General features: G+C 43.7%; 1 protein-coding gene across 1 annotated transcript; it reads right to left on the minus strand.

The window, feature by feature from the left end:
* Window positions 1-22915: 22915 nt before the first annotated feature.
* On the minus strand, window positions 22916-121626 carry FRK (fyn related Src family tyrosine kinase). The gene is made up of 8 exons (XM_060238351.1): window positions 121123-121626; window positions 78018-78139; window positions 69417-69580; window positions 67917-68085; window positions 48001-48159; window positions 44240-44421; window positions 24467-24632; window positions 22916-23200 (listed from the first exon to the last, which is right to left on the minus strand). Exons 1-8 carry the CDS (start codon window positions 121536-121538, stop codon window positions 22986-22988), a joined length of 1593 nt encoding a protein of 530 aa, XP_060094334.1. The 5' UTR covers window positions 121539-121626; the 3' UTR covers window positions 22916-22985.
* Window positions 121627-121896: the final 270 nt, after the last annotated feature.

Here is a 121896-nt window from a genome sequence, read left to right on the forward strand (position 1 = left end):
CTTTACTTGGTGAAAGAGTGGGGGGAGATGGGATTCTCCCTCCCCCACAAGTGTTGCAGGCCCTCACTTGTATTTTGCTATTAAACTCTTTGAGTATGCTTTATATGTGTGGTTTTTTAATTAGTCAACAGAGGGTTGGTTTTAAAGAGATTTCTGTTGTTTGGCTTTTGCTTTCCCTGGGACTCAGGGTCACAGAAGTGTGTACCTAAGAGGCTTTTAAAAAAAATCTTCAGTCTCTGAAGTTACTGTGGAGACTGAGGAAACAGGAAAAAAGTGTCCTTGAGTGCTGCAAATTCAATGAAAGACCATCTGAGAGAAACCCTGTTTATTAGAACAGAATGAATTAAACCTACATGGAGAATGTGAGGTGGAAGGTTAGAGCCACATTAAAGGGCCCATAAATCACATTAAAATTAAAACTAACTTCACACTGAAGATACTAGATACAAAAAATTAAACATTATATAGATAATATATAATAGAAGATTGATTGATAGATGACAAATAAGTATTAATCTGAAGCAGGCCGTGGTATAATCAAAGATGTACTCATTGTTTAACTCAGACTAGCTCAGAGTAGATTCCCAGGATATGAAATATGCTTTTAAACCTAGAAGCTGACTCCTGTTGAACTGGGGGAATTAGCTTAAAGGAGACAGAGAGCTGGGTAACTGGGATCTCCACCAACGTTTATTGGGATTTTTCTCTTAAAGAATTCTTGAAATGAACCAGGCTGAAAATCAACTGGAAAGATGTTTATTGAAAAAGAATAAAAGGCAAAAAACCCCACAAAGCACTCTGAAAACACAAACTAGCTAACAGAAAATAAAGAGAGGAGAGGGAAAGTACTTTTGAGTCTTGAAGACAGAATTCTGTGGAGGCAGCTGCAAAATTACAGACATTTCACAGGGGGCAAGTGAGAGGAAGCCCACAAGCAAGTGGGAGTGTGGAGTCCAGGTCCAAGAACCCACACACAATGCACTAGACTGGAGTGCTACGGTTATAGGAAAAATTTTCCCTAAGGCTATGCTGACACGCTTGCCCCAAAACAATAACTTGATTACTGTTTCAGGGATGAACAATGATTTTGCAAACCTTGATGAGTTTACCTGAGGTATGTTAAAGGTGAAAAAGGGCCGCCCTGAGCCCGCTTCGGTGGGGTAGGGCAGGATATAAATCGAATAAAATAAATAAAAATAAATAAATAAAATATCTCTTGATGACCCAATGATTACTGGATGGGAAGTTTTGTTAATAGGGCTAAGTATTGCTAAATTGGGGTAGATTGTTTGGGGGGGGGGGGAGCAAGGCCAGAGTTGATAGGAGGTGAGGCCATAGTCAAGGTGAGGCCATAGTTTCTTGGGAGACCCATTGTTCCTAAATTATGCATCTCCCTAGGCTTGTCTCTGATTGACATTCATTTTGGGTCTTTTTTTGTCCCTTATTTATGATTCCCATATACGGGAAAATTCGTGTCCCATATTTATTATTTTTGTAATATTTGTATGAAGGGTGCTTATGTCACTTTCAAAGCACTAAACTGCCCCTCTGCTAACAGCTTGACAAATTGTTACCTAGTTTCCTTTAAAAACAAAACAGTAAACCAGCTGCAGCATTAGAAAGATCCTTATACAACAGTAAAAAACTGTCCTCCTAAATGGGGTATATATCTTTTCCTGTCAATTACTGCTAGATCATCAAAGCTATGTCATCAAAAACAAAACATATAAGGAGGGTATGATGTTCCAACCTAGGATCAGCGTGGGGGTAGTACATAAACACTTAGTTTCTTTAAATGAAACTAAGTCCTCAGGGCCAGATGAACTGCATCCAAGGGTTCTAAAAGAGCTTGTGGGTGTAATTTCTGAGCCTCTGGCTATTATTTTTGAGAATTCTTGGAGAACAGGAGAGGCGCCAGAAGATTCAAGAAAGGAAAAAAAGAGGATCCAGGTAACTACCGACCCATCAGCTTGACATCTATACCTGGAAAAGTTTTAGAACAAATCGTCAAACAGTCGGTCCTGGAATGTTTAGAAAGAATGGATGTGATTACTAAGACCCAGCATGGGTTTTTCAAGAACAAATCATGTCAAACTAACCTGATCTCTTTTTTTGAGAATGTGACTACCTTACTGGATCAGGGGATGAATGCTATAGACATTATTTATTTCAGTAAGGCTTTTGATAAGGTTTCACATATTATCCTTGTTGACAAGTTGGTAAAATGTGGTTTGGATCCTGTTGCCATTAGGTGGATCTGTCACTGGTTGACAGATCACATCTAAAGAGTGCCTGTGAATGGTTTCTCATCCTCTTGGAGAGGAGTGCCTCAAGGATCTGTCCTGGGACCTGTTTTGTTCAACATCTTTATCAATGATTTGGATGAAGGAATAGAGGGAATACTTACTAAATTTGCAGATGATACTAAATTGGGAGGGGTTGCAAACACAGTAGAAGACAGAAACACGATACAGGATGACCTTGACAGGCTGGAAAACTGGGCTAAAATCAATAAAATGAATTTTAACAGGGATAAATGTAAAGTTCTGCATTTAGGTAGGAAAAGTCCAATGCATGGTTATAGGATGGGGGAGACCTGTCTTAGCAGTAGTATGTGCAAAAAAGGATCTAGGGGTCTTAGTGGATCATACTCTGAACATGAGTCAACAGTGTGATGAGGTGGCTAAAAAGGCAAATGCAATGTTGGGCTGTATCAACAGAAGTATAGAATCCAGATAACATGAAGTGATGGTATTTCTTTACTCTGATCTGGTAAGACATCACCTGGAGTATTGTGTTCAGTTTTGGGCACCACAGTTTAAGAAGGACATAGACAAGCTAGAACGGGTCCAGAGGAGAGCAATGAAGATGATGAGGGGTCTAGAGACCAAATCCTATGAGGAAAGGTTGAAGGAACTGGGGATGTTTAGCCTGGAGAGGAGGCGGCAGAGAGGTGATATGATCACCATCTTCAAGTTCTTGAAGGGCTGTCATATAGAGGATGGTGTGGAATAGTTTTCTGTGCCCCCAGAAGGTAGGACCAGAACCAAAGGGTTGAAATTAAATCAAGAGTTTCCGGCTTAACATTAGGAAGAACTTACAGAGTGATTCCTCAGTGGAACAGGCCTCCTTGGGAGGTGGTGGCACTGGTGGGCTCTCCCTCCTGGGAAGTTTTTAAACAGAGGCTAGATGGCCATCTGACAGCTATGAAGATCCTGTGAATTTAGGGGATGGTATTTGTGAGTTTCCTACATTGTGCAGGGGGTTGGACTAGATGACCCTGGAGGTCCATTCCAACTCTATGATTCTATGTCTGTGTTGTATGTGTCGATAATGTGATTGGACGATGTGTATGATTCTGTGAGGGATAACTGGCATTATGATTTCTCTATCTTTCTGACAGTTTCTGGTAACAACTGTGGGTACCTATTACATTTTCTAGGCACAGCGACATGTGGTACATTAAGTTAGAAATTTATATCTTTACTATGTATGCAACAAAAATCCATTATTATCATCTCTATCAAGAACTTTTAAAATCAATTATTTTTGCCAAAAATATTAGAACCATAACTACCACCAGGCATCCCTTTCTAAACCCATTAAAGTGTAACTATGTTTAGGACTGCACTATTAATTTTATATGTTTTAATCCATTTTAATAATGCATTTTAATTACTGTGAGCCTACAAAATAAAATATCTAGTTGAAAAATTTCTTCCTGACTGCAGCTATAGAAAGGAACATACATTGAAAGTTCCAAGACTGAATTAAACAGTTTCTCACAATTGTTCTCTGATTGCTTTGTTACAGATAGTAGCAGAAATCCATTTTAAAACTTCCCAGTGCAAACAATTCTTTGGGGAGAAACTATAGAGAACATTTGGGCCTGGGTTCTACCATATGGAACAGACATGCTTGATGGCAATTTAAAGATGGTGGCAGCTGTTGGTTCCTCGTATGTTTAATTGACAGCCATTATGATAGTATAGGGTGCAAAGTTAGGGTCAGAACTTGGCCTTAGAATGCAAGGTATAAGGACAGAAAGAAACACAGCACATAAAGTTTTCATTTACAAATGACAAATTAGTCTTTGTTTAGTCTCTTTACAGGTTATTTCTGTGCACTTCATTCCTTTTTAATGAGAACTACCAGCATTAGATGCATCAAACTCTCTTCATTCCAGATACCTCCCCCCTGACAACTTGCTTATTCCCCAGCATCCAAGTCTTGCTTGGCAGAGAAGTGCTGCCAAATCTGCCTGATCAGTAGCCATCTTCATGAGTCACAACACAGCAGCTCCAGATGGAAGACACGGCAAACTGCTCCCTCTAGAATTATTACCAATTCAGTTCTATCAATCAACCAGCAGCTGGGAAAGAAGAACCATTCACTGCTTTAGCCAACTTACTCATGCCAACAATTCAGCACATTATGACCATCTCCTGCCCATTCTCTTTAGGGAAGGAAAAAGGGATGAATGTACTCATGGTTTTCCCATGAGTGTCTCACTGTTTGCAAGCATCAGGCCAGTTTCAGCATAGTGTTTGTTCATGTGTATACATGCACATGATTTGATGCATCTAACAGTGGTTGGTCCTTATTATAAATGCGCTTTCATTTCTCACTACAGCATGATATCTTTGATAAGCAGGTCTTATGTCAATTCAAGAGGGATGGTTATATGTGGAGAAGAAGCAAACACCATCCAGTGCTATTCAAGTAGTATAAAAAGCGTAATTTTAAAAAGGAATCATAGTGAAAAGACATTTCAGAATGCTGAGTTAATATATAAGGGAAAGCCACACTGGAGATATATGATTGCTCAGGCTTATTACAACATCACCATCATTACATCAGGCACTGGCTTGTGCTTTTCAGTCATAGAAAAAACAGGTTTTACCTCTATAGGTAGAAGACATGGCAGGGAAGTGGTCAATCCATAATACTTTTTTTTTTTTTGTAAAAATTGAGTGTAAACAGTTGGAGCACTCTATCAATGTTATACTGGTATATGATAGTGCAGTCAGCCCAATGTGCTTTTAGAGCAGCCTGCAGAGTATATCTGTTGACCATCACCTGCATATCTAGTAGCAGGAACTGGCATATAACTAGAGCAAGAATGGGGAAAGAATCACTTATAGGCTAGAGGCAGGGAAGGACATGTACATTTTTAATTACAGAGTTTTCAACACAAGAACACACATGTAGCTATACTATACTGCAGGGGTGGCCAACGGTAGCTCTCCAGATGTTTTTTGCCTACAACTCCCACCAGCCCCAGCAAGCATGGCCAATGGCTGGGGCTGATGGGAGTTGTAGGCAGAAAACATCTGGAGAGCTACCATTGGCCACCCCTGCTATACTGAATTAGACCATTGGTCCACCAAGGTAATTGTCTACTCTGACTGGCAGCAGGTCTCTAGGATCTCAGGCAAAGGTCTTTTAGCTGGAGATGTGCGGGATGGAAACTAGAACCTTCTGCATACCAACCAGGAGCTCCATCACTGAGTTATGGACCCTCCCAAAGACTGGTATTGAGCAATACACAGTGGAAAGATTTGGTATTTTAAGATCTTTGATACTCTTTTGAGCACACAGTTTTGCTAGCTCCAACAACTCTGGTGTGAGTCTATTTTGCAATGTTTATACCATTTCACTATGGAATGTAATTCCTGTTTTACAGCCAAACTCTTTTATGCATTTCTACTTTAATTCTCCTTTCCAATTAGGGTATTAATATTAGAATTACAGTGAGAATCCTGAGTCAAGAGTCAAAAGAGGGAGCATAATACAGCAGTGTTTTGTGCATTTTAAGGTCACAATTTCAGTCCTTAAGATCATCTGTTAAAGGATTATAGAAAACTGAGAAACCTCTGCTAGACAGGTTGATCTAATTCAGTATAAGGCAACTTTCAGGACATGTTAATTAAGTGTTCTTTTTTAAATCACAAAAAAAATTGACAAGATTTGAAATTTCATACAAACCATCATTGCAAAGCCTTTTAGGGAGGATTTGAATTTGTTGCCTTAACATTGTATTAAATAGATTTATTTTTAATTTCTTGTGAATCCCTGATCTGACCTCATTCCTCAGACCCTTGTTCAAAACATTTCCTCAGTGCTGCAGTAAAATGAGACCCAAATGAATTAAATGTGCTGTTGTCTCCAATAGACAGATACTGTTCCAGCAGGAGGTTGGAAATAATTTTAATAATAGGAGTGGTGATCAAGCATTATAAAAGTGAAGGAGAAACTTTAATGAGCATGTTGCTAATAGCCACCTCACATATTCTGTATGACCAGTAGGACATCAGATAGTAAGAAACACCCCACTAGGTCTCAGGACTGAAGCACATGTATCTGCTCCTATTTTATGTTTGTATTAAATAGGAGGAAATAAAGTGTAGGAAAGCTGTAGGAAATGCTAATATCATCCTAGTTCAGTATGATGAAGTTAAAGAGATCTATTAAACCTTCAGTTCCACAAGTCTTGACAGATAACAGCTTTCTCTGGTATTTCTAGTCCTCTGAGAGTTCTTGCTCAACTGGAAGTCTATCTTCAGACTGTCCAGTGTAATATTTTAGTTCTAAGAAACTGAACCATCATTAAATAGAAGGGCATCTGACATTGCCGTAAGGCTGCCCTCTTGAAAAATGTGATTATCAGGCCAGGGAATTGGATAACCCTCTACTGTCTGTTGAGGTTAAAAAATAGTTATCTCTTTTTTTTTTTTTTCAAATGGCACTAGGGAAAACAGGGCAGGTATAACTGAACCAAGGTTCCACATTTTCAGTCAGAATGACTGAATACTCTTTAGAATGTTTAGGTTCTGAAGCATCCTTATAAAGGAATAAAATACATATACTAGCTATCCCAACTTGGCAGCTCAGAACCGTGTATGTGTGTGGGGGGTGCTCTTTGCTTTAATTTATGTGCAAGTCATATTTTGCCTGTTAAGTTCTCATAACCTTATTCAAAATTCAGTTATGCATGTGTGTGGAAATAAGCAAAGGGGTATGAGTTTGTTTACAGCTGAACAAATTTCTGTGCTCCCCCCAAGCACTGCTCTGTTCATTCGTAAACCTTCTCCCAAACCACCTGTCACTACTTGGAAATGTCATGTTAATGTTTTATGGGCAGACCATCCAGCCTGCTTCTAGAAATGGCAGAATCACTTGAATAATTTACAACAGTATGTTTCTGCTCTACTTTTTTTCCAGGACTCTTTAGACTGTAATGAGGAGTGGCTTCAAATGGGATACTGAAACATTTTCTGTACTCACCTTTGTGCATCTCTTTATCCACTCCTTTATCTGAAGAAATGAACAGAAAAATATATCAAATGTTAAAACAGAACAACCAGGTCAAACAGTGGCCATATGTTAAATTCAAGAGAACTAAGGCTGTAGTCAAATGATTTTGGCAAGGTGCTATCTAGAGTGAATAATTAAAACACTTGCAAAGTGTTCAGGAGATCAGCTAAATAACTTAATGGTCAAATTACTGGAAACCTGATTGTTTTCCAAATTAGAAGCTATCCATATGTCATTTGCCCACCCTGTCCTCTTTTGCATAATATCCAAGCTACCTTCCACAATAAAGGGGGTGCTTCAAGTAAGATGGCTGAAGAGCCCAAAGCTGTTGAAATATGTAACCTTTCCACATAATAGTGAAAGATGGTGATAGTCCCTCAGAATTGTTTTGCTTAGTCTTTGTTCCTATTCTCACTCCTATTACATTCTTCCATTTTTTGAAATTAGGGCAGTTGAGTGATACATACATGTAGCTGTTCATGATCTATATTTCTTTAGTAGTATCTTCATTGCCAGTATTTTTCAGACTCCAACATTTATCATGTATACTCTATAAAACTGGACAGCCCGACTGGTAGCCCAAGGGGTTCTGGAACCGATTGCAAATGCCAAGTGGGAGACCCCCCATCATCACCCCGATCAAACCAAATGGCAGCATCCGCATTTGTGCCGATTATAAATGCATGATAAACAAGGTGATGCACGGCCATGCATATCCAGTCCCAGTAGTGAGCCACATGCTAGCTTCCCTAGTGGGGGCAAAGATTTTTGGCAAACTCAGTTTGGTTCAAGCGTACCAGCAGCTGCCTGTGGATACTGCCACAGCGGAGGCCCAAACCATTGTAACGCACCAGGGGGCCTTCAGAGTTAAGCGCCTGCAGTTCAACTTCAGCATGGCCCCAGGAATTTTCCAGACTTAACGGTATTAATGGCACGACCAACAACTTGTGATTTGGACCCTTGCCCCTCTTGGATGATTAAATCTTGCCAGAGGGAGCTTAGATCTCCTTTACAGGACATAATAAATAGATCCCTCTTAGAGGGCCGTTTTCAATCACCTCTGAAAGAGGCTTTGGTCCGTCCCCTCCTGAAAAAATGTACAGCAGACCCGGCCGAATTGGCAAATTATCGACCGGTCTCTAATTTACCGTTTTTAGGTAAAATTATTGAGAGGGAAGTGGCGTTGCAACTGCAGAGGTTTCTGGATGACGCTTCCGTCCTAGACCCTTGCCAGTCCGGCTTTCGCCCGGGCCATGGGACGGCGACAGTGCTGGTCGCCTTGGCGGATGACCTCCAATGGCAGCTGGATTGAGGCGGCGTGGCAGTGCTGATGCTGTTAGATCTGTCGGCTGTGTTTGACACGGTCGACCATCAGCTACTGACCCACCGACTCGCCTTACAGTTAGGGGGATGGCCTTACAATGGCTTTCCTCCCTCAAAGGACGGGGACAAAGGGTGGCAATCAGGGGTGAGCTCTCCCGGAGGCGCACACTAGATTGTGGGGTGCCTCAGGGAGCGGTTTTCTCTCCGATGTTATTTAACATCTACATGCGCCCCCTTGCCCAGATTGCCCGGAGGTTTGGGCTGGGCTGTCATCAATATGCAGATGACACCCAGCTCTATCTGCTAATGGATGGCCGGCCTGACTGAGTCCCAGGGAATTTGGACCGGGCACTGCAGGCCGTGGCAACCTGGCTTAGGCTGAGTGGGCTGAAGCTGAACCCGACGAAGACAGAGGTCCTTTGCGTGGGCCGCGGTGCTCTGGGAAGGAAAATACCTCTCCCGGTTTTTGATGGTGCGCCGCTGAAAGTGGCGCGCCAGGTCAGGAGCCTGGGAGTTCTACTGGAGCCTTCACTATCGATGGAGGCCCAGGTAGCTGCCACTGCCAGGTCGGCATTTTTTCATCTGAAGCGGGCAAGGCAGTTGGCCCCTTTCCTGGAGCGCCGGGACCTAGCAACAGTGATCCATGCGACGGTCACCTCAAGATTGGATTACTGTAATTCCCTCTACATGGGGCTACCTTTGTGTCAAACCCGGAAGCTGCAGCTAGTGCAGAACGCAGCGGCCAGGCTGTTATTAGGACTCCCGAAATGGGAGCATATACAGCCAAGGCTGCACGAACTTGCCTGGCTGCCAGTTATATACCGGATTCGCTACAAAGTGCTGGTTATTACCTTTAAAGCCCTATATGGCCGAGGACCTGCCTACCTGAAGGACCGTCTCTCCCCATACGAGCCCCAAAGAGCACTGAGGTCAGCAGGGAAGAACAAGCTGACTGTCCCTGGGCCAAGGGAGGCAAAATTACAGAGCACTCGGGCACGGGCTTTCTCCGTGGCAGCCCCGTGCCTGTGGAATCAACTCCCGGAGGAGATGCGGGCCCTGCGGAGCCTAGACCAATTCCGCAGGGTGTGCAAGACCATCCTCTTTAGGCAGGCCTTCCTAGACTGCTGACAGAGGATGGCCGAAAGGATGATCCAACAAAGTAACTTTTTAGCGATCCTTGCCATTATCTAAATACGTAAATGGATAAATAGCACCTGGAACATCTCTGCTGCTGTTAAGTTATAGATTATATATGCTGGATTAGTTTTAAAATATGTATTTAACTATGTATAATTTTAATGTCGTTTTTAATTATTGTATTTTGTATAATGTTTTATTGAATGTTGTTAGCCGCCCTGAGCCTGCCTAGGTGGGGAGGGCGGGATACAAATAAAATTTAATAATAATAATAATAATTCTTAAAGGTATTCTCGGGGTCCAGTCATTCTTCGATGATGTGCTGATAGCAGCAGCCAGCAAAGAAGAATTCGCCGGCTGCCTCCAGACAGTGTTGCAGCATTTCGTTAGGGTGGGGTTGAAGGTAAAACTGGAGAAATGTGTGTTGGGAGTGCCCACCATAGACTTTCTGAAGTATACGGTGGATGCTAGTAGCATTCACCAGGCCCAGGACAAAATAAAGGCGATGCGCCTGCCCCCATCAACAAGGCGGAACTACAATCTTTCTTGGGTCTCCTCAATTTCTGCCATGCCTTCCTTCCCCACAAGGTAGCGGTAGCGGAGCCCTTACACAGACTGTTGGTCAAAAGGGCATCATGGGCTTGGGGTTGCCAGCAAGCTGCTGCATTCCAGGCACTAAAGGACATTTTAACTTCGAACAGCTTGCTGGCACACTTTCATGAGCGGCTGCTTGTCATCTTGGCATGCAACGCGTCACCATATGGGGTGGGTGCCATGCTGGCCCATGTGCTACCAGACAGCCGCATGGTCCCAGTAGCATACTACTCAAGGACCTTACAAAAGCCAGAGCAAAATTACGCCTAGATTGACAAAGAGGGTTATGTGGACTCAATGGAAGACTTTGGGTGTTCCTGCCTGGCTCATTGGAGCCATACGGACTGAGCTTGGGGACTTGGGAACAATGGACTACAGGATCCAAATCTCTGCAGCCCTGGACCAATCACAAGCCCCCACCCAGTTTGAATAACCCAATAACGTGCTTGTGTATATAAGTTGGGCCTCGTTGGCCCTATTCTCAGTTCTTACCTAGGCAGCCATCCACTATGCTATAATAAAGAGCTTGATATCACCTTGACTACATCTCTTAAATGCTTAGAACCCACTATACAATAAGGCCCCTTCCCACTCTGGCTGGGCAGAGGTGTGCAGCTCCTCTGTGCCCTGAAAGCACTCCACTCAAGCCCAGGCTCTGGTACTTTTGCAAAGCTTCACTTGGACTTGGTTGCATGCCTGTTTTGAAAGCTGGACACCTCAAGACTCAAATGTAGTTTCTCCCATGGGATTGCTCCCATTTAAGCCATCGAAGAATCGTAGGATTTCTTTATTTTTACTGCAAATACATATGTATGTCCCAGCATAACTCTTCTAAGTTTAAGAAAAGGGATGATTTCTACCCCACCTCCTGCCCAAATCAACACCTGTTGTGTTTTAACAGCCAATTGTCCTTAAAATGGAAGTACTGCCTACATGCCTTGCAGGCCCTTAGCTATGGGGGAAGACCACAGGGAGGGGAACCACTACGTGCCCCCCAAATTAAATACCCCCCCCCAATTTTAAAAATCCTGGTTACGCACTCGGTGATCACATGCCAGAGGTGAGGGGGGGCTGCATGTTTGTTCCCAGCTTATATTTGTATACATTTAAATAACTAGGTGGGACAGACAGTGAAATTACAGAGAAGAAGATAGAAGATATTGGATTTATATCCCGCCCTCCACTCCAAAGAGTCTCAGAGCGGCTCACAATCTCCTTTACCTTCCTCCTCCACAACAGACACCCTGTGAGGTGGGTGGGGCTGGAGAGGGCTCTCACAGCAGCTGCCCTTTCAAGGACAACCTCTGCCAGAGCTATGGCTGACCCAAGGCTGTTCCAACACGTGCAAGTGGAGGAGTGGGGAATCAAACCCGGTTCTCCCAGATAAGAGTCCTCACACTTAACCACTACACCAAACTGGCTCAGAAAAAGGACTGCTCAGCCAAGAAAAAAGGGAAGTTGTGGAAATCGTTACAGCAGATAATTTTTAAAACACATCCAGAGCAGTGAGCCAGGGTTATACTTGTCATGGCTATCTAATCAACTATTTACTTGTCAGTTCAAACAAATAGAACAAATGGTTCATCTTCAGTTATAAAGATATCAGCACTGGCCTATTGGCTGTTGTGTTTTTTTTTTTAATTTACTGGAAAATTTACATCAGTGCCTATTCAACAAGCATTATGAGTGAGTATGTGAGTGACAGTTACAGCATCAAAATTGTAAAAATGGTGAAAAATCATACCATCAGTAAGCATCAAACCCACATCAACACTGCTCATTGCACTGTTTGCGGTATCACTGAAAGCTCAGTCTTATAAAATAAGATATTCAGAAGTGGAAGAAATGGAAGGGACACCAAAGATGTTTCTCATCTGTAGCACCACTTAATGGTTTGCTCTGCATAAAGACAAAGTATGTCTTCTTGTATTATCCTAAATATGAGGAGGAAGAGAAGTTCCCATTGCCATTTACACCACTGGAGGGAAAGAAGACTTCTGGGGCTGACACTCCAGCCAGCAAGGCATCTGGTCTTATTCTCTCTCCCTTTCCTTTTTTCCTAGCATTATAGGCACAAACAAGTCTCATTGTTCATAGGTGTGACAATTAGAGGGCTTTTATTTAAAGGAAAAAAAAGATTTCATATTGGAATTCTGTAGTAAGAAATTTTTCACAGCTCTGCCATTTGAGACTAAAAATGTGAAAAAGACTGACAAAGCTGATTATCTGGTGGAGGAGAGAAGGCTCTTCTCTAATTGAAGCAAAACAATTCCAGAAAGGAAAATTTCACTTAACAAATCAGGGGGAGACCACTCACAGTATCTGAGAAAATTTTCTAATGCTTTCTTACATTGGTAAAAATGAATATATAATCACAGCACATAATTAGGTACCTTAATTCTGGGACAGCAGTTTAATTTTACTCATAAAATATAAAAGACAAAGTATGGAGGTCAGCCGTGCTTAGCTTTAGGAAATGCTATCATTATGATTTAGATATCAGTCATAAGTTAACTCAAAATCAATATTTGATGCTTGTACCGTATTTAAATTATATTGCTGAAAAGTACATTAACAATTTAATACTAAAAACCTTCCTGACTTCTGACACAAACCTAAGAAAGGGTCTAAGCAATAAACAATGGAGCACATTTTCTCAAATCTGGTTCTAAGATTTTATTATAAACTTTGTACAGTATCTACTTCTAAATTCTGCCTTAATAGTATGAGGAAAAGGAGTCAATTTGAGCATGTTATCTTTGCTCTCTGAATACATTTAATGTCACAATGGGATCCTAAAGATGTATCTTATTTCTTATGTGTTACATAAATTCAGTGGATCCCAGTAACATGCAGTCAGTTGCACATAGCAACCCAATGGTTCTGGATTAGGATGTTCATTCCCCTTCACATGAAAAACTGCATCCAGACATTCCAGTGGAACTCAAAGGGACATTATGGTGCTGCGGGGAGGGGGGGGGGTGCCTCTGATTTATTGTCATTACAGTTTAAGGTAGTAACAGATAAACATAATTCTTTTTGGACAAATATAAAGTCAGCATGTTATAGTAGTTATACGTCTTGCAACTGCCAGATTTGATATTCTAAGTAAGCAAACATATCAGCATGGTGTAAGAAAAAAGAACCTGTTCTTGGATTCTGCTTAGTTCCAAGGCAGCAATCTGTGCCTCCACCTACTGGAGAGTTTAAGAGTTGCTATTAAAAGGACTTCCATAGCACTTCAGGTTAAGTTGAAGTGCTCCCATTTATCAAAAGAGAACATAAATGAATGGATTTTCTTCATGGCCCACTTATCATGTTGTTCAGACTTCAGGGCTACACTTCGAGTGGCTTGTCTGTTGACAGATATTGACATATGTGGTTAGACACCATAAAAGACAGCAACCTTGCTAAACATGTCTGGTCTGGTTGGTGCCTAGACAGAACACTACCTGGGAACCATCTTGACTTCCATGTTGGAGGACAGGTGACATATAAATATAATAAACATATTTACATGAAAACCAGCCCTGTTGATTAGAATGTATGCAGTGCTGTGTTTCCCCTAATCTCAGGGTCATATGTCAACCTCTTTGTGGTTTGTCCTTCCATCAATCATAATTATACTAGGAAATCATAGCAAAATATTTTCCAATACTGTCTTCCATATTGTCAGCATTTGGGGCACAATCATAAGAACATAAGAGAAGCCATGTTGGATCAGGCCAATGGCCCATCCAGTCCAACACTCTGTGTCACACAGAGGCTGAAAAAACCAGGTGCCATTAGGAGGTCCCTCAGTGGGGCCAGGACACTAGAAGCCCTTCCATTGTGCCCCCCAAGCACCAAGAATTCAGAGCATCACTACCCCAGACAGAGTTCCAACAATATGCTATGGCTAATAGCCACTGATGGACCTCTGCTCCATATGTTTATCCAATCCCCTCTTGAAACTGTCTATGCTTGCAGCCACCACAGCCTCCTGTGGTAGTGAATTCCATATGTTAATCACCCTTTGGGTGAAGAAGTACTTCCTTTTATCCATTCTAACCTATTCTAATTTGATCTAATCCAGCAGAATGAAGGTGATTGTTCATATTGCTAGGAGTATTTCATGACCATATCTGTCCCACTGTTCTCAAAAGGGTGTAATCACAAATAAGTGAATGGATTGGTCCATTTGTTCTCCTACTTTTCCTATTGATGCAAATCATCAGCAGAAATTTTTAACAGAATCCAAGGCACTAAGTATTGGACTGGAAATGGAAAAGGAGTTGGTTCCGAGAGTAAAAGCTGAGCCTCAGTTTTTCCATCTGAGGTTCTCTAACATAAGATGGAAAAAATAGGCATGAGGACATAACGTTACATTGTAAATTGTATTATTGCAGTATACTGAGGATACCCTGTAATTGAATCTATTCTACTGGGACTTTAAACACAGGATGTATATTTATTTTTTATTTGTTTGGGGAATTTTATATGTTGTTCAGATTGGTGTAGTGGTTAAGTGCATGGACTCTTATCTGGGAGAACTGGGTTTGATTCCACACTCCTCCACATGCACCTGCTGATGTGACCTTGAGTCAGTCACAAGCTCTTGCAGAGCTGTTCCTCTCAAGAGCAGCTTCTGTCAGAGCTCTCTCAGCTCCACCTACCTCACAGGGTGTCTGCTGTGGGGAGGAGAAGGGAAAGAAGATTGTAAGTCGCTCTGAGACTCCTTTAGGTAGTGAAGGGTGGGGTATAAATCTTCTTCTCTGTGGACGTGCTATATGCGAGCAGATGGGGCGGGGGGTGGAAAACATATGCATTCTCACTCAGAAGATATGACCAGTCCTTATGTACTCCCTAAACACTGAGAACTAGATGTATCTTACCCACTGAGTAGCAGAATTAGTCACCTGTGCCATAGGAAAAATGAAGGTGTCCTCCAGTGCAGCAGCTACAAATAAGGAGCCTTCTGTTTGGTTTGCAAGCCTTTGGAATGGGATCTGTGTCTATCTAATGTCCCACACTTACTCATAATAAACTAGGCTTCCCAATCCCCAGGTCCCAGCGGGGGATCCCCCCGTTTTCACAGGTTTCTCCCTGCACCCAGCCAGCTGGCCGGCAGGGGAAGCCCCGCCCCCCATAATCACCATGTCGTTTAGAGCTCCTGCAGGTCCGTTTTTAAAATATGTGCCTTTAACGCTGAGCAGGAAACAGGAAGGGCTTCGGAGAAGGGCCCCTCCCTTTGTTTTGCTTTCGTTTTTAGATCAAGTAAAGTTCTGCAGGAACAAGACCCAGTAAGTATTTGTGTGTGAGAGAGAGGGAGGGGGCAGGGGATTCCCTGGTTTGGAGGCCCTCCCCCCCCTTTAGAAAGCGGGGGGGGGAAAATGTCTACTGGGCACTCTATTATTCCCTATGGAGAATGATTCCCATAGGGAATAATGGGGAATTGATCCACAAGTATTGGGGGCTCTGGGGGGGCTATGTTTTGAGGTAGAGGCACCAGATTTTTAGTATAGCATCTAGTGCTTCTCCCCAAAATACCCCCCAAGTTTCAAAACGATTGGACTAGGGGGTCCAATTCTATGAGCCCCAAAGGATGGTGCCCCTATCCTTCATTATTTCCTATGGAAGAAAGGCATTTAAAAAGGTGTGCTGTCCCTTTAAATGTGATGGCCAGAACTCCCTTGGAGTTCAATTATGCTTGTCACACCCTTGTTTCTGGCTCCACCCCCAAAGTCCCAAGATATTTCTTGAATTGGACTTGGCAACCCTATAATAAACCCAAATATATCAAGACATATGAGCACAGCCAGGAATATTCCAAGTAGACTTGGGTATTTATCCATCAAGAGAAAATAATCTTAAATGAACAAAGAAAAAAAGGGCAAGAATCCAGTGCCATTTTAGCCATTTTCTCTGTCACTACACAATTGGAGTAATAGGATTTAAGTAAGACTAATTCAGAAAATTTCTGGGGACTTTGGGGGTGGAGCCAGGAGACTTTGGGGTGGAGCCAGACTTCCCCATTTCCAAATGCATAAAAATACAGTAGTTCAGTTCACCTGAATAGTCATCATTTCCTTATCCCCCAATAGCTGCAATTCTAGTAAATGAAAGTGTAAACACAAAAAAGCAGCCAAAATGCACAGAGTTTGCAAGCTCACATTTTTGTGATCTCCCTGGGGCTTTACTTACAGGAACGGCTATTCTTCAGGCTAACACTGACAAATAAAAAGAGAGGGAAGTGGAGTTTTCTTCCATCCCATAAACAAACTCCTATACAAAGACTCTGAAAACAATGCAAAACAAGCACAGAGACAGACACACACTATTACTGCCTCCCCTACAAAGACTTCTGAAAAGTACACACTCTCTCTCACACACACACTGGGTCTGGTTCTTCCACAACGACATCTGAAAATTACAGGGGCTAGCTGTGCGCTCTCTCGCTCTCTCTCGCTCTCTCTCTCTCACACACACACACACACACTCTCTCTCTCTCTCTTACTTGCTCTGAAACGAAAGCAAAACAAACAGAGTGATTGTTTCCAGAGGCTGCTGCTGACCCTTCCCAATGAAGTACTTCCTGCTTCCTGCTCAACTTTAAAGATGCACACACACACACATTTTAATACCAGACTTGTTTCAAAACCTTTGGGAGATCTAGAGGTACTGGTGGCTGTGGGGGCAGGGTTTCCCCCCACCAGCCAGCTGGTTGGGGACTGGGGGAAGCCTGTAAAACCAGGGGATCCCTCGCTGGAACTTGGGGATTGGGAAGCCTAGATTTAAGAAACAAGAACATAAGAAGAGCCATGCTGGATCAGACCTAAGGCCCATCTAGTCCAGCATTCTGTTTGCACAGTGGCCAACCAGCTGCTTCCAGAAAGCCCACAAGCAGGATGACTGCAACAGCCCATATTACCTCTGATACTGGAGTGAGTTGATGTCCGTTGCAGTTATTAGCCATTGTGACAAGTAGTCATTGATAGCCCCATCCTCCTGTTCTAAAGCCTTCCAAGTTGGTGGATATCACATATCCCATGGCAGCAAGTTCCACAAATTAACTATTCTCTCTGTGAAGAAGCACTTCCTTTTGTCTGTCCTGAATCTCTCACACATCAGCTTCAGTGGTGACACCTTTAAGACCAACACATTTTTATTCAAAGTATGAGCTTTTCTGTGCGCTGGACTCAAACCAGGCCAATGGAGTCAAACTTTGATCTACTGCTTTAGACCAACATGGCTACCCACCTGAATCTAAATAAATTTACCAAATTATGAAAGTAGTATTGCATTTCAATGGTCCCAAATACATAATCCATATCCATTTGACTATCCTACAGACTGCATATTTTGACCACCAAGTAAACTTCTATGTGCATGCTCAGGGTGTTGCTTTGGGCAGGAAACACAGGAACTCAGTTCAGGCTGGCTTGGTGTCAGGGGGTATGGCCTAATATGCAAATTAATCCCTGCTGGGCTTTTTCTACAAACCCCCCCCCCCCCCTGTGCATGTTGATCATTGGTTTGGGCTATAACATAAACTCATTCCAAATCCAACCCCCTGCCTCTTAAAAATTAAAAAAAAAATTATTTTGCAGTTAAAAAATCTTTAATGGATGCAGATGTGGTGAAATGTCACATACAGCATGCAATTTGTTTTAACAGAATACAGCTGGATTTGCATAGGCATAATGAGATTTTTTAAAAAACGTTTTCCTTTGTTCAGATCTCCATGCTATATCAGTCTCAAAAGCAGCTGTCTACACAGCATGGTGGATAATTTTTGGGGGGGTGGGGGGGAGACTAGAACTCTGTGTAGGGTCCCTGACCTGCTTCTCATATAACCTCATAATAAAACACTGAGAAACATTAAGCTGACAGATAGTAACTGGCCCAATGTGACCCAGTGAACTAGATGGATGGCTGAATGGAAATTTGATTCCAGTACTCTCCAGTCAAAATTCAGCATGTCTGCCACTACAGCCACCCACACACCCACACCCAAAGCATCTCTTTCTGCTTGAGTAGATTGGTAGGTCTATTTAATTAAACCAGGCTGCACAATTAGTGAAAGGGTTGGGGGACATCTGGTAGAGCCTTCTAAAACTGAATCACTTTAGAATGCAGGTGGGGACTGGGGAGTCCTGTGTGTGATCTGTTCCCTACTCCCAGTATATATAAGGAGAATTTGCTAGAATTCCTCTTCTAGCTTATCAAAAACAGGAATTCTGACATAGGCAAATGCTCGATCAAGCTTTCTTCCCTGTGGGTTACAGTTCTGTGATAGTAAGCAGATCATTGGCCCAGTCTATAAGGTTTGCTTATTATGGACAAGAAGACCTTGAGGAAAATAGAACAATAACATTCCATCCCATTTCAAGATGGTTCCTTCATTACTAAAATAAAGCATACATAAAAGGTGTCCTTGCATAGCTTGCATGAGGACATTTTTAAAAACGGGCACTACAGAAAAATCCAGCTTTTCTCTTTCATATTCTGTTAGAGAGACAAAAAAGAAAGGTGAGACACTTCGTTAAACAAAATCTCTTAGTGTTTCTCATAACTGGATATATTATTTTATTCCATGATTCTTCAGGGAAAACAAGGGTAACAGATTGCTTTGGCAGAGCCATGATCACAAAAGGCCTCAGAAACCAAGTTCAGGGAGTTCAGCCACTCTTAGAGTATGCTCCAACTGGAAATGATAGCCTTGATGTACAATGTAAAGCAAGTCTGGCAGTTATCTGTCATATAAAATAGAAATTATTAGAAAATGGACTGAAATAAAAACCTCATTTAATAGGAAGAATTCTTTCTAGACAATTTTACCATAAGTAAGCACATTTTCACCCTATCAAGGTCTGGTATTAAACATAGAACTTCACTAGTTCATAACGTGCCTTCAAGTCAAATTCAAGAACCAAATGTGTCATGTTGTTAATTGATCTGTATTTTATTTTCAGTCTGGAGGTTCTTTTTATGGTGTCACAGTATAAGGGAAAGACTATCAGTGCTAGTATTTTACAGTTGATTCTTCCTCTGAAGAGAATATACCATATTTTGAACTTGAAGGTATACCTGGCCAGAATCCAGACATCATCATTGCACAGTACAGAGGTTGTGTTGGGTTGCTGGCATCCAGATCTAATCCATGTAGGGTTGAGGCAAGTTCTTAGGTCAGACAAAAGCAATGTCTAAGGAGTCCAAGGGAAGGATTATAGCAGAGGGCAGCAAGATTCTGGTTGAGTGGGGAACCCATGCTTGAGATTCAGAAGGTCCCAGGTTCAGTTCTAATTGAAAGATCTGCTTGAAATCCTGGAGGATTGATGTCAATAATGTATATAATACTGCACTATATGGATCAGTGGTCTGATTCCCTATTCATATGCACTTAATCTATAATAGCTCAAATCAGTGTTTGAAAGAAATGCAAAATAGAACCCCACCCAATTTCTTTTAAAATTCACAGAAGTTTTATGGCAGTGGTACTGGGAGATTTATCTTTACAATTTTTAATACATGAATTATAAACTACAATTCAAAAATTAGCATCCATTTTCCATCTTTGGTTTATCATCTGATCCTAAAACAGACAATTGCAGACATTTATTTTCAAAATCACTTTCAACAGAATATTAATGCTTTCCCAATATGTCTCTCTATTTCTTTCTGGAGCAAATGTACATCTAACCCAAATGCAATAGAGACATTTCACATAGCCTAGACAAAATTATAGTCACAAGATATTTAGAGAAAAGGAAAGAGAAAAAAGAAAATGTCTTGGCACACAGATCCTGCTGTGCATAACAGCAATCAAGTTCCTTCATAACAACCGATTAGTGGGATTTAGCTGATAAGCAGCAGACTAGGAAGAGTAACAATCAATCAGTCATGTATAAAAAAAGTACAGTCTTGCAATGTCTGTTCTGCAGCAGGTTATCTAGCAATTATTTGCATTTTTTCTCTTTTTAAAATAATAAATTACTCTATTTATTGTCATCGAACAGTACAGAGATTATTAAAAATCTAGTCCTTTGTTTCTTTAAACTATTGCCATCACAGTTTGTTGTATCATCACAAGTTTGCATAGATACACATTTCTTAAGATTCATTGCTATTTTAATGTCACAGGATGGTTTAGGGTGCATAACTCCAAGACATCTTGCAGCAACTTTGGAGATACAGCAGTGCCAAACTTCATTGGTACAGGGCTGATGTATGATCCTAATGCAGAAATAGGTGCTGTCAGAAGCATGTCAGGGGGCAGACTGGAGTTTAGTTGACATCAAAAGTCTCCCCAGCCTCTGACACTATGCCCCTGGCAGCATGGCAATATTATGTCAGCAATAATCCTGGCATATCCCTACACAATACATGCAGAGAGGGGAAGCGACTGCCTTCCAGCCATACCTCCAAGAGATGGAAACAACCCTCATTGTAGCATCTGGCTAATATGGGTTTGCTCAGACCTCTCTCAGGTCAACTTAGGACACAAAGACTGATTCCCCACTAGGCTTGTTCTGGCGTCGGAGCCCCCTCCCCTCCCCCACGCTTCTGTCCAATTTCACACAAGCTGCCCCAGGGCTGCAGCTTGCCATGCTTCTTTTCCGCAGCAAGCAGAAAACAGTTTTCAGAGGATCTTGCTTGCCACAGGAAAAAGGTGGAGCGAGTCGCAGCCCTGGGGCAGACAAGCCTAGTGGGGAATCGGTCAAAGACTGAAGGAAAAAGCTGTATTCCTATAATTGTGGGTGCAAGGACAATGCACCCCCCTCCCAGGTAAGTGGGGAGTGGTTCATGCCCCAAACTATCACTGCTGCAACTGCATCCCCATGACCCCCTCCATTTTGCGTGCTGCTTCATCAACCTTCTCCCGCCACTTCAACAGCTGCTAGCAGTAAGTATGTACCAAACAAAGGGGGAGCTGTCATTGCAGATATGCCAGCCATATTGCACAACACTGTCAGTAGTTTTCTGCTGTTGTAACCCCCACGGCAAGCAGGAAGACAGGAAGCACAACCAAAAACCTGGGCAACCTCCAGTCATTCCATCAATACAATGCTACGACTAATCATCCACAAATGGTGCCTGTTGTCTTGCAGGCTCAGAGTCTCACAGAGTTGCTCCAGCTGACACTGCAAACAAAATTTCAATGCAGTTCCTAGAAGGGATGAATAAGTATTGGCATCAGAGCTATAGCATGACTCCTAAGAGGTGCACCCTGCCACATGGGAACATTCAAGTAAGAGGGGGCTAGAAGAACTGCAAGAGTGCCATTTGTAGAACTGTGGAACCCACTGGCTGTTGTTGCTATTGTGGAACATTATTCATTACCATCATCTCTTCAGACTCTTTGCCAGCAATCTTCCAACATGGGCAGAAGCCAGGACAGACTCAGTTCATAGTGCAAGGCCAATCACGAGCTGAGCTTGTGACATGTTGAACCACTGCAGTGACCTGAGCACATCTTGCTGCTACACTGTAGGGATACCAGCAATAAGAAGAAGATGATGAAGATATTGGATTTATATTCCACCCTCCACTCCGAAGAGTCTCAGAGCGGCTCACAATCTCCTTTACCTTCCTCCCCCACAACAGACACCCTGTGAGGTGGGTGGGGCTGGAGAGGGCTCTCACAGCAGCTGCCCTTTCAAGGACAACCTCTGCCAGAGCTATGGCTGACCCAAGGCCATGCTAGCAGGTGCAAGTGGAGGAGTGGGGAATCAAACCCGGTGCTCCCAGATAAGAGTCCACATACTTCACCACTACACCAAACTGGCTCTCCCTACACACACACACACATCCAGCAGCAGTTATGAGATGGAGCATGAGAGCATGCCATCTAAAATGACTGTCATACAGAACAGCGATAAACATGGCTGGACTATTTATTTATTGTATTAAATCTGCGGTTGTGGCTGAGATCCCTTCAAGAGTGTTCTGGCTCCCCATACAATGCTCAGACCAAGAAACTAGGATGTGCTATAGCTGCGCTTTGCCTTCTTGAGCAGGATTCACATCCATGAACTATTTGTCAAATGGATGCCTTTCTATAACAAGCTACTGGGGAGATGACTGGAATACCTTCTATGATTGTGCACTTATGGATCTTCATGTCACTCACCTAGCTTTTGCATGCTCCTTGCCTGGCAAATGGTCGGTGTTTCCATCTCTGTCTGCCATGGGTGTGTCGTTGGTAATATGGTGTCATGATCAGTGGGTTAACATGGGTGTGATATGTACTCCAGTGTAATTGCAATGTACTCCGGTATTATAGCCATTATCTCCACTACAGAGTGGGCATGGGATATCAAATAATGGCACTGGAGCTGATGATGCATTGGAGTCTTTGGATGGGGCTCCCATCTGATATAACTTGTAGCACCCTATCCAATTTAATATGTCATGAGCTTTCAAAGGTAAGAGTCTGCTTCATCTGCTGCATGAATCAGATTGTAAACATGCTGGAGATATATAATATCACCCAGAGTGTGCTTTCTAGCAGAGGATGCTAGAAATGCATGTTCTGTAGAACAAAACCAAATGATAAAAGGGAAATATTTTTCTAAAGGAACACATTTTTGAGGGGCATTCTCCTCAAATGACCAATGGGAATATTTTGCAGTTCATTTTGCAAAAGTGTTTGAATCTATATAGGTCATAGAATCCATATCGTAATAATCTTCCAGTTTCCAGTGCAATGTTTCAAAAGTTGGCCGTTCCTGAGGTTCAGCATTCCAGCACTGCAGCATGATGTTATACAGCTCTTGAGGACAGTTCTCTGGTTGAGGAATTCTGTACCCTTGATCCAGTTTCTGGATTACTTGGTATCCCATCAAACCTAAATTGAAGTTTCAAAAGGTGGATATTGTAACACATGTAGAGTGATCATTTAAATTGGAACTGGGTTATGATCCCACAAATATCATTGATTTGCAATATATTCTTTTGCAGAGCCTTCAGTCTCTAAAATCCTTGTGCTGATATACTTTATTTTATTTACTTTATTTATAATATTTCTTACTGAAACGCAAGGTGAATTATAACATTTAAAACAATGTAGTAGGAACTGTATAAAATACATAATAAACAGTGTAATAAGACTGGATTACAAAGTTAGAAAGCAATGCAATAAAAACAGTACAAAGCATAAAAAGGTAAAGGTAGTCCCTTGTGCAAGCACCAGTCGTTTCCGACTCCGGGGTGACATTCCATCACGACGTTTTCATGGCAGACTTTTTATGGGATGGTTTGCCATTGCCTTCCCCAGTCATCTACAATCTACCCGTAGCAAGATGGGTACTCATTTTACCAACCTTGGAAGAATGGAAGGCTGAGTCACCCTTGAGCTGGCTACCTGAATCCAGCTTCCACTAGGATCAAACTCAGGTCGTGAGCAGAGCTTGGACTGCAATACTGCAGCTTCCCACTCTGTGCCACAGGATGGCATACAATAAATGCTAAAACTGGATTAGAGATATAAGATAGCAGCTTTAGAAGACTTTGCTCAGATGAGCACACCTGTCACAGAGTGGCATATTGAGAGAAGTGGTCTTTTAGACAGGGCTTTTTTTGAGCAGGAATGCACAGGAACACAGTTCTGGCTGGCTTTGCATCAGGGGGTGTGGCCTAATATGCAAATAAGTTTCTGTTGGACTTTTTCTACAAAAAAGCCCTGTGTGAAACAATGGTGATGTCAAGGGGTGTGGTTTAATATGCAAATGAGCTCCTGCTGGGCTTTTTCTACAAATAAAACCCTGTCTTTAGATAAGTGGGTCCTAGGTCATGAGGGACTGGTAAAGTATCATGCTTCTTTTACTCTCTTCTTAAGAGAGTAAGGGATATATTTAACTTTGGAAGATGCCCCACTAGCAGAGAAAAACTGAATTGGTTCCAGCTAAGCAAGTCATGGAAAACTTGAGTCCATTGGTTCTGAGTATCCAATCAGCTTCTGCTATCCAATAGCTATGAATTATTCTCTAACCCACAAAATATAGTTATTACATACACGGCATTTCAAATCTTGCCAGATCTAAGAATCTGTTGAAAAAAAGAACACTCAGGAAAGAAATATGTCAAAAATATTCTTTTAGAGTAAATCACTCACCTGAATAAGGCATTTTTCCGTATGTGATTATTTCAAAGAGAAGTATTCCAAATGACCACACATCAGATTTAATGCTGAATCTATTGGAGTGAATCGCTTCAGGAGCTGTCCATTTCACGGGTAGTTTTGTTTCATGTTTGGCTTCATATACACTTTCATTTTCTAGCTATTGAATACAAAACACAAAAAAAACCCCTCCAATGTCAAATTATAACTGCTGGATTTGAAGGATTAGATTGTTTAGGGGCCTTTCCATTTCACAGGCTATATTCACTTCTCATATTATGAAAGAAGGCTGGCTTTGAATGACATCAGAAGCAAAAAGAGGAAAGATACATAGAAACAGAGAGGAATTCAAAATAGCACAGGAATATGGAGAAGAGTTTTAGGTTGTAATTCACCCTGAGCCCATTGGAAGAGAGGACAGAATATAAATCAGTTAAAAATAAATAAATAAAATTTATGACATGCCCCACATGCCTTAGCTATCCCAAATAAATGTGATAAATTGGAGATGTGTGTGTGAAGGGATAAACTTTTGGGAAACTCCCCCTGACCCAAATCTCTTATCTTTAAGATACTACAAGTTCATAGAGCTTGAACAGGCCAATTTCCTACTCCCCCACTGTCCTCGCTCTCATAACCAGCAACTGCTTTTAACATTCTGAGGGCAATAAGTATGCTCAGTCTTCAGCAGACACACTTATCTTTTTCTCCTGCCTGCCTGGAAATTGCCCAGTATACAAAAGCTGTCTTATCTGGAGGAGGGGGTGTAGTTCACTACCTAATGATTAGTCAATCATCAAGTTTGACACTAGAATAAATAGGGGAGAGGATTAATTTTCACCACTAGATTTCAGGGAGTAAAGCCCTCCTCCTTCTCCTTTTCAATTGCTTTTCATATTCTGTGTTTCCTGGATCAGAAAAAGCCCTTGCCAGACACATATGAGGGGGTATAATCCCTTTCCAGTTAAGTTATATACTAAATTTTCTGTATATACCTTTTCCATATATTTACTGTATATACTAGGAATCAGAATACCATTTTTATTTATAGGGTTGCCAGTCTGCACCCACACACCTGGAAGATTTTAAGGGTGGAGCATAGGAAAGGGGGTGTGTCGTAGATTCTGTGACATTGCTTCTGTGTGATTATCCAGAAGTGATATCACAGTCCCTGCACTACTCCAGAAATTCCCCGAGATCTCTGTAGTAAAGACCATTAGGGGAAATTCCTAGAGCAGCATGGTCAAAGGCAACATACCCCTGTCCTCCCTGCTCAAGTATTAACATGAATGGTAATGGGCTTATTCCATCCTGCAGGTGTTACTAACCAATTTCTCAGCCTACAGAGCCCTTATCTTCAAGGTCAGAGCTGAAAATGTGGATGGGAGGGAGGAGGTCAGGACTGATAACTTTCTAGAAGGTTTTAGCAAGAATGTGTCTTGATGTCTCTTGGACAAAAAATTATATTTGAGCTAAGTGCTTGGAGAAAAGAGACTAGGTTGGATTCTGATGGACTCAAGGCCTGGACTATGTTATGCTTACACTACTATACAGAAGTCATCAGCTGTGGCCTTTGACTCTTGGACTTAAGGTATGTGCCATCTGAGGCAAGTTTTGCAAATGTATTAGTTAAGCTAGGGTATTTTTCTGCGGTATGACTTTAGAGCAGCGTTTCCCATTTGCAGGGTCGTAACCCGGTACCGGACCATGGAAGCCTCAATAACTGGTCACAAGAAAAGCCAAAGTTAGCCCCGCCCCCAGCAAAGCATGAGCTCTGCTTTGCTTCCTTCCTTTCCCGTCTCTCTGTTGTGCAGAGAAAAGCTAGGCTTGAAGACTGACACAGGCTGCAAAGCCTGAGCTCCATTTTCCTTCCTTCCTTTCATCCCATCCCCTGTCTCTATGTTATGCAGAGAGGAGCTGGGCTGCCTCTCCTTCCTCCTCCCCCCCCCTTCCAGTGTTTGAGAGAACACTGGCACTTTAGACACATGAAGTGTTCTTCAAGGTATGAGCTTTCATGTGCATTGCAGTATGTTCTTTTGGAGAGATTTCCCCAGGAGGCCTGGACGGCAAAGAAGGGGGGGGGGTTCAGCTGGGAGGGGCGGAGTGTGGGCATTCCAGTAGCTATTTTTTTTTTAACCAAACAACCCTTGGGTGGAATTGTTGCTGGCTGGGGTCATCTGATGGTAAGGCTTTTTTCCCCTTTGTCCCGCCTTCTTTCTTTCCCTGCAAATGATGCTGTCTGTATTCTTGGTGCTGAGTGGGAAGCAACAGTGGAAGGTCTTCTAGTGCTCTGACTCCACTGGTGGACATTCTGGTGCTTTTTGGGCATTGTGTGAGAGAATTTTGGACTGGATGGTCCACTGGCCTGATCCAACATGGCTTCTCTTATGTTCTTTCTTTCCATGTCTTTCTTTTCCTTCCCTTCCATTTCATTCTTTCCCTTTCTCTTTCTTTCTTTCCTTCCATTTTTACTGGATGAAACTTTCCTGTTCATCATACTGTTGTTGCAGACATAGGAGCTCTGCCAATGAAAAGTTGGTGCCCCAGTTGTAGCCAGTTGGCCTTTCTATGAGATTTCTGTGTGAGTGAGAGGTGTGGGGCAGAAAGAGATTATTGGAGATTACTGCTGTTTATCTCAACAGCATTGGAAGTGATGGTATCATGAACTCGGCACCATTTTACCAGTCCTACTTTTAACAGCTGTCTGACACCAAAATTAAACTCCTCCTGTAGATATTAAAAAGGATGAAAGAAATTCACTGACTAAATATCTACACAACAGGTTGCTTTTAAAGGCATGGGAAACACAGCCAGTACAAAGCTGCAAGCCCCTCATATATATCATTTTTGGGATAACTGCAGAAAAGCTTGTTTGAACTTGATATAACTTGAAATTAAGTCATTAATTACAGTACAATTCTCTGCTACCTTTCACAACAATTTCCCAGTGTTTCAGCCAAGGAAAAGTATGAAAAATAGCTGTCAAAAGATTTTCTTGAAACCAAGCAAGCTTAGTTGTAGCTTGAGGCAGGGTTCCAGTAGTAGCAGCTGAAGGAAGGGCCTACTAAGTGTGTCAGCATATTTTGAGGTAGAGCAGCTGCCAGGGCCCATTGTGGGTGGTACACAGTGCTGGCATTCCTGATGGCAATGGCAACAGCGCTCCCAATTGCCAGTGCTGTTGAGGAAGGGGTGTGTAGGTGGTGCAGACAATTGAACATGGGCATTAGGAGTGCTTGCAAGCTGGAGAAGAACACACAAACAGATAGGTGCATGCAGGTGTGGGGGTGGAAAGAGAGGACCCTGGGAATGTATGAAAAAGTTGCAGACTGCCCACTTTCTATCCCCATTTTGGCTCAGCATGAGTTTCAGAGAGATTTTTATGAAAACAAAGTTACTTCAGAAGAAGAGGCAGGTTTGGGGGAGTGCCCTGGAAGTGACATTACAGGGAAATGTGGAGTTTTGGTTCGGTGTGCCCTGGAAGTGACATCATTTCGCCCTTGACTTGGAAGAGACACCACAGGAAATGACATAATTCCTGTCTCCCAGCTCAACACTGAGTTCTGCTGGGCACTAGTACATTGTACTGGTTCTGCTGGGCTTCCAACCCCCCGCCCTTACTTGGATTGTGATTCTGTGCTAGACATCAGTCCTGTTGAGCTGACATTGCCAAAAAGGCACTGGGTTCTGCTGGGCACTAGTAGATTGTACTGGTTCTGTTGGTCTCACAAAAGTGCTCAGCACCTTCAGTTTCTATTGCAGATTCTCTTGTTTGACCTAAGTACCTTAGGTTTGCACTGTCACAGTGGCACTGATTCAGCTGGGCACACTTCACTGGTTCTGCTGGGCTTGCAATATTGCTCCCCACCTTCAGTTTTTACTGCAGAGATTCTCTGGAACTTTGATTATGTTATGCTGCCTTTCTATTGACCTTGCTTTTTAAACTTTTTTTTTAACTGTACAATGGTGTATGGGGGGGGCACCTCTTTGGTGGGGTCATTACTCAGATCCCGTAAATCCAATCCTCATCAAACTTGGAAGATAGAGGAGAGTCAGCTGGAGATCCCCTGCAAGTTTGGTGTGTCTAGCATGCTGGGGTCCATTTTACCATGTCACAAACCAAACCAGTTCATTTAGCTCTTTAAAGTTTGTGATATTTCATGTCTCACAAACTGGGCACGCCATGAACCACAAACCTAAATGAACAACATTTTCCCAGTTCATGCCCATCTCTAGTTGTGAGAGCATCTTTCACCTGAATGGTAAAAGTTTTTGTGAACTGATAAAAAATATTTTGGATGTATATGAATGGCCCAAGCATGAGTTCCAAGATGAAAAGCCAGTGCTATGGTAGGTCTATTTATGATTTTCGTAAATAAACTAGAAAGTTTTGTTTCATGACTCATAAGATTGTGTTTGATTATGTTTGAATGTGGATGTTAATTTTGGTCATGTTATTTTATATTAAGCCCAGGAAAATTATGTTTGATCTTTGTTCATTTGGATATGTACTTAGGTAGCATTATTCCTGACTTTAAAATATTTCTTTATGCTCTAGCATTGTATATATAGTATCAACTATAAACCCAAATATTATTTATTCACTTTATTTATATACCACCTTTCTCTGCAATAAGTGGCTTATATAAGTAGTTCTCTCTTCTATTTTATTATTATATTTGTGTGTGTGCGCGTGCATGCAAAGTCGCCACTGATTTATAGCCACCCCAGCAATGGGCTTTCAAGACAAGTGAGAAGTGGAGGTGTTTTGTCATTGCCTTCCTTTTAGAGTCTTCCTAGGAGGTCTCCCTTCCAAATACCAAACCTATTTTGTTTCTGAGATCTGACAAAATCAGGCAATGCCATGCTGCCTTCCCTCTCATCATTAATTATATTACATTATATCACTAATTATTTTTAAATTGCTGTTCCATTGTGGATAAAGTGCTTGGATTCCATGGGATTTAGAGATGTGATTTGCCAAACTGAGCCTGGGAGACAGAATCTTCATTCATTCACTCCTAGCCCTTGTTTTGCCAATTGCACATGCAATATTGAAATGTCCTTGATTAATTGGGGCTTACTAGTGCAAATCCAGAATTTGGCAATGACCGCAGCACAAAGCTCCTGCTGGCACCACAGACAGAGGACTCATGTCTGGCCTTCATAAGAAGACAAGGCGACAGCAGAAGCTAACGCATTTGAGAACCTTTGTTTGGTGATTAATTGCTGGTACCAAAGGGCCATTGACTTTGATAATAATCTCTTAAACAGTTCCAGGACTAAAAATACAGACTCCAAGAGATTTAAATTAATATATTGGTTCAAAGTGGCACCAATTAATTTAGACAAAGAAAGCTGACAGCCACTGGAGAATAAATGGAAAATTATTTACTTGTAATTGACGTTTCCTGAGGTTAGTCTTCCTTCCTCAGACCTCCTTTCTAAGATTTTTATCACATACTACTCAGGAATGTACTTTCTGATGTTTCTTAACTCTTAAATAAATCCTGGGGATGCTGGTATAATATTATTATACTTAGGTTTTATTTTAATTTATTGATCTCTAGGCCCATTTTTAAACAGCAGGATTTATTTTCTAAATATTGAGATTTCAATATAGAATATGTTCATCCACTTATAAAAAGCCCCATGGTTGTTCACAGAATACATAGTCCTCTGATCCTGTATATACTTTGTTCAAATTAATGGGACTATCCAATGGTAATTTTTCATATAGTGTATTATTGCATTCTAGTCTCAAAGTTACAAAAGAGTAGCATCCATTTCTAGATCTGTTTGTGTTTCTGTAGTCCCAGTATAGTAAGTAGTCCAAGTAACAATTCCACAAAAGCCCTGATTCCCTCAACATATATATTTTATTTTAAAAAACAATTTTGTGTGTATTCCTAGTTCATAGGGAGAGAGGCACAGATCCCTTCCCAACCACTGCCTTGGCAGAAGCTATGCTATTTAAGAATAACAACACTGTCGCTAAAGTAGCATTTATCTGGAAAGCAAATACAGTGGAATTATATTAAGTGCACTGATATCTGTGTACCATGATTTCCATGCTCTCTTGAGTGGAGAGGAGCACAACACAGAGTTCAGCTTTGGGAGACACTCTGCCTCCATTCCTTTCCTTTTGTACCCTTAGAAGCTCATTGATTCATGAATCTTGAGCAGCAGACACTCTGCCTCAAATCTAACCTGGAGATAGGCCTGCCGTCCTGGTGCCATATAATCTGGGGGCGGGGGGAGTGGAGATGGAACAGGCAAACCAAGTAAAAGCATGAAAAGGTGTTTGATTCTAGCCTATGCCACATGTTATAAGTCTGTTCTGAGAAGGAGAAGAAGAAGAATTGCAGATTTATACCCCGCCCTTCTCTCTGAATCAGAGACTCAGAGCGGTTTACTATCTTCTATATCTTCTCCCCCCACAACAGACACCTTGTAGGGTAGGTGGGGCTGAGAGGGCTCTCACGGCAGCTGCCATTTCAAGGACAACCTCTGCCAGAGCTGTGGCTAACCCAAGGCCATTCCAGCAGGTGCAAGTGGAGGAGTGGGGAATCAAACCCAGTACTCCCAGATAAGAGTCCACGCACTTAACCACTACACCAAACTGGCTCTCTCATGCCCATGCTCTTCTTGTGCCCATGGTGTTCTTATTTTCATGCTTTTGGGACCAGTTTACACTCTCTTGTCTCTGCCTATTATACACCCATATGTTAGTTCCATAGATTGCACTCCACAGTCTGGGCCAAGTAGATGAGACAGGCATCCCCAGGTTCATTTTACAGAATGAGTTCTCCCCTAGGAACTCCTTTAACCTGTACTGTGGGGCACCAGTTCTGATCAGAAATGTCAGTGGGAGGCATTATTTGCCCATACAGGGCCAGCCCTAGACTGTCTGGCTCACTAGGTAAGGCTAACTTCTAGTGCCTCCTCTGCACTGGGGGTCACATGGGGGTGCCCCCAGAAGGCCGGCACCCTAGGCAATCTAGTTTGCCTAATGGCAGGGATGGCCCTGTGCCCATATACCCCATCATGCTGTTTTGGGTCAGAAAAATAGCATGGGGAGAAGGTAGGATCCCCCCCATGCCACAGTGGTCCTGACACAGTGGTCCACAGGGGCCCCCAACACAGTTTAAAGAAATTCCCAGGTGAGAACTCGCTCTTTAAAAAGGCAACACATCCCTAGGGAAAACTTTGGGATGCATGTCATGTCTTCTTTGGCCCTGAGTCTACCAATGCCAATTCCATCTCTGCTGCCTTTCTTGTGCCCATTCTCTGCTCTCACTCTTGGCATTCATTCTGTGTCCTAAGGCCTGTCTGTTTTCTATGCTGTTTTTTGAACTGTTCTTTTGCCAATTCTGTGCCTTTTCTATTCTTCACTATGTTCTAGTGCCCAGTCTTGTGTCTCCTGCCTCAGTATATCGCTTGCCTTTCTCTTTTGTGTGCCATGTATATATGTATGTCATTTTTTGCCTGTTCTGTGTTCTGTGTACTGTTTAAATGTTTTTGATATGTGAAACTGAGAAGGAAGTACATGAAGGACGAATGATTGTGTTTAAAAATTCTCCAGAAAAGAGACTGGGGTAATTCATTTCTCAGACTGGCTGTAAGACAGGAGGATTAATAATGATAAATGAATCTGATATGTTGGCTTTACCTTTGTTTACTCTAAGTTGATACATCAGTTTTTCTGCCATGGCTATTTGCCATAACTCAAGATACCAAAAATGTAATGTTAAAAATTCTGCAGATTCCAACTTTTTGCTATTACCCTGCAGGCTGCCATCAACATAAACACTATTAATCCTTTAGATGTCACTTTTTCACTTTGTTCCCCAAAATTGTTAGCAAAGCCAATGCTGGTGTGGCATAAATAATATGAGGAGTGATATTTCCCATTTTTGAAAATATTGTCTCCCAAAATTATAACACTATAGGACATGGCCACCACGTGTGAATATAATCGCCTTGCTGATTACAGTTTCTCCAACATTTTTGTATTATTTGTGTTACTTATACTTGCAAGGCATACTGGGATAATATACCATTAATGCAATAGTTTCACAGAGCTCTCCCGGAGGGCTATCAATATAGTTTTTCTTGTTTGAGTCATCCATAACTTATTCCACACATTTTGTTCTATTTTATCCCAATATCATTTTCCCATATTGTTATGTTGTTTTCAGACCATTTGACATATTTGTATTTATTCTGATTAAATGAGAATGTATTTTAGAGAACATTCCCTTTGCACTATTCACACAGGCTTTTTTTGTAGCAGGAACTCCTTTTCATATTAGGCCACGCACCCCTGATGTAGCCAATCCTCCTGGAGCTTACACTAGGCCCTGTAAGCTCTTAGAGAATTGGCTACATCAGGGGTGTGTAGTCTAATATGTAAATTCCTGCTACAAAAAACACCCTGACTATTCATGTGTAGCATTAGGATTTGTTCAAATTTTATCATCCTTCTGGTCATAGTTACTCTTACTGTAGGATTTACAATTAAATAGTGTAATTGTCAGACTTTTTCAAAATGTGGCATGATTTTATCTTATATACAAATCAAAGAGGCATTCAACATTTATCCAAGGCCTTCATCAAATTATGGGGGAAAATAAGTATGAAATAAAGAATAATTCATAGGAACATAACAATCCTTAAAGTCATATTTTTCTCTCTCTCTTAGCTATACTTGTAAGATAAATTTCCAAAAAGTGCTGAATATTAAGCCCTCTGTCAACAATTTGATTCAACAATGCTTCATTGTATTATATATATTACTATTATATTATATATATATATTACTTTGTCATTTATGTTGGTAATTTAGAAGGTTACTTTCTATGTTTTGCTTTTGTCTCATTTGTAGGGTGGTGGTTATTCCTGGTTTTTCCCCTCCTTTTGTATCTTGTTTAAAACTAATAAAATATTTATTTTAAAAATAATGATAAATGAGTTGATATGTTAACAGGGTCAGCTCTATAATAAGGTGAGGGTCTCAGGTGGCAGATTTGGGGTATGTGTGGAAGACTCAACCTCTTCTTGACACACAGACACACACACCTCACTGCTGTAACATGTGATATTCCTTTTGTCCTCCCTCCCTTAGGCATCTTTGAACACAGTACAGCAAGCTACACATGCCTAATGAGACTTACCTGTGACATTCTCATGAACATCTGGGAAGCCTTCTTGGACATGGGTGACCTGCTACACTATGCTTAAAGATGCCCAGAGAATTATGAGTGGCACATATCAGAAAGAGGCAGTGTTGTGGAGGGCAGACGGAAGCAGGGGGAATCAGCTACTGCCAGTGGAGCAGCTTCAGGTCAGGTAGCATCCCTTGCTAGTGTCCTGCTTAAGAAAGCTTTGCCATGGATTCAATGACAAGCAGAAGCAGACTGGCCATTTAACTTACTGGGAAAGTTCCCAGTAGTATTGCCTAAAGAGCAGTTGGCAACCAGAAGAAAGCAGAGCCAAGCCCTGGAAGTTCTGGGAGATCAGAGAGGGCTACTGGGCTCAGACCCTGCAGCTGCAACAATGGGTGTTTTTATATTGATAGTTTGTGACTCTATCACCACATTGGAAACTCACCTTTTACATTACCTAACGTTCTCACAACTATTTTGCATTGTTGCTGCCCGAAGCATATACATTTGTTTTAGTGTCATGAGTTTTGGAGCTGCTGCTGCAACGTTTTTCTTGACACTAGTTTTGATCTGGTCTTTTCTCTACAGGCATTTCAAATTTGTATTGTAGAAGTTTTCATCTTCTTCTTCTTTTAAAAGACTCCTCCAAAAGCCACCACAAGGTGCAGTAATTGTCATGAGAACTTACAGCACTTGAAATTTTTACATATCATTGCTTGCCTCATCTAGTAATTTAAATTTGTATTGTTTTTGCAGTGTTCACACGATTTCCAAGCAATTGTATACATTTAACTAAGCACTGGTATTCCGGCTGCCCTCTGATCAGAGACATCTTCCCCCCCCCCCAAAAAAATTGAAACACTTAAATGTAAAAGGAAAATAATTAAAGCGGAACAGTGGCAGGCGATTTGAAGACTCTAAAACTCTGGATCAAACTGAATGTAAAAGCACCCAATGATCAATGCTAGCTCACCAGTTTCCTCTTCCCACAATGCTGCCAGTTGGTGGTGGTATAGGAAGAGGCAACAGGACAGGCCAAGTCTGCAGGGGCCATTCAGCTTTGCCTGATCCTGAGTTATTCTGATTTCCCAAATCCAATCCTGAAGATGAGCTTGAGCAGCTCTATGAAGAGTTACTCCAGTCCAACTCTGTTAAAATGAGGGATGCCTGAACCGCCCCCCCCCCCAAAAAAAAGATCTGCTTATGTTCTTCTTGGTCATGAACAGAGAGCCAATTTCTTGACATTAGGTTAGTTTGCAAGCCTGTTCATCAGGCTTGTTTGCTTTTTGTTTATTCAAAGAGTATAGTGCAGTGCAGAGGCTAGATGACCATCTGACAGCAATGAAGATCCAGTGAATTTAGAGGGAGGTGTTTGTGAGTTTCCTGCATTGTGCAGGGGGCTGGACTAGATGACCCTGGAGGTACCTTCCAACTCTATGATTCTATGATTCCATACATAGTCTCACATAGCCTAGTAAGATTTCTGCCCCCCACAAGCTAATCGATGACTAATTGTATAAATTTTATAAAGAGTGAACAAATCAGTGAGCCAATGATTATAAACACTCTGCTTCTGAAAGCAGTCTTGCTATTCTGTATTTATTTAGGTCTCTGTTATCACAGTTGTTTCATGTATGTGCCCCTTTACACAGCCTTAAGAGAGGTACAGTTCTCCTCCAATGTCATGTAATATCCTGACTCAACCATCCACAATTGGGGGAGAATCAATTTCATGTACTATGCAAATTCAGAAGAGTTGCAAGGCAAGGAAATAAAGCTCTGCTACCACATCCACTGTGAAGCTGCAAACCTGTCGGACAACAGTTCAGCTTCTATTATAGAAGGCAAACAAACCCGAGTCTTACTTTGTGAGTGTCAAAGATGATATGTTTGCCTGTTTAATCTATCCAAGGCATCCCTGGAGTAACTGTACATAGGCTTGCACTGTAAACATTCCCTATCTTTATAAAGAAATAAATGTATTCTAGAATACCTCCTAACGTGTTTAATTAACATTAACAGTAGGCTGCATATATGCATAGCTTGATTTCCGTATTGTGGCTTGGCTTTCTTTCTCGAATTATCTGTTCTACATGCGGTTTTCAATCATGCTTTCTGTAGAACTAATTTGTCCTACAAATTGGTGTTGGTTAAACTGTTGACCTGCCAGATCCCTCTTGCTACTGTCTTGCCCTGCTTCCTATCCTGGGATCCTGGTTTCTACCACTGGTCACACAAGTATGCATGTAGGAATTCTCCTGCTTTAATCAGGACAGTGTTGAAGGCTATCAAAGCCTGAAGATCACAGATATTTTTGCCAGTGAGAAATTATCCTGGTTTACATTATAGAAGGAAGGTTAATGCATAATGAAGAATGCATGAGCATTTCAAATCTGTGAGGCTGTATGTGATTTCACAGGCTGCATCCCATTGTGATTGTTAACTATTATGTCATAAAAATAAAGCATCATTACTGACATATTATCAGGATCTTATAACCAATGGTATCAAAAGAAAAATCTTGAAAGGTCAGCAGGGTACTGATTTCTATTTCCCTATCAATTTTAGGTAAAAGACTGTTGATTGCCATCTGTCACCTAATGCATAGATTGAGTGAGCTTTATATTTGTTATGTTTTCCACATATATGAATACTTGGTAACCTTCACATACCCACAGATGATTCCTGGAAAATGGGGCTAGAACAGAAAGATTTATGGCAGTTCACAGTAAAGTCTTGCTTTCTTTGTCTCCTATGATAATTGGTAAGAGGAAAGTGAAGATTAGTTCCATTTCTTCCCTGATGCTGCACTCGGAACATTCATACCAGCAGGTATTGAACAAAATAAGCTTTTGTTATACCTCTAAACAAGAGGAATGTACACATTTTTGAGGTATTCACTGCAGTGACCCACTGATCTCTTATGTGGATTTTGTTCTGTTACTTTCAATGTGATTACACCAGCTTAAGTGATTATTAAATGGCCCACACAATACATATTTCTTCTGATTCCTCTAACACTCCTTGTTGAAGCTAAGTCTCCAGTAACAGAAGGGGGGGAAAAAACCCTCCCGGAAAGCTTACTTACAATACGTAATGCTGACAGAGAGACAATTCTGCACTAGGCCTTTTCCACACTAGAATCATAAACTCATAGATATGGTTTCTATGATTCCATGATTCAAGTATAGAATGTCAGTTTGAGGACAGGGCTGAACCAGGATTAAAGGTCTAGTGGGAAATTGTATTGCTGCAAGTATTTGGCAATCACTACTGAATCTGGAGGTTCAATTCTTAGCTGTTGTGGCTTTCTTCGAAGGCAATCAATTCCATTTCACTTATGCACCACACTGGTTAAGACCCTGAGAAATCCATGGATGACTCTTCAAAGAGATTTTGTTGACATATAATACCTGTTGGTGGGCTCAATTAGGATCTTGATTATGGTACAGGGAAAGGATGGGTTAAATATCTCTGCACCATTTTGCCAACTTCAGATAACCTCACAGAGCTGCTATTTGTCCTGCTGTCTGCATATTTCTCCCAATGGGGCAAACAGAAGCTCTGTTTGGGGCTAGAAAAACAACATAGGGGAAAAGAGTTAAAATGGAACATTGAACTAATGAAGGACACTCTGATATGCTTGGGTTTCTCTTCCTGCAGTCCCTGGAGGCAGAAAATTATTTGAATTTCTGTCTCCTGGGTGTGGGGGAGCTCACCCTTCAGTCTGGAGACTTCTGCAGTTGATAACAGAACACAATATGTGCCAAACAAACAGAGCTTATAGAACTCTATGAAACAAACCATACAGGTAAAGATAAATTGTTAGAACAGTGAAAGACAAAATGAACATGGAGACTGGCAGTCCGTCATCCTTTAGGAAGCATAATAGGCTGAAGAGAAACCCTCCAGCTAGTGTGGGTCCAAAGTGTCATCCTTGTCCTCAAGAAGAAAGAATCTTCACAGTAAGTTCAGTTCTCTCTCAAGGGGGAGGGGGACACTCTGATTATGATTTAGGGAGGAAAGAGTAACTGCCAAGCGTAGAGGTAACAAAAGAACTAAACCATCTGCTGTAGGGCTCTCCACCCAAATGCTGCATCAGCCACAGCAATAGAGTCCATCTTGTACTGCCTGATAAACATCGACACCAAGGCCCAGGTGTCAATGCAGTCTTGCATATACCTGCAACAGATGCATTTGTGTTAAAGCAGATCTCGTTAAATGAGCCGTGATCCCCTCTGGGACTTGAAGGCCCTGAAATCCATATGCCAAGGAGATGCAGTCCTTTAGCCACCTGCTTTGTGTAGCCTTAAAAACCCTTTTCTCTTTGACTGTTGGATGAAAAGCCCTGACTGTTGGATGAAAGGTCACAAAAAGGGAATCTGACTTACTGAATGGCTGGGTCCTTATAATAATAATAATAAGAAGAAGAAGAAGAAGAAGAAGAAGAAGAAGAAGAAGTTGTTATTGGATTTATATCCCGCCCTCCACTCCAAATCTCAGAGTCTCAAAGCAGCTCACAATCTCCTATATCTTCCTCCCCCACAACAGACACCCTGTGAGGTGGGTGGGGCTGAGAGGACTCTCACAGCAGCCACCCTTTCAAGGACAACCTCTGCCAGAGCTATGGCTGACCCAAGGCCATTCCAGCAGGTGCAAGGGGAGGAGTGGGGAATCAAACTCCCAGATAAGAGTCCACGCACTTAACTACTACACCAAACTGGCATGAATGTGAAGTGCTCTGTGAAAGTCAAGAGTGCCGATTCTTCTCCCTAGGATGAGACAGTTTTGGGCAGGAAGACAGCAAATATGTCTCCTGCAAACTGTGAAAAGGTGTGATGACCTTGGGAATGAAGGTGGAATCTGTGTGCAGGACCACCATGTCCTTGTGGAAGATGCATAAGCCCTTTCTGATGGAAAGAGCACCTGTTTAGACGCATCTAGCTGATATAACTGCTACCAAGAAAAGTATTTTGAGGGTAAGGAACTTCAGAGAAGTTCAGAGGCTCCAACGGAGGTTTGGTCAGAGCCTGAAGAAGAAGATGAAGCCTCCAAGAAGGAACCTGTGCACTGTCGAGAGATGATACAAAGAAGCTCTCTTTAGAAATCTCTTCACCACTGGATGCCTGGAGAGTGGTGCACCATGAACTGATGAAAATACGGTGCTCAGGGCAATTATTTGATGACAAAGAGTGCTTGCTCTTAGACCCAGAGAAACTCCATCCTGTAGGAAGAACAGCACCTGAGAAATATCCAGGGTCTCTGGCTGCATTTCCTCTTGTACTATCTGACAAAGGCCTTCCAAGAACTGTTTTAAATTCTGAAATTTGAATTTCTCCAGGCCACCCTAATGGTCTTAATGACCTGATCAGAAAAAACCCTACACAATCAGTAGGGTTGCCAGGTCTGACTCGGGGAATAACTGGGGACTCTGGGGGTGGTGCCAGGAGCAAGGTTGTGACAAGGGAGGTCTGGCCATCACATTTAAAGGGAGTATATTCCTTTTAAATGCTTTCTCCCCGTTAGAAATAATAGAGGATGGGGACACCTTCCTTGGAGGCTCATAGAATTAGAACCCCTGGTCCAATATTTTTTTAAATTTGGGGGAGGGGGTTGAGGAGAGGCACCAGATGCTATGCTGAAAATCTGGTGCCTCTAGATCAAAAAACAGCCCCCCCCAAAGCCTCATGGATCAATTATTTATTATACCCTATGGGGACCAGTCTCCATAGGCGACAATAGAGTGCTCAACAGACTTTTCTCACCCCCACCCCCATCCTGCTGCTTTCTGATAACCCTGAAACAATAGAAGGGCCTTCAAATCTGGGAATTCTCTGCCCCCAGTTTGGGATTGGGAACCCTAACAATCAGCACTTGCTGCTCAATTTCTATCCAATCAGATGAAGCCAAGCTGGGTCTGGATGACAGATGGGACTCTGGGTTACCATACTGAGTGACAATGGAAGTTCCTGTGGAGGTTGAACTGATGATTTCAGCAGGCTGGAAAACCAAGTTCTCCTGGGCCAATATGAGGCCAGGCAAATCAACTCCGTCTTCTATTTCATTTTGTTCAGAACCTTCAGAATCAAAGGTATTGGGGAAAGGTACATAGAAGGTCTGATGGCTACAGGGACATCAGAGCATCCACTTGCTCTGTTTGTCTCACAAACAATCTGGGTGTCTTAGCACCGATTGAGGAGGCAAAGAGATCTATGCACAGGAGGCCAAAATATAGAATCAAGGACCGGAATGTTTCTTGGCAGCTGTGGCTGAGCCAATCTACTTGAACACTTGCTATATTGCTGATGTGTTCTGTTCTGAGAATTGCTAGATGTTGTTTTGCTCAGGACATGAGGATGGCTGATTCCTGTTATAGCTTCTTGGCTTTGGTGCCTCCCTGGTGATTTACACACCCTTAGCTGTGGTGTTGTCAGTCCATATACGTATGTTTAATTGAGACAGAGATAGTCTTGTAAGTGGAGAAGTGCTGGATGAATTGCGAGAAGCTTTGTGATTGAACCAGGTTCCCTGCATGTGGCTAGTGTGTGCAATGGGTTCCCCAACCCATCAGGCTAGCATCTGTTGTGATCTGTAGTTCTGTGGTCACTTGAAAAGGCTTGCTTACAAGTAAGTGTTTATTGGCTGTCCACCAAAGGAGATTGGTTGAGATGCTGACTGACACTGACTCTGATGTGCTTTCAGAGACTTATGAGCCTTTGATATGGAAACAGCATCCACTGAAGTACCTGAGAGTGTGCCCAGGCCCAAGGGACTATTTTGATAGTTGCAATCCTGTAACCTAGCAGACATCCTAGGATTATCAAGTCTGTTGATTTCACTGAGCAAACCTGTTTCACTGTTTGAATGATCTTCTCTACTCAGTCTAGTGGAAGAAACACTTAAATCTGAAATCTATCACTACCCACAGGACTTTTTTTTAAAGCAGGAATGCACAGGAACACAGTTCCATCTGGCTTGGCATCAGGGTGTGGCCCAATATACAAATATACCTTCCTGGATGACACTTCCGTCCTCGACCCATTTCAGTCCGGCTTTCGCCCGGGACACGGGACGGAGACAGTGTTGGTTGCCTTAGTGGATAACCTTCAACGGCATCTGGATCGGGGTGGCTCGGCGGTGCTGATGTTGTTAGACCTGTCGGCGGCGTTCGACACGGTCGACCATCGGCTACTGACGTGCCGCCTCGCCGACGCAGGGATTCAGGGGTTGGCCTTACAGTGGCTTTCCTCTTTCCTGGAAGGTCGGGGACAAAGGGTCGCAATTGGGGGGGAGCTGTCTCGGAGGCGCTCACTTGATTGTGGCGTGCCCCAAGGGGCAGTTCTCTCCCCGATGTTATTTAACATCTACATGCGGCCTCTTGCCCAGATTGCCCGAAGGTATGGGTTGGGGTGTCACCAGTATGCTGATGACACCCAGCTCTATCTACTGATGGATGGCCAGCCTGTCTGTGCCCCGGAAAATCTTGACCAGGCACTACGGGCCGTGGCTGAGTGGCTCAGACTGAGTGGGCTGAAGTTAAATCCTACGAAGACAGAGGTCCTTTGCTTGGGCCGCCGCGGCCCGGGGAGGGGGATCCCCCTGCCGGCTTTTGATGGTGCGCCGCTTATGGCGGCGGACAGGGTCAGGAGCTTGGGGGTGCTATTGGAGCCTTCTTTAAAGATGGAGGCTCAGATAGCAGCCGCTGCCAAGTCCGCATTTTTTCATCTTAGACGGGCAAGGCAGCTGGCCCCCTTTCTGGAGCGCGACGACCTAGCAACAGTGATCCATGCTACGGTCACCTCAAGGTTGGACTACTGCAACGCCCTCTACATGGGGCTGCCCTTGTCTCGGACCCGGAAACTGCAGCTGGTGCAGAATGCCGCGGCCCGGCTGTTATTGGGTCTCCCAAAGTGGGAACACATTCAGCCGGGTCTCCGGACTCTGCACTGGCTTCCAGTGATATACCGAGTCCGGTACAAGGTGCTGGTTATTACCTTTAAAGCCCTATATGGCCTGGGACCTGCCTACCTGAAGGACCGTCTCTCCCCACATGTTCCCCAGAGAGCACTGAGGTCAGGAACACAAAATCTCCTCACTATCCCCGGGCCAAAAGAAGCCCGTCTGAAAGCCACCAGGGAAAGGGCTTTCTCCGTTATGGCCCCCGTATGGTGGAATCAGCTGCCGGAAGAGGTGAGGGCCCTGCGGGACTTGGCGCAGTTCCGCAGGGCCTGTAAGACGACCCTCTTCCGGCTAGCCTATACCTAGCCTACATCTAGCTAGGATAACAACTTGAGGTAACTGGCCAGCCATCTGTTTACAGGAAACTGAATTACTCTGTTTTAATGTTTTTAACTGTTTAACTATTTAACTGTTTTATATTTGAAATTGTTTAATTTTAAGTTTGATTAATTGTTGGAAGCCGCCCTGAGCCATTCGTGGGAAGGGCGGGATATAAATCCCAAATAAATAAATAAATAAATAAATAAATGAGTTCCTGCTGGGCTTTTCTTACAAAAAAGCCCTGTGTGAAACAATGGTAATGTCAGGAATTGTGGCCTAATATACAAATGAGTTTCTGCTGCGTTTTTTCTACAAAAAAACCTCTGACTACCCCCAATGTGATGACTTGGGCAGGTGATAGTTGGCTCCAGGCCTCAGATTCAGCGGGAACGTACAGCTCCTGAACCTTTCTGAGAGTTCTACCTCCCCCTTGCCACCTTGTCCATTGAATAGTAAGTGCAGCTACCTAACAATCCCTGGATGAGTTCCACCACCTATTTTTCTACAAAACAACCCCTGGTTGGCTCTTCTGGAAGCTGATTAGGAAGCCATGACTGCAAAGACCCTGGATAATGTCCTGAATGTCCCTCAGTGCCTAATCTTGGGAAGGTGACTATGACAGACAGGTTAAGTTCAGCCTCTCCCTAAGAGCAATCAATGAGAGCTCACAAAATGTTGAGAACAGGAGAGTGGAAAACAGCAGTTGAAAAATGACAGATAGAGGTTAGCAGCTGAGAAGCTGATGGCTTAAGGGCTGAGGAGGAAAGGATTTTTCTTACTGAGGGGAACTGTATAGAAGAACAGCTTGGAACAGGCTGAAAAAAACCCTTGCATGTTGTTTCTTAAGATTTTACTTTCCTCAGTGTTTTGTTCTTATAACTAAAAGTTCCTCCTTGGGGATTTCTATCCTAGGGGCAGAAAGCTGTAGGATTATAATGCATTCTATAGGAGGGTTCAAGAGAGCTCCTCAAGAGATAAAAAGGTGGTGAGTTGATTTGCTCTGTTGAGGGACCTCATGATTGTTAGATAGCTGCCCCTCCTCTTTATTTAAATCTGCATTGGAATCCTCAGAGGCTAAGGGGAATCTCTATCTTCTGATCTGTAGTCTGAAAAATTTGAATAATTGCTCCTAATGGGAAGGGTGCTTTTATAAGTGGCCTTTTTTGGTCAAAAGAGCACTGGCCTTTTCTGTGTCTAGAAGCCCTGAAGTAGCTAGGGTTTTTTTTTTAAGGTATTCGACTGGAGAGGGAGAGGTATGGGGGAAACCTCACTTTGTCTTTTCCAGGAAGGTAAAAAAAAATATTATTTTCCTTCTCTAAGTGATTGGACATAAATTGTTCTAGCCAGTCCTGGAAGCCTGGTGGGAAACAAAGGTCTCTCCCTCATCCTGGCTTCCCACATGGTGTGGAGCTATTGTCTCCCTTTGACTCAACCCACCACTCTGATAGCCCGAGAAGGCTGCATTGAACAGGGCTGATGGGCCAATACAGGCTGTCTCAGCTGGTCAGCAGAGGGCACAGTTTCAGTGCCAAAAATCAAGCTGGCTTCTTTGTTATCCGAGCTATGGACTTCATAGTCAATGGCTCTCTCCAGGAGCTCTGCCACGCCAAGAGGGCTGGGCAAGTGGGTTTGCACGGATTTCTTACTCCGCTGCCTTGGGATCACCTCCCCCAACTCTCCCTCAGAGAAGGTCCCATGGTCAGAGACTTCAGCTACCATACTGCCATGACTGAAGCAGCGGACAAATACAAACAGCCTCAGGAAACACAAGGTCAAAAGAACAAACATAGGTTTGGGGGTTTTTTAAACAAAGGAAAAGACACACAGAAGACACAAACCTGGAAAGGAAAGAACAAAATGCAACCAAAGGAGTTCCTTAAAGGAATATCTCAGGACCTCTCCAAATCCACTACTCTCTCAGGTGGAAGTAGGGAAAAGACTGAGGGGTGGGCTTCTCAATTTCCTGCCTCCAGGGACTGTGCAAAGAGGAATCCAAGCATATCAACTGTTATTTTCTCCCTCATGAGAGAATTCCTATTCCTCCACATTATGGGACCCCATGATTAGTATCACCAAGAGAAAAAATGCTCAGAAGACCTTCCATGACTCTTATGGACACTGATATATCAAGATGTCTCAAAATCAGGCCTTGGATTCAGCAGGAGCACAGCTCCTGAACCTTTCTGAGTGTTCCAACTCCTCCTTCCCACCTTGTCCATTGAATAGTAGGTGCAGCTGCGTAACAATCCTGGATAAGCTCCACCACTTATTTTTCTACAAAACAACCCCTGCTCAAAATTAAACATTAATTAAAGAAAACTACCTTAAAAACCCGAGCAAGTCCAAAATCTGCCACTTTGTAAACATTGTGTTCACCAACAAGGACATTTCTGGCTGCCAAATCACGATGGATGTAATTCTGAGATTCAAGATAAGCCATTCCTGCGGCAACTTGAGCTGCCATGTCCACCTGCTGAGGTATGCGGATCCTAGAACCTCCATCATCTGTACAAAAGAAAAGAACAACTTGCCATTTTAAGGAGGAACAAAATTACAGATTTGAGATAGCTGGCTGGTAAGAACCAGATGAATAAGTTAAGATTTAAAGTCACAAAAGACTCGTAACGTTAAAAATGGTTTAACTGCTAAACAGTACTAACAACATTATATGGGAAAGTACAGGCTCATAGCTTCCTTGAATAATGGAGAGCATCCCAACATTTCATATTAAAATTAACCTGAGGGGTTTTTTAAACAACAAATGTGAATCGTGGTTTTGTGTTTCCAGTATCCGTAGATCAAAGCTTACATCAACTAGAATGCCTGTTTTAAAAATACCTCTTTTTACATATAGCATGCAGCTTTACATATAGCATGCAGTTTTCAAAGTGGCATATTTCACACCAAACAACAGTCTCAGTGGTCATGGTGGAAAGTGCCATCAAGTTGCAGCTAATAGTGATGCCATAGGGTTTTCAAGGCAAGACATGTTCAGAGGTTCATTGCCTGCCTCCACGTAGTGACCCTGGTCTTCCTTGGTAGTCTCTCATTCAGGTGCTAACCAGGGCAAACTGTGCTTCGCTTCTGATATTTTATGAGATCAGGCTAGCCTAGGAAAAGACAGTCATGTGGCTTGCGGGATGCATCTGGCCAGCACAGGGCTCAAATCTGGCCCCTGAGCAACTTCCTCCTGCTTGCTTTTCCAGGGCTACTGCTGCAGCCACACCATAGCTTGCTTTTCCCCCAACTCCCTCAGTGGCTCTTCACTTCCTGCCTCTTTCCTCCCTCCCCCCTCCCGCCCTCTCTGTCTCTCTCTCACACAGAGAAATAGCTCCATGGCTGCTTCCTGCTTTCTACAAAGACAAGCCTCTCTCTTGCACATGCACACAAACACAGAGAGAGCTTCTGTTTCCTTCTTGAGGACTGCTGCTTTTGGGGGAAGAGGGGAGGGGGAAGGAAAGAGAGAGAGAGAGAACAAAGTTGTAGTGCCATGGCAGCTTTAAGACCAAAAACGTTTTATTCCAGGTATAAGGTTTGATGTGCAAGCACACTTCTTCAGAGGGAAGGTGTGTGGATTCTTCTGACAGTCACAGTGTGCATTGAGGAAATTATTTTAGCTTATTCTGAAAAGTTGTGGGTTTTTTAAAATAAAAGAAAGACTAGATTTCTCTGTTCCTATCTGGATTTATTTTCTTCAAAAAAAGATCCTGATTAGGAATTAAAACACTTGGATTGGTCCTTATATCTTGGAAAGTGGAGTGATTTCACATGCCCAATGATAATAGCACACATTGGTAATGAGACAGGAAATCTAGGTCTCAGTTCAGTCCTGGAGGATGCATTGTCTTGAGCTTCATTCTCAATTGCAGTTCAGCAGTCTCTCTTCCTAATCTCCCTTTGAAATTGCCTTGTAAGAGCACTGCTGCTCTTAGGACAGCAACTGAAATGTGGTTTCTAATGTGGTTGTCTAATGTCTTTGCATCGTCCTGGACTGAATCCTCCTGGATAGAATTGAGACCTAGGCTTCTCGACTCATTACCAACACTGGTATCACCACACCTGCTACCTCTCTGCATAGCACACCTAATCCAATCAAGCCTGCTATTGTCATTCACCTGCTGTTGCCATTCAACATCAGAAATTACCTTTATAAAGTATATATCTCTGGTATCTGGTTTTACATTTTATGACATGCATGGCCCAGCCCAACAAAGTGACATTTATGTCAGATCCGTCCCTTGAAACAAATGAGTTCAACATTTCTGGTCTTAGCATTTGTGAAATCACTTCAAATCTTTAACACTACAGACTATTATTTTAGAGTAAGTCCCACTGAAATTAATCCCATTTCCTTAGGAGTATACACATAAACAGCATTGGGTCGTACTTCTATAGGAAAAGGATTGTATCACACCATTTCATTCTGCTAAGTTTGGCCAGAGGAAAAGCCTGTTTTGCCAGACCAAACATTGCATCTGAACTATTTTATAGCTATACTAACTTGAATCATTACCTTTCCCATTACCTTTCCCGTTTCCCGTTGACTATACCTTCACAAACTGGTATTTATCACTACCTTTACAGGAGCAGATTCAACCTGCACTGGAAATGCTGGACTGGTTGCCTGTAGCGTTTCGGGTTCGCTTCAAGGTGCTGGTCATGACCTTTAAAGCCCTATATGACCAGGGACCTGTCTACCTCCGGGGCCGCCTTTCCCCATGAGCCCCAGAGAGCACTACGATCAAGTTCACAAAATCTCATGATCTCCAGGCCAAAACATGCTCAGCTGTCTACCACCAGAACTGCCCTTTGGAATATCTGTCATCTGATGAATCATGAAGACAGTGGATTTGAACAAGGGAAGCTATATTCAGGCTTCTGTTCAGCTATAAAACTCTGACTGACTAGGGTTGCCAAGTCCCCTCTGCTCTTCAGTGGGGGACTTTCATGTGCGTGCGAAGCATGCACATGATGCAGTGACGTCACCCAGAAGTGACGTCACCCAAAAGTGACGTCATTGCGGTGGCATGCTGTAGCCACTCTAGGCGTTTCTGGGGAAACTCTATGTTACTATAGAGTTTTCCCTTCCCAAATGGCTAGAGCATCCAGGAAAACCATAGAGTTTTCCCAGAAATGCCTAGAGTGTTCGCTGCATGCCAGCACGATGACGTCACTTCTGGATGATGTAATCATGCCGACGACGTTAGAGAGGGTTCCCCCCGCTGGCCCAATGTGGGCCAATGGGTTGGGAACTTCCCAAGCGGAGGAACCCCCACCCGGACCAGGGGCTTGGCAGTCCTATGACTGACTGTACTTGGACCAGCTGTTATCACTTAAGATAAACTCATTATCTTTTACATTTTGATCTTGCCTGTCTTCCAAGAAAATCAAGGCCAAGCATGTGTATCTCCCTTCCTATGCTTGATGCTCACAATTGTGTGATGTATGCTAGACTGATAAAGCCATCCATTAAGCTTTATAGTTGAATGTATTAAAAATTAATTTTAAATATTTCTATCCCATAGTTCCCCAATCAGTGAGACTCAAAGTGGTTTCAATAATTTTTAAAACAAATACAATATCACAGTGACAGAAAATACAGAAGAAAAGGAAGCATGCCACAGCTTTGCTCACAACCTATCAAAAGCATGGCAAAAAAGTTTTCTTTTACAAAGTCTTCAAAACCGAGTTTTTGAACTGGAGTCTTCCTGGGCCAAGCATGACTCTCTAAATACTCTAAATCACACTGGTTTCCAGATTTGTTGAGTATTTAAAGGAAATGAATGAATAAATAAAAATCACTCTTAAATGTCAAGCACTTTGCAAAGTTATGATGGGACTTTACCAGGCTGGAAAGAAAGGGCAAGCATATCATTACAACCATAGATGGTGTTTTATTATTTGTAGGGAGCTGGCCTGGCCATTCTGTGAATTCCAGGCACATTTTTCTTCTCTTTAACCTTACCAATCCCTATAGTTTTTGTATCTCATCAGAATTTAGTGATCTGTTCATCTTTGTTTTGAATGCATTTTCTGTCGTGCTAGCTGCTCACTATGTTGCTAAATGAAATGCATCCCACTTACTTTGGAGATATTCTAGCAGACTTCCATGTCTCATCAGTTCCGTAATAATATAAATTGGATCCTTTAAAGTGCAAACAGCATAGAGCTGTATAAGCTTCGGGTGTCTCAGGTTCTTCATTATATGTGCTTCCCTCAGGAAGTCTTTTGGATCCATTGAGCCTGAAATGAGAACAGTGACAAAAGAAAATTAGCCTGTGTTATTAAAGGCCATTCTTGTCTGCCCTGCAGTCCTGAATAAATGACTATGGCCACTTTTTTTTCCCTTTGCAGAGCATGTCAGTGCAAATATCTAAGTTATTCCAGAAAAAAAAATCTATGGAAATGAAGGAGAACAAAGGTTTCATATTATGACTTTTCTCAAGTTTAATAAAAATATCTAATAACAAGAGTTACTGTGGGCCATTTTATGTCTGAAGGCTTACTTTTACCAGTTGTGCTACTGCTCCTTGATATTCAAAATTATTAGTAAGAGGGTAGTAATTTTCAGCATCTCTAATGACTGTTATCAATGCTTCTAGCTATGGACCCAGGCCCTAATGATTGACTTACTCATCACTTCAAAACGACAATGTTTCAGTTCATTACACCTTGGGATACAACATGTTTATTACTTAGCATTTTATTGTCATTTTCAGAACCAAAGAAGGAAATTCAACATTCTGCTACACCTGTCATGCAGCAAACTTGTTGAGTGCCTGCAGAAAATCAGTTCTCACAAGAACATATAAGTGAAAGTCATAGGAAAACCCATGAAACGATGTTATCCGTTGAAAACAACTGTTGTCACTGTGCCCTTCAAAGATGCCTCCACATTTTCACATCTGTGCAGGAATCCATTCCTGCAGCAAATTTGAAAATTACTTCAAGCTGACATACATGACTTCTATCTACTGAAAAGTCTGCATTGGCTGCCCATTTGTTTCCGGGAACAATTCAAAGTGCTGGATCCTACTTTTGAAGCAATGAATGGCTACCTGAAGGAACCAGAATAACAGATCTGCTCCTCCCACATTGTCCAGCCTTCCAGCTAAGATCTTGACTTACAAATGCTGCTATCCATAACCCCGCCTTCACTGGCGAGTCAGGTGGCAATAATAGATAGAGCTTTTACAGTAGTTGCCCATTGACTATGGAATGCTGTTCCTCTTGAAACTTGCCAGGTGCCTAACATATTCTCTTCTAGGCACCAAATCAAAACATTTTTGTTTACCCAGGGTTGTAATGAAGGGCTTGCTCTTTGAACGCAGTTTTTGGCTGCTCAGTTATTTGTGGGGGTTGTTTTGTTTTTGTTTTTTGCTATGTCTTTTAGTTAACATTTTAAAATGTTTTCATAATGTTTCATTTTGTAAACCATTGAAGGCAGGTTCCCTCGAAAGGATTCATAAAGTATTTCTAAACAGAGTGAATAAAAATGTAGATGTTCCTCAATAATTTGCATGACTGAGTGAAACCTGAATTCACCAAAGCAGTCATGGTCTACATGAGGAAACAATTAATGTCCCTTTGGGCTACCAGTATTATTTCCTGGTGCCACTGTACCAAATGTTCTAGGCATTACAGCAAATATGGAGGAGAATGAGCCTTTGCCCCCCCAAGGTCGGAATGAAGAGACTGACAACATAAATCTTTGGTACAATGGGCCTTTTATTGAACATAACCAAACTGTAACTAGGGTTACCAGAAACTGGACAAACCCCGGGGTCATCCCTTGGCCCTTCCTTGTCCATGTATGAGCGAGCCACCCTGCCCCTGACAAGAGCAAGGTTTGGCTCATGGCAGGCCGGCCAGGCCAGATCATCCTACCCCACACTGGCATAATCACCCAGGAAGAGCCAGTCTTGCGGGGACGGATCACACAATCGGCATTCTGCAACATTGAGCCGTGAAGCCCATCTGCTGCTCCTGCCGATCGCTTGCACTCAACTGGTGTGGTGCCCTGGGTGCTCCCCTGGGCTTCCGTAACCCCTTGCTCATTCTGCCAACACTTAACCAACTACTACCAACTGTCCCTCTCTAACAGGCAGTACAAGGTAGGCAAAAAACACCTCACCTCCACTCCGAAGAGTCTCAGAGCGGCTCACAATCTCCTTTACCTTCCTCCCCCACAACAGACACCCTGTGAGGTGGGTGGGGCTGAAGAGGGCTCTCACAGCAGCTGCCCTTTCAAGGACAACCTCTGCCAGAGCTATGGCTGACCCAAGGCCATTCCAGCAGGTGCAAGTGGAGGAGTGGGGAATCAAACCCAGTTCTCCCAGATAAGAGTCCGCACACTTAACCACTACACCAAACTGGCTCTCAATGAGTCATGATATCTTCAGAATCATAAACCCTTAAGAAAACTTCCCATTTCGCACTAGACCTTTAATCCTGGTTTAGCCCTGTCCCCAAACTGACATTCTACACTAGAATCAGAGAAACCAACTCTATGACTTTATGATTCTATGATTTTAGTGTAGAATGTCAGTTTAGGGACAGGGCTAATCCAGGATTAAAGGGCTAGTGTGAAATTGGTGAAAACTAAAAGCAACATGAGTTACAGGCTGAAAATAATAACCTAATGTAGAATAACAGTATTCTGACTTTGGGTTAGGATAACAATTTTCTGTCAGATGAAAGAGTCACTTAAATGTTTTTCTTCTAAGCAATTTTAAAATAATGAACAGTCTTCCGTAATTGTCTTACGAGGTACATGTCACCCCTCAGTTGACGTTTCTCCAAGCTAAAGAGCCCCAAGTGTTTTAACCTTTCTTCATAGGGAAAGTGTTCCAACCCTTTAATCATTCAAGTTGCCCATTTCTGCACATTTTCCAATGCTATAATATCTTTTTTGAGGTGCAGTGACCAGAATTGTACACAGTATTCCAAATAAGACTGCACCATCAATTTAAACAGGGGCATTATGATACTAGCTGATTTGTTTTCAATTTCCTTCATAATAATTACCAGCATGGAGTTCTTGCATTGTGAGAAAGGGAGAAAAGTACTTCTTTCTCTACCTTCTCTGTCCCATGCATAATCTTGTAAACCTCTGTCATGTCACCCCGCAGTCGGTGTTTCTCCAAGCTAAACAGCCCCAAGCATTTTAACCTTTCTTCATAGGGAAAGTGTTCCAACCCTTTAATCATTCTAGTTGCCCTTTTCTGCACTTTTTCCAATGCTATAATATTTTGAGGTGCGGTGATCAGAATTGTACACAGTACTCAGTACACAGTACTACTCAATAAGGTACTTTCACAAGAGCATTTTATCATAGGGCATTAGCAACTGATGGAAAAGTTGCCTCTTAAACCACAAAAATGAGTAATTTATCTGTCCTGACTGAAACTTTTCAGTGATACATTGTTGACCCTTAGGGATATCAGTCCCCAGGTGGGGACAGGGGATCCCCAATTTTGCAAGCTCCTATCTGCTGCTGACAGGCTGGGGGAAGCCCCACTCCCAACAGTGACCACTGATCTCTCCCCTCTTATAAAATTTTAAGGGCTGTCCAGCACATGGCCCCTTTAAATGCTTTTTGCAAGTGGAGGTCATGCATGTGGAGCACTGGCGCACCTGCTCACAAAATAATGATGATGATGGTAACTACTACTACTACTTCTACAACTTATTAATTGTCCCATCCCAGCTAACACCAGACTCTCGGCAATTTACATCAATAATATGGAAATATATAAATTTAAAACCAATAAAAACAATTCAAGCTAAAACATCATCTTACACAATTTCTGTTCCAGACTGCTGGACATCATATCAAGGGGAGAGCTCAAAGGGACAGGGGAATTGAGGTGCCAGCTTGGCGACCATTGCTGTCCTTACTCAAAAACCTGGAAGAACATCTCTGCCTTACAGGTCCTATGAAATTGCATTAAGATTCTGCAGGGCTCTGGTGTAATCTGGCAGAGAATTCCACCAGGTCAGGACCAGGACCAAGAGTTCCATCATGCTGGAGCCAGGACTGAAAAAGCTCTGGCCCTCATTGAGGACAGTTGGGGATCTTTAGGGCTGGGGATCACCAACAAGTTATTGCCAGTAGACCATAATGTTCTTCCAGGGACATAGCAGAGGAGGCAGTCCCGCTACATCCCTCCATTTAAAGGGAAGGTTCCATGGACACATTCCATGGGGCTGCATCCCTAATGTGATAACAACACTTCTCTGTGATGTCATAACGTTGGGGATGTCCCCACTCCTCCCATGTTCCCCTGAAAACAAAAGCATATTTAGGAAGGACTAATCATGAATAGAACTCTGGAAAAGGAAAATATGTGGTGGAAGGACAATCGGAATTGTAAAAATGGCTGTTGGGCAATCTAAACTTGTGATTGATTGTTTTTCTTGACTGTAAGTTTTATATGTTGTTACCCACCCTGAGCCCATTTTGGGGGAGGATGGGTTATAAATAAAAAAAAATAAACCTTTCTTAAGCTGCTCTTTATTTTAAAAGTTGGGGCTTTCAGAAATGCTATGCAGATAATAACCTTTGGGTTTTAGACACATTGATTTCAGAGAGCACATTTCAGAGAGCTTTGAGAGAGAGCAGATAAGAAGTGCTATAAGGGTGAGGTTTGGCTTTCTAAACAGCTGGGAGAGTTGCTGTGAATTTCTGAGTTTGTCTGACTGTGTGATTGCTGAAATTCTGAATTTGTGGTTGCTGGGGAACTGCTGTTTGTTTGGTTTGAGTGGGCTGAAGGTGATTGTTGCTGATTGATTAGGAGTGGCGGTGTTCCTGGGGCAGACTGAGGCCCCACCCTCTTTGCATTATTAAGCTGCGCCTTGCCAGAGGGCTCTTGGCCTGGGGGCTGTGTAAGGACCAGGAACCCAGATCCCTATTTTCCTTGTGTTCCCAATAAGGTAAGTAGACCCTCCAGAAGGAGAGCCACATAAACAAACAGGATTTAAAAGGGGACTGTATATTTTTAAAAAGCTATCATGAAGGTAGAATGCCAGCAGGGGAGTGGGGGCTTTCCAGTGCTTTGCACTGAGTGTCACGTGTATGACTATCTGCCCACAGGACAGAAGTCTTGGGTGTGTGCTCGATGCAAGGAGCTCTTGGTCCTCAGGGAACGAGTTCATACCCTTGAGGCTGAGGTGAATGACCTGGAGAAGCAAAGACAGTCAGTTAGGCACTCGGAGAAGACTCTCGGGGACGTATTCGATGAGCCCTACTCTGAATGTAGCAGCCCCGTTGCTGCGAGGGAGCATGAGGGTTGAAAGGGAACAGGGCACCGTGCTGAGGATAAGGGGAATGCGCCATCAGAAGGGACCTCTTCTTCAGTTGGTGAGCAGGTATCCTTTCATGCCAAGGAACTATCCCTGGGCAGGGAGAGGGGGGGCGGTCTTGGTAGTTGGTTATTCGATCCTTAGGCAAGTAGACAGCTGGGTGGCAAAACTGCATACTGACCGTATGGTGACTTGACTGCCAGGTGCGAAGGTAGTGGACATTACGCGTGTTGTAGATAGGCTGATAGACAGTGCTGGGGAGGAGCCAGTGCTCGTGGTGCATGTTGGCACCAACGATGTGGGGAAATGCAGTCGTGAGGTCCTGGAGGAAAAATTTAAGCTGCTAGGCAGGAGACTTAAAGCCACGACCTCCAAGGTAGCCTGCTCAGAAGTGCTACCTGTTCCATGTGCTGGGCTGGAGAGACAGGCACAAATTAGAAGTTTCAATGTGTGGATGAGACGATGGTGTAGAGAGGAAGGGTTTACATTTGTTAGGCAGTGGGATGCTTTTTGGAACAAGCGGGAGCTGTACAAAAGAGACAGTCTCCACTTGTCCCCAGATGGAACTAAGCTGCTGACGCTTAAAATGAAAAAGGTGGCAGAACAGTTTTTAAACTAAATCTTGGGGGAAAGCCGACAGGAGATGAAATGTCTCTGGTTCAGGAGGATTAATCTCAAAGAGATGAAGGGTTAGCTGTTACTTTTCTACCGGGTAATGGATCAGAGTTATCCACTGAGACGGTGACAAACAGTATGGAGCGTCTGCCAATGTCTCGAGGTAGCAGGAGGAAGGTGGTGGGCCTAACTTGCCTGGGAAATTATAGATGTTTGTATACAAATGCTAGAAGTGTTCAAAGTAAAATTGGTGAGTTGGAATGTTTAGTTGGGGGAATTTCAGAAACTTGGTGGAATGAGGAGAATCAGTGGGACACAGTAATTCCTGGATATAAGTAATATCGGAAGGATAGGGAGGGAAGGGTTGGAAGTGGCGTGGCTCAATATGTCAGAGGGGCATACGGTCCAGTAAGACTGAAGTCAAAGAATTAGATTCCCTTCTAGAAATGCTTTGGGTTGAAATAGAGGGCCCAAAAGTTAATTTAACTATGAGAGTTTGTTATCGCCCACCAAAGCAAAAGATAGAGGATGATTATAATATGATGGAAGGATTAAAGATAGCAGCTAAACGTAAAATCTGTGTCGTAATAGGTGATTTTAACTACCCACAGATTGATTGGATCAATATGTGTTCAGGTCAAGAGAAAGAGATTGAGTTTCTAGATGCTCTCAATGACTGTGCTATGGAGCAGATGATCACAGAACCTACCAGGGGTGGGGTGATCCTGGATTTGGTCCTAAGTAATGCCCAAGACTTGGTGATAGATGTAAAAGTGATCGCACCGCTTGGGAGCAGTGATCATAACATTATTGATTTCACTGTTTGTATAAATAGGGAGTTGCCCCAAAAGACCAGCACAACTATGTTTAACTTTAAAAGGGGTAAATTCTCTGAGATGAGGAGGCATGTGAAGAGAAAGCTGAAAGGAAAGGTAAATACAGTCAAAACCCTTGGGGAAGCTTGGAGGCTATTTAAAACTACAATCCTAGAAGCTCAGACAAAATATATGCCACAAGTTAGGGAAGGCACAAACAGGTAAAAAAAAAAAGGCCTGCATGGTTAACAAAGTAATGGAAGCTGTAAAAGGTAAGAAGGACTCCTTTAAGTGGTGGAAAGCTAGTCCAAATGAGATTAATAAAAGGGAACACAGGCTGTGGCAAATCAAATGCAAGACTGTGATCAAGCAGGCAAAAAGGGACTATGAGGAGCATATCGCAGAAATCATAAAGACCAACAATAAAAAATTCTTCATATGTATTAGAAGCAAGAAACCAGCCAGGGAGGCAGTGGGGCCCTTGGATGACCAAGGTGTCAAAGCATTACTGAAAGAGGATAGGGAAATGGCTGAGAGGCTGAATGTATTTTTTGCCTCCGTCTTCACTGTGGAAGATGAGAAGTGTTTGCCTGCTCCAGAACCACTAATTTTGGAAGGAGTGTTGAAAGACCTGAATCATATTGAGGTGACAAGAGAGGAGGTCCTACAACTGATTTACAAATTAAAAACTAATAAGTCACCAGGTCCAGATGGTATGCATCCAAGAGTTCTGAAAGAACTCAAAGTTGAACTTGTGGATCTCCTGACAAAAATATGTAATCTTTCATTGAAATCTGCCTCCGTTCCTGAGAACTGGAAGGCAGCAAATGTCACCCCCATCTTTAAAAAGGGTTTCAGAGGAGATCCGGGAAATTACAGGCCAGTCAGTCTGACTTCAATACCAGGAAAGTTGGTAGAAACCATTATCAAGGACAGGATGAGTAGGCAGATTGATGAACACAAGTTATTGAGGAATACTCAGCATGGGTTCTGTAAGGTAAGATCTTGCCTCACTAATCTGTTACAGTTCTTTGAGGGGGTGAACAAACATGTGGACAAAGGGGACCCAATAGATGTTGTTTACTTTGACTTACAGAAAGTTTTTGATAAAGTTCCTCATCAAAGACTCCTTAGTAAGCTCAAGAGTCATGGAGTAAAAGGACAGGTCTTCTTGTGAATCAAAAACTGGCTAATTAATAGGAAGCAGAGAGTGAGTATAAATGGGCAGTCTTTGCAGTGGAGGACGGTAAGCAGTGGGGTGCCGCAGGGCTCAGTACTGGCTCCCATGCTCTTTAACTTGTTCATTAATGATCTGGAGTTGGGAGTAAGCAGTGAAGTGGCCAAGTTTGCAGATGACACTAAATTGTTCAGGGTGGTGAGAACCAGAAAGGATTGTGAGGCACTCCAAAGGGATCTGTTGAGGCTGGGTGAGTGGGTGTCAACGTGGCAGATGAGGTTCAATGTGGCCAAGCGCAAAGTAATGCACATTGGAGCCAAGAATCTCAGCTACAAATACAAGTTGATGGGATGTAAACTGGCAGAGACTGACCAAGAGAGAGATCTTGGGGTCATGGTAGATAACTCACTGAAAATGTCAAGACAGTGTGCGATTGCAATAAAAAAAGGCCAACGCCATGCTGGGTTTCATTTGGAATACTGTGTACAATTCTGGTCACCGCACCTCAAAAAGGATATTATAGCATTGGAAAAAGTCCAGAAAAAGGCAACTAGAATGATTAAAGGTTTGAAACACTTTCCCTATGAAGAAAGGTTAAAACGTTTGGGGCTCTTTAGCTTGGAGAAATGTCGACTGCGGGATGACATGATAGAGGTTTAGAAGATTATGCATGGGATGGAGATAGTAGAGAAAGAAGTACTTTTCTCCTTTCTCACAGTACAAGAACTCGTGGGCATTCAATGAAATTGATGAGCAGTCAGGTTAAAACGGATAAAAGGAAGTACTTCTTCACCCAAAGGGTGATTAACATTTGGAATTCACTGCTACAGGAGGTAGTGGCGGCTACAAGCATAGCCAGATTTAAGAGGGGATTGGATAAAAATATGAAGCAGAGGTCCATCAGTGGCTATTAGCAACAATATGTGTGTTACCACTGTGTGACCCAGAGTGTTGGACTGGATGGGCCATTGGCCTGATCCAACATGGCTTCTCTTATGTTCTTATGATTTTCAAAAAGACTGTCAGTTTATTATTCACTTTTTCTAAATCCTCCATGGGTTGACATTGTGAGGTGTATTTTGCCCTCATAAGATATCCTTTTACTCAGACTCAGCTTTCCCCCTTTTCTCTCAAGATGTCAAATCAAAGGACATCTGGAAGCTATTTAGCAACAATAAATAGTGGAATCAGTGCCAGAGTACATATAAAGGGTCTTATATAGTCTTACAATGCAGATGGTAGCATCAAAAACACAGCAAAATCTTCACACTGTTACATTAATAAAAATCTTAAAGATGGGATGGTTTGCTTTTATCAACATTTCTGCCAGTTAATTAGGAATTTTGTACCTCACTCTGTGAGGTTAATTAAGGCCTGTCTAAAATGTAAAGGCCGCAGACTAATCAATTGTATTTTTAATCCACCACTGGCAGAATTAAAAAAAAAATCAGCTTCTACTCAGTCTGGAGGAAAATTGTATGAAGTAAATATAGAAGAATTTTATGAAACTCTTTAACAGGGTAACATTGTACTTCTTTTATTAAACAAATAAATTGTTTCCTTTCTGACCTTAAGTAAATATTTATTACATCTCCCATGATGGACTAATATTTTGCACATCAGAAAGCATATTTCAAGAAATCTTTGCTGTATATATGTCCAACTTTTATGGCATTTTTATCTGCATAACATAGAGACGGGGGTGGGGCGGGAGGAAGGAAGGAAGGAAAACAGAGCTCAGGCTTTGCAGCCTGTGTCAGTCTTCAAGCCTAGCTTTTCTCTTCATAATACAGAGATGTTGGGGGATGGAAGAAAGGAAAATGGAGCTCAGGCTTTTCAGCCTGTGTCAGTCTTCAAGCCTAGCTTTTACCTGCATAACAGAGATGTGGGGGGAATGGAAGGAAGGAAAACGGAGCTCAAATTTTGCTGGGGGCGGGGCTAGCTTTGGCTTTTGGGGGGATCTGGTATTGAGGCTTCCGTGGCCCAGTGCCAGGTTGCAACCCTGCAAATGGGAAACGCTGCCCTATGGAAATTGATCTGCATAGAAAATAATGGAGCACCCAGCAGACATCCCCCCCCACACTTTCTGATGACCCTGAAGAGGAGGGAAGGCCTCCAAACCGGGGGATCCCCTGCCCCCACCTGGGGATTAAGCAATGCAACAAGAGAACCACAGTAGTAGGTAGCAGGAAAATAAAGCACAAAGCATCTGTGATTACCAACCTCAACCACTAAAGAAACAATAACAATATTATCAAAAACTTACTATATTCTATATAACATAAAGAACAGGCACAGCTCAATTATTTAAAGAACAGAACATCCCAAAGTGGCCATCAGAAAATAAGTCCAATTTTTAAAGCAGTCCAGTTTAGCAGAGAAGAAAAATGATGAGTGATGTCCAAGTAGATTCAAATTTAATTCATAAGGCAGCCAGCAGTCCAATTATTGTGACAAGGATGTACTATTGCCTTGTTTCACAATTGCTTATTCAAGCTTCAAGTAGTCAGTTCTATTGATTCTTCCTTCTAGCTGGCCAGATCACATGTTGCCTGCTATGAGCTTCCTGCTACAGTGTTAACTGATCATTGTCCATATGGACCATCTCTTCTTTGCAAAATTTTGCAGTTTTAAAGCAGACAAGTGTAAAGTGTTCCAAAACTTGAGAATCCTTAGACCAGAATAAACTCTTTTCCCAGTGGAAGGTTTTCTGCAATCCACTGGCTATTACTGGAATGATAGGGATCAAGCTATGAGTGACCTCTGACAGAAGAGAGCTGCTGGTTCTCTATGGCAACCTCAGTGGCTGCTAATTGGGTAAGGCACTAGGAATAACTTTTTATCAGCGCATAACATCATGACTGGGGATGACAGAGATATTGTTGGAATGGTTGTCAGTGTTGCTCTTGTTTGTACAATTCTTGTACTGTTGACTTCGCTACTGTGCCTACTTCATAGGATGGCTGCAGAGGACGATAACTATGTTTGCCATTCTGAAGCCAATGGCACTGTAGGATGCTTCTATATAATTCCTTGTCTTACTTATCCTGATAACACTGTACTGTACATACTGTTATTCCCATTTTACAAATTAGAAAAATGAAGATAAAAAGCAGTGAATTTCTGAAGTCTACCCAGTCAAAGTATGGCTAAAGTCATGTATATACCATCATGTATATACTAGCCCAGGGGTAGGGAACATTGGCTCTCCAGATGTTTTTTGCCTACAACTCCCATCAGCCCCAGCCAGCATGGCCAATGGCTGGGGCTGATGGGAGTTGAAGGCAAAAAACATCTGGAGAGCCAATGTTCCCTACCCCTGTACTAGCCTATACAACTAGATAAGTTTATTATCCTTGGTCCCAAGAATATTATGAATATTATATGAATAGTGGAACAAGTCATTACAGCACCCCGGGCCAATACAGATTTAGGGAGCAACGAGGAGGGGGGGGGAGGGGACAAGAGAACAACAAGCAAGGCCAGGGTGAGCTGTGCCATATTTCTGTGCTTTTAGGGTAGGTCTGCCAAATCCTTCTTGGCCACTGGCAAGAATGGGGATGTGGGGTTTGCAGATCTAGTTTGGAAAACTCCTGGAAATTTGGGGACAGCCTGGGGAGGACATGGATCTCAATGAAGTACAATGCCACAGAGTTCCTCCTCCAAAGCATCCATTTTCTTCAGGAAAACTGATCTCTGTAGTCTGGATATGAGCTCTGATTCCAGGGGATCACCTGGAGGCTGGCATCCATGCATTAGGGTTTGCTTTTGGTTTTTTAGGATTCTTTTCCCCCTGCATTGAAACTGCAGCTTCTTATCAAAAATCAAATCTTTCAGTGTTGCTGCATTTTTAATAGTAATCTGATGCTGTTTTAGTACATTTTTTTATTTTTGGAGAACTATTTATTAAATGATACCTGATTAGCTAAGATAATATAGTGAAGATGATGACATCCTAACATTACATAGCGATCTGAATATACAAATCATATTCTTCCCCAACTAATAAAAAAACTAATAATATGGTCGAGGACCTGCCTACCTGAGGGACCGTCTCTCCCCATATGAGCCCCAGAGAGCGCTGAGGTCAGCTGGAAAAAACCAGCTGAATATCCCTGGGCCAAGGGAGGCCAGATTGAAGGCCACCCGGGATCGGGCCTTCTCTATTGCAGCTCCACTGCTGTGGAATCAACTCCCAGAGGAGGTACGGGCCCTACGATGCTTAGATCAATTCCGTAGAGCCTGTAAGACCCACCTCTTCAAAATAGCCTTTCAACTAACGACAAGCTAAGAAGTGCCGCTGAAAATGCTTTTAGTTACTGAATTCTATTGAAGATCTAATGTTTATAGCACCATATTGTTAATGTTAATTTTAATATAATCTGTAAATTGTTTTAACCATGATTTTATAAGTATAACTTGATGTATAATGTATTTTTATGCTGTGAGCCGCCCTGAGCCTGCCTTGGCGGGGAGGGCAGGATTGTCAGAACTTGTAACTGCGCCATCGAACTGGTGGTTTATCTTGATGACATCATTATTTACTCAAAAGACCTGGAATCACATGTACCGTTAGTGAGAAAAGTGTTAACCACCCTGTGCCAAAACAAACTGTATGCCAAACTAGCGAAGTGTGAGTTCCACAAAACGGAACTGGACTACCTGGGTTTCCGAGTGTCGGGGGAAGGGTTAGCGATGAACCCCGTGAAAATACAGGCGGTCCTAGACGGGGAACCGCTCCGAACCCGACGGCAGCTACAATCATTCCTCGGGTTCGCAAATTTTTACCGCGGGTTCATCAAGGGGTTCGCCCAGGTCATGCTGCCCCTTACGGAGCTCCTCAAAACAAAGGGGAAGGGGGAGGAAGCGAAAAAACCCGGCGCGCGCCTGACTTGGTCACCTGAGTGCGCCTTTGATGAGCTCAAACGATTATTCACTTCTGAACCAGTCCTTGCCCACCCCAACGAGCTAAAACCCTTCGTGGTACAATGTGACGCTTCCGACGTTGCGGTGGGGGCCATATTAATGCAGAGGGACGATGAGGGGGGACTCCGGCCCTGCGCATACATCTCGCACAAATTCTCGAACGAACAGAGAAACTGGTCGGTGTGGGACAAGGAAGCATTTGAGGTTACGTTTGCTTTAAAAACATGGCGGTCGTGGTTAGAAGGGGCGCGAGTCCCATTCGAAATTTGGACCAATCACAAAAACCTAGAAGCCCTGACCGGCCACCGCAAATTAACCGCAAAACAGATACGATGGGCGGGCTTTTTCGCCAAATTTGACTTTGTGTTGAAACACATTCCTGGAACAAAAAATTTCTTAGCTGACGCACTGTCACGCATGCCCCAACACGACAGCCAAAAAGAGGAAGTAATAGACTCCCTCATTCCCCCTTCATCTGTAGCAGGGGGAGTCACAACCCGATCCGGAAAGCAAACAGGGCCCCCTGAACCGAAGGAGAGAGAACGATTCGTGGCCGAGACGGAAGCGGAGGGAGGGGAGCGGCCAGAAGGAATAGAGAAGGGGGAGGGGGGACTTTGGTTCTACAAAGGGAAAATTTACGTGCCCAAAAGCCTTAGAAAAGAAGTGCTTGAGCAGTGCCACTCCAGCCGCCTAGCGGGGCACTTTGGCTATGTGAAAACTCTGAACCTACTAAACAGGCAGTTCTGGTGGCCCCACCTAAAGAAAGACGTATCAGAGTTCGTAGGCTCCTGCCCAACCTGCATCATGGCCAAGCAAAGGAGGGGGAAACCACCCGGCCACCTAGTACCCCTCCCCATGGCCACCAGACCCTGGTTGGTCGTGTCAATGGATTTCATAGTCGAACTGCCCCCCTCGCAAGGGAAGACAGTAATCCTGGTGGTGGTGGACACTTTCTCCAAACAGGCTCATTTCATCCCCTGCAAGAAGTTGCCCAATGCCAAAAAACTAGCTCAACTATTTTTTAACCACGTGGTCCGCCTACACTTGTTCCCCGACAAGGTCATTAGCGACCGCGGGCCTCAGTTCATTGCCAACTTCTGGCGGGAGTTCTGTAAGATCACCGGGATGGAACAGGGACTCAGCTCAGCCTATCACCCTCAGACGGACGGACAGACGGAGAGGGTGAACGGGCTTCTAGAGCAATATCTCCGCTGCTTCATCAACTACCAGCAAACAAACTGGGTGGAACTATTAGCCTTCGCAGAATATGGGTACAACAACAGCCTCCATAGCTCCACCAAGACCTCCCCTTTTCAGATAGTGAATGGGTACGAAGGGAAGCCCTTTCCACACCTCCCCTTACCAGCCGGGTCCCCCGAGCAGACCTCTTGTCAACAGTGGTGGGAGGGAATACGTAAAGGGTGGAAGGTGATTCAGGAAAACCTGGACGAGGCCAAGGAAGAGTATAAGCGGCACTTCGATAAGAAGCACTCCCCCCAGTGGAAGTTCAAGGAAGGGGAGAAGGTATTCCTGTCAACCAAAAACCTCCCTCTCCCTCAAGCGTGCCGCAAGCTGGCCTACAAGTATCTGGGGCCCTTCAAAATAAAAAGGGTAATTAACAAGGTGACTGTAGAGTTGGAATTACCCAAGCTACTGAGTAAGATCCACCCTGTTTTTCATTGCAGCCTTCTTCGCAAAGATCCTGGAGCTACATCCTGGCACCCTCGCCCTCCAGAGCCACCTCCTACTCAAGTGAAGGGCCAGAGCCACCATGAGGTGCAGGAGATACTGGACTCAGTAGTCAGGCGAGGGGTACTGTACTACCTCATCAGGTGGAAGTACTTTCCTCCGAGCTGTGACGAGTGGGTCAAAGCTAGCGATGTATCGGCTCCCCAATTGCTTAAGAAATTCCACCTGCTGTACCCGCACATGCCCAAGGCGAACAGCTTAGGGGGGGCAGCATGTCAGAACTTGTAACTTTCTTATATGATGTTAACCATACTGACTCCATATTGTAATCCAATACTAACACACTATGCTTTGCCTCTGTAACTAACACAAAATGCTCTGCATTTCAAACACCCTGTGATCACTGGAGGGTGACAGATAACCCCTGGTCAACATCTGCAGGTGGCCCTTTGAAGCCAGGCGCAGCAGGCCCTCTCAGCGGGACTGCATCCTCCCTTCTGATAACAACTCCTGAGAACGAGACACTTGTCTGTAAACCGTGTGAAAGATTGCTTTATTGTTGCTGTCTTAACCGCATAAAATGTAACTAGATGCCAGGCTCAGGCATCAGTGTTATCTTGAAGCTCCAGTACTGTAGTTCTCAAATAAATGCCTATACTTTGCAACAAGTTTTGGGTCTTGTTTGACGTTCTGCCAGTTCTGACAGGGATAGAAATATAAAGTTATTATTATTATAAAAATGCACAACTAGAGCAAAGTGTTGGTCTGAACGTTTCAACAATGGTATCTGATTTGTTCTTCCATGCCCACACTGACCTAGGCTTCCCAATCCCCAGGTTCCAGCAGGGAATCCCCTGGTTTTACAGGCTTCCTCCCGCCCCCAGCCAGCTGGCCAGCAGAGGGAAGCCATGCCCCCACAGTCACCATGTACCTCTAGAGCTCCAGCAGGTTTAGAAACCTGCAAACACATCTGTTTTTCAAATGTGTGCCTTTAAAGTTGAGCAGGAAGCAGGAAACAGGAAGCACTTCATGGGGAACGGTCAGCAGTAGTTTCGTCAGAGCAGATACCCTCTGTTTGTTTTGCTTTCGTTTTCAGAGCAAGTAAAGTTGTGGAGGAACTAGACCCAGTAAGTGTGTGTGAGAGAGAGAGGGAGGCAGCAAGGGATTCCCCAGTTTGAAGGCCCTCCCCCTGCTTTAGAACACTTTAGAAAGCAGGGGGCGGGGAGGGAAATGTCTACTGGGCACTCTATTATTCCCTATGGAGAACAATTCCCATAGGGAATAATGGGGAATTAATCTGTGGGTATCTGGGGTTCTGGAGGGGATGTTCTTTGAGGTAGAGGCACCAAATTTGAAGCATAGCATCTGATGCCTTTCCTCAAAAAACCCTCCAAGTTCTAAAAGGATTGGACCAGGGGGAGGCAATTCTATGAGCCCTCAAAGAAGGCGCCCCTATCCTTCATTATTTCTAATGGAGGGAAGGCACTGAAAAAGTGTGCAGTCCCTTTCAATGTGATGGCCAGAACTCCCTTTGGAGTTCAATTGTACTTGTTCCAACTTTGCTCATGACTCCACCCCCAATGTCTCCTGGCCCCACCCACCAAGGCTCCTGGCTCCACCCCCAAAGTCCCCAGATATTTCTTGAATTGGTCTTGGCAACCCTACACTGACCCCTTCAGTGGAAACATGTGATAAACCCTTTAATCCTGTGATTGGAATCATCTTCTGCTCACACAGTAGAGTCTTTGGAGCCAAGCTCACACAATAGAATCTTTGGTAGGAAAAAGCCCAGCAGGAACTCATTTGCATATTAGGCCAAACCTCCTGATGCCAAGCCAGCCGGAACTTCGTTCCTGTGCATTCCTGCTCAAAAAAAAGCCCTGCTTATATGTATGTAAGTGCAGTCAATTTGCAACTGATCTATATATCCTCCAGGTAGATTAATGTAATTTGCTCTACGTGGGCCTTGTCTTGTGCCTCATCCAAAAGCTCCAGCTGATCCAAAATGTGGCTGTGCAGGTCCTAACAGGGACCTCCCCACCCCCAGATGGCGCACATACAACCTGGTCTGTATGAACTGCACTAGCTTCCTGTGAAGCACCAGATCCAGTTCAAGGTTCTAGTTCTGACCTTCAAGGTCCTTAGCGGTCAGGAACCTACATATATTCGATACCGCCTCTCTCAGTATGCCCTGGAAGAGTATTACTCTCTAGGAATAAGAACCTCCTGGTGGTTCCTGTCCTGAAAGAGATCTGGCTGTCCTCGACTAGGGACAGGGCATTTTTGGCCCTGGCCCCTACCTGGTGGAACTCTCTGCAATAGGACATCCATGTCCTATGGGATTTATTACCTTTCTGTAGAGCTCACAAGGCAAAGATGTTCTGCCAGGCATTTGGCTAAGGATAACAATGATCTGGCATTCTCAGTCATATCTCAGCCTTCCCCGTTTTATCTCCCCAAATTCCCCTCTGCTCTAAAGGCAAGTGGGCACTGAAATTTTTATTGCCATCTTGAATTGTGTATTGTTTTATTATTGACTAGCAATAAGGCCCGTTGCGAAGAAAAACACAATGGGTTCTAGAAAGAGGCTCTGGGTGAATGCCCTCCCACACTTGCTGTCTTCTCACCCACCCAAGTGAAGGCATTCACTCCCCACCACCACCTCCAGGGGAGCTGATTTCTGCCATCTGGAGAGCAGTTGTAATTCTGAGTGATCTCCAGCCCTCACCTGGAGATTGGCAACACTAGCTTCACAGGAGGAAATAGCATTGTACCTGTCTAAGGTACCACCCCTCCTCAAACCCCACTCTCTCCAGGCCCCACCTCTTAAATCTCCAGTAATTTCCTAACCTGGAGTTGGTAACCCTATCTCCTTCCTTTGATCTGCCCCTCTGACTTCAGCTTTCCATTGCCTTCCCCCTCCCTGCAGTCTCTACATAGGAAAAGGACTGTCCTTCTCCACAGTGTGTGTGGGGGGAACCAAAGCAGCTTACATCATTCTCCTCTCACAACTCTGTGAGGTAGGTTAGGCTGGAAGTCTATGAGTGGTCCAAAATCACCCAGTTAGCTTCCACAGCAAGAACCTGGGTCTGGTAGACCTTGCTCTAAAGCCCTAAATCCTATGCCACAGTGGCTGTCATAGGGGCGGCTGCTGTGAACAGTAGCAAGCAGCCAGGCATACAGTAGCTAACCCCTAAGTGGACCCTGGGCTGAACTCCAGACAACAGATCCCTCTCCCCATCCTGGAAGAAATAACTGATTTGGAGGCTGGAATCTATGGCATTCTATTCACCTGAGGCCTCTCCTTGTACTGAGAAAAGGAGCCTGGGTTGCCAAGCAACAGCCTCTGGCTATCACTTCCCAGGCAGAAGCCACGGCCTTTGAGAGACTAAGGAAGCACTCTCAGTCGGGCCTGGTCTGCAACCCTTTCTGAGGCCAGTTGACAGAGAGGACATAGAGAAGCATCAGAGATGTATCTCTCTCTGAGGTAAGACTGCTTTTGGCAGTTTGTTCAACATTCCTGGGCCTGAGTAGATGGGGGCAAGGGAGTCAGCCAATGGGAGGCCAGAGACTTTGACTGAGACATGATGGGCCAATTATGTGTTCCTGCAGATATTATCCAATGGTAGCACGGGATTTGGCCATGCTGCAGGAGAATTATTATTATAGATACTTCGTATTTTGATGTTGTTTACTTTTATTATTTATTGTATTTTTACCTAAGCCAACCTGAGCTCTGTTTGCAGGGAACGGCAGCCAACAAAACAAATTTGATAAAGCCAGTTTGGTGTAGTGGTTAAGTGTGTGGACTCTGATCTGGGAGAACTGGGTTTGATTCCCCACTCCTCCATTTGCACCTGCTGGAATGGCCTTGGATTAGCTATAGCACTAGCAGAGGTTGTCCTTGAAAGGGCAGCTGCTGTGAGATCCCTCTCAGCCCCACCCACCTCACAGGGTGTCTGTTGTGGGGGGAGAAGACATAGGAGATTGTAAGCCATTCTGAGTCTCTGATTTAGAGAGAAGGGCAGGGTATAAATCTGCAATTCTTCTTCTTCTTCTTCTTCTAAATACATAAATAATAACCTGAGCAAGGGATTTCCAATGCAAGTGAGAAGCAGATGCAGTTTGCTATTGCCTTCCAGTTCATTATAGTGGTTAAGAGGGCAGACTCTAATCTGGGAGAACCGGGTTTGATTCCCCACTCCTCCATAGGCAACAGTTCTTTTAGAGCTGTTCTCTCAAGATCAGTTCTTGAAGAGCTCTCTCAGCCCCATCTACCTCATAAGGTATCTGTTGTGGGGAGAGGAAGGGAAAGGAGATTGTAAAGCACTCTGAGACTCTGAGTGAAGGGCGGGGTAAAAATCTGATCTCTTCTCTTCTTTTCCTCTGCAGAGTCTTCCTGGGTGGTGTTGCATCCAAGTACTGACCCTGTTTAGCTTCTGAGATCTGATGTGATTGAGCTATCCCATGCTACATTCCCTCCTCATCCAACCTTTTAGTGAATACTAGCTTTCCTTGTCCAACTGAGCAAACTCTTCTGCTCTTATACCAAAGGTTATATTTTGTAAGCAATCAACTGAGATACAAATTTTAAACCAATATTAAATTAAGGAAATGTAATGCAAACACTATTATAAAATAAATATGCAAAAAGAAAAATATGAACAAAATAATAATAAAAAAAATTCCAGCCTAAAGCAAGCAATATAGTAACTTTAAGAAGGTATATGATAACAGTCAGTTTAATGAGTATATGTGGAAATTAGATTTACATTCATTTTATCTTTTCTTCATTTTATGTACCTGTCCTTTCCTTCTGTTTGGGGGGGCTATAATTTATTTTTTTTTAAGAGAACCAAATATTTTATTAAAACATAAAATGGTATACAAGCACAAAGTCTATCTAAAATATGAGAGTAACATCATACAGAATACGAAACAATTACACAAAATGCAGATCCCCAAAACAGTATCACAAAAGAAATCTTGGGTGTATACGAAAAAGATGTTGCCAGAAATCAACGAACAGCAGATACCCAAAATGAAGTAAATTAATAAATAGACAAATTATTAAATAAACTCAAAAGGAAAAAAAATGGAGGGCTATAATTCTTCAAGGCAGCTGGAGAAGGAAAGCATGGCAGGCAGTTAAACCAGTGCTATGGAATGGAGAGGAAGAAATAAAAGAACATATCAGACACACAACATCTTCCCAGCCTAATGTCTTCTTAAGTCCCCTTAAAAAAAATGGTTCAACTGAATTGTTGATCAGTTTTCCTGCAGGGAAAAGGCCAGACTGAATACTCTAAAAATTAGTAGGGGGAAATAATGTGAAAACTTTGAAGGTGTCAGTTGGTAACAACTCCACAGTTTGAGAGGAATAATGCTTTCTATTCAGAAGTATGAATTAATTTGTTCAGATGGCTGTTTACCATTAATTGTATAAGAAACATTCAGACAAACTTTCAACATACCTGGTTTTAACGTTTTGATGGCCACAGGTGTGGTATTATTCCATAAGCCTTCCCAAACTTCACCAAACTGGCCAGAACCCAATCTTTTCAAGAGCTGCAGGGAACTACGGTCTATCTCCCACTGATCTACAGTTTGGTATGACAAATCATAGGGAGCCGGGACATCTGTCTGATGAAAATAAAACAACACCATACATAAACTATGCAATCTCTGAGAGAAAAAAACTACTATATCTGAAAGAGCATGTCATCTCAGTCATTCCTCACAGTTCTAAAAAGGTTGCCAAATTTGCCAACTGAGCTGGAGAAAAATTTCTTTTTAACAGAGGCTTAATGTGCCAAAATGGGCACTGGCTACACAAACATATAGAGTTAACACCAGACCTCGAATTCAGTGGGAGCTCACAGGAGCACAGCTCCTGAATCTTTCTGAGAGTTCCACCTCCTCCTTCCCACCTTGTCCATTGAATAATAGGTACAGCTGCATAACAATTCTGGATGAGCTCCACCACCTATTTTTCTACAAAACGACCCCTGGTTAACACTGTTATAGCAATAAATGCTGTCCTTAGAAAACAGTGATAGTTGTCAGAGTAATGAATGTAGAAAGCCTTGTTTACTAACCAACTCTGATTACTGAGTTCTTTAAAGTATTTCTTCTATTTGTTCAAAATCCCCAGTGCTCTTTAAGTTATGTAATTTCCCCCCCTCAAGTATAATTAAAAACACTAATACATGGTAAATTGTATACATTCTGTGGGAAGCACAACGTTTTCATATACAAACACATGCTCTTAATACCACTGCATGCTGCATCCTCATTTGACTGTTACCCCACCCCCTTCATCTTTGTCTCTTCAGCTTTGTACTGCAAGGAATGAGTTAATGGTTTTCACACTATATATATTTGATAAAAATGGACTGCTTCAGTGAATCCAAAGTGTAAATTTATAAACATTCACTTCTAGAACCTATTACTTCTGAAAGGAGTGGTTTTATTGGAAGGGGAGTGGAAATTGAAAAGCCAAAAGCAGAAAATTATGTGATGCATTTATATATATATATTTGTATATATGTGCATTATGTGTGTGTATATATAAAAGAATCTGAAACATTAAATATCCAAAATTAGAAAAATAACTCAGGTAGGTTTTAGAAAAAAATGAAATATTGCCTATAAGAACTTGATTCCCCCTCCCCCTTTTTGGTCAGTTTGTATAGACAGCTAGAGTTATGAACTTGGTAATTTCATCTCAATATATATTTCTGCTGTGACTTCATAAATCACGTTGGCATGCTTTTTTCATGCTGCCGCACAATTATTTGTCCAAAATGGAATGGCATTTTTTACTGATATAGCACCTCTGAGAATGAAATGGCACAGTTATGTACAATTTCCTAAAATAATCATTAAGGCCAGTAGAAGGGTTAAGTACTTATCACCTCAATAACCAAAAGGTTCCCTATAGTTCAAAAGAAATATCTTTGTATTAGCTGTACCTTTACACATGGCTTCCCGAGCCGTACACATAGTCCATCGCTGCTCTTACTGTAGTGTCTGACAAAAGCAGTCAAAGTTGGAAATGTTTTGCTTCTGGTCACGTAAAATTCTCCATTGTCCAACTGTTGGATTCGGTAGTGCCTCACAGCTCTGCCATCAAACACTAGGTATATATGGAAGAGAATGTATTGTAAGGTTGCCATTGTACATACATAATGTACACAAATAATTATCCAAACCTTGTGCACAACATGCCAGGTCTGAAATCTTGACTCCTAAACTAGAAGAAGAAGAGTTGGTTTTTATACCCCACTTTTCATTACTCAAAGGAGTTTCAGAGCAGCTCGCAATTCCCTTCCCTTCTTCTTCCCACAATGGACATCCTGTGAGGTAGGTGGGGCTGAGAGAGCTCTGAGAGAACTGTGACTGACCAAAGGTCACCCAGCTGGCTTCATGTGGAACACTGGGGAATCAAACCTGGTTCTCCAGATTAGAGTCTGCTGCTCTTAACCACTATGCCACACTGGCTCTCAAGCTAGCACTTCATGCCCAGGTCCACGTCTAGTCCAGTTGATATCCCAGTAGCATAAGCAATCATGAACATATTAACAACTCAGCTGAATCAGACCAGCGGTCCATCTAGTCTGGCATCTTGTTCCACACAGTGGCTAACCAGTTGCCCTGGAGGGCCAACAGACAGGACCCTGAAGCCAAGGCCTTATCCTGATGTTGCCTCTTAGCACTGGGTTTCAGAAGTCCAAGCCCCAGCAACAGACACAGGACGTGTATTTGCACCTGTGTGAAGATCTAACCGCAGCTTTGCTACCCACAAAAGTGCTCTTCCATTGGTAGCTGCATGCTGCCCTCTTCACATGCAGTTTTTAATAAAAACAAGGGAGGCTCAGATTTTCTATGGAGTGGCAAAGTGGGCATTATTTTTTGGTTCATACAAGTCTTCAGTACTCCTGGGACATAACAGAATTTTAAACTGCCTTCATGGATTAAAATAATACTATATATCTACTCCAGTACTCTGTCCAAACTGTGGCCAGCCAGATGCCTTTAGCAAGCACAGATAAGGGCATGATGTTTGTCCCCAGCATATGACAGTCAGTGGTGCATCACTTCTAGCTATTATAGCTAACAAACAGACTTGAAAGAGCTTGCCTGCCGGCACATTTTTGTTAAAAATATGACTATAACATCACTCACTGTATCTCCTTGAATACTCAATATCCATAAAGCTTTCAAGCATTACTTGCATACATACCCAGTTGTGCCTGAATAAAATTATTCACTTATATTCATTTATTTAGACATTATTTTCATAGGATGCTAATGTATCATCTATATATAGTACTCCCTGGTTAGAAATTGCTTTTTAAAATCATTCAAAATAAACTGACAATTACTGCATACTTTATTTTCAACAGGAATAACTGATGCAGCCACCTTATGTATGAGTTCACGTTGACTAGAAATGTGCAAAGTTTCTTAAACTTTGGTTTTCATTGCAAAAACTACATTTATTCCCATTCTGTTTCTTAGTATACATGTTCATTTTAATTATTCATGTCCCCATCGGTTTCAAAGGAAAACATATCCCTGGGAACAGCACAGTGAGGGAGTTAAAATCACTGAGCTTCCCTTTGGCTCTTTGGCTAAGTGCAGGGCTTTGCAAATACCTTTGCACTCCCCCTTCACAGAGGAATCCAGTCTCTGTGAGGCCAACGGAGCATGGCTGTGCTATTGGCTCTGGTGACTCTGCCAGCATGGTGCTGCTGTTGTAACTTTGACTGATGAATGCTAGAAGTGCACCTTAAACTGGCCCATCCCAAGCCTTCCTAGCTCTTCAGTACTGCAGGGATCCTGCTGAGATACAGGGATTCTATGAAAGCCAGACTCAGCTACTAAATGACTAGTGGCATGGAGAACACTGCTAACTATTCTACAGCTAAAGCTGTGCTATCTCTACCCTCAAGGCACAGGGATGCCATCATAATAGCCAGCAATGACTGGGGGAACCAGGGGTGATCTTAGGGATTTTGGAGCACAGGGAGAATATGATGGGACTCCAGAATCACTGGTCTGAGTATGGACCCCATGCCCTCCCCCACTGCCACCTCCAGGTCATTGCTGTTGCCACAGCTGCCTCAGAGGTACCAAGTGGCTTTCATGAGCTGAATGGTAGGCGCTACCCCATTGTTTTACATAGTATTACCAACTCCCATTTGGTAAATACCTGGAGATTTGGGGGTGGAGCCTGGTGAAGACATGGTTTGGAGAGGGGAGGGACCTCAGCTGGGTAAAGAATCCACCCTTCAGAGCAGCCATTTGCTCCTGGGGAACTGGTCTATGCCATCTAGAGATCAGTTGTAATACCAGCAGATCTCCAGCTCCACCTGGAGTTTAGCAACCCTAGCTCTTGCAGGGAGCTGTAGGACAGTGGGAGGGGCCACCCCCAGCTTATGCCAGGCCCTCCCTGGCTGTCAGACAGCACTGAAATTAGCTATGATCTGAGGGAGGTATCCCACTAGAGTGCCAGTTTGGTGTAGTAGTTAAGTGTGTGGATTCTTATCTGGAAGAACCGGGTTTGATTCCCCACTCCTCCGCTTTCACCTGCTGGAATGGCCTTGGGTCAGCCATAGCTCTGGCAGAGGTTGTCCTTGAAAGGACAGCAGCTGTGAGAGTCTTCTCAGCCCCACCCACCTCACAGGGTGTCTGTTGTGGGGGAGGAAGATAAAGGAGATTGTGAGCCACTCTGAGATTCAGAGTGGAGGGCGGGATATAAATCCAATATCATCATCATCATCAGCTCAGTGGTTAGGGGCCTCTGGGGAGAAGGGCCCAGTGCAGAACCTCAGGGAACTGGCCCATACCTGACTGCCCCTCCTGGGCAGAACCATTGCTGGGGATTCAGCAACAATAAATGAATGGTACTTACACCTTCATTCATTGTTATGTGCCTATTTTCATTACCTAGGTGAACATGAGGAATTTTCAGATCAGCTGTTTACACGTATGAATGCACACCCTTTATACTGGTGTTGTAGATTTAACAAAGAAAATGTACACTGCACATCATTTAAGGATGTTTAAGTTCTGTGAGATATTATTCTGAATGGAGGTCAGATGCTAGATATGAAATCATTTTTAGCATACAAATGAACAAAGAGTTGCTTTCTCATTATTAAAATAAACTAATCAAGGGTTCCCGAGTGCAATGACTGTGGGTGCCATGCTGCCCGCCAGCAAGTTTTCTGACACCTGCTCAGTTTTTGGAGAGTGGGCCATTTCCTCTCAGAGGTTCCCCAAAGGCCACCCCCAGCTGCTATGCACATTTTAAAACAAGTTCTTTAACTGACAGCAACCCTTCCCTCCCCTCCCCCCCCCCCCGAAAATCTGTGATGAATGACTAGGAAGGCTGCTCCCTGCCTTACCCATTACCTCCCAACTCCTCCAGGGGGGGCAGCCCTTTCCTCATTTGACATGAGGCCATCAGACAATTGTTTTTGGTACTGGCCATTCATCGCTGCCAGGAATAGGAGAAAAACCTCTCGTCATGCAAGCCAGCTGGAGCCGCCATTGCCCCAGGAGCTCCCATTGCCGGGACAGACTCTTTTCAAGCTGTCTTTGTATTCCATTTTAGTAACTGGTTGCTAATGGATTTTTTCCCTGTCATTTCAGACAGACCTATTTTAGTAACCAGCTGCTAGCAGAATTTATTTTCTTGTTCATACAAATCCACTTACGTCAAGATAGCAAAGCGTGGTTGAGCCACTTTTGAGGGAAACTGCATTTTTCCATTTTCAGTCCCTTTGTTGCACTGCTGAATTGCTGTGGTGTGCAGTTTAAAATATCCATAGCACTTCCTACAATGCTGCTTTTCTCCCCGACCTTTTTTGCAGCACAATCTTCCTTGGACTTTTAAAAAATGTTTTCAGAGGAGTGCTATAGCACCATTGAGATGCATTGACTCCATACCTCTCACCTCAGAATGTTAAAAAAGTCCAAGGAAGATCATGAGGTGAAAAAAGGTGTGGGGAGAAAGTGGCACTGTTTGAAATTATGATAGCACTTCCGAGATGGCTCATGAACAGAAGGAAATTTGCTGTATGAAACCTCCGTCCCTGTATCACTTTACTCAAAATCAGGCCAACAACAAATAGCATCCAGCTTAGAATGGTAATGTGAAAAGGCCTTTCTCTCACACACGCAAGCTGGTGGAATTGCTAGGAATTGGGAGAGGGGACTTTCCCTCTGCTCTGCTAGGTGACTGGACTGCTGCCACAGTTGCAAAGGACAAAAGAAGAGTCTTTCTCCAAGAGCCTTTCTGTTGGATTGCTAATTTGAATGGGGTAGAGGGTTGGGGACAGAAAAGCTGATGGCAAAGAGAGAAGCTGGAAGCTGGCAGAGGTATGAGGAAATCCATGAGCTGAACAGGCAGGGGAAACCCTTCTTTCATCTGGTTTTCTTCCTCACCATTATTGGAATTCCCCTTCTCTTTCCATCTTAAATTTTTATACGGTTTATTTTCCTTTTCCCCCTTCCCTATCTCTTTCTGTATTTTTTAATCCACCAATCCAGTTTCCTTTATAAACCTATGATTTTCTTTTTTAAAAAATCCACACTCTTGGTTTGTGGTTGAGAGAGAGAGACCTCCTCCCTTGATTTTTCCTCTGCACTTTTTTTCAATTCCTCCTTTTCAGACACACACTTAGGTTTCTAGTGTATGTGTATTCTTCCATTCCCCTCTTCAATATAAACTACTTTGAAACAGCAAAGTTTATGCCCAGTGGCACTCTTAAGATCAATGAAGTTTAATTCTGGGCCAGGGTTTTTTGGAGCAGGAATGCACAGGAACGCAGTTCCATAGGCTTCCCAATTCCCAGGTCCCATTGGGGGTCCCCCATATTTACAGGCTTCCCTGTAAACAAAGGGAGGGGCCCCAGCCAGCTGGCCGGCGGGGGAAGCCCCGCCCCCACAGTCACCATGTAGTTTTAGAGCTCCTGCAGGTCTGTTTTAAAAATATGTGCCTTTAAGGCTGAGCAGGAAGCAGGAAACAGGAAGGACTTCATGGGAAAGGGTCAGTAACAGTTTCGTCAGAGAACGGCCCCTCCCTTTGTTTTGCTTTCGTTTTCAGATGAAGTAAAGTTCTGCAGGAACAAAAGACCCAGTAAGTATTTGATGTGAGAGAGAGAGGGAGGGGGCAGGGGATTCCCTGGTTTGGAGGCCCTCCCCCCTCTTTAGAAAGCGTGGGGGGAGGGAAATGTCTACTGGGCACTCTATTATTCCCTATGGAGAACAATTCCCATAGGGAATAAAGGGGAATTAATCTGTGGGTATCTGGGGTTCTGGGGGGGGTGTTTTGAGGTAGATGCACCAAATTGTTAGTATAGCATCTAGTGCCTCTCCCCAAAATACCCCCCAAGTTTCAAAACGATTGGACCAGGGGGTCCAATTCTATGAGCCCCAAAAGATGGTGCCCCTATCCTTCATTATTTCCTATGGAAGAAAGGCACTAAAAAGGTGTGCTGTCCCTTTAAATGTGATGTCCAGAACTCCCTTGGAGTTCAATTATGCTTGTCACACTCTTGTTCCTGGATCCCCCCCCCAATGTCTCCTGGATCCACCCCCAAAGTCTCCTGGCTCCGCCCCCAAAGTCCCCAGATACTTCTTGAATTGGACTTGGCAACCCTACAGTTCTAGCTGGCTTGGTCAGGGCTCCAGCTCAAAAAAAGGTCTCCAGAGGAAGGCACAAGGCAGCCACGCATTCCCAGACCGTGTGCTCTGTCCTCTCTGCCACTCCAGCCTCCAAAGGGCTTGTGAAGAGAGTGAGAGATGTGGAGCCACCCATGAGCGCCCCCTTCCGGGAGACGCTGGGCCTGCTGCCGCCTGCGTTGCCACATGTGGTTCTCTCTCCAGCTGTGTTTGGGGGAGGGGACAAGGTCTCTCATTGGGCTGTGTGAGAACACATATCCATGAAATGCAGCTGATGGCACTGTACTGTTCTGTGTCAATATGCAGAAAGTAACCTACTCAATGGGTGACATCCAGACCCATAGCCAGAAAATTTGAGGTGGAGGGGCCCAGAAGATTAAAAATTTGGTGGAGGGGCCCAGAAGATTAAAAATTTGGGGCTTGGCTGCTTCTTCCCAGTTCTGCTTTCAGCCTCCCCACAGGCCTAGGTGAGGGTCACATCCCCCTACTACTCACAAGAAAGCTCCTGCCCGCCCGAGCAGCTTGCAGTAGGCCGCAGAATCTGATCGCGATGGGGAGAAAGCTGTCAGGATTCAGGCTCACCCCCCCGCCTTCCCCAGCTGTCTCTCCCGCTCTCTTTCTCACTGTTACTCTCTCTATCGTGCTCTCTCGCGCGCATGCTGTTGCTCTTTCTCTTGTTCTCTTTCCCTCACATTCATTTTCATTCTCTCTCACTTGCTCTCTCATTGTTGCTCTTTCTCCCTCTTTCCCTCGCTCTCTCCCCTCGTTGTCACTCTCTTCTGCTCTCTCGCTTTTGTTGCTCTCCCTTGTGCTTGCGTTCTCTTTCTCTCTCTCTCCCCTTCCCTTTCCTCCGGTCCTGGACTGCCCCTACTTAGCTTCCACCATCAGGCATGCTTGGGCCATCCGGGGCAGGGCAGCCAATGCATCTACTTTTATGGGGGTTTATTTATATCATCTTCATCATATGGTGCAGACCTGGTTTGCATTTTTATATTTATGGTGTAATGGTGACAGTGGCTTTATATATAAAAGTGGTTTGCCTGTTCAAAAATGAAATGATATACTAAAAAGAAAATAAAGAAGGAAGGAAAAAAACAGTATGGAACTTGCAGGATTAGGCTGCACAGCTGACATCCTCACTGCACCTAACTGGAACTTCTGTTGAAATCACCATTTTGGAAAGCCTGAGATAACATAGCTCACTAGCAAACTACAGGCTTCACATCTTGTTGAACAGTACTTTATGAGACCTTTGCCTGAAATGTTTATTTACTTATTTGCTTCATTTATGCCTAACTTTTCTCCCCAGTAGGAACCCAAAGTAGGTTACAACACTTTGTACCAGATATTGAGAAATGGCTAAGGAAAGTATGGTTTGTTATGTTAATGGAGAAAATATCTACATAGGAAGTTCTGGGACAGAGGCATATATAGAAGATACAAGTTTGGTCTCTCTTCATTACCTTTTGGAACAGAAATAAAGCTAAAGAATTAGTCAAAAAAAAAGATTTTGAATCTTGTTTAGATCATCAAATCTTATCTCACTGATAATGTATTACATGTTATGGATCATGTGGTGTCATGTAGAGTATTAGGAAAGAAACAAAGGGTTTTTTTAAAAAAAAGTCTAGTGGTGCCCACAGACCCAAAAAAGTTGGGGACCCTTGAACAAAACCATTTACAAAGGTACTATGGCCAACAGTACTATGACCAACAGAGAGCCAGTTTGGTGTAGTGGTTAAGTGTGCGGACTCTTATCTGGGAGAACCGGGTTTGATTCCCCACTCCTTCACTTGCACCTGCTAGCATGGCCTTGGGTCAGCCATAGCTCTGGCAGAGGTTGTCCTTGAAAGGGCAGCTGCTGTGAGAGCCCTCTCCAGCCCCACCCACCTCACAGGGTGTCTGTTGTGGGGGAGGAAGGTACAGGAGATTGTGAGCCGCTCTGAGACTCTTCGGAGTGGAGGGCGGGATATAAATCCAATATCTTCTTCTTCTTCTTCATATGCTTCTTCTTTCCAGCAAAGCACTTTATTCAGCCAATGTACACAATGAAATGACAGTATCAGAGGAGTTTTTTGTTAATTGACGCTATGGTGTTATTATATTAATATTATGGTATTATTATTAACTATGGTGTGTTATTCTGCTGCCAAGTTATATCCACTCTCCCCACACCTGAGCTTTTACACAGGACTACATTCAAATATCAAAGTAACCATCATTACTGATATGAAAGGGAGATGCAAATATTGCCAATAAGAATGCATTTTATTCATCCGGAGGTTTACTCCATCTTGTCCCAAAGGACTCCGAATAGGGAATAATGTAAAAGTTATTGTTTAAATAAACTAGAGCATACAGAAAATAAGACCGATTTCTCACTCACCTTATGCCACTCTCACATTCGTCTTTGCAGTGCAGCTCCCTTCCAATTTCCCACTATCTGCCCCGGTGCTGCAGCAAGCATCAGTGTTTTTGCGCAGTAAATGAAAACTGGGTTTTAGCGGTTTCTGTTTACTGCGCAAAAATACCAATGCTTGCTGCATCCCCGGGGCAGATAGTGGGAAATCGAAAGGAAGCCCCGCTGAGAAGACGACCGTGAGAGGGGCGCAAGGTGAGTGCAAAATCTGTCTAAGTCTTCTGATAAAATAGTCCTGCCTGCACTCATTCCTTTCCACTGGAAGTTTGCCTGGATATTTATGCATGGCTTCCACATGCATAATAAGCAAAGAACAATGAAAACCATCACAAGCAGCTGCTACTTCTAACTTTCATTTTATGTGCTTCTAGAGAAGGAACAAGCCCCCCACACACACACCAATTAACGAGCACTTAATAAATTACATAAAATGTGGGAGAGGGGGACAAAGGAGTGATACCTGAAAGGGAGAATTCGCCTTTTTGACTTTCGCTTTCCCTGATAAGGAATCCTCCTGCCTGGCTTCCAGTATACAGCAGTTGTTTCTCTGCATCTGCTCGTTTCATAGCACCAAAGAACCACCTAAAATAGAAAGTGGCATGTCCCCTTAATTAGTGATCAAAGATATACCTGTACTATGAAAATGTATGACAAAGCATTGGTCATTGTGGTTGCCAAGTCAGCTTTCTTCCATCGTGGCAACTATGGCAACTGGCTCCATACCACACCACCTGCCGCTTAGCTGCAGTGATCCACGCAACAGTCACTTCCAGATTCTACTATTGTAACTCACTCTATGCAGGCCTACCCTTGTACTTGATTTGGAACTTGCAGCATAGTGCAGAATGTGGCAGTGCATGTGCTGACTTTGATGTTTTTGCAGGCACACATTCAGCTGGTATTGCATCAACTGCATTGGCTGCCAACAGAATTCCAGATCTGTTTCAAAGTGTTGGTTTTAACATTTAAGGCCCTTAGCAGCCAGGGACCAACATACCTGCGGGACTGTCTCTCCCCATATGTGCTCCATCAGGCCTTCCCCTCTTTGGACCATCACTTACTGGAAGTCACCAGACCAAAAGATGTCCACATAGCCTCAACCATTGCCAGAGCATTCTCAACTATGACCCTGACCTAGTAGAATCAGCTCCCAATAGAGATTAGGGCCCTGCAGGATTTTTTGCATTTCTGGGCCTGTAAAATGGAACAGTTTCACCAGGCTTTTAGGTGAGGCAATGGACGTCAAACACCATCTGGCCCCTTTCCCCACAATTTGCTATAAATTGTTGGGTTGACTTCAAAGATCATTTCCAATCGGGGAGTCAAACAGGGCTGTATTCTAGCCCCCTATTTGTTTAATTTATTCCTGAATGATCTGCCCCCCTCTCTAAATGCTATTGATGGTCACTCCCCTAAACTTATCCCTTTATTACTCTACGCCGATGATGCAGTTGTACTGTCACGTTCGCAGAAGCGCCTCAAGCACCTGTTACTCGCTTTTATTTCATACTGCGAGACAAATTTCCTGTCTATAAACTATGTAAAATCCAAAATTTTAGTATTTTCAAAGTCCTGGAAACCACAAAGCTGGTGCCTCAAGGGAAATAATATTGAACAGGTGAAATCTTTCAAATACTTGGGGGTCTTTTTCCAATATAATCATAACTGGACAGTACAGCACAAGCAAGCTGTCATCTCAGCAAGGTATAGTTTGTCTGCGATTGTTAGCTTTTTTTACAAGAACAGCAACCAATTTGTCCCAGCTGCCATTCATGTTTTTAATGCTAAAAACAGTTTCTCAGTTGTTATATGGGATCCCCATTTGGGTTTGAGCCCTCGATTTCCAACTTCAGCAAATTTAGGCAGCATTTTTACGCCATATTTTAGGGGTCCCCAACTGTGTCAGCTATGCTGCAATGTGCCTAGAGACTGGAACCCATTTGATTGAGACCAGGGCATGGCTACTAACTATAAAGTTTTGGCTACACCTACACTTTAGGGCACACCCTGCTAGTTATATTTATATGATGCTAGCGGACTCCTTCATTTCCACTTGGTATAGTCAGATCCAGAAGAAAATACATTCCATAGGTGTACCCTTGGACAACCTCTGTATGCTAAGTGAAACACAGGCATTCAGAATCCTGAAACAGAGGATCTTAGATATTGAGAAACCGTCCCTTTGTTCTTCTGGACATAAAACTTGTTCCCCTTTAGCATTTGGTATCTTCCCAGATCATGGGCTGCCTGCTGCCTACCTTTCCCAGATTACTTCACCCCAGTTACGCTGCTCTTTTATGTTAGCAAGACTCAATGTTCTATCCTCAGCGGTACTGTCTGGGAGGTTTGCCAACAACCCTTATCAGGATAGAGTCTGTCCGTGTAATGGAAGCACCTTGAAACGGTCGCGCATGTCTTACTTCATTGTGATTTTTATGGGGAAGTGAGGGACTGCATAATCAAACCTATTCTGTCTAATTTTTATGGATTACCTGAAGCAAAGTTAGTTTTTTTTTTTCTGCTATCAGACCAATGTTCCCATATCACAAGCCTAGTTGCAAAGTACCTTTTGGCTGCCATAGCAATCAGGGAGCAAAAGACTAGCTCCCCTTCTTGATATTTGACTGGTTTTTATAGCTGAAATTCCATGTAAATTTGCTATGCTGTACTTTTTATTTCTATGCCAATAAAGGGATTTGGATTTGGGTTACTGGGCTATAATGCTTGCTCTGGTCTACCTGAGAGCAATAAACTGCACCATCAGAAAAATTTTTAAGGCTCTGGCCTCTCTTCTGTTTATTGTTATACAGGGCTGGAACACCATAAAATGATTTATAAGACTGTCATCTTGGTTTACGAGTTACAGTTTTTATAGTAGCTGAGTTTGATTTTATGGTTATGAATTTTATGTTGTAACCCGCCCTGAGCCTGCTTGTGCAAAGGTTGGGATAGAATAATAATAATAACAGCAACAACAATAATAATAATAAAAACTGAATGATATTACTGAGAAGAGACAAAGGGTAAAGCTTGCCACTGAATGTTGTCATATAAGCATTGAGTCTTATTTGCCACAACTGGATAGATCACTTTTAAATCTACAAAAAGGTTTTAGAGTTCAAGGATGTTATAAATTTCTACAAGCCTGATGCCTTCACTGAATATTAATGTTGCTAATGGGATCCCATTAGCAATCAGTGAAGGCATCAGGCTTGCAGGAATTTCATGAAATTGCAATGGTTCCACTAATAATATGGCTAAGACAAGACTTGTGTCAGAATAAGATGTATGGTCATTACTTCAGGCCTTGAAGATTATGTTTGGTTGTTGATGAAGACATCCAAGACATGCTATATCAGAGGCATGTCCAACAACTCCAAAACTAGACTTTCAATTACTCCAAAACTGGACTCTTTTTGAACAAGTGCTTCACCTGTACAGCAACTTGGGACTATTGGCATATGGGTTCTTTGTAGTTATTTATGTATGACAATAGGGTTGCCAATCCCCAGTTGGGGGCAGGGAATCCCCAGTTTGGGGGCCCTCCTCCCGCTTCAGGGTCATCAGAAGGTAGGGGGAGGGAAATGACTGCTGGGCACTCCATTATTCCCTATGAAGACTGATTCCCATAAAGTCTAATAGAGAATTGATCCGGGGCTCTGGGGATGCTGTTTTCTGAGGTAGAGCTACCAAATTTGCAGCATAGCATTCAATGACTCTTCTTAAAACACTCTCCAAGTTTTGAAAATATTGGACCAGGAGATCCAGTGCCCCTATCCTTCATTATTTCCAATGGAGGGAAGGCATTTAAAAAGTGTGCAATCCCTTTAAATGTGATGGCCAGAACTCCCTTTGGAGTTCAATTATGCTAGTTGCTCCTGGCTCCACCCCCAAAGTCTCCTGGGTCCACCCAGGGGCGTAGCTAGGGCTTTGGGGGCCCGGGGCCCAAGATTTATGTGGGCCCCCCTATGTGTGTGCACGCCGCCAGAAACAGGATATGATGTCACTTCCGGTGATGTCACTTCCGCAAGATGGCCACCACTAGCGAGGGAGCATGCTGGAAACAGGAAGTGATGTAACTTCCCCAAAATGGCCACCACTTGTGGGGGGGGAAACAGGAAGTGGTGTCACTTTGCGGGCAGCACCCCCCCCCCAAGATGGCACTGCTGGTGCAATCTAGGTCATGTGACTGATAACCTGATTACCCCACCACACCATGTGACAGGGAGAAATGCCACAAGCAGCCTGCTGGCCCAGCTGTTCCCCTTGTGCCCTGAACTTGTGGGACTTCTATATTAAGCAAGCTTACAAGAAAAACAAGGAAAACAAAAACAGGCATACTGATGTGGTTTTCAACAAGCAAAGCTATAAGGAGGTCCCCATGGAACGTCTAATCACTTAGATTTTCTCCCAAGCTAGGATTTCCCTTGCCTTTATGCTAGTTGCTACTATCAGATCTTTCCAGGGATCCCTGGATGTCCCATAAGTAAGAATAAGCCAGTCAGCTATTTGTTAAAAGCAGTTCTTTATCTATTCCACCCTTTGGGTGAAGAAGTACTTCCTTTTATCCGTTTTAACCTGACTGCTCAGCAATTTCATTGAATGCCCACGAGTTCTTGTATTGTGAGAAAGGGAGAAAAGTACTTCTTTCTCTACTTTCTCCATCCCATGCATTATCTTGTAAACCTATATCATGTCACCCCGCAGTTGACGTTTCTCCAAGCTAAAGAGCCCCAAGCGTTTAACCTTTCTTCATAGGGAAAGTGTTCCAACCCTTTAATCATTCTAGTTGCCCTTTTCTGGACTTTTTCCAATGCTATAATATCCTTTTTGAGGTGCGGTGACCAGAATTGCACACAGTATTCCAAATGAGACTGCACCATCGATTTATACAGGGGTTTATGATACTGGTTGATTTGTTTTCAATTCCCTTCCTAATAATTCCCAGCATGGCGTTGGCCTTTTTTATTGCAAACGCACACTGTGTTGACATTTTCAGTGAGTTATCTACCATGACCCCAAGATCTTTCTCTTTTTCAGTCTCTGCCAGTTCACAACCCATCAACTTGTATTTGTAGCTGGGATTCTTGGCCCCAATGTGCATTGCTTTGCAGTTTGCACTTGGCCACACTGAACCTCATCTGCCCACTCACCCAGCCTCAACAGATCCCTTTGGAGTGTCTCACAATCCTCTCTGGTTCTCACCACCCTGAACAATTTAGCGTCATCTGCAAACTTGGCCACTTCACTGCTCACTCCCAACTCCAAATCATTTATGAACAAGTTAAAGAGCATGGGACCCAGTACTGAGCCCTGCGGCACCCCACTGCTTACTGCTTACTAGCTTGGTGTCAGGGAGTGTGGTCTCATATGCAAATGACTTCCTGCTGGGCTTCTTCTACCAAAAATGCCCTGCAAAAACAATAGTGATGTCAGGAGGTGTGGCCTAATATGCAGATGAGTTCCTGCTGGGCTTTTTCTACTCAAAAAGCCCTGGTAATGCATGACATTTTCTCTGTATAAAAAAACCCTTGCTTACAAGAGCTAGGTGACTGGTGTCTGTACATTTCAAGTCAGTGTCCCTAAGAACATAAGAGAAGCCATGTTGAGTCAGACCAGTGGCTCATCCAGTCTAACACACTCTGTGTCATACAGTGGCCAAAAAGACCCAGGTGCCATCAAAAGGTCCTCCAGTTGGGCCAGAGCTCCAGAAGCTCCCCCACACTGTTGCCCCCCAAGCACTAAAAATGCAGAGCATCACTGCCCTAGACATAACAACGTAACAGAAGCCATGTTGGATCAGACCAACGGCCCATCCAGTTCAACACTCTGTGCCACACAGTGGGCAAAGCCCAGTGGTTATCAGGAAGTCTACCACAAGCAGGGCCAGAACTCCAGAAGCCTCCCCCCACCACTGTTGCCCCCCAAGCTCTAAGAATGCAGAGCATCACTGCCCTAGACATAAGAACATAACAGAAGCTACATTGGATCAGGCCAATGACCCATCCAGTCCAACACTCTGTGTCACACAGTGGCCAAAAAACCCAGGTGCCATCAGGAGGTCCATCAGAGGAGCCAGTACACTAGAAGCCCTCCCACTGTGCCCCTCCAAGCACCAAGAATATGGAACATCACTGCCTCAGACCTAAGAACATAAGAGAAGCCATGTTGGATCAGGCCAATGGCCCATCCAGTTCAACACACTGTATCACAGAGTGGCCAAAAAACCCAGGTGCCATCAGGAGGTCCACCAGTGGGGCCAGAACTCCAGAAGCCCTCCCACTTTCACACCATTCTGCACTCAGCTCAAACTGGGCAGCCTCCCCGCCCCAACACAAGACCCTTGCAAATATTTAAACCCGATTTTCATTTCATTCTTAACCTACCAAAAGCCAGCCAAAATAAAAGTCTTCTGCCTGTTCTAAGATGAAAGGATGGGAGGAGGAAGGAGGGGAACCACATAATTGCTAGCTTGACAAATGTAAGGTGAAAAGTTCTTCCTTGACTTCCCACGAGAAACTTTTCTTTACATTTCAGCACTTTACACAGCCTTTCTGAAAAGCCACTGAAGAAGGACCACTGTTAAATGTGGGATGGGTCCTATGATATGTTACTGCGAAATAGCACTTTAAACGCAGTGGGTCATCGTAACAGCTTTGCACTTGGGTCACAAGTATGATGCCAGCGGGTAACCCTAGAGCAAATTAAGGAGCAGTGGGAGAGGCTGTAGTACATGATGAGACAGCCACTGCCAAGACAAAGTAATCCCAAAGCCAACTTTCCTGAATAAGCAGCGTCGGAGACATAATAATAATAGGAGCGCTGCGCCTTTAAGCCGCGCGGATGGGAGCTGTCCTGCGCTTTCTTCTCGGCGTTTTTTGGCAAGTCCCACCTCACGGGGGCCAACCCGCGCGCTCGGCTAGTGTGCGGGCGGGAAGGCCGGCGGCACCTGTCTGCTCGGGGGGGGGAGGGGGGAGGGGAGGGCTTCTCGTTCCGTCCAGGAAAGGCGGGAGAGCTCCCTTCGCTGCTGGAGAGCGGACAGGCAGGCGGGAGGAGCCGGAGGCAGCCCCTGTGGCTGGGCGCTTACCTGTCTGTGGGGGTGGTGGGCTCCGAAGCGGTGGCCGTGATGCTGGACGCCAGGGAGAGCGAGGGAGACGCCGGGGCGCTGAGCTGGCTGCCGCTGCTGCTGCTGGCCTCGGCCGTCGTCGCCTGGCGCTCCTTGTGGTGCTTCTTCTTCAAGCGCCAGTTGCCAAACGCCGAGCGTTTCTTGCGTTCTCCGCCGCCGGCCGGGGGGCTGTTGTGGCGATGCTGCCGCTTCTCCTGAGGAGACGGCGAGGGGAGCGGCGTCTCCCGGCCCGTGTCTGGCTCCGAGTCCTCCGACTCGCTCTTGTGGAAGAGCCTGCCGAGCCTCCTCAAGCCCCCTTTCTCCATGCCGCGCGCGCTGGCCCGCCTCACAGCACCTTAGCCCAACACGGCCATTGTTCGGGGGCCCCCCTTGGCAATGCGGGGACCCCCAGACCTGGGGCGACCCGCCCCCCCTCCCTATGCCACTGGGTCCACCCCCAAAGTCCCCAGATATTTCTTGAATTGGACTTGGCAACCCTATATGACAACCAAATCAGTGTCTTTTGTACTTTGTATAATATGGGAATGGTGATTTGTAGCCTCTAGCAAGGTTTCAAAGAACATAAGTAAAAAAAGTAAAACATATGTAAAAAAAAAGAAAAACACAAGATACAAATGAATATATTACATTAAAGTTAATTGGGATATTTATAGTACTAAGAACTAAAAGGAGGTACTCTTAACAACTATGGGGGGGTGTATCATCTGCCCCACAGTATCATGACAAACTAATTCAAACAGAAGCCATCTGAGTTTATATTTTGAGCAGTATTTAACTTGTTTTAATATTTTAATGTTTTAATAATGTTTTATTGTCATAATGTGAATTGTCATCAAATTGTGACTGTTGTTAGCCGCCCTGAGCCCATTTGGGGAGGGCAGGATATAAGTGCAATAAAATAAATAAATAAATAAATAAATAGTAGCACTGTTTTACTAGATCAGTTTTACAACATTGTTTTTGTTGGGTTTTTACTGCTGATTGTTTTTATGATGTAACCCACCCATGTCTGGTCAAATACAAATTGAGATGAAAACTGTGTTAAAGAGGAAAGAAGGAATAACCGCCATTCTTTGTGTAAAATAAGAAGGAAAGTGCTATTTTCATGCTACAAACTAACTGTGACATGTCAGTATATTTTTGTGTAGAAGAGATTAACATATCAAATAAGCATTTGTCTATCATCACATTCCCTTTGAGAGAGATGGAAAGAAATTACAGAGAGAGGAAAACAAACTAATTCTCAGATTATATTTTCTTTATAAAACTCCAGTGGTACAATTGCTATATCTTCCATGGAAACATCAATCTTTTATCATCAGGTAAACGTAGAAATGTGACACTATGCAAATGTAACGGAGCCTCCTGCAGCCCGTCGCATCGCGGTGTGGCTGCAGGGGAGATTTTGCCCCCCCCCCCCGGAGTGAGAACGGACTCTTCGGCGCGCTTTCAGGCGCATCTGGCGGGGGCAGGGCTTCAGTGCTTATTCCGAAGCTTCCGCACCCCGTCCTGTCAGTCCTCTCGTCGTGCTTGGGGCTGTAGGGAGCGTGCTCGCACGCTCTTAGGAGGCTTTGAGCCAGGAGGCCGGTGCACGGGTGATCGCGGCAGCGAGAAGCATGTAGCGTCGTGGAACGTGGTTTGGCGTTGGCTTCAGTAGCTTGGCCCTGTGCTAAACGAGGGTTTTTATCTGGAGCAGCCTTTTGAGCATACGTGCCCTCAAGATTGATCTTTGCCCATTTTTTTTTTTAGTTCCCATAATTTTAGTTGGCTGGGGAGCGTCATTTGGGCAGTGGGAGGTTTCCTTTTATAAGGGCCCCTGTTGCCAGCGCTTATTTGTTGGGGGCAGATCATTTGCTGGGTGGCCCGTGGTTTTGGGTGGCCGTTTGAGCAGGGCTGAGGTGGCTGTCAGGGTGGGTCGACCATTTTTATAGGTGGCCATTTTTTATAGGCATTGGGGGTGGTGGTGCTTTCCTTCCCCTGGTGTTTGGCAGCCATTTTAGGCTCGCTTCTTCCTCATCACTCCTGGCTTTCAAGCGGCCATTTTAGGAGGTGGTGAGGCGGCAGCCATTTTACAGTGTAGTGGTTTTTAAGGTTTAGTGGGGCAGCGGCCATTTTAGAGGTAGGCTTTGGCCTTCCTCCCCTTTTTTCTGTTAAGATAATTGAAGGGTTTGGTGGGTTTGGTGACTCACCTCTTTGGTTAGAGTGGTTAGCTGCTTTATAGCAGTCCATTCTCCCTTGAATTTTGACTTGTTCGGTGCTTTTTAGCGAACATGTCGAGGCGTAAAGGTAGTGGAAAATCAAAGTGGAAGCAGCCTGCCCCTAAGGCTCCTAAAGTGCCCCCAAAGCGTCCGCCGCCTCCCTCGTCTTCTGATGAGGAGGGGGATGATGAAGTAAACGCAGTCATTTTTCAGCGACTGCAGGCATCGGAGCAGACATCAGGGTTTCCACCTTCTCAGATGCCTAAGAAGGGGAGGGTTCCTAAGCGGGCTTTGCAGACAGATATACTGACCCGCTTGTCTCTTTTAGAGGGTAAATCTGCTGTGATTGCTGCTGGAGGAGCTGTGGGGCTTGTTGGCTTGGATGTTGGTGCGGGCCCGTCGTCCGGTGCGGTTGGTGCCGGATCAGCAATGCTGCCTGCTTTACCTCCCGGTAAGTCTGGGGATGGCTCTTTGCCTCATACTGGGCCAGTGTGGCCTTGGGAGGCTTGGGGGTCTGCTGCTCCTAGTGGGGCTGGTGCTCCGGCAGGTGGTTTAGGGGCTCCTTCAACTTTAGGCTTAGAGCAGCAGAACAATTGGATGTGGTCGCAGGGTCAGTTCGGTCCATTTGGAAATTGGCCTGGGGTAGGGCAGCAGGGGTCAGCAGCGGCTTGGCCTGGCGGCTGGGTTTTCCCATCTCCTTACGGGGCGGTCCATTTTGGCGCTATGCCTTTTGGTGAGGTTGCCTTACCTTTGGGCGACCACCTGCTGCCTGCCACAAGGGAAAAAATCTTAAAAGGGGAATATGTTGACATATTCTCCCTTTTATTTAGAGAATTGGAGAAGAAGGACAAGGAGGAATTAGATGATAACGAGAAGGAGAAGCTTAGGAAGAGGAAGGTGGATCGGACCTGGGCCAGTTGGCTTCCGGGGTTTTTTATTTATGCAGGAGTGGCGGGCCGCTGCATTGATTCAATATATGGACATCATATACAAGGGGTATACGATGTTCAGCGGCCCTGCTTGGATACAATACGACCAGGAGTTTAGGATGAGGGCCGCTTTGTACCCTTCACTCCCTTGGGACCGGATTCATCAGCAATTGTGGCTGCAGGTGATGTCACCTGTGCGGCCCAATCTGGGGGACCGATCCGACAGTGGTCACCTTGTATCTATGGTTCCTCTTCTCCTTCCAGTGCATCTTCATCCTCCCACAGCTTTGCGGGGCAGGCGGTTCAACCCCGCTTGCTTTGCTGGGAGTTTGGGTCGCAGGGGACGTGCAGTCGTAAAGCTTGCCAGTTCAAGCACGAATGCCCCCTGTGTGCTGGCCCACACTCGTTGAACAACTGACCAAGAGTCCGGCCACACAAAGGTCAGAAAAGATCAGGGACGGGTCCTTCCCAAACTGGAAAAGGGCCCCAGCCCGATAAAGGGGGGTCCTCTTGAAGATTGGCTTCGAAGGTACCCACGTAGTGAGGACAGTTTATATTTGCTGAACTGTTTTATGTTGGGTTTTAGAATTCCTTTTCAGGGTTCTCGGATACCAACTTGGTCCAGGAATTTTAGTTCAGTTAAAGGTTTAGAGCACATAGTTGAGGCTAAAATTGCCAAGGAGTTGGCGGAGGGCCGGATTTTGGGCCCATTTGCTAGTCCTCCTGTGGTTAATCTTAGGGTTTCCCCGTTGGGGGTGGTGCCGAAGAAGGTACCGGGTGAATTTCGTTTGATTCACCATCTTTCTTATCCACGGGGTTTCTCTGTCAATGATGGCATTGTCAGTATAGAGTCTTCCGTCCACAGAATGACTGCAGCAAGGAGCAGCAGGTGGATCTACAACGACAGCATCTGACAGGTCAGATCAACCTTGAAGGAGAGCCGGTTCTGGCTGGACTGTATCCAGGGGAAAGCACCTGCTGGAGTCAGCAATTGTGTGGACTGCCGTGATTGGCTGAGCTGTATATATAAGGACTACAGTGCCAGACAGTATTTCTCTCTGTTGAGAGTTGGTTTCTGGCGTAGCACTTTGTCACTCAGTTGTATGTTATTCACTGCACTAGTTGTATTGTATATAGTTTGTAAATACACTACTTTTATACTAGGTGCTGGTGTGAGGCTCAATTTCTTCCTAGCGTCTACCTTGTGGCAGTTCTCTGTTTTGCACTCTGCACATGAACCACTGACAGGCATACCTGAGGAGCTATGCTCCATTAGGTACACCTCATTTGATCAGGCCGTGAGCGTTATTCGACGCTGTGATCAGGGGGCTGAGTAGGTGAAATGTGATATCAAATCTGCATTTCGCCTCCTCCCTGTCCACCCGGATGATTTTGAGCTTTTGGGCTTCTCATTTGCAGGGCAATTTTACATGGACAGGGCATTGCCTATGGGTCGCTCTGTTTCATGTGCTGCTTTCGAGTGTTTCAGCACCTTTTTGGAATGGGCTGTGCGCAAGAAAGTGGGTTTACAGGATGTCGTTCATTATTTGGATGACTACCTGTTTGTGGGCCCTGCTGGTTCTGGACGCTGCGCTCAGTTGTTAGCCGGCTTTATTGAATTGGCCACTGAGTTGGGTGTGGCATTGGCTGAGGAAAAAACTGAGTGCCCGGCTCATTGCCTTGTGTTTTTGGGGATCAAGCTGGATACTTTAGAGCAGTCATCTAGGATTCCTTGTCAGAAGCTGCTGGACTTGAAGGAAAGGATTAGTTCTTTCCTTCGCAAAAAGAAGGTTACGCTGCTTGAGCTGCAGCAGTTGGTTGGGCATCTTAACTTTGCCTGCAAAGTGGTTGCCCCGGGTAGGCCTTTTCTTCGCAGGTTCTGTGACGCTATGGTGGGCCTTCGCTTGCCACAGCACAGGACCAGGGTTACCAGCAGCATGAGGGAGGACCTGTGGATGTGGCAGGAGTTTTTGGAATCCTTTAATGGGATTTCTTTTTGGAGAGAGGACTTGAGGCTTGAGGCGGAGCTTCAGGTCACGTCCGATGCTGCTGGGTCATTAGGTTTTGGGGTTTACTTCCGTGGACACTGGTGCATGGAGGTGTGGCCGGAGTCATGGGTGCAGGCCGGTTTGAGTCGGGACCTCACGTTTTTGGAATTTTTTCCCATTTTGGTTGCAGTTTGGCTGTGGGGGAGCGATATGGTCAATCGCACTGTTCATTTTTGGTGTGATAACATGGCGGTTGTTCATGTTATTAATTCCCTTTCATCCAAATCGCAGCGGGTGATGAGGTTGGTGAGGGCCTTCACTCTGCGTTGCCTGCGACTTAACATTTTGTTTTTGGCCAAGCATGTTCCTGGGGTGAATAACGGGGTGGCTGATGCTCTCTCTCATAAACAGATGGAGAGGTTTCGTCAGCTGGCCCCGGACGCCGATCTGGATGCGGCGCCAATGCCAAGGAGCTATGGCTGATTGGAGAGCCGAGGCCTGCAGAGCGATAGGCTTAGCCATTGCACCTAGCACCAGGAAGTCTTATGAACGTGCTGTACGGCAGTTTGAGGACTTTAGGGCTAAGGTAGGGTATCGCATTGTTTGGCCCCTCCCAGTGGAGCAGTTGCTCCATTATTGTGTTTCCTTAAGAGGTAAGGGACTGGCCGTGCGATCAATTCAGAGATGCATGTCCGCGCTGGCCTTCGCTAGCAAAGCGTTAGGGTACAAAGAGGAACCAGCAGATTTTTGTATTCAAAAGATGCTGGAAGGGTGGTCCAGAGAGGTTGGGCTTAAGCCTGATACTAGGACACCTATGTCTCCAGAGATTCTTAGGGGTTTGAAGGGGGTTTGGAGCACAGTCTGTGCGTCTCATTTTGAGGCTGTTTTGTTTCACGCAGCCTCTTTGGTGGCCTTTTTTGGGGCGCTGAGGGTTAGTGAATTAGTGGCAAGCTCCGAGAGTGATGTTTCAGGTAGGGTGTTGTCTCTGAGGGATATTAAGTTGTCGGGGGGTAAAGCGGTTCTTACCATCCGGCGATCCAAAACGGATCAAGAGGGCATGGGGACTGTGTTAGAGTTGGGTCCGTGTTCGGATGTGGAGCTTTGCCCTGTTTCCGCTTTGGCCGACTATTTGGCTGTGCGGGGAGGCTGCGAAGGGTTGTTGTTTTGTCATTTTGGAGGCAGCCCTCTGACAAAACATCAATTTTGGGCCGTGACGTCCAGGGCCTTAGCCTTGTTGGGGTTGTCTGGAGTAAGGTTTGGTACCCATTCCTTTAGAATCGGTGCGGCCTCTACAGCTGCTGCCTTGGGGTATCCTACTTCATCCATCCAGCACCTTGGCCGTTGGCAGTCTCAGGCTTTCAAAGGTTATATTCGCCCTTTGCTCCACTGGTAGTTTGTGATTAGGAGCTGGGGTAGTTTAAGGTTGGGTTTTATAACTTGTCTGTTTTTTGGGGTTTTTTAGATGCTGTTGTTCCTGGCCGGAGGAGCAGAATTCTCATCTGCGGGCACAGTTATGTGTTTTGGGTGGCACATCAAGCTCAGAGAACTGCTGTTGGCTCTCAGCTGGGGCTCAGCAAATATGTAATGGTGGAGTGGCGGGGGCGCCAGGGTCTTCAGTGGCCTGGCTTGCTCCCGCTTTTGTTTCATGGGTGTGCGGGCCCTCCTCCTCAGGTTTTAATTATTCACCTGGGAGGGAATGATCTCGGGCTGATTAAAGCCAAGGCTTTGATCTTGCAAGCTTGGGATGATTTCAAGTGCATTAGGAAGAGGTGGCCCGAGACCATTATAGTTTGGTTGGCCATGATTCCGCACTTGGTGTGGTGCTGTGCTTGGAATCCTGCTGGGGTTGAGAGGGCTCGTTACAGAGTGAATAAGGAGATTCGCAAGTTTTTGGAGGGTGGTTTGGGCCACTATTTGCCCCATCCAGATATTTCTAGGGAATGTCCCGACCTCTACAGAGGGGATGGGGTGCATCTCTCAGAAAAAGGTAATATGCTTTTCCTGAGGGATCTGCGGCAAGGGCTTGTGTTGGCTTTGGGCCTTTCGGTGGGTGCTAAGCCCTAAGTAGAGACTTGGCCTTAGTTGTGGCAGGTTTTACGGGGTTTATGGCACCATGCGGCCTGGGGAGGGACATTCCCTAGAAATATCCTCCCCCTTTTGGGGAGTTAGGGGTCTGGCAGGATCAACCTTTGGGTGTGGCCCGAGGTGTGTGAACGCAGACTGTCCTGGAGACTCGATTGGATGGGTGCCTTTCGCTGAGACTCGCGTCTGGTGACTGGGCCCTCCGGTGCGAGCCTCCCTGCTGGGCCTGCCTGGCGGGAGCTGTGGCACACAGCTCTGGCTGGGGGGCCGGGTCTCTCACCTGCTGAAAAAGGCAGGGGAGCTGTCTGAGGAGACCCCTGGCCCTGACCTGGCCGCAGTTCGGTTGCTCTTGCCGTTGATGTGTTATTTAATAAAGTGGCCCATAGTTTCACCAATCTAATTGTGTCCGTTTCTTTATTCCGACTTGGGGGGGCAAACTTATTTACTCATCATGGCTTCCCAGCAAAGTATTCTATACATATGCAAACATTGCTACAGACATTGCCCAAATACTGCCCACTCATCTGCTATGGGGTATTGATAATATGTAGTTTTATTTGACTCCATCATCTGTCCATATGGGCTGTATTATATCTGGGCTATATTTACATCTTACCATCTTTTCATTGTTTTATACTGTATAATTGTTTTTTTAATGTCCTGACTAGTTTTTAATGTTTGACTGATTTTTAATGTTTATGTTGTTACCAGCCCTGAGCCCACTCGCAGGAGAGCAGGATAAAAATCCAAAATAAAAAATAAGTAAATAATAAATCTAACAGTGCAATCCTATGCAGTACTCCAATCTAAAACAACTGATTTCAGTGGCACATAGAGTTGTACTGTGAGCTCATGTTGTACTTGAAACAAACTTCTTATGGGCTAATCTAGTCTTTGCAACAGGAAACAAAATGTCCTTGCCAAAACACTAGTAAAGCTGTGACACAGCTGATGTTAGTTTCCACTAACCCCCATTGAAATTTTGCTGAACTTTGTCCAACAAGTGACATATTAACGACACCATGATGTCATTCTGGCACTGCTGATGGATACAGAGAAACAAATAATATGGAGCAGAATATTAATGCCTCTGAAAGATTCTGACACTTATCTGTGAAAACATACTGCTGAGGCTTAGACTATAGCAGAAACAATGAAAATACATTATTTGGAAGTGAAGCCTTAGAAACAACAACAATTTGCTTCTTTGATCGCATTAGACTGTGAGCAATGTTTCCAGGGCGAAGAATGAGGAAACAGTAACAATCTAAGTGAAGGCGGATTAATCTTGGCTTCAGTGTTCCAAAACTCATCTCCCATAACATTATGATTTATAGAATTAGGTTGTATTGACACAAGCAAAACAATAAACTAGGAAGTACATTATTGTTTCCCCAATAATACTGCAAAGATCCCCCCCTCCAAATAAAATCTTGTACTGCTCATATTAAGAAAAATACTAGAATAAGAGGATGTGCCAAGGTTGGGCCATTTCAATTTTATATCAAAATCTGCCTTTCAAAATAAAAAGTAGCTAAATTGTTCTTAAAACTAATGCTTGGGTTGTGTCAACAATGCTGTATTTGCTCTGCCTTGACTCTCAAACAAAAGTGGGAATTTCTGGAGCATTCACACATCATCAACTTCCATCTGCACTTTTTGTGTCACCTTCTGTGGTTTCCCATAAGCACCAATGTTTCCAAACCTGATATTCTGCTAGGGTTGCCAATCCCCATCTGTGGACAGGAAATCCCCCAGTTTGGTGGCCCTCCCCCTGCTTCAGGGTCATCAGAAAGTGTGGGGGGGGGAATGCCTGCTGGGCACTTCATTACTCCCTATGGAGACTGATTCCTATAGGGTATAATGGAGAATTGATCCACTGGTGGGGCTCGGGGAGGCTGATTTTTGAGGTAGAGGCACCAAAGTTTCAGCATGGCATCTGGTGTCTCTCCTTAAAACACCCTCCAAGTTTCAAAAAGAGTGGACCAGGGGGTCCAATTCTATGAGCCCCAAAAGAAGGTGCCCCTATTCATTATTTCCAGTAAAGGGAAGGCATTTAAAAGGTGTGCAGTCCCTTTAAATGTGATGGCCAGAACTCCCTTTGGAGTTCAGTTATGCTTGTCACAGCCTTCCTACTGGCTCCACCCCAATGTCCCCTGGTTCCATCCCCAAAATCCCCAGATATTTCTTGAATTGGACCTGGCAAAGGTACTTGCTAAGAAGGAAAACGGGTCAGGTGGGTGCTCTGGGCACTCCCAGACAGACTCTTACCAGAGTGGTGGCAGCCTGTAGAAGACCCTCCCTGGGCCCCTGCTGTGTGACTCCTTCATTCTACCCTCCTACCACCAGATGACTTTTGTGGACTTTTTTTAAAAAAAACCAATAGAAGGCATATCACTTCTTAAAATAAAAACCTGTCAAAAGGCTTCTGGGGGGTTGGGGGTGGCAGGCACAAGAGGATTAGGAAGAAACTATGAATGAAGCACATCAAATTGCCTTATACTAGATAAGAACATTAGTCAGTCAAGGCCTACTCAGACTATAATTAGTTCTCCAGAGTTTCAGGCAAAGGTATTCCACATCACCTACTATTAGGGTTGCCAGGCCAGGCCTGCTGGAGACCAGCAGCAGACATGGGGCAGGACAGGGCCAGCCCTCCCACTAGGCAAACTAGGCGGTTGCCTAGGGCACTGAGGGGCGGGGGGCCGTAAATTGGGCTCTCACCCCCCTCCAGTGCCTCCCTCCCCCCTCCCCTCCACTGCTGCCGCTAGTCTCCTCTGGGCTGCCGCCCGCCCACCCCTCCAGCATGGCATCCTGCCCCCACCCCCCAGGCACTCCGCTCACCTGCCCGCCGCTGCTAAACCCGATGGCGCTCCACTCGCTTGCTCCGTTCCCCCTGCTCACCAGCTAAAAGTAAGCTTAGCCAGCTTCGCAGCTTGCGCCTGCAAGTTTTGTCTCTTAACAAAATGCACAGGTGTGGGCTGCGAAGCCGGCTAAGTTTACTTTTAGCTGGCGAGCCCCAGGGGGAAGGGAGCGAGCGGAGCGCTGGCGGTCAGGCAAGTGGAGCACCGAGGGGGTTTGGGGACGGGGTGGGACACCACACGGGGGGCAGAGAGGGGGAGGGGTGTGGAGCCGCAGGGGGGGAACCGTGGAGGCACTTGGGGGGGCACCAGGCAGCAAGTCTGCCTAGGGCACCCCAGGGCATTGGGCCAGCCCTGGGGCAGGGATATAAGGGGGCAGCTGTCAGAGACAGCATGATCTTCCTTTTGGGAAAATCTGGAAGTGATGTCACGCTTCTCTAGGAATAAGAACTTAATTAGAGCCCTGCTGGAACAGACCAGTCATCCATCTAGTCCAATATCTTGTCTCACACAGTGGTCAATGTGTTTCTCTGGAAGTCTAACAACAGGGCATAGAGGCCAAGGCCTTCCATGATGTTGCCTCCTGTCACTGGTATTGATAGATTTACTGATTCATAATATGGAGGTCCCTTCTAGTCACCCTGCCTAGTAGCCACTGATAGACCCATCCTCCATAACACTACCATCACCAAAGAGTCCATTTAGTCCAGCATCTGTACCAGGCATAGCCTTTGGATGAAACCCAGCCTGATTTCACATGAACACACAAAGCTGCCTTATTCTGAATCAGACCACTGATCCATCAAGATCAGTATTGTCTACTTTGACTGGCAGCAGCTCTCCAAGGTCTCAGGTAACAGTCTTCCACGTTACCTACTACCTGGTCCTTTCAGCTGGAAATGATAGGGATTGAGCCTGGAAGCAAGCAAATGTCATATCACTTAGCCACAGCCCCCATGTGGAAGCAGTCTTGATTTGAATTGATTTGCTAATACTTACAGGGAAGTTTCAACATGTTCTATGTTTTTCGGTTCTGTTATTCACAGTCATCATATTTATCAGTTTCACCAATGAAGTCACATGGATCAATATGCCAAACAGACAGCACTTAGCAAATAGACAACACTTAGGAAACTAGAAGATTTAATAACACAAGAGGCTGTGAGGTCATTGGCTGAGTAAAATCATGTATGTTTAAATAACCAATTAGGTGTAAACCTGTATTGGGAAAAAAGTTTTGGAACTAGGTCTAATTAACAGACTGCAGATACTCAGACAGGCCTTAGGCCAGAGCAGACTAATGGATAGCTGATGTGTACATAGGTGTATACTGGAGAAGACCCTGATGCTGGGAAAGACAGAATGCAAAAGAAGAAGGGGACAGCAAAAGATGAGATGGCTGGACAGCATTACTGATGTAACTAACATGAATTTGAGCGGACTTCGGAGGATGGTGGGACGCAAGAGGGCCTGGCATGACTTGGTCCATGGGCTCGCAAAGGGTTGGACTCGACTGTGCAACTGAACAACAACATAGGTTTGTATTAATTTGTATGTTTAGCAAAGGCTCGTGGAGCACGCTTTTGAAAGGGCCACCATGATTAGAAGAGATGGTATAAAGTAAAACTGGACTAGCTGAAAGGACAAGGAATCATCATGAAAATGTGCTGCAGGTAGTGCTCTATGAAATGCAAAGACTATTTTTTAGGCTTTGGATCAAAAAAGGACACCGAGCTGAAACTGCTATTTGGGAAGAATTGAACATTCCTCTGTGGAAGAGCAACAGTGGCTAGAAAGAGCTGAAGAAGCTGCGAAGAGCAATGAGCAGGAATTGCTGACAGTAGAACTCTTCATTGACTGTCTGTGATCAACACCCTACTACAGAGCTGCCCCACTTCATCTTGCCAGGAGGAATGGGGAACTGCTCCTAGGGCAATGAGAAAGCTTGAGGATTCACCCAGCATCTTCACAAGAAGAGTTCCTGCTGTTGAAGAAGGCCTTCTGGATATAGAGTTGCCAGGTTCTACCTTGCTACTGGCAGGAGTTCCTAGACCTGGTCCAGCCATGTCCTGCAGTGCGCACAGCATGATGACATCACTCAGAAAATGACACCATCATGATGCTCTAGGTTTTGGGTAAAAACTCTATGGGTTTTTTGCTACAAAACCATAGAATTTGCCCAAAACCCAAAGCACCATCACACAACATTGGCGATGTGATAATATCACTTCTGAGTGACATCCAGGGCCGGCTCACCCACTAGGCAAACTAGGCAGATGCCTAGGGCGCCGAGAGGCGGGGGCAGCAAATTGGGCTCTCGCCCCCCCTCCAGTGCCCCAGGCAAGTGCTTAGCTTGCCTCCCTCGCCCCCCACCGCTGCCACCACTAGCCCCCTCTGGGATGCTGCCACCCACCCCCCTGGGGTGGCATCCCGCCCATCCCCCCGGCACTCCACTCATCTGCCCACTGTTGCTAAAAGTGGCGGCGATCTGCTCACTTGCTCCCTTCCCCCTGCTTGCTGGCTAAAAGTAAGCTTTGCCGGCTTCACAGCTCACGCCTGCAAGTTTTGTCTCTTAACAAAACGCGCAGGCGCGGACTGCGAAGTCGGCAAAGCTTACTTTTAGCTGGCGAGCAGGGGGAAGGGAGTGAACGAGTGGAACGCCACCGCTTTTAGTGGAGTGCCACCGCTTTTAGCGGTGGGCAGGCGAGCGAAGCGCCAGGGGGGTGGGCGGGACACTGCATGGGGGGGCAGGAGGGGGGCACGGAACCGCAGGAGGGAGCCATGGGGGAGCACTTGGGGGGGGCACCAGGCAGCAAGTCTGCCTAGGGCGTCCCAGGACATCGGGCCGGCTCTGGTGACATCATCATCTCCGGGACGTCATGCAGCAATGTTCCTGTTTGGGGGTAGGGTTTCCCCTACCAGTCAGCTGGGGGCTGGCAGACTGGAGCCCTGAAGACCTGGCCTTTGGGACTCAAGGTTACACAGGTATTGCAGAGGAAGAAGTATGACAATTGTGTGGTCCTGCATGAACTTAAGCACCAAAGGAGGAGGGAGCTTGGAGAGAGACAGAAATAAACTCAAGCATGTGCATATTTTACTATGAACTCTAACTGGAAATCAAGATCAAGGGACTTGATATATATTTAGTAAATAAGCAGACATAAAAACTATCTGAACTGTATTGGCAAATACAGGAATTGTTTGCCCCTATGTAGGGGACCAACAATAGAACAACTTAAATTTTAGTTGTAAGGCTAAATTTGACCACCATTGTGTATTCAGAACAGTGGGGGAAACACACTGACATTTTAGGTTTCTCTTCTATCACCAGGAAAACAAAGCATTTACAAGTCCAGTAACAAAGATGAAATGATGGAGGGAAGGAGGAAAAAAATTCCATAACTAACAGAGAGGGTATAGCTGTTCCTTAAGAATTGAGCACATATTAAAACGGTTGTTCATTGTTGCTCTGAAGCAGTGAACAGATAGGTCACAGTTGTATTCCTTATCCTCAATTTCCTCTTCATCATTTCTGTTAATACATAACCCCCAGATGACTATTTCTCAGAAGAAACGTTTTAATAACATCCCACAGCTGTTTCTTATGCTAGCCTCCTTTGCTTTTGTATTGAGTAAATTGTTCTTCTGACTTAAATCTCAGTTGTTTCCTGATGATTTCAGTAGAATATTTAATTGATGACTCCATACATGCTAAATAGTTTGCCTTTTAAACAGAAGAAGGAGAAGAGGAGGAGATTGGATTAATACCCCACCCTTCACTACCTAAAGGAGTCACAGAGCAACTTACAATCTCCTTTCCCTTCCCCTTTCCACAACAGACACCCTGTGAGGTAGCTGGAGCTGAGAGAACAGTTCTGCATGAACTTGTGACTGACTCAAGGTCACATCAGCAGGTGCATGTGGAGGAATGGGGAATTAAACCCAGTTCTTCCAGATAAGAGTCTATGCACTTAACCACTATACCAAACTGGCTCTCTTTAAAAAAAAAAAAAAAACTATCAAAACATTGGACATCCACTGAGAAATTAAATTTTAAAAATTAAACCCCAAACTCATCTTCACCACTGCTCCTGGTACTTGTTCTCTCTCGACTTTTGAGTCTCAACAAGTCCATGATGCTTCATCTCATAAATTAATGTTGATGTTAGGGTAACTGGACACATTCTTGGTGAGCTTTTTCAAGGCTTCCTGTTGATGGAGAGCAGCTTCCTTGATCTTCAGAGTAAAGTAGCAGGCAGAGAAGTATAGTGACTCTGCTCATCTCTGTCTTTGGGATGGGAAGAAGAAAAGACTCTCTCTTGCCTTGCAAAAGCCCAGGGAGATCAAAGTGTCTGTTGCCTTGCAAAAGCCCAGGGGGTTGAAAAAACTCACACCTTGACTCTACTCATCGCTGTCTTTGGGGTGGGGAGAAGGGGAAACTCTTGCCTTGCTAAAGCCCAAGGAGATTGGAGTGTGTTGCCTTGCAAAAGTCCAGGGGGTTGAAAAAAAAACTCTTGCACTTTGACTCTACTTGTCTCTGTCTTTGGGGTGGGGAGAAACCCTGCCACAACAGTCACCATGTGCCTTTCCACCTCAAAAGTTTTAGCAGTTGTTTGGAACTTCTTGTTGTTTTGGAAGGTGTATGTGCCTTTAAATCTCACTGACTAGAACTGTATAGGCTGGGCGAGCAGGCACCTGGCTCTGTGAAGCATGTGTGAGAACAGAAGAAAAGTGTTTGTTCGGAGTAAAACAAACCCGCCTACATTGCTGTCTGCTTACCTGTTAATCTGGAGAAGTTGGTGGAAATCCAACAGATGCTAAGTTACATTCACCAGTTCCTGTGAGTAAATTGCCTCAGTGAGATCACAAATGTGTGGGCTTGCAAGCTCTTTATTTTGGCTGCTGCTGTGTGTGTGTTTGTGTGTGAGAGAGAGTTCACTTTCATTTAATGGAAGTGTAGCCAGCTGCTGGGGGGATGAGGAAATAAAGACTGTATTCTGGGGAACTTCCCTGCTGTATTTTTATTTATTTTATGGGAAAGTCTCCAGGTTTCATCCTCAAAGTCCCCAGATATTTTCTGAGTTGGACCTGGCAACCCTATGCTCTGTTCTCCACAAGGAAAGTGTTTTGATTCAAATGATCCAGGCTGACTTGGATGAAACAGAAATGAGCAACATTTAATGTATATTGTGATCACTGGTAAATTGATAGTTCACTGATTAAGATCTAAGCATCATAGAGACTTTATTGGGAAAAGGAAATCTGTGCCAAGGTGGCAAATTAATCAATGTTTGTTTAAGTATATTTTTATTTAGTACATTTTTATTCCACCCTTCCTCCAAGGTGCTCAAGATGGATTACATGGTTCTTCTCTCCTCCATGTTATCTTCAAAACAACATTGTATATTACATTAGTATGAGACAGTGACTGATCTAAGGTCAGTAAACTTCATGGCAAAGTGAGGATTTGAATTCCCACATTGTATCCTAGTACCACTGTAAGACTAACAAATTTGTGGTGGGGTATGAGCTTTTGTGAGTCACTGCTCACTTCTTCAGATATCAGATTGTTGGTAACCTTAATTGCTTGCTTTTAGTGGTGATGCGTCTTTAGCAGGAAGAGGGTTGGATTTATCTGTTTAAGTGTATACCTCACTGTCCTCCCCAAAGTAGTTTATGATACTGTTCTCTCCTCAGTTTTTTCCTTACAATAGCCCTGCAAGGTAGATTAGGCTGAGAGAGAGAGACAGACAGACAGACAGTGTGGTCCAAGGTCATGCAGTAAATTTCCATGGCAGTGTGGGAATTCAAACACTGACTTTTAAAAAAAGATTTTATAGACACACTATTTTTTTCTCTTTTGTATGCTTCTTGGCAGGCTATGGGAAAGGTCAGACATATTTTATATAAATAAAATATTCCTTGTCCCTATTAATGAGTTTCATATTTTTTACCTAACTCAAGTTGGTTTCTTTGGGGTTTTTTTTTGTTTGTGTGCGCGCCTAGAAGTCAAGGTGACAATTCATCCGTTTTCAGAAATTGGTTGCCAGTGGGGGGGGGGGGGGAGGGGGTTGTGTGCCAGAAGTTAGCCTTGCCTAAGGGACTAAATAGTCTAGGGCTGGCTCTGCAGATGAAATAAGCTGTTCTTTGGCTTACCCACATCTTGTTTACCTCTTTCAACCCTAGCATTCACACCGTTGACCATTAACTTAAACCTAAGAATATAAATAACTGAAACTAGAAATTGTAGCTACCTATGGTGTATTTTGAGAGTCCCTTGGACTGCAAGAAGATCAAATAAATCAGTCCTAAGGAAACCAACCCAGACTGTTCCCTGGAAGGTTAGATGCTGAAGCTGAAGCTCAAATACTTTGGCCACCAAATGAGAAGGGGGCACTCACTGGAGAAGATCCTGATGCTGGGAAAGACAGATGGCAAAAGAAGAAGGGGATGGCAAAAGATGAGATGGCTGGACAGTGTTACTGATGTAACAAACATGAATTTGAGCAGGCTTCGGAGGATGGTGGAAGACAGGAGGGCCTGGTGTGACTTTGTCCATGGGGTCACAAAGAATCGGACTCGACTGAGCAACTGAACAACAAATGGTGTAGCTGGTCATTGTTGGGATTTGCAAGTTGCCTCCCTGAGGTCATGAAAGAATTAACATGTTTGTTTATGCATGCTAATGTCCTAGCTACTTAAGATTAGGGACCCAATGATACAGGCTGCACATATTTGCCACCAGAGCAAGGTGATAAAATGCATTATTAATTAGTATTGGGGTTCCAAAACTGATCAATCAGTACATTGGGGATGAGACAGAGTAAGCATTTGGTTTCAGTTTTACTGCTGTTTGTTCTTTTCCTCTAGTTCATTCTCATATGAGTTTTAGAAGTCTTAAGAGTCAAAATGTAGATCAGTGTAGTTAGAGGACGTTTATCCTTTGTTTCTTTAATCTCCCAGTTACCCTTCCTCATTAGTAAGTAAAGTTATTCTTTTAAAACTAATACAGATGTGCTGTGCTGCATTTATTTACTCTGCTAAACAGAAAACCTGTCATCCTCTCTCTGTGTGTGCACACATGCATGCAAGCATATTGGCACTTTCCAGCTCTCCCATTGGCTGTGTTGTGCGCTGTGGTGTGCACTCTGGTGTGGCCATTGGGCTATCATCTGCCACTCAAATTCCATTGTGTTCCATTGGTTGAGTCCACTCCTCTCTCCTGCCCATAGTTGCCTACCCATTCTCTGTGGCATTTGGAAGATAAAGTAGGCAGCAGTGGTGGAGAGACAGTGAAGAGACAGAGGATGACAATAGAAGTACAACTAGGCGGCAAGACCTGGACCCATCAGGAGCGTTTCCTCAGAGGCCATCTCAGCCACATCTTTCCTGTCACTTCCTCCCTCTTTCTTTCCCTCAGTCTTGACCCAGGACAGACAAGGATTGGGACACTTGAGGAACTGCTAGGCAGTGGCCGTGGCAAAGCTTGGATCTGTAAGTAGAAGCCCCAGTTGTTGTCTGGAGTTCACTTGTGATATCAGGAGATCTTCAGGCCCCACCTGGAGGTTGGCTACCTAGTCCTGGCTGCTTGCTACTGTTCAGCAGCAGCCTTCCTATGACAGCCAGTGTGACATAGTAGTTAGCATTTTAGAGCAGGGTCTGCCAGACTCAGGTTCTTGCTGTGGAAGCTGACTGGGTGATTTCAGACCAGTCACAGACTTTCCGCCTAACTTCCCTCACAGGGTTGCTGTGCAAATCAAAAGGGGGAGAGGAGAATGATATAAGCTGTTTTGGCCTCACTACAGAGAAAGACTTTACTTTTTCTAGGTAGAGTCTGCCAGGAGAGGGGAGGAGATGGAAAGCAATATTCAGAGGGGCAGATAAAGGTAAACTGATGGTTGGCTGAGAAGGAGAGAGGGTTACCAACTTTTTTATTTTCTATTATACAAACAACATTAAAATATTGCCTTATGTTAACAACAACCATATGAATAAAAATTTCCAACAGGTGAAGAATATTAATACAAAACAAAATGCAAATATTTTATTGGCATTTTATATTCCATTAAAGTTTGTTTTCATTTATATAATAATTTTTTTTACAAAATTGTACACTATTTTAGGATTGCCACTGTGTATAATCTGTCTGCATATATTTGAGGGGTGGAGCTTGGAGAGGGTAGAGTTTGAGGAGGAGTGGGACCTCAAGCAGGTACAATGCCATAGATTCCACCCTCCAAACCAGCCATTTCCTCCTGGGGAACAATTGTTGCCAATCTCCAGGTGAGGGCTGGAGATCACTCAGAATTACAACTGCTCTCCAGATGGTGAAGATCAGCTCCCCTAGAGAAAATGGCTGCTTTGCAGCATGGACTCTGTGTCATTATACCCTGCTGAGGTTATTTCCCTCCTGCATTGGTCCCCACTGTGGAGAAAGACTGTACTTTTCCTAAGTAGAGGATGCAGGGAAGGGGAGTAGATGAAAAGCTGAAGACAGATTAGTTCCTCTACAGAAAACGGCCACCTTGAAGTGGTATAGCATAACAAAATTGTACACTATTTTAGGATTGCCACTGTGTATAATCTGTCTGCATATATTTGAGGGGTGGAGCTTGGAGAGGGTAGAGTTTGAGGAGGAGTGGGACCTCAAGCAGGTACAATGCCATAGATTCCACCCTCCAAACCAGCCATTTCCTCCTGGGGAACAATTGTTGCCAATCTCCAGGTGAGGGCTGGAGATCACTCAGAATTACAACTGCTCTCCAGATGGTGAAGATCAGCTCCCCTAGAGAAAATGGCTGCTTTGCAGCATGGACTCTGTGTCATTATACCCTGCTGAGGTTATTTCCCTCCTGCATTGGTCCCCACTGTGGAGAAAGACTGTACTTTTCCTAAGTAGAGGATGCAGGGAAGGGGAGTAGATGAAAAGCTGAAGACAGATTAGTTCCTCTACAGAAAACGGCCACCTTGAAGTGGTATAGCATAACACAACTAGGCCCGGCCAAAAAACCCCAGATCACACTACAAGCTCATGCTGATGCTAAATGCTACAAAGTTGAATATGGCAGGAAAAGGTGGCAACAATGCACTGCAAATAAAAGGAATGCTGAGCTTCACTGTTCTGTGTGATCATCGTCATCCCCTGCCCGCAGCCCTCATAATTATCGTTCCTTTTCTCCATTCTGGGCCTCTTTCAGGGCTTTGAGCCACCACATACATGGGGGTACAAACGTGGGGGGGGGGGAGCCAGCATCTGTTTCAGCTTTGGGGTGGTTGGAAAGACAGCAAGGGTGGGGGTTAGTGAATGCCAAGGGTTGGGAGTGTGTTGGAAGATAGCAAGCTTGAGGGGGGGGGAGTGAATGAATGTCACAGGAGGAGGAGTAGTGGAGTGCCAAGTGTGGGGGTAGTTGAGAGGAAGAGGTAGTTGAGGGGGTGGGGGGAGTTTGGGATGGGTTGGAAGACACCAAGGGTGGAGGTGAATTAATGCCTTCACTTGGGTTGGTGGTGGGAAGACAGCAAGAGTAGGGGAGCACTTGCCCAAAGCCTCTTTCTAGAGCCTGTTGTATTTCCCCCTACAACAGATCTTATTCCTAGTACCATAAATAGTCTTTCTTGTGTCATTTGATACGTCGATGAGATGTTGAAAGAAAGGGGCAATCTCAAGTAATTTTAGGTGTATCTGGACAGTTGAAATGTAAGAAATTAATACTTAGTCTCACCTAATACAGACTAGTTAGTGGTTTGTGTTTGAGTCCATTATGGGTCCTGCAACATCAAGGCCCTCCCTCACTGGCTTCCTGGGCTGAGCTCAAGGGGTCTGGGGGAGGCTACTTTATTTGAGCTAGTTCTCAGAACATTATTTCTAGATTTTATTGTTCCTCATTTTCATGTTGATTGTAAATGATTTCACAATTAGGAAAACTTTCTGGCATGAATACATTTTCTTTGCCCCTTTTTATCTTATGTTGCTATTCTGGTCTACATACTTCTGCACTACTCACATATATTATCTCTACTTGTAAGCAATGCTACTTCACATTTCAGAAAACATAATTTCTCTCCATTAATGTAGCCAAAGTAAAGAGAAAAACCTAAATTACAGACCCATGAAAGGAATGGTTAGGTTTAGAGCACATAAACAGGCCAATCTGTTTTGATTGCTTACTTCGCATAATCAAAAGCAATTTTTCATTAGCAGAGAACCAGCAGTTCCAAGTTTTAGCAACAGCTCTACTGGTCTGCATAATTTAACCTTCTCTGTACACCCTGTATTTGATCTACAAGGTATGAATCATGCTCGTTGATCAGTTCACACAGCTGAATAATTATTGTAACTACAAAAAGAGGTATCTGTATATTCCAAAGCATGGCATCCAGAGACTATTATTCACTACCACCTACAAAATCTTCTTTATTAGAGAAGCTATTTTGGATGCAAACTCTGTTAAAACATAAAGCAAAAGGAAGATGGTAACAGTCTAACTCAGTGGTTGTAGTCCAAAAAGGAGACCCATCATTCCAGTTCTGCTTCCACACCCCTACAAAATTCTTTTTAGAGACATTTAAGATTTAACTTTGAAACAGGAAAGCTGGGATGAAATATGGAAACCTCTGCTCCTTGTAATGATTGACATTGCCTCTTTCTGGGTGTCCTCATTGCCTCTTTCTTCATGTCCTCATTGCTTGCCTGCCCACCATCTTCCTTTTGCTTTACATCTTAACTGAGTTTGCATCCAAAATAGCTTCCCTAATAAAGAAGATTTTGTAGGTGGTAGTGAATAATAGTCTCTGGATGCCATGCTTTGGAATAAACACAATATGTAGTTGGAGTAAGCCCCTTTGAGAACTCTACAGGTCTTGTTTGGAAAGACCTACAGATATTGAAAAAGAACGTTTAAAGATTATTTAATCTTATGAAATATTTTAATTTAAAAAAGAAAATGTGCACATTTTGTTAAACACTTTATACCAACCAAGATATACTATTGCATAATATATTTGCAAGATCATTAAACTGCTATCTGTTAAGAATTAGTGGAATATGTTGGCAAAAAGATAAATTCTAGCTACTGCGATAAAACAATAGTAATATTCTTGCAGTTATATACAACACCAAAGCTGGTGACTAAATAAGAAATTCAGTTATGTTAAACAGAGCAGAAAAATTAATAGTTGCCCTGTAGGCACCGAGATTGCATGAACATATCCTAAGTACCACTAATCCAAACAACCCTGTATCCAAAAATAAATGTACTCAGGCTAGTCAGGCATAGTCCTTAAAGAATCTCAGTGCTAGATGATCCTATGGAGAGCTAACTCCAGTGTTCCCTCTAAGCTGTCTGTCTGAATGGCTGCTTATTAACACAGGAAGCCCCGCTCAGTAGCAATCTGGAGCTGGACAGGGTCTTGCACCGCCCATTGACCATTTTTAAATTACAGCAATTATATTCTGCTCAGGATGTGAACTGCTCTGATCAGCAGTGGGGCGGGAATTAGAGGGAACACTGGCTGATTTCTGAGATTTTATAGATCAAAGAGCTCAAAGTATTCAATTAACAAAGGTTTGCCAGGACTGAGGTGAAGTCAGGAGACTTATCTGAGGACTTTGAGGTGAAGTCAGGAGACTTTGGGGGTGGAGCCAGGGCAAGGTTGTGACAAGTATGATTGAATTCTGAAGGGAGTTCTGGCCATCACATTTAAAGACTGCACTCCTTTTAAATGCCTTCCCTTCATTGGAAATAATGGAGGATAGGGGCACCTTCTTTTGGGGCTCATAGAATTGGACCGCCCCGTCCCAATCTTTTTTAAATAGCTGTTTAAAAAAAAAAACAGCTCCCCCCAGAGCCCCAGATACCCACAGATTAATTCTCCATTATGCACTATGGGGACCATAGGGTGTAATGGAGTGCCCAGCGGACATTCAACGCCCCACCCCACTTTCTGATAACTCTGGAGCTGGGGGAAGGCCTCCAAACCAGGGGATGTCCTGCCCCCAAGTGGGGATAGGCAACCCTAAATTAGCATCACCTGTGAAGGATTCCTGAAGGCTTCAGCCACTGATCTGTTACCTTCAACACATATAGTCCAAATGCAGAAATGTAACAGTGTACAGCCACCATCTAATAAGCCAAATGCTTAATAATGGCAAAGTGTGGCTATACATATATACGTATATTCTGAGTTAATATCCTATATAATAGCCATCCAATCGACATCATCACTGAGGACCATGTGTACTGCTATTTTTAATGTAAAAATCCAGAAAAGTTCCTGTCTCCTGAGTTATTGGCAAAGTTGTAAACCCTTACCAGATGATTGAATCTTATCAACAAACCAAAAATGCCACTTCTTTTCAGCATGTCATACACTAATGAAATGCTTGACTAGCAAAGCCTGCATTTTTCAAGTTCTTTTACACTCTTCTGCTCATAGATTTGCCATCTTTGTAGTCATTCCCACTTACAGTAAATTGCAGGGACATTCTACAACACCATACAACTTCCCTTTCTTAGTATTGCAATTAACAAACAACCTGATGTAATACCTTTTAGAATTTTTAAAAAATTGCACTCTTAGACAGCTGCCTATGAAGACTGTCAAATATGAACAGACTAACCATTCTGCTAATTTCCTTTGTCTTTCTCTTAGACTTCAACAACATGGTCTTGTTTGTCTATATTCTTGGCCTTGCAAAATAAAATACTTGTTTTGAAATCTTAGGGGATAACCCCTCAGTTGAAGTTGCTCCTGTAATGCATTAGCCTTTTGAGAATAGGGTGAGTTTCCTGAGGATGAAAGGTGTCACATCAGTAGGTTTCCAATATATTTAATTGTATGAATGCAAGCCCCATCCCAGTAAAGTAAAGTACACTTTGCAAACCTAACCTTTCTCAGTTCATAGAAAGGTTTGACTTTGTTTAGAATTGTACTTCAACTGAAACAGAGATGGAAATGTTGCATTTAACAAAATTACAAATAAATAAATGGATCTGGGCAGCATACAACCATGATTCTGCAAGAATTCAACATGAAATTGTTGATAATTTAACAATATGTAATTTCTCACAAATAAAACATGATAAAAATATCAATAAGGATTTGTTAAAAATTAACAAACTATTTACACAGCCTTGCAAAAGAGCCGGAGAATAACATGTTTTGCAGCTTTAAAATAATCTCATAAAACAGGCTAGAGCAGACTGTAAAACAATTTGAAAAATCAACTTCCCTGGGTAAACAAGAATGGTTTATTCTGGTTCCTAGAAGAAAGTAGGCATCACCAGGTGGAACTCCAGGAAAAGAGCATTCCACAGATGTGGTCCACCCTGCTTCTGAGTACCACCACCTTACCTCTGCAGCAGGGGGCACAAAGAACAAGGTTTGCAAGGAGGTTCTTAAATAGTGGGCTGAACAGCTCACTCAAGTTAATAAAAAGACAAAGTGATCTCCAGTGTCATTTGAGGTAAGCATTCCTGTACTAGTATTTTTTATATGTTATTTGCAACAGCACCTTCTGGAAGTGCTCACATGACCTGTTGCGAGCACACAGAGAAGTCTGTAAAGATGGAGTTTCTTCTCATGAGTAGAACCATATTCCACTACATTAATCTGAATTTATGTGCTTGCCCTCCTTTGTCAATAAATCACAGTCTTAATGTCCTATTTGCAGTTATATAACTTCTCTGTTCAGAGTGTTTGGCAATTTATCAAAAAATTCCCACTTGTGTGATTTCACTTATGATGGAGCTTTCAGGTTCCCAAGAGGAAATCTGCTGATAATGGTGTTTAAAAAATCCCCATTCACAAGGTTGAACAAATTATATTTGCATATGCTTCTGATTTGTTTTCCCATTTAAGAAAGAAGATTATATTTATAGCTAGCCATAAAGGCACACAAATACCATGTTGTTCTGCCTGCTCCCCCCACCCTCATTCAGCCTTAAAGACACAGACACGCCTTTCCTCCACCGGGCAGCTGACTAAGAGCAGGAAAGAGCCTGAGAAAGTGGGAGAACCCTCGCTGGGACCTGGGGATTGGCAAGCCTACTTGTCCACATACAAAGACATTCAGTGTAACAACATAGTAATCAAATAGGGTTGCCAGATCTGTGTTGGAAAATATCTGGAGACTTTGGAGTGGATCTGGGTAAGGGTGGGGTCTGGGGAGGGGCTTCAGCATGGTACAATGCCATAGAGTCCACCCTTCAAAGCACCCATTTTCTCCAGGAAAGCTGATCTCTGCCAGCTGGAAATCAGTTGTAAATGTGGGAGATTTCCAGGCCCCTCCTGGAGGCTGGCAACCCTATCTCAAAACAATTATCACAAGCAGGGGTCATTTTGTAGCATAAGAGGTGCTGGAACTCATTAGCACAACTCATTTGCATTGTTCATTTGCATATGCCAGACACCTCTGACATCATACATAATAGCAGCTCAGCATCTCCCTTAAAATGAGTCTTGAATTATAATAAGAACATAAGAACATAAGAGAAGCCATGTTAGATCAGGCCAATGGCCCATCCAGTCCAACATTCTGTGTCACACAGCGGCTATATATATATATATATATATATATATATATATATATATATATATATACACACACACACACACTGTGGCTAATAGCCACTGATGGACCTCTGCTCCATATTATTATCTAACCCCTTCTTGAAGGTGGCTATGCTTGTGGACGCCACCACCTCCTGTGGCAGTGAATTCCACATGTTAATCACCCTTTGGGTGAAAAAGTACTTCCTTTTATCCGTTTTAACCTGTCTGCTCAGCAATTTCATCGAATGCCCACGAGTTCTTGTATTGTGAGAAAGGGAGAAAAGTACTTCTTTCTCTACTTTCTCCATCCCATGCATTATCTTGTAAATGTGGGAGATTTCCAGGCCCCTCACAGTCTTATCATAATAAAACCTTACTCCCATCATACCATCTAAATTACTTTCTCCTAGGTGGCCACAGTGGCATGATGAAGGTTTCCATCAGTCTACTTTATACGTTTTGGTTATTTTCCCATTTTTTGTGGGGGAAAGTATTAGAAATCTTCTAGTTCAGCAAAATTCTCACAGGAGATTTGAACAATGGAGCCCAGAAGGAAGTATTGGGTGGCGGGATGGGGGGGAGAGAGATGTAAGAAAGAAAGAGCACAATCAAATTTAAAGGTACCAGAGCTCCATTCCTGTGAGCTCCTGTCCAAAATGAGGCCTGATCACAACACATATACCACTTGATCCTCTAATATTTTTATTGACAGCATAAAACTTAGAAATAGCTGACAGTGAAAATTATTATGCTGTGTGTTACTGCTTCTAAAAAATTTATGCTAAGAACTGAAAGGGATGTGAAACTCACATGGCTGGGGAATTGGAGAATGAAGTGTTTTGAGAACTCAAGTTCTTAAATAACTTCCCATAATTACTCCTTTTCATTTACTTTCATTCTTTGATAGAGTTATGCCTAGAATCACATTAACATCTAACAGCTCTAGTTTTTTTTAAATACACAACAGGTATCACGGGCCTTGTTCTATTTTTTCTGTCATTGTGTACCTTTGTAGCTGTTGCTTCCAGTTTTGTCATTATTAAATTTGAGACCTGCAAGATAGATTCAGATAGCATACGATCTAACATGTCATCTGCATATAAACTAATTTTCTGCATTGTCCCTTTGATTTATCATTTATTTACACAGCATTTCTATTGTGTAGCTAAAGATCCAAAACAATGAAAAAATTATGGAACTGTCTTCTTTGCCTATTTCCTTTAGAAGAATAAGACCACAGATTTATACCCCGCCCTTCTCTCTGAATCAGAGTCTCAGAGTGATTTACAATCTCCTTTATCTTCTTCCCCCACAACAGACACCCTGTGAGGTAGGTGGGGCTGAGAGAGCTCTCACAGAAACTGTCCTTTCAAGGACAACTTCCATGAGAGCTATGGCTGACCCAAGGCCATTCCAGCAGCTGCAAGTGGAGGAGTTGGGAGTCAGACCTGCTTGTCCCAGATACGAGTCCACATACTTAACCATTACAGCAAACTGGCTCTCTTTGTTAACATAAACAAAATATTTGTAATCCAATCAGCAGCTACTATTCTTGTATTTGAAATTTTATAAATAGTCATAATCCACATCCAAACATTTCTACATTTGCTAATTTCTTTAATTAAATTTTGATCTCATAGTTTTGAAAGATTATGATCTGATACGTTATGAGCTTTCTGTGTTGGTCCCAGAAGACTGGAAGGTTTGTGTAGTTCTGGTTAGTACCTGGAAGGAAGATCTCTTGGAAGTACTATGTCAACTGCCAAATTCTATCATGAAATAAAGGCAAGATAGATACTGCCACAATAAAATATATTGACCAAAAATCCTAACTATAAAGTAATGCAAATTGAGGCCAAAAATCCTAACTATAAATACACATTGATGGGGTCCAAACTGGCAGAGACTGACCAAGAGCAAAATCTTGGAGTCATGACAGATAACTCACTGAAAATTTCAAGACAGTGTGCCACTGCAATAAAAAAGGCCAACGCTATGCCAGGGATTATTAGGAAGGGAATTGAAAACAAATCAGCCAGTATCATAACGTCCCTGTATAAATCAATGGTGTAGCATTTGGAATAATGTGTACAATTCTGGTAACCACTCCTCAAAAAAGATATTATAGCCTTGGGAAAAGTGCAGAAAAGGGCAGCTATATTGATTAAAGGGTTAGAACACTTTTCCTATGAAGAAATAGAGAATATGGAGTCTGTGTTTAAGATAAGGCCACTGAGGAAGCTGCCTTCACTTTCCCTTCAGTACTTGTTGCTAGCCAACCAAGTAGGGTTGCCAGTCCCCAGGACCCAGCAAGCAAAACCCAGCAGGTTTTGCAGGCTCCTCCCCACCCCACCCCACCCCAACAGCCACCATGTGCCTTTATAGCTTGGCAGGCTTAGCAGAAGCCTGCAGATTGCCTATTGGTGTAGTGGTTAAGTGTGTGGACTCTTATCTGGGAGAACCAGGTTTGATTCCCCACTCCTCCACATGCTGTTAAGTCTGCTGCAATGTCTAGGTAGTTTAGTCACAAACTCTGGTTCAGGAAAAGGATCCTGGGTAAAAACCACTCTGTATTCAGATGCTGCTAGCTTAAACTCTCCTTCCCCCACCTCCCTTCCTTTGTTATGTAGCAATGCTTAGAAATGGGAATATGGGAACAAGATTGTGGTGCCTTCTCAGAGATAGCCGGCGCTAAGGAAGCGCCCAAGGCCAGCCAAAGCTTGAGAACGATAAAGTAACAATAATGTGTGAATGTGCCCTGCATAGAGTGCCCCCCTAAGGAATTCCTTTGATGTATACCTTAAATGTTTGCTCTTTGTGTATGCTTGCCAGTCTCTCAATCGTCTTCTACAGTCTAACAATATGTTACAATAAACTAGAAACTTTTTATCAAGAAGGTCTCGTTATTGAACATCAGACTTGACACATGCACCTGCTGATGTGACCTTAAGTCAGTCACAAGTTCCCATAGAACTGTTCTGCTCAAGAGCAGTTCTGAGAGCCCTCTCAGCTCCACCTACCTCACAGGGTGTCTGTTGTGAAAGAAGATTGTAAGCTGCTCTGAGACTCCTTTGGGTAGTAAAGGGCAAGGTATAAATCCAATCTCTGTTTTGGACAGTGTGTGTGTCTTTAAATCCTCTGGATAATACTTGGATAAGAGACCAAGAGGAAAGCTGAATGGGCAGGATGAGTAGGTAGAGCCACTTGGGTCTTCCTGGTGAGTGTGTAAAAGGAAGAGAAGCAAACAGAGTCCCTCTGTTTGGAGGAAATATCCACCCCCTAGGTTGCTCTGCTTTTGTTTTCCTGTTAGTCTGAAGAAGTTGGTTGAAAGCCAGCAGATGGTTGCATTCATCAGCTTCATTTCCTCCACTGAGATCACAAAAGTGTCTGCTTGCAAATTGTGTTTATGTTGGCTGCCTTGTGAGACTGTGTGCGTGTGTTCCCTTTCATTTAGTGGAAGTGTAGCCAGCTGCTGGGGAATGAGGAAATGAAGACTGTATTTGGGGCACCGCACTACTATATTCTTATTTATTTTTGGGGTGAATGGGAGAGTCTCCTGGCTCCACCCCCAAGGTCCCCAGGTATTTTCTAAGTTGGACCTGGCAACTCTACAACCAAGCTTGGTTCTGTTGGTGAAATGTGGGAGGAAAAGGCCCTTTCTAGTCCTATTTTGCCATCTGAAGGACAATTTGTTGGGGCCAGTCCTGATAAGAGTCTACTGAAACCAGAGTTTGGGAAGGGGAGAGGCCCCAGCTGAATATAATGCCCTAGAGTCCACCCTCCAAAGCAGTTATTTTCTCCAAGAGGAAAGAGGATTGTTATTTGGAGTTCCATTGTGATACCAAGGGATCTTCAGCTTTCACCTGGAGGTTTCCTATCCTAAGCCTGGCAGTACCCTCTGGATGACTTGATGCCACTTGACTGGCATGACTTAACTAGGCTTGGCTGCTTGCTCCTGTTCAGTGGCAGCCCCCCTATGACAGCCACTGTGATGTGGCAGTCAGTGTCTCAGAGCTGGATCTGCCAGACCTTGGTTTCTACTATGGAAGCTGACTGGGTGTTCTCTGACCACCCACATACTTTCACCTTAACCTACCTCACAGGGTTATTGTCAAGGTCAAAAGGGGGAGAGGAAAATGACATAAGCTGCTTTGATCTTGACTGCGGAGAAAGACTTCCTTTTCCTAGGTAGAGGCTGCAGGGAGGGGGAGGAGATGAAAACTGAAGTCAGAGGGGCAGATAATGGTAGGTGGATGGTTGGCTGGGAAGGAGAGGGGATTGCCAACTTCAGCCTGGGAAATTCCTGGAGATTTAAGGGGCAAAGCCTGGAGAGAGTGGGATTGAGGAGGAGTGGGGATTTAGACAGGTACAATGCCATAGACACCACCCTCCAAATGAGATAGTTCCTCCCAGGGAACCATTGTTGCCAATCTCCAGGTGAGGACTGGAGATCGCTCAGAAATACAACTACTCTCCAGATAGGCAGATATTGATTCCCCTGGATATAATGGTACATTCTGAATCATTATACCCTGCCGGGATCACCCCCCTATGACAGCCAGTGTGAAGTTGGCACTTCAGAGCAGGGTCTGCCAGACTCAGCTTCTTGCTATGGAAGCTGACTGGGTGATTTTGGACCGGTCACAGACTTTCAGCCTAACTTGCCTCACAGGTTTGTTGTGCAGATCAAAATGGGGTGAGGAGAAAGATGTAAGCTGATTTGGTCCCCACTGTGGAGAAACTGTACTTTTCCTAGGTAGAAGCTGCAGAGAGGGGTGAGGAGATGGAAAGCAATCTACCCCCATCTCTTTTACCCCCATACCTTCTTTCTCAGTCTACCCCCTTCTCTGATAACCTAACCCTCATTTCCCCACTTCCTCCATTTCCCTTCCCAGCAGCTGCCTTCTTGACATACCTTGCTTCCCTCTGTCTTTCCCTTCCTTCCTTACCACCCCAATGCCATGACACTCACCCATGACACTCAAATTTCTAGCACCCATTCTGTCTACAATGGGCCTTATTACTAGTGTTAGATATAATTCTATTATTATTTTCCCTGATGTTTGTCCTGTAGTGGCTGTAATTTAAAATAGGAGACCAAAATGGAGGAGAGGAATATAGGAAAAGGGAAACACGTAAATACCTCTCCTTCCAAACACCTGCCTGTGCCTTTGAATTGTAGGCTATACAGATGCAATCTATTTTTAAAAATTAACTTGACTTTAACTGGCATTTTAATAAATATTTCTTTGAAATTGTGAAGGCCTTTATTAAATCATAGAGAAAGAAAACATAAATGATACTGTTTCCCCCCTCTTCTAGGAAATAAAGGATGAAGGTTGCTCTTTTAAGCTACAGCCACCATTTGTTAGCTGTTTAGGACATTAACATTAATACTACAGCTGGTCAGCATTTGTTGTCTGTAATACATTGGCAGAGGGTCATTTTTGTGTTCAGGTAAAACAACTGGCTCTAATAAAGCCAGGACAGGTGATTTGTTGGTTTCCATGGTTCCTGTTTGCAGTGCAGACTAAAATTCAAAACAAGGCATAGAAGAATGAGCCCATTTTTTTTTAAGAATATACACGTACTCTTTGAGTTAAGACTTTTTTCCCTCACATGCAGCATTAAGCATCTTCAAATACTTAAAAGAAACTAACAAATGGAGCATAAATTATTTATGAATTAAAGCTCTATATTTATGAGGTAGAAAGTAATACAATTCTAGACATTAGGGGAGAAAGCAAATAACAGAGTTCAGACACATGTTCCCTCTAGACTTTTTCATTATAAATCTGAAATTTTAGTTGGAACCTTTTGAGCACTGTACCTGAAGGGAAAAACACTGAGTGCATACACACTTGAGGGTGTCCTCTGGACTTTCATAAATTGGTATGCACCACGTAGGCTTGCGGAAAAATCAGCTTTTGTTCAGCATCATTGGAGCAAGCTGTAAGGAATGTTCAGTTGTGTGATAGTTTTCCTGATTTTTTTGTTTAGGATCAGGACTGAAATTTCTTGCAAGCGAAAGGGTGCTTATCTCATTCCCTGCAGGTCATTTCTCTAATCAATTCCCCTCTCTGAGCTGCTTTCCCCTACAATGGGGGAAGGAACACCACTATTCCTAGCTTTTTCCCTTACAAGCAAAAAGGTAATTTAGAGACCATGCTCTTTTTAAAAAGTCCCACAGGGAAGGAGTGTAGCCTTCTTGCTCCTCCCTTATATAAACTATAAATATTATATATAGATTGTTTCTTATGTAAAGAATCAACAAGGAACCAATTCAGTCATCTTTCCTAGTAGCTTAAATTATGCTATTTACTAAGTGTGTTCCAGCCCAGAAGTGAACTCTCATATTTTAGGATACTAATTTCAGATCTTTTAAGTTAAAGAAAGGAAATCACAAGTATGGTGTAATGGACAGGAAGCTGTCCTGTCACTAAACGGAAGAACAGACACTCACTTGCAGCTATGGGAGTGCTGCTCCAGCATCCAATCACCTTTCAGAGGAGAGATGCAATATTGAAGGAAAGCACAGCAGGAGTTTAATTGAGGTCTGCCTCAAGGTGAGTGCAGAGGGAGTTGAACTCTGCCTCACAATGAACTCAGGGTCTGGCTCAGTGGAAAGAGCAGACAGAAAGAAGGGTAGCTCTGCTCGGTGATGTGGCAGAGTGGTTTAGCTCTACCTCTGAGAGAGAAATTAGGATTGCCAGACTCTGGGTGAGACCTGGAGATCTCCTGCTATTACAATTGATCTCCAGATGACAGAGATCCATCCCCCTGGAGAAAACTGCTGTTTTGGAGGGTGGACTCTATGGCATTATACCCTGCAGAGGTCCATCCCCCTTCCCAAATCCCACCCTTAGGCTTGCCAATCCCCAGGTCCAAGCGGGGGTTCTCCTACTTTCCCAGGCTCCTTCCTGCCCCCAGTCAGCTGGCCGGCGGGGAGAAGCCCCGCCCCCACAGCCACCATGTGACTTTCCACCTCCGGAGGTTTCAGTCTTCAATTGGAAGGCTTTCTCTTGGGATGGTGTGTCTGTGTTACTTTGAAGAATTTGGCAGCAACTTGTGAGTAGAGATGCCAATCCCTCACTTCAGAGTTGCCAGAAACGGGGGAGGGAAATGTCTGCTGGGCACTTCATTATTCCCTATGTGGAGAGCGATTCTTATAGGGCATAATGGGGAAATGATCTGGAGGTATCGGGGACTCTGGGGGGTCTGTTTTTTGAGGTAGAGGCACCATATTTTCAGTATAGCATCTAGTGCCTCTCCCAGAGAGCCAGTTTGGTGTAGTGGTTAAGTGTGTGGACTCTTATCTGGGAGAACCAGGTTTGATTCCCCACTCCTCCACTTGCACCTGCTAGCATGGCCTTGGGTCAGTCATAGCTCTGGCAGAGGTTGTCCTTGAAAGGGCAGCTGCTGTGAGAGCCCTCTCCAGCCCCACCCACCTCACAGGGTGTCTGTTGTGGGGGAGGAAGGTAAAGGAGATTGTGAGCCGCTCTGAGACTCTTCGGAGTGGAGGGTGGGATATAAATCCAATATCTTCTTCTTCTTCCCCAAAATACCCGCCAAGTTTCAAAATGATTGGAGCAGGGGATCCAATTCTATGAGCCCCAAAAGAAGATGCTCCTATCCTTCATTATTTCCTATGGAAGGAAGGCATTTAAAAAGGTGTGCTGGCCCTCTAAATGTGATGGCCAGAACTTCTTTGGAGTTCAATTATGCTTGTCACACCCTTGCTCCTGGCTCTGCCCCAGCATCTCTTGGCTCCACCCCAAAGTCTCCTGGCTCCACCCCCAAAGCCCCCAGATATTTCTTGAATTGGACTTGGCAACCCTATCCACCCTCTCCAGCCCCCACTCCCCAAATCTCCAAGTATTTCCCAACCTGGAGCTAGCAACCCTACAATTGTTAGGCCTTTCTCTGGTAATGAGCAGACTTTGTACCATTTAGTCTGACTCTTCTTGGGAGAGGGCAGGCTGGTGTGGGTGGAATCTTGTGTGTGAGAGAAGATCCAACCTAGTGACTAGTTAGTAAAAGTCTATAGGCTTGAAAGCATTGGGACAATTACAAACTACTTTCTGAAGTCATAGCTAGTTTAAATTTAGGAACCTCTGCCAGGTTTCTCCTTTGTCTGCTTGGAGATCTATGCTACTTATCTTTTCTTTGAAAACTAACCTGTAAATAAATAAATAAATCTTCTGCATTGTTAATATACAAATCCTGACTCAGTGATTTCTGTTTTCTGTTTGCTCTCCACAAAATTTTGTGCTCTCCAAAAATTTATCTCATGGCAATGAACCCACTCCTATACACTTGCTACCTTACGGACACCTGGTAACTGGGGAGACAGTTTAGAATTTAAAACAAAGTGGATTCCCCACAATGAGGCTGTGAGGGTTTTATAGAAATGACCTGTTAAGGATTAAATTTGGCTCCAAGGAATCTCTTCATCTCCTGCTCCTAAGATGCTCCTAAGACATCTGAATTTGTGGTAGGCTAAAGGAATCAAGTGACATCCACAATTTTAATGGGAAGCAGGGGTCCCAATCCATGTTCTTCTCTCTATTAAGGCCTTCAGGGGTGTCCTTGCATTCATCTATACCTTATTATTATTAAATATTTCTCTTTTGGTGTCCCTGAATATATATTCTGTATTTCTAAATACTTTTATAAATAGTTATTTGCTTTTTAAATTCAAATCTTTTGCTAAATACTTGTATTTTTAAGCAGTTCTTTCTCTGTGTGCGCGTGTTTTAAATCATTCTCTTGTCAACCACAATTCATGAATGCAGCATTGAAAAGACATGATTCCTCACATTTTATAAAGGAGGGTTTAAGGATTTTTTGGAAAAGACCAGATGTGTACATTGACCAGTGCCAGTTTACTCCCAGGCCCTGTTCAAGTGCTAAAAGGGATTATATGACAACCCTGTATAGAGTGTTTGGACTGCACCTGAAAATAACAGATGGCTTGTGCAGGGCTTTTTTAGTATAAAAAGCCCAGCATAAACTCATTTGCATATTAGGCCACACACCCTGGTGTCACCTTTTTTTGCACAGGGCTTTTTGTAGAAAAAGCACAGCAGAGAGTATGGTAAGGCTAAAATGGAGAAGAGGAGAACAGTATAAATAACTTTGGATCCTCACTGGGGAGAAAAGAGGAATATGAAGTACATCAATCAATAGGGGACACACTGCAGAATCATCCACATATATAAAACCTTCAAATCTTTAAAGCTCTTGAGGCAGGGCCCCACAACAACTGAGACACCTGATAGGGTTGCCAGCCTCCAGCTGGGAAATACAATGAGAGATTTGACAGCAATGGGTTTTTTTCAATGGGAAATATGAGAAATTTGGGGTAGCAGCAGAAAAAAATATTTCTATGAAACAATTTTTCTCCTTTTGAGTGAAGGAAATCTCATCTTGCAAAGCATTTCACTTATTCCAAATGTACAACATTGAAAAGTCTGAAGAAATCTGGGGAACACTGGCAAGGAAACCTCATATTGTGGTATTTTCAAAACTTCTTGTTAAAATATAAATAATTTTGTCAACAATAAAATGATATAATGCGTTCAATGATAATATAGTATTAAAGAGTTCTGTGTTTTCAATGTTATAAAGTTTAATGTAATAAACATGCTGGCAATCCTACCTATTGTGACACTATTAAGAGATTCTGTCTAAATAACAGTTATTTTGTTTACTACAGAATTTGTTTTCTACCTTCCAGTTTTATTTTTTCCACCTCTTAGATGGCAAAATTTAAAGATACATGTGCTACGATAGCATAGGGTTCAGTAGTTTGCAAGTCTTTTTCAAGTACTGGGAATATTGCAATTTCTTTATAAAAAATTAAGATATTTATACTTCAAAATTCCACAAATATGCCAAGTAGTACAATTGTAAATGCTGATTAAACTTCCTCCAGCATTTTACCATTATGGTGTTGTTATGCTGTTAGCCATCAGCCACATGCTGTTTACTGCTAGGGTTGCCAGATCCCTTGCAATCTTCAGTGGGGGATTCTCCTTGTGTGTGCAATGCATGCGGTGTGTGATGATGTCTCCCAGAAGTGACATCATCGCACCGGCGATGTCATGCAGCGGCCACTCTAGGTGTTTCCAGGAAAACTCTATGGTTTTCCCAGACGCTCTAGTGATTTGGGAGGGGAAAACTCTATGGTACCTGTTGGTTTCCCCTCCCAAATGACTAGAGCATCCAGGAAAATCACAGAGTTTTCCCGAAAATGCATAGAGTGGCTGCCGCATGATGTCACTGGCATGATGTCGCTGGTATGATGGCATCACTTCTGGGTGACGTCATCATGCCGGCGATGTCGGGGGAGGTTCCCAAACTGGGCCAGCAGGTTTGGAACCTCCTGGGCGGGGGAACCCCCACCTGGACTGCGGGCTTGGCAGCCCTATTTACCACCTAAGTCTATAAGATTGTTTACTGTGCTACTCCTGTTTTCTAATGTCTTTTTTAATTATATTATTTTAACGCTGTTGTTTTATTGTTGTAAGCCGTCCTGAGCCTGCTTACAGGCTAGGACAGGATATAAATCTAAAAATTAAATTAAATAATGCATGTCATTTTTAAAATCCGTAAACAAATGTTGGTTTTGATAGAAATGTAAGCACTCCATATATTTTAGCTTTCTCCCAAGTTTCCATTGTTTCCTGTAAAAAGGGGGAATGCTTATACTGTATGCAAGACCAACCAGATTTAAACCAGAAGGAAAATCAAGCAACACGTGCCAAATACCATTTAAACCTTTAAAGTCCAGAACTAAGGTTAAATACTGAATGTATTAAGTTTTAAGTAATGTATTCTATTACACCTCTGAAGGTCACTTCTAACAGAATAAGGATATTGATATTCACATGCTATGAATTGGATAATATGGGATCAGTTTGCTTTCACAGTAAAAATGATGAAGTGAAAGAGAGATACAGCAGACCTGTGCCACAGTGAGCCATCCACTTGCAGCTTCTAGATGTATGTCCCTAAGACCACCCTTTCAGTACACATCCCCAAGTTCTGCTGTGAACACGGGCGATACTAAAGGAAATCTGCACAGTATTTATTTATTGTATAAACATAAACAACACACCATCTGTGGCGTAACAGAAACAAGATACAATAAAGTTATAATTAAATCTTACCAGTCTTCAATGTCATAATATACAACAGTACATTTGTGGTTTTCTAATTATGTAAATATCTAAGATGATAATCCTCCACTTCAATCACCTGAAATATATCAACCACAGTTTTTACCTATTTCCACTATGACCTACCTAGATTATGTGGAAATCTAACTTCTTGAATTTGCACAAAGAAGCCTATGCTTGTCCTCCTCAATCACATTGCCTACTAATTAGACCTAGAAAGACACTCCCCCCCCCCACACACACACTGCAGTTAATTGAGTAGGAGTGGACCTGGAGGAATGAGCAAAGGAATGTTTCAAGCACACCCAACTCATTTGACCTTTGGCATATTTATTCATTAAAAAATTGTTTATCATTTCCTCTCTTACCATGATCTTAATGTTGCTCACTAAAAAAATCACATTGATGTACTAGGCTAGTAGAAGTTCAGTCTTGGGATGGCACCATAGTTTGAGCTGCCACTTGAAAGTAAAATAATACATTCTGAATATGTATATTTGTGTGTTATGTTTAGAATAGCACCTACCATTACATTTACTGATTATCTGCATGTTCTGCAATCCCCAAAATGTAGTTTTCCGCTTAGATTTGCCCACACAGATGTTCTGCAGGTACATACGTATCACAGTAGGAATTTACTGTACTTACGGTTGAGCTTCAATACTTTGCTCTGCTGCAACATAATTGGCAGGAATATAGCCTTGAAGTTTCTGTCCAGGCCTGGCAAACCCATTCTCCAAGAGCAGCTTTGCAAACCACCATCCTTCATGTGACATATCCAGAACTTCAAGCTTGTCTCCAGCTTGAAAGCTCAGATCATCCTCTGTACGGGCTTGGTAATCAAACAGGGCCACAAAATTACCATTCTGTTCTGATGGGGGAAGGGGAGGTAAGACTGTCACATTGACCCATACATCCCCTTCAGGCTGGTTGCCTGAAGGCAACCCTACTGGATTGGTTGTATCAGGCATGTATTTATCACCCGAACAGCAATTGCAGACATGGACCAGCCAAGATACATAGCGCTCCAGACAAACACAATGCTTCTGACAACAGTTCCCCATGCTGCTCCCTTTTTTGAGGCTTGTTTGCCTTCTCGTTTTCCTTATAAACTAGGCATTTACAACTGTTTTGAAGTACATCTTAAATTCTTCTTTAATCAGCATTCTAAAAATCTTTCCATATATTTTGCACACAACACCTGTACTCTTGGAGTTTCTCCTCTGCCTTTCTCCCAAATCTTCACTGAAAGTTTTCTTCCTTTCCAGATCCACATTCAGAAGTGAAACCTGAGTCCTGAACTGCAATTGTTCATGTCAAGGGAATTTTTCACTTCCTCTTCTGATTAGACAGAATGGTGGGAGGGGATCTAAAAAGAGCAGAAAAGGTAAATAGAAAAGCTACACAAACCTTCCATCATAA

Source organism: Heteronotia binoei, chromosome 1 (assembly GCF_032191835.1).
Source record: "Heteronotia binoei isolate CCM8104 ecotype False Entrance Well chromosome 1, APGP_CSIRO_Hbin_v1, whole genome shotgun sequence".
Classification (NCBI taxonomy): Eukaryota; Metazoa; Chordata; class Lepidosauria; order Squamata; family Gekkonidae; genus Heteronotia; species Heteronotia binoei.

What these genes read in the sequence shown, in the direction of transcription:
- FRK (XM_060238351.1), bottom strand. Translation starts at nt 121,538, where the DNA reads ATGGGGAACTGTTGTCAGAAGCATTGTGTTTGTCTGGAGCGCTATGTA. An exon ending in AGGCGAATTCTCCCTTTCAG is followed by an intron (nt 69,581 to 78,017) that starts GTATCACTCCTT and finishes ATATATACCTAG; the next exon opens with TGTTTGATGGCAGAGCTGTG. An exon ending in CATCAAAACGTTAAAACCAG is followed by an intron (nt 48,160 to 67,916) that starts GTATGTTGAAAG and finishes TTCTCATTTCAG; the next exon opens with GCTCAATGGATCCAAAAGAC.